Source organism: Adiantum capillus-veneris, chromosome 6 (assembly GCF_014529385.1).
Source record: "Adiantum capillus-veneris isolate H3 chromosome 6, ASM1452938v2, whole genome shotgun sequence".
Taxonomy (NCBI): Eukaryota; Viridiplantae; Streptophyta; class Polypodiopsida; order Polypodiales; family Pteridaceae; genus Adiantum; species Adiantum capillus-veneris.
This window is the reverse complement of record NC_140936.1, coordinates 41,696,990-41,841,168: the sequence shown is the minus strand read 5'-3', so window position 1 is coordinate 41,841,168 and position 144,179 is coordinate 41,696,990. Positions and strand designations below refer to the sequence as shown.

The following is a 144,179-nucleotide window of genomic DNA, read 5'->3' as shown; positions in this document are numbered from 1 at the left end:
ATTACCAGATTTGGTTTGTGGGCTTATTACAACATGGTAAAGCTAGTGGTATGCTGACGTAGTCAAAAATTTTGAAAAATGGGACAGATATAAATAATCGCAATTATTTACTTCTGGCAAATTTTTGCATCTTTTTTATCAATTGAGCATGTACACATGTCTATCACATCAATATAAGCCTATGAATCAAGTTTCATTGAGTTTAAACAAAATTTTCTCCAATTTACAGTCAAGTTTCCGAAAGTCATTAAAGACTCTAGTTTTTACCCAATTTTTGGTTAATTTGGTGATCCAAATTCTATGGTCCTTTATAAAAGTTGTTTGTTCACATCCATAGAGTCTCTGGTATCAACCTTGGTCAATTTTGAGTTGAAAGTAAATAATCATGATTATTTACTCTAGGCTTAAAATGAACACTTTTTTGAACTTTTTCACTGGACAATCTTTTCATGAGCTATTTAAGCCCCTAAGTCAAATCAAAATCTAATTTGGCCTAAAATGTCAAGAAAAAGTAAATAATCTGAGTTTTTGCAAACTCTTGAAATTTTTACCTCATTGTGTCCTTGAGCTTACCCACTAGTTCATACAGCTTTTAAGCATACTCTCCAGTCATATTGAGTGGTTGGTAGTCTTTTGGTGCTATTTCTAGTTGTAAACCTCAAATTTTGCAACTTCACATAACAACTCACAATTGATTCTTTCGGAGAGAGCAATGTTCTGAATTCCACCTTGGATTCTACTTAACCTACACCTAGATTCTACTGCAATGGGGTTGTGAAAAGTGTCCTCAAACACTCGTTTTCTTGTTTTTTATGGTTTTTTGAGCCTTGATCTTAAGACTTGTCTCGTCCATCAATCATTCTCAAAATCCTTATCTATTTCTACAATCCTACAATTCTAAAGGCACTCAGCAAGTACGATTACTTTCAAGCTACCTCTACACAGCAAAAGACGACACTCTTAAGCTATGCGGTTTTAAAAAGAAAATTTTTACGCTAGGAGATCCTAGAGGAAGTTAAAGGATAACTTCACAAGACGCTCGTGTTTTTTTCCTAGTTTAGGTCTCTTCGTTTTCCGACAGTAGTGGCACCAAATGTGGGACGGGTGTCTAACCTCACTCCTATCTTATTGCAGACGTAGCGAGAACCACAAATAAATTTTCAATACATGGGGCGAAGCTGACTCAACTAGTGCATAGAAGCTACAAAAGGTTGTCAATCTCTTGGAAAACAACAAACAACTCGCATCTAACTCAGGCTACACTCAAGCGACTGAAATCACCAAAAGCCAATCGCTCATCGCAAACAAATCACATCCGTTATACAACATCCAATGACATCCAAACATAATGGAACTTTTAGGATATGTTTATAAGACCTAAGAACATATGCTTATGGTCTCAATTCCCACTTTAGGTGAAGTGCAAAAATCGCGATTATTAACAGCAGTGGGATTTTGACCTAGTCGTTTTTGACACAGAATGCATCTAAATACTTAGCAATGATGCCCCAATACCCCGCCTATGCTTGGGTTTTGATTTTGAAGTGTAAATTCCTACTTATGATGAAATTAGACAGCGGGTCAGTGACGCTAAACGCTACAAAATACCATGAAATTCTTACATCAATGCGTAGAGCTCTTACCTACAGTTGCAACGCAACAGACGCGACTGCAATGTGACAACTGGGGAGGGAGTAGGAAGCGCGAGAAGGAGAGAAGTGAGCGCCGGTATCTCACGTAGAGTATTTCATTATCCAAAACTTTTTGATAACTTACAAAAGTTGGCTTTGATACCTTAGCCAAGGTTTTTGGTGGTCAAAACTAATAATCTGGGAGCTCTAACTGAAGACAGGTTGATATTGGCTCATGCCAAGGCTGGCCAATCACAAGCTATGGTCAAATCAAGAAATAGAGGTAGCATTTGGACAAGTGTCCTTCTTTCTCCCTTTGAGAGAGAGAGCTTTATTAATTATTTAAATGCATCTAAATTCTCATTGGACCTCCTTAAAGGCCATCCAATAGGATTCAGGAACACATGAGGGAAACAAGGCTAGGGGCTTGGCATGTGTCCTTAATGCTTCTTGAGTCTTAGGCCTGCCTTGAGTGTGTGTGTGTGTGTGTGTGTGTGTGTGTGTGTGTGTGTGTGTGTGTGTGTGTGTGTGTGTGTGTGTGTTCTCTCTCATGCACCTACCTTTAGGTCTCGCCCCCTCATTTGTAGGTCTCATGTTTGACTTGAACACCTCAAGCACCCTAGTCATCAAGCACCTCAAGCATCTTAATCAGCTCAAGCACCTCAAGCACCTTAGTCAGCTCAAGCACGACAAGCACCTCAAGCACTTTAGTCAGCTCAAGCACGACAAGCACCTCAAGCACATGCCTAGCTTGCCTAAGTTCTAAAGTACCTAAAGGTCCTAGGTCTAAGGACTTTTAACACTAACCTTTGGAGGTCTTTAATCAGGCTAACCCTAAGGTCTTTTAATCTCCATTATCTGCTCATTGCTCTTTGGTAGACCATCTCCTTTTTGGACCCTCAGTGAGATGTAGTCTTCTCTCCCTTTGGTCCCGTGTTGAGATAGGTCTAACAGCACATATCTATATTCTAACTCTTGTTCCCATTCATTTTCCCACATTAAATGATTAGCTCAATATGAGAAAATCATTTGGGATAGGTAGATATTATATTTTATGACATTACCTCTCTCTTGAGGTAGTGAAGATAAAGCCTTAGTCATTAGTCTAAATTTCTTAGCAGGTAGAGGATGCCTTTTAACCCTATGACATCATTCCAAAATGGATGACTAGTCCATTTGGTGCTTGGGAGACTTAGCTACCGCAAGCATGTTTGCTTTTTAGTCCATATCATACTCTCAAAGTAGAATAACAAATTCTACTTGGTGTTTGGAAGAAGTCGTCATCACAAACATGATTCTAAGCATGCATACTACTTAAATTTGTGCACAATAAAAAGAGAACTAGTCTTATAAGACAAAAACATTGTTCATTTTCAAAATCATTTACATCTGCTTACTCTAGTGTAGCATTGTAAGCATTGACAAGGTTCATACTATCCTTAAGTTGTGCTTCTTGCATCCATCTAGCATCTTCAAAAGGATATTTTTAAATTTAATAAGATACCATCCGATGATCTTACCATGTCTTAGTTCCTTGTATTCATGTCGAAGGGTGGATTCAGATTGGAGCACCTCTTGTTGATCTTTGATTTTGGGCGGGTCCTCAATTATTGGTTCTCTTGGTGGCTCTCCTTTGTAAGGCTTAAGCAAGCTCACATGAAAAGCATTGTGTATGGTCCATGGATTGGGAAACTTTAGTTGTTAGGCTATCTTGTTGATTGGTTTTAAGAGTTGAAAATGACCATAGTATCTTTTTGTTAGCTTAGCATAATACTTTTGATGGCCCATAGGATTTTTGCCCATAGTTTGTCTCAATCGAGCCTTGGGAAATTTGAGTAGGACCCAATCATTTTCTTTGAAATTTAAGGCCCTTGTGTGGTTGTTAGCAACAACATTTTGCCTTTGTAGAGATGCATATAACCTCCTTAATCTTTTGAAAATATTCTTGTTGGTCCTGGATATACTCACCAACAGTGAAGATCTTTCCATGTACCTTAAGTAGCAAGGGACTTTTGGGTCTTCCCTCAATGATCTCAAAAGGTGCCTTCCATGTAGTAGTATAGATAGTGTTATTGTACGCTTACTCTACAATGGGTAGGTACTTCTCCCATTGCGAGTGTTGATCTACTCAGAATGGGATAAATAATCGGATATACTCACCAACAGCAAAGATCTTCCCAAGTACCTTAAAAAGCAAGGGACTTTTGGGTCTTCCCTCAATGATCTCGAAAGGTGCCTTCCCTGTAGTAGTATGGACAGTGTTATTATACGCTTACTCTACAAGAGGTAGGTACTTCTCCCGATGTGAGTGTTGATCTACTCATGTAACATAGTCTTGAGTAGATCTAGAATTGTAAGGTTAGCTATTTCACTTTGGCCATCCGTTTGTGGGTGATAGGCCAAAGAAAATTTAGCCTTGTACCTAGATTCTCAAAGAGACCCTTCCAAAAATTATCGGTCATTCAAGGATCTCTATCTAACACTATTGATGTTGGCAAGCCATGATACTTGAAAATTTGAGATATGAAGAGAGTCAATGCCATTTGATGTGCCTTAATACTCTTTTTGATAGGTATAAAATATGCTTGTTTCCTAAATCTGTCGACTATTGTCCATATTCTCGTATTCCTATGGATAAACTTGGATACTCCAAAGATAAAATCCATGGATATACTCTCCCATGGTGAATTAGGAATTGACAATGGCTAAAGTAAACTAGGCTACTTCCCTCTATCATAGTTTGTCTTTTGGCATACCACGCATTTTGAAACATACTCTTGTATGTCTACTTTCATGGTAGGCCAATAGAAATACATCTATACTCGTCAAAGAGTAGGTTGAATTCCTTGATGCCCCGCATAGGGAGGAGCATGGCATTCATACATTAATTTATCACGAAGGGAGTTAGTAACGCATAGCCTATTGCCATGAAGAAGATAACCATTCTACAAGGTGAACGGTTCTTCTTTCTTCCTTGTGTAAGAAATTATAATTTTTATGGATTAAGGTAATGTTGTGTAGGGTTAAAGGCACAAGGCCATTCAATTTTGAGTAGACTTTTCTAGCCTTTTTTTTTTACACATATAGGATGTGTACCTAGGAGGTCACTTTCTCTCTCTAGCTTTTTGAAAGTGAAGGGAGTAAAGGGGTGTGGCCACATCAACAAAAACATGGGTCACCAAGAACCAAAATTTGACTTTTTTCCCAAAAAAAAGTTTTTTACTTATTTTTCACTTAAAACTCCCCCCCAGCATATACATATCAAAAAATCGTTTTTTAATATTTTTATTTACCTACAAGCATTGAATGTTCACTTTTTCAAAATCTTTTCCAAAAAGTTAAAAGAAAACTTTGTTCTCTCCTCTCTCCCTCTCCTCTCTCCCTCTCCTCTCCCTCCCTGCCCCCTTCTCTCCTCCCATCTTCCTCCCTCTCCCTCCCCCCTCTCTCTTTTCACCTTTGCTTCCTCACGCAACAGTTGCAATGGTGCTCATGGATATCACAAATCGTGTGCCTCCACCACCACGTACTCCGCATACCCAAAGTGTACATATTCCCTTGTCCACAGCATTGGCACAGAAGGCCGCATGTAGGGTGAGCAGAGGTCATCCCAAGAACGTTGTACCATCGGTGAGACAAATGTTGATATTTGGGTGGATGGCCATTTGTACCCTTATGATCCTATAAGCCGCTTCCATCCATCCTTTAATAGCCTTTTGATGGTTCTTCAATATCTTGGGAGGGGAGAAGAAGGCTTGTTAGGCTATTGTAAGCGGTTTTGTATGGGTGCAAGTGCTTCTTTGCATTCACGGATGCACGAATGGAAAGCTCTCAGCTCAAAACAATGGCATTACAAGAAATTATTGCCTCTTTGGAGAGGGAGGTTGAAACTTTCCAACAACAAACGCAGGAAAAGGATGTCCACATTATGAAGCTTGCCAACACCATCACATATTTGAAAGAAACACCCCTTGGTGCAAGGGAACAATATACTTCTCACTTTTGGTTGTGTTCTTCTTATCATAGATTTGAAGTCTAAGGTCTTGCCTCTACTTGTTTTGCAGTGCTTAGCACAAAGGTTTCTTTTGTGCTGAAACTCCATGAGTGTTAAGTAATTGAAGGTTGAAGGTTAGAGAGGTTAAGTGTCACCATTTTTCCTCTAAAAAGTGTTACATCTTGCAGGTAGGTGCTTCAAATCCATACTTATTAGAGGTGGATAATCTCATCATAATGTATATTTTAGGATTGTTTATTCCCAGTTGAACGGAAATACTTGCAAATTTGTACAGCATATACTTAGCAAGTGTTTTTTTTATATAGCTTGCAAATGTTGAATTAATACATGTTTTTGTTTGAAGAACGGGTCTCTAATGCGTCATGGTACAAGGTGACCTCTTACTATGCTAGTTGAGTGGTGGTATTTGCAACAATGGCTCAAGGCCCCTGGCATAACATGAATCTTTTACGGTGGCACAAAGCTCTCCTCAAGCAATGTGGCTCCCACTACACCAAGAATCATTATGCTAACATGGATCACCGCTATATATCGACACCTCCATCTCAAGTTGTCATTTCTCTAAGTCAAGCTTGGCATAGGCATAGTATGGACACAATAACATGTTAGAAAACAAGAATTTAGTTTTCTCAACTTATGAAATGTTGCTAATGAAGCAGGATATATTCAACATGTCCAAATGGGGACATCTTAACAAAGGTTATGATCCAATTTAATAAGAATAACCCGTCTTGGGAAGATGTCCGGGAAGCTGAAATTACGGTGGTTTGGGCCGTTCTGGATTTTTAAGTCATGTGGACCTACCTCTTTTTATTTGGCTGACTTGCGGGGGGAGGTGAGTTCTGTGCGTGTGAATGGATTACAGGCATTACTTTTCACCTACCTTGATTCAGTGCCCCTTTGCTGTGGTACAAGAGCCGGAAGCCACCTTAATCATCATTGGGGATTCTTTCGCATGCAATCTCAGAAGATGGGAAAAGGGCGATGATGATTGCGACACCGTGGCACTCCCTATTTTGAGAACTCTTTGTGAGTGGTTTCGTGCATGCAGTAGATACATTATACTTTCCTCGCGTTCTTTACAGGGCTTTCACAAGGTTGCCCTGCAGCGTTCTTTTGTCCTTCTGTGCCTTTGCCACCATGACGGTCTCCTTGTTATAGTGCATTCCGTTTACTTCGGTGCAACAGCTAGCTCTTAGAAGGGTGGACACTTGGTTACAGGATTTGTGCCTGCGCGTCTTTGCCAACCTGGATTGGCAGGGTATTCATGTTCACCCGCAGGCCACGACATTCATTGAGCAGTTAGCTATTGGTGATATGGTGCAGGTTAACAATCAGTAGATTCAAATGATAGCTGAAAGAATTTCAAGATGTTGTTGCCTGCCAAGCGATGGTGTTGTGCGAGCATCACACGTTATTCCTACTGCAGAGGCAGAACTGGAGTTTGGCTTGAAAGTGAAGGGTGAATATAAGTTATCAGGGCTCACTGATGTAGCGATAAGAGATGCATATCGCTGGTTCTTGGAGGCAATTTGGTTGCAAACCAAAACCTACACAATTTCTGCTAAAGCGCGTAATGTATTGCATTCAGCCAACTTTGGGCCAATGGCTCGGGCAACGATCGTCCGAGAACAATTTTTGCTAGAAGAATGTCAAAGAGTGGTGGGGCAGATGGGGTGCAGTACCCCAATGAATACCAAGGCCGAGCAACTTCTTACTCTGGTGTTTCCCCTGCGGGAAGTTTTTCCTCTTGCACTTCACCCTCTGTGCCACTTTGAGAATGATCGATTTCTCTCACGCGATACTACGTAGTTGGCACAAACTCAGAGTTTTGTAGTGCTTGTTGTGGGGTGTCTCAAACACCTACTAGAATATTGGATATGACGGGTACTTCAACTGAAGTGGTAGCCTCTAGTTCATAGGAGATGGTCACTGCAGGGATATCAAGCCGAAAGCACGGATGGGAGAAAGTCCTGATTTCCACACCACCTCCTGCTGCGACATCATCTGGGAACAGTGGCAGACTACCAAAGGATTCCATAGTTTTACGTGCTGGTGGCGAAGAATGCAGGAGCGGGCAGCAACCTCCACTCCAGTTGGAACTGGCTCTACAGGTGCGGACACTTTCTCACAACCAAAAAATCCCGGTGTTAATATATGTTGAGATGTCGAGCTCTACATCTTGAGCTGGCATCCACTACGGGTCTTGGCCGCTTACGACATTTACTCACTGGCGCGTTAGGTGACCGACACGGAGGATCTCTGCCAGTGATTCTACAGCTGGACTACACTTATAGTGCCAGCCTAGTACGCTTCTAGCGAGTTCACACTTAGTGACCGCATGTACATATGTGCTACTTTTCAGTTTTAGCACTAAGTCATTTTGTACTCTCTTTTCTGTGAAGAAGAAGAAGAAGCTTTCCATCTCTGTGTGCTTTGTGCTTGTCTTGTGTAGCTCTCTTGCATCCTCATTCTTTACATGGTATCAGAGCCTGGTGCAGGCAAGAGAGGCTAAGTGAGCAAGAGCATCACAATCCCTTCGTTTGCAATCCACGACGAGATGCAAGTTTCTGAAGAGGTCTCCAAAGTGCAATACACAGAGATTTACTGTACAAGTACAGTGGTTGTATGTACGCTTAATTGTGGACACTCGTTGAGTGTAGAAAGCGTTACAGGTACCACGATAGCAGGTTCAGCAGATTTGCAGGTTTTTGCAGATTGCAGCTATTTTGTCTTAGTGCTTCAAGATGTCTGACAGTTTCAGTCAGATTGTTATACTGAGAAGCTTGAGAAAAATAACTACCCTGCATGGAAGTTCAGAATAACTAATTTCCTAAAAGGAAAAGGTTATTGGGACTATGTAGAAGGAGACAATGAAAAGGAACCAGAGATTCCCGAGGCAAATGCTACAGCAGAACAAAGGAAAGCTTTGAGGGACTGGCAACAAGGCCAGAGCAAAGTGATGTATTGGCTTTCTATGAGCATCACAGATGGCATGATGGGCTATCTACATGATGTTGAAACCCCCTCCATTGCATGGAAAAACTTAGGCAGAGTGTTCGAGGTGAACACCAAGGCCAGGAAGCTTCAACTAAAGTCGGAGCTAAATCAGGTTAAGAGGAACAAACTCTCAATCAATGATTATGCCTTGAAGATCAAGAGTATCATTGAGGCTCTTGGATCTATTAAAGTCTCAGTGGAAGACGATGACATTGTCCGTGCATGCTTGGATGGTCTAGGAGATGAGTATGTCCATTTTAGGTCTTCCATGAATACAAGAGACGACATCCTCGTGTTGCAAGATTTGATTTCTATGCTTATTCTTGAGGAGAAGAACCTTGACACGTCTTCTTCTCATGGCAGAAATAATTTTGAACAGGCCTTCTATTCTAACTCCAACAAAGGTAGAGGTAGAGGTAGAGGTCGTGGTCGAGGCCCAAGGGGTTGCAGGGGCCAATTTTTAGAAGGTCAATCAAATCAAAACAATACAGGTGGCAGGGGAAACCAGTCTCAAGGCAGGGGGAGTCAAAGAGGTCGTGGTGCAGGATCAAGCAGGCAGCAACATACTCGAGATAGCAGAGAATGTTGGACTTGTGGTGAAAGAGGTCACATGTCACGTGACTGTCCAAAGGGAAAATCAAGTGGAAAGAGAGAACATGGCAACTATGCATCTACTAGCAAAGATGCAGATGACAGCAAAAACGAGCGCATGTTTGTTATGCAGCATGTAATGAATACAATGACTGCAGAGAATTCCACCCAAGATGATGTTTGGTATGTGGATTCAGGTGTCTCTAATCACATGACGTCTTGTGGAGAGTGGTTTAGAGATATGCGCAAACCAGATGTGTCAGGCTATGTGCAGACAGGAGATGACACACTGCTCACCCCATTGCTCATGTAGGGGGCATACCTCTAAATACGAAGAGTGGGAAATCAAAGTACTTAGCAGATGTACTTCATATCCCAAACATTACAAAGAATCTTGTTTCTGTGGGACAAATGGTTGAGCAGGGTTTGCAGGTTCGCTTCAATCCAAATGGTTGTTATGTAGAAGATTTCCAGAATGGTTGTAAGCTGATCACAGAGGGCAAATGTGTGGGCAGAATGTTTACGCTGAATGTAGACATGCCTGAGGTAAAAGCTATATTATTTGCACAGGGCACAGGTGTTGTGGCTAATGTTGACATTTGGCACAAACGCATTGGCCATGTCAATGAGCAGAGATTGCACAGCATGCAATCAAAACAGACTGTAAAAGGTTTGCCCAAATTCAAGGTGGATGGAATGCATAAAGTGTGTGCAGCATGCCAGTTTGGAAAACAATCAAAGGGCTCATTTCCACATGAGCGCAATGTATGTAAAAAGCCACTTGAGGTGGTGCACACAGATGTTTGGGGTCCAACCGATACTGCAAGTATACATGGTTGCAGGTATTATGTCTCTTTCATTGATGACCATACAAGGAAAGTATGGGTCTACTTCATTCGTAACAAAAGTGAAGTGTTTGGTCACTTTCAGACTTCAAAGTCATGATTGAGAAGGAAACAGATATGCAAATCAAGACATTGAGGTCAGATGGAGGGGGAGAGTACTTCTCCAATGATTTTTCATATTTTCTGCGAATGCATGGTATACGCAGGCAGTTTACATGCAGATATACTCCACAGCAGAATGGGGTCGCAGAAAGGAAAAACAAGCACATTGCAGAGGTTTCACGTGCATTGATGAATGAGAAGAACATGCCTCATCATTTTTGGGCTGAAGCTGTAAATACAGTTGTGTACATTATGAACAGGACACCTACAGCTGCGGTGCATGATGTAACGCCTGAGGAAAAGTTTACAGGTACAAAGCCTGATTTGGCACACTTGAAAGTGTTTGGCTGCATAGCTTACATGCATGTACCAGATGAGTTGCATAGGAAATTGGATCCTAAAGTAGAGAAATGTATTCTTGTGGGATATTCCCTTGAGCAAAAGGGGTACAGGTGTTACAATCCTACTACACGAGAATTATGAGTGAGCAGAGATGTAGTCTTTGATGAGATGAGCAGCTGGTACAGTAATGCACATGGCACTATTGGGGCTGATGTAAAAGATGATGTAGTTGTACAAAATGTGAGGCCAGAGTCATAGGTTTTGAGTGGACCACAAGAGTCCTCTTCTCGTGGCTCTATTGAGAAGCCATGGAATGGTAGACTACGTACGCAGGTTACTCCACCAGCAAGTACAGGGAATGTATCACGAAAAGGAAAGGAAAAGGTTGATGAACCTCCCTTTATGGCTGATGCATCATCAGGTTTTTCACATGTAGACATGGATTCAGGTAGTTCTGAACAAAGTCTTGATGAGGAATTTGGAATTCCGGTTGTCAGGACACCTGGTGTAAGGAAAGTACAAGAAGATGCTAGAGGGCAAAGGAGTGACCCAGGACCGCGCAGATCTAACCGAGTCAGAAATCCAATTCAGAAATTGACTTATGATGGGTATCTAGCGCATCACCAAGCCTACATGGCTAAGGTGATACAGGATGTGGAGCCCACATGTTTTGAAGATGCAATTGGAAATGTGCATTGGGATGATGCAATGAATGAAGAGATGGCTGCATTGGAAGCAAATGACACATGGGAGTTGGTGCCATTGCCAAGTGGCAAGAAAGCTATTCGCTGTAAATGGGTGTATAAAACCAAGCATAAGGCTGATGGTAACATTGAGCGTCACAAGGCAAGGCTGGTCGCAAAGGGTTATGCACAGACGTATGGAATAGACTATGAGGAGACCTTTGCTCCAGTGGCAAAGATGACGATTGTGAGAGCTGTCATAGCAGTGGCTGCATCTAGAGGATGGATTATGCATCAAATGGATGTAAAGAATGCCTTATTGAAAGGTGAGTTGCAAGAGGAAGTGTATATGGATCAGCCACCTGGTTATGTCGATCCAGGTTACCCAGATTATGTATGCAGACTTCTCAAAGCTTTGTATGGTTTGAAGCAGGGCTCTAGAGCATGGTATGACAGGATTGCCAAGTATCTTGTCAGTATTGGGTTTAGGAGAGCTCATGTTGATCATTCACTCTATGTACGTGAGAGTGATGTGGGAATTGTGGTCATTACCATATATGTAGATGACCTTATTATTGTGGGTGACAATGCTATGGAGATTGACCATGTGAAGGGTCTTCTCAAACAGGAGTTTGAAACGAAAGATTTGGGCGAGTTGCGCTACTTTCTTGGCATTGAGGTGATCAGGACTCCAGAGGGTGTATGGCTGTCACAAAGACAATATGCTTTGGACATGTTGTCAAAGTATGGTATGGCTGATTGTAAGCCAATTTCTATTCCCTTGGATGTGAATGCAAATTTGAGTGCAGAGAAGGGTGATGTTGTTGAGGATGTCAACATGTACAGGAAGATTGTGGGTAGTCTAATCTACTTGACTATCACGAGGCCAGACTTGAGCTACACAGTAGGCTTGGAGAGTCAGTTCATGCAGCTTCCGAGGAAGCCACATTTGGATGGAGTACGACGCACACTTCGGTATGTGCAAGGTACTCTCGACTACGCATTGTTCTATGCAGCAGATGCTTCATTAGCACTGTATGGGTATACAGATGCAGATTGGGCAGGTAGCATTGTTGATAGGAGATCTACGAGTGGCTTCATGTTCTCTTTTGGGAGTTCTACTGTTACTTGGAGCATCAAAAAGCAGCCTACGGTTGCTTTGTCGAGCACAGAGGCCGAGTACAGAGGTGCAGCAGTTGCGGCGTGCGAGGTAGCTTGGCTACGCACATTACTTGAGGACTTGGGAGTGCAGGTGGACCAGCAGATTGTCATCCATTGTGACAACCTCAACAGCATGCAGTTGGCTGGGACCCAGTGTTCCATGCCAGGACCAAGCACATAGAGGTCCATTACCACTACGTTCGAGAGCGAGTGTTGGCGGGCGACATCGACTTGGTCTACGTCAGCACAGAGGAGCAGATAGCGGATATCTTTACCAAGGCCCTCGGAGCTGAGAAGCTTCGACGTTTCCGGACTATGCTTGGACTCTGCGACATGCAGAGCTCGAGGGGGAGTGTTGAGATGTCGAGCTCTACATCTTGAGCTGGCATCCACTACGGGTCTTGGCCGCTTACGACATTTACTCACTGGCGCGTTAGGTGACCAACACGGAGGATCTCTGCCAGTGATTCTACATCTGGACTACACTTATAGTGCCAGCGTAGTACGCTTCTAGCGAGTTCACACTTAGTGACCGCATGTACATATGTGCTACTTTTCAGTTTTAGCACTAAGTCATTTTGTACTCTCTTTTCTGTGAAGAAGAAGAAGAAGCTTTCCATCTCTGTGTGCTTTGTGCTTGTCTTGTGTAGCAGCTCTCTTGCATCCTCATTCTTTACAATATAGCAGCTACCACGATGGGGGGAACTATTCCAGCAGCTCTACTTTGGGAGACAAGTGCCGCAAATCCCTCAGATCAGCTCCAGGTGTGTGAAGCATTTTTGCATCGCATTGTGGTGTCCCTGCGTTTGGTTTGTCCAGCTCCAGTGATGACTGAGGCACGTGTTACTGAGCTCAAAACACAAGTGGTTGCCTTGCAGGCTCGCAACGGAGCTAACAAGTCAAAACGCAACATGTGATACTACAGCCCGACGGCAGGCTGATGAAATATAGGCATTGAGTGGGGCTAACTCTGTGTTTTTTGCTTCTGTTCAAGATGAATTTCTTCAATTGTGCATGCAGAATAGCTTGGCCACTTATTTAGCATCACCTATTGCCCCTTTACCACCGTCCCCTCAGTCTATTTCCTTGCCAATGCAATTCATTCTAAGGGATCCTTGGCCGGAGCAGCCTGAGATAGATCCATAGCTGCAGAAGTTTATAGGGCCCATCGGCAAGATTTTTGGGGATTTTTCTACATCGATATTTCCTCATCACTAGAGCGGGAAGAGGAACAACAACCGGAGCCTTCAACATGAAGAGGCTAAAGTTGTGGGTTCGCGCAATCCACCGTGCATGCCAGGTGTTACGACATAAGCCGCACATTGCGGTCCTGCGGCGGATGTCTGGACATTGCGGACTAGGAGTCATGCAGCTTTGGGACAATTCTTCATGGGATATCATGAGACAGGACGGGGTTTTCACCGTTCCCAATCTACGCTGGAGCATGGGTGTATTTGGGGGGGCATACCAATCTCGGTGGATATCTCTTTCTCATGCCATCAATATATTTCTCTCTTGTAATTTTGTGTTCTATTACATATCAATGAAGAAGACGATGTTCTATTCCTGTGTATTGTCTTCTATTCTGCCTTCATATACTTTGATGTTTATATAATGTAAGGCAGCGTGAGGGTATCCATTCCCGTAATGCTCATTGCTCCATTGCGGGGCATTAGGCATTACACTTTCTCTCTGTCTAAACGGTGCCCATAGAGTGGGCTATGACATTGTAATGATTTCTGATCTACGACCAGCTGATTGATTAAAGTGATGATTTGATTACTGTCCTCTCTAGTTGCAAATGTAAATTATATAATTGATCAAGCTATCTTGTCTCAACGACATGGTGATAGATATTCTATCTCTTTCTTGTAGCATGATTAAGTTATCCTGTCTTTTTCTTTCAAGATTTAAAAGTGATGACTTGTTAACTTCACGATAGTTCTTTCTAATGATGACATATTTGCTTGATTGGCAGATATGGAAGAAGAACTTAACCACGCTGAATCACATGCCATCTACAAAGAAGAGAGAGAGCGCTATGGCCAAGAGAAAGACCTCAAAGCTATTGCTAGAATCAAAGAGGATGAGTCCGGGTTACAAGGAGAGCCTCTCAGCCTTAAAGAGTGCAGGAAGCTATGTCCAAACCACTTTGTGTGCCAGCTACTATTTTGGATCAAAGAAATCAGCTCTCGTAAAGCTATCAGATTTGCAGCACAAAGGGCTTCCACAAGTATTGCTACACAAATTCATACGAGAAGAGAGAGTTATGCCAAAAAATAACCAAATGGAATTCTACTTTATGCAATAGTTCTATGTATACGAAATCCTTGGGAGGCATGTAGATTGGTCAAACCACCCCAAGAATTCTGGCATTGGACATGGTCGGATTGCAAAGAAAGTGGTAGCAAGTAACGCCAATATTCCAATGCCAGCATGCAAACATCCCATAGTTCTGCTTCTCAAAGAATCAAAGATGCTCATTGCATTAGCAAGCCAAGGGCAAGATCTTGCAAGCCAAGGAGAGATACCTGACATTTTGCTTGGCAGAATCCTTGAGATTGAGATAGAGCTATCAGAGGCCCAAGCCAAGCTGCAACAATATGCATCACTGTACGGACCATTGCCAGAATAGGCTGGTCCTTCGCAATAAGGACCTGTAGACCCATCTCCCACGTTGAAAGTATTGAGTTAACATAGATGAACTACTCAACAAGCTGACTCAATCTTTGGCTTGAGCACTTTGCTCACTTTACCCCTATCTATTTTGATTTGAAGAGAATGCAAAGTGCTATAGTTTTTGTAATCACATCTCATCATTTATCCCCTCAACTATCCATTTCTGTATTCTTGATTTGAAATCGTATCTAACTATAATTATGACTCTTATTGCAAAAGTAACTTTTGAAAGAGAGAGAGAGAGGGGGGGGGGGGGGGGGGGGGGGAGGGGGGACATCAAGTAGTGTAGCATGGCGATATTTCATAATTTTCATGTAATCACACCGGGTAAAACTTATAGATCTTTAGTTATACATCTTCGTCTCCATCAAACACACCAATCATATCATCTACTTCATCCATATCACAGAATTTTGAAGGTATCTCCCATTCCATATTATCGTCACATCGCCAAATTCCGCAGCTATAGCTTCATGGGTTTGAAAGACACCATAGTGCTTTTTTGTTTCTCTTGTTGCAATGTCCACTGGCTAAGTCTCATGTTGCAAAAAACATAGACCAAATCAACAGCCCGTTTAGGGTGAAGACGGTTTCTTTTCTTAGTATGCATAAAGTCAAATACCGACCAATTTCTCTCACAGCTTCCACTTGATATTGTAGTAGATAGAACCCTAACTGCGATGTTTCATAGCTCCACTTTCTCCCCACCATACTCCTTCCACCATAGAGGCGCACTTGTGCGTGCAATGGCATCTATATGCCATGGATCTTGGAACATGCCAGTTCAATTAGCATAATCAACTCGTTGATGAAAAGCAATATTTCCATCCTCTTGTCCCCAATAGTAGAGAGCACATTGTTTTGAAGTCGGTCATGACTTCCTTATTGGCCGATTTTTAATGCATTTGAAATTTGCGATCCATTACAAATGCAGCACCATGTAACGGCGTATGCAATTGCACCCATGGCTTGTTGGCAGCTGTGATTACGGCAGCTTTGTCCTTTGCCCCAAAGCCAGCATAATGACTCTGACATATACCAATAAACTCAACCAAAGATGAAAGAGTCTTTGTCGACTATTCACAAAAGATCTACAAATGGTTTGGCCAAGGTGACAATTCTCTCTACATTGGGCCAAAAAACTGGTGAGTTCACAATATTTGCACATCTTGTAGCTGCCTCTTGGTAGCTAGGATACTTGTTGATCCAAGCATCCCATCATCTATCAGCTATCGTTTCAATCAAAGCAGGATTCACTTCTTGCAAGGTGGCAAGAACATAGTATGCGGTTGCAAACCTTGTCATACAAAATATTTGTAAAGTTTTATTGGGTGATTTTATTTAAAAAAGAGCATACAAAAATTGATGCTCTCTAATAAATTTCACCACCTTATTTGTACCCAGTAGCGTTTGTTGTATGAAGGCCATTTTACCAATGTCTTTTGATAGAAAATTAAGAGTATGTGTGGCACATGGTACCCAAGTAATCTTTGGGTACTTAACTTGGATAGCCCTCCCTGCAACCTCGTAATTGGATGCATTAACTATGACAATTGCAGTGACATTCTTTGGCCCACATGCCTTTGCTATGGTGCACTCATATATCCTTGCTAGATAATTCTTGCTGATCTTCTCTTTTAAAGAAGTGTCAATGGCTTCTATGAACATGGACCCAAGCATCACATTGATGAGCGTCTTCTTCTGATAGTTGGTCCATCCATCCAACTCTATCGTACAACCATATGTAGGAAAAAATTCTACCACAGTGCGCTTGAGGATGGCTTTAATACTGTCTTTCACTTTATCTAGATACTCTGTGCACATCTTATTATAATCGGGAAGGATAAACCCTATTTTGGTTGTGTTCATTGAAGCATCTTGAAACATGGGGTTGCGCATATCGTTAAATGGTATACCGCATGCCATAAATCTTGCGTCCATTTCAAGTGCAACTCAAGCAACCATTGCTTATCTAATGCTTCATACAGCGTTTGTCCATTGGATGATGCTTTACTAGCTTTAGTTGAGCTAGGATTTTCTGTTGCTGACGTTGAAGCATGTCCATGAAGAGGAGTTGAGTACTAGGGATTGTAATCATTTGCTTCCGTAGGAACATGCTTTGTCCTCTCATTGACAACAGACAAATTTTAACATCTGTTGCAACTTGTTTGGAAGGAGCACTTTTTTTTTAGCTGCAAGAATTTGAATTGCTATGCAAGTGTACTTCGGCAATCTAGCATGAATATCTCTTGGCGGAGTCGTACACTCGGACACATTACTAGGGACTTTAAATAGATGCTCTTTGATTATGGTCACATTTCACTGAACTCATGGCCACAGTTCTTGCATTTCAATCAAGATGTATTGTTTCCGACGCGTAGCTTGTGGATGTAACTCCACTCATGTCCTTTCACCATGCTGACATATGAACTTAATCTGCTAGAATCAACAAATCCAGCTGTCAATTTTGAGGTAAAAAATAATTGAAAGCAACAAACTACACAAGCAATGCTCTATCGATCAATATAGTGATCAAAGTTTATCCACATTATAAATTAGACTAATGCTACATTATCAATTAACAATAAGCAATGAGAGTCTATCGTTCTTCATGTATAAACTCATGTCAATCGAATTATCTTTTCAAGCGCAAAATAACTTCATCGTTTCAAACAGAACATTTCAATCACAATGATCACATTACACTACATAGATTCATCTAAAGTGCAAGCTTTTGGCTTTCACACATTACGATAATTGATAATTTTAATCATTTATTTAAAACAATACAAATAAATCTTATCATCATGTTGCATTGTATCGATTTATCTAAAGTGCAAGCTTATGGATTTCACACATTACGATAATCGATATTATTATTCAAATCTTACAATTGATTCTCATTGTAACATGAGGATTAATTGCAAACCTTGATGATTGTCACATATATCTGAAGTGCGAACATGAAGTTCTCACACTCCATTGTAGATCTTTGAGAGCTTATCTATCTGCAGTCGATGCACGTGTACAATCACACAGTATGATAGACGTAGCAATCCAAATAAAGATAGTTTTATATCAATGTATTTGGACATGAGATTTCTAAATTTTAATTCTAGTGAGAGCATAGTGTGATGGCTCTACACAAGAAAAAAAAAATTCTACCTATATTCACTTTGAGGTGAGAAAATATTTGCATATCAAAATCGAACCTACCTAAATAAAACTGACCTCTATTCTATTAAATTTTGCAGATTGATTATCTCATGTGAGAGTACACTCTGCAACAACGGCAACCTCTAAATTATAACACTAATTCACTTTCACGTGTCAGTAAGCTGAGCACGTAGCAAGTGACTCCTAAAAAATAAACACCTTGTATGAGTGAGAGTTTGAGCTCTACACAACATACAAAGCTTACACATTTTGAACCTAAAAAAAAGAATCAATAATGTTTGAAAAAAATTAAATTCATTTTAAACAAAAGATTTTAAAACTATTATAAATTTCAAGATGAATACTAGTCTCAACAAGGCGTGCTGCCGCTACATATACTTTTTTTTTCTATCGATGTATTCTTTGATTAAAAAAACTTTGTGCAAAGTCTTTTTGATCAAAAAGATTTTTTATCAAAGTTTCTTTCGATCAAAAAACCAAAAAAATGGTTGCCCATTTTCGTTGACATGGCACCATATCATACGTCCGTATAATATGAGGTCATGTAAATTATGTCCGTATTTGACATATATGTATCCTGTATAACGCATAATGCCCTTAGAACGACATCCATACTATTCTCTACTCGCTAAAAAAGCCTTAAAACTCCGACTCGAGTATAATCCTCCCTGTTAATATTGTCACTTTTAGCTCCAATGAGACTCATGGATTTTATGATATGATACAACTCTTTGGCTTCAGATTTGACTATTCTATTCTCATCAACTTGATGACATAGTAGGCTCAGACTCAATGGGCCTACTACTGACCCATTGAGTATGGTGCTTGGCTAAGGGCGGGAACATAGACAAACAAACATACACACACACACACACACACATGTCGCTTTCATATGTGGTTTACTGTTCTGAGAATGGATACTTGTTGATATTGAACACTACATGGATGGTAGATATAAGTTAAAACATTAGGAAAATTTTGGACTCTCAAAGGGGCCCTATAAGGAGGTTTGACTTTGCCTCTGTTGTCCAAAGTAGGCAACCTGGTGAAGTTTATAAATGCTCTGTCAAAACCATATCATTGGAAATATCTTAGAAAGTAGGTTCTAATTTCTCAAACTTTGACAAGTTTGGAGTTGATTTGTAGAATTATAGCCTCCCCACTGAAGCTAAAATGTGAGGAGAGATTCCATTAAGACGCAGTTGTCACATCAAAAAATGAAATCTTCTAGAATATAAGCAATCTGATGCATGTTATATATCAATGGATAGATCGCAATGAGTATATTCTAAATTCAAAAGGTCCAACAAGTTTTTATTTCATTTGTAAAAAAATCACAGTATACCTGTTTTGAACAAGAGGAAGAAAGTCAATTAAGTCCTTATAGGACCCATTTGAGAGTCTAAAATTTCCCTAATGAAGGTTTTAAGTAGGACATGGATAACAATTGATACGTTCATTGGCACCTGTAATACGTATTCAAAGCTAAAGAATCTTTTGTCTTGTTAATATGGATGCAAGTGAGGACTCTATCATTACTTAGGATCTTTTTGGCGTAGCTGCTGTCCATCATTGTCGAACCTGGCCTCTTTCACTTCAGAATAAGTTATACTTGACTATTTATATTCTAAACACTAGAATGATACCTCATTCTCACTATGATGTACAAAAATGAATCCAAAACTAAGTTATTTTTGTGCTAATAATTGTCTTTTGTCTAAACATAGTAACACACACGTCCTAAACAAAAGGTTTTTCCTATAAATTGAAAACCAGGACACTGGATTTGGAGATTTTTTTATATAGGCTTTGATGGTCCCACTGTCTGTAATTTCTTGTTAGGTTGACAAGTGTTATATAGTCTTTTCTTGTCTATATATCCGATTCCTGCTCACAACTATTGTAGTCTTTGACTCTTCTGATTTTAGAGTTGCAAGTTAATCCAAAATTACTTACCCTTGTGTAATTATTTTGATTCTTATGATTTTAGGAACATTTTATCTATAAACGAACTACTTGGATGGACGGTCCGTTTTAGGACTATCCATGGTAACTGGTTAAAGCATGGAAAACTTCTACGACTATCTATGAACGGCATCCATACTATTCTCTACTGACTAACAAATCCTTAAAACTCCAACTAGAGTATAATCCTCTTTGTTAACATTTTTACTTATAGCTCCAATGAAACTCATGGATTTTTTGATATAATACAGCTCTTTGGCTTTAGATCTGACTATTCTAATCTATACTCAATGGGCCTACTGCCGACTCATTCAGTATGGTGTCTAGGTTAGGATAGACACACACACACACACACACACACACACACACACACACACATATGTCACTTTCATCTGTGGTTTACTGTTTTGAGAAAGGATGCTTGCTGATATTGAATACTACATGGATGGTAGGTATAAGTTCAAAAGTTTTTAAGTAGGACATGAATAAAAATTGATCGGTTCGTTGACACCTATAGTACATATTCAAGACTAAAAAATATGTTCTCTTGTTTATATGGATGTAGGTGAGGACTCTATCTTTACTTAGGATCTTTTTGTCTTAGCTGTTATCCATCACTATCGAACATGGCTTCTTTCACTTCAGAATGAGTTGTTCTTGACTATCTTATATTCAAAACACTAGAATGAAACCTCATTATCAATATGATGTACAAAAATGAATCAAAGACTGAGTTGTTTTTGTGCTTATGATTGTCCTTTATTGTAACATCCCCAATTTTTGGGTCTCATAGCTTTCAATATTTATTTTGCCAAATTTTGACTTAAGATGCTTGATTGACAGTATTAGAAGGTTCTAAAGTAGAAAGCAAGGTCGTTTCCATGTTTCAGTAGGTGACACGGACATTTGGTTTAGATTTAAAAAAATCCGCTATTTTTAGCTTTTGCATGCTTTTAGGTGTTTCTTTGCAAAAAGCAAGGTCGGATCCTTGATCTACGTATTTCAGGGAAGCTATGGTTCAATTTTATAATTATTATTTTTTTATTCTTTTCACTCTATTTTTAGCTTTTCATGATTTGTAGTGCTTTTTAGTGAACAGCAAGTCCGCTTTCTTATTCCGGTGGACAAGCGGAACCGTGGTTCAATTTTTTTAATTGAAAAAATATTTTTTACGCTATTTTTTAGCTTTTCGGAATTTTCAAAAAACAATGTGTTTTTTATGATAACCTAAACATAAAAATATTAATTTTAGTCTTTGTCGGATTTAAAATTGATCACCTGGAGCAAAAACGAGACTAAACGGGATTTTTATGAAAATTATTTTTATAAAAAGCGGTACCGTAATACGTCGAGGCTGTACGAGAAAGTCATAATTATGTCGGGACATTACGGTACGGCATAGTCTAGCTACGGTTTCCATTGGTTGGCCAGATATTGTTCAATTGATCAATTTTGCTGTAAAAATTGAATGATAAGTGGGAGAGTTGACCACAAAACGTTGTGCCATGTTTTTAGAAAAGACTGGCGTCTTAAGTAGGAGGCTATTCTAGGCTGAAAACTAGCACTACGTGTAGCTTGGGCATCACTCTGACCAGCTACAGAATCTATAAATTGGCATAGAATGCTCAGTTTTCAGTGCCGTTTGTTGCGTCTAGTACCGCAAGGCTATACGTATCTATGATACATAGTGGTGCAAGCTCTTCATCACCATCTCCATAAGCTCTTCTCTTTCTCAAGAAGAAGAAGAAGAAGAAGAAGGATACTCTCTCTCTCTATTTGCTTACTATCTTCTCTCTCGTTTCATGGTGTATACGTGTTGACCGCTGGGTCAACAACACAACATAACTCAAGTTTCGTACCAAAGTCTTATCTTTTGCGAGTTATGAAATGCTGCAGATTATGGCTATAAACGTCATTTGTAATGAGTAGTTATTCTCGTTTCAGAAGCCGGGGTGCAATGGCACTTCCAGATTGTAAATACAAAGCCATTTGACCCTTTCAACCCCATTTTTGGTTAAACCTAAGGTAGCCTTAGTATATAAGGTACCTAGGTCATTTTGTAAGAAGACTTTAATCATAATCAAAACTTTAGCGCTGCCGTCTACTGTGTGTGAGAGAGAAAGAGAGTGAGTGTGAGTTTCATCCTCTCGCTACGCCCGGCTCGCTCAACGCATTGGAGATCCGACTTCACCATTGATGTAGGCTCGAGGAGAGCTACACCACAACGCCAAGCATTCCACGCGAGACGAAGCGCACACGCCGACGCATCTACGAGCTATTTGTGGCCGTAAGTGTATCAAACAATGTCTATTTTCTACGTGCTAGTAGTCTATAGAATCATGGAAACATAAGCTACGCACAGGTACTCATAAATTCTAGTTTCGGGCACTTTCAAAATTCGGCTCTGTCATCCTACGCGTTTTCCGCAGACGGGTTTTGAGTGAGGTTTTTGAGTGTAGAAGCTTAGGGACATGTGTATCCTAGTGAGGGGATGGTGTTCCTTAAGTTTCGTACGAATCTGGCATGATTAGGTGAGTTACCTTCCGTATGTGTGTATGTGGCTAGGTGGTGTAGTTGAGAGCAGTGAGGTTCTTGATTGTGGTTTAGTTGGCCTTCCAGAGTGTTGTATGTGTAGGATGGTCTCAGCCTGACAAGCTAGAGAGATTTCCTCCGTGTGCCTATCGTGTCATCTGTGTCCTCGATTGACATTATGTTGATCTAGGTAGTGTTTGCATGCACTTCATGGATGTGTGAGTCGCTCTCCGTCCAACAATACGCTCTCCGCAAGCTTTTGTGGCGAATACCTCTACATAGCTCTCATCACCGCTCTGTTGCGGCAAAGCAAGAAGACTTTCGATAGCCCCTAATCAATTCTAAAGCACGGGGAGAAGCTCTAAATTCCATAGGCATCATCTCTCTCTCTATGTCGTTTTTGTGAGTAGTCACCCTCTCGGTGATTGTTTTTCGCATACGAGTGCATGTATGGATTAACCGAGTACGTATGAAGTTGCTCCATGATTATTTCATCACGTTTAACACGTTGATTTATGTACATGATGCGTTTATGATCACATGCGTGCGTAAAAAGCGCTTTTCGTTTCACGTCATAAAAGCGGTAGGAACACTGTTTTGGTCATAAATCACAGCCGTTATGAATCAGCCACAACCCTTTATATTAGAGATAAGGAACATCATTTAGAGCATTTTCTCTTTGGTGTCATGTGAAAAACAGGTACGAGCTAAGAGATATAGTCAAAAAACAGCTTGCTGCCCACTACACAACCTAATTTTTTGACTCCGGGCTCCTTGGAGAACCACTATATATATTCCCCGGATGGGTAAACCCACTTAACCAATTTGAAAAGTCTCCGTTTCACTTCGGGAATACGAGTTATCAATCGTTCTATGATCGGTTTTACCTACACGTGTAGGGGGGTATGATATGACGTCGTGAGTTAACCGAGCTCTTTTTATATGTTTTATGGTTTGTTTTGGTGAGTTGATTTCAACTATTAGGTGTCCATAAACTTATGTGAGAGTATATGATTAAACATTCCAAAACCGCATTTGCAGATATGATTAAAGTGGCTTTCTTTTAGGGTTACCGTTTGTTGTGTGAGTACTATATGGGTGAAGTGATGTGCTGAGCTTGACACATTGATTTGAGGTCAAATAATTTCATTTACATGTTTTTCATACTCTCGAAAATACCAAAACTTTGTTTTTTGCATATGCGTGAAGTTATGGTTTATGGTTGACCTTAAGGTCGGATTTGTTTTGCATCATGTTTATGGTGATGGAATGTTATCATATGATATATGGGAACTCATGGATTGATGTGGATGCCTCATATGCATGGTTATGATTGCTTTCCACTTTTCTATGTCAAAACTAGCTCTATCTGCTAGGGAGGTGAAGCGCAGATGTGATGCATCAACTTTGCATGGTTGGATGTTGTCAAAATTGGATTTTTATATCATGATTAGTTACTGGTCGGACTCTTTTTATGCATGAAAGAATCACGTCTTAAGAGTCATATGTGTGTGGACTCCGATTGATTGCACAGGTTATGTCAAACTCCAAGTGTGGGAGTTGGTTTAGTGTGGTTATGATTTATGGTTAAGGGTTGAGATTCCATCATGAATTATGGTTGTGATTTGATGGTGGAAGCCGGTGTAGCTCATGGTTTTTTTTTTGGATATGGTTATGCTACCTAAATTTTTGAAGCCATGTTATGTTCTAAATTGGTTATGCAGGATTGGTTGTGCCTCACCCAAGTTTGGTGGAGTGCTCGCCCGTGTTTATGCAAGATTGTTCGTGCCTCACCCAAGTTGGGTGGAGTGCACGCTTGTATGATGTGATTGGATTATAGTTTATGGATTTTGGGATTGGATCATGAAGTGGTCTACATGGTTTATGGCGGACGTGTACGGGTAGAGACCCTGTACAGTCTAACTGCTTGGAAAAGATTGTTTGTGCATATGGAAAGTGCTATGTGATTGGACTCACGTGTTATGTTTCTCATGGCAGCGTCGCTACAAGAGTAGGATCACCTACATCGCTTAGCCTTAGACTAAAGGATTGTTGACCTGGGGCTTTGCTAGATCGGGGGTGTTGCCTAGGTCTTCTTCTTTTTATTAGGCTCATCTACACGGTTAGTGCGTCAGGGGTTGAATGACCTACACAACTAACGCGTCAGAGATTTTGCATTGGCTTTGCCTAAACACTCAATGTTGGGCATCGAAGAGGCGTAGTGCCTAAACTGGTATGATTGGTGTTGATATCATACCACCTACTGGTACTTAGGATCCTTTCAGAGCTCGGGTTCATGGAGGGAGGCGAAGTGACCTTAGCCTATATCTGGCTCAGGTAGGTTGGAGGTGTTCTGGATTGCTTTCGACGAAGTGAAATTCTCTCTATCTGAAGTACAGTGAAAGTGGATGGGTGGAACGGTCGATCCCTACATAGGGTCCGGTGCTCTGCTAGTTATTTTGTCATAAACTTTTTGATATTATGATATACTCAAATTTTGTCAATGCATTAATACATGGTTGCATGTTTTCATTTAGATAGGCATTCTTTGTTGTCATCTTCTCATGTCTCTTTGCACTCTATTTCACCCTCCACTATTCTCTCTCTCTCTCTCTCTCTCTCTCTCTCTCTCTCTCTCTCTCTCGCAACACTGTGTACACATATATTCACCCTCCACAATGTTATATTTTTTAGTACGCTTTCATTCATAACACCCATGCAGGGGTAGCACTAGTCGCTAGGTACCTCTGGATGCAGTCCAACTCATGGCATAAACTCCATGCTTGGTGGGGGGCTAAGAACTCCTCCCCTATGCAAATGCTTATGCAACTCTGATGTATATTGAAAATTGTATAAAAGTGTAAATTGTATTGTGCATAGATCCCCGGGGAGGGGTATCTCTCACCTGGTATCAGAGCCTATGCTTAAGGTTATGGGGATAGCTTAAAGCCTGATACTAGTCGGGTTAGTTATGCATCATGCACGCATTCATGCATGCTGTTTGAGAAAGGATATTGTATTCATGATGCATCTATAAGTGACATTGGTTCGTGGTACTTGTTTGACTTTTTTTCTTGAGTGGAAGTGTTTGGTTTAAGTTATGGTTCAAGTGTTCAAACAAGGGCGTTGTAATTTTTTTAAATGTTTTTGTAGTAACAAATGACTCCCAGTGTAACGTCTGAATGCTTTAGCCAGGGGAATGAGGTTTTGGCCATAGTGTTCAACAATATGGTGACACGGTTGTCCAGGGATAAACGAAAACTCTTTTACTTAAAAATCGGGACGAAACTCTTTGGCATGCCAGGAAGCACAACTTGTTGGAAGAGTGTTGACCGTAGTTACCTTACCAGTCTCACCAAGAACCATTCCGTCAATTCTTCATTTACATTGACGATAGTCCAAGAGATTGATTTGCCAACCTCAGACTACTTCAACTCAGAATATGGTTAGGCCTAAAAATTCATGTTCTACTACTTAGCGATGCGTTCCCAAATGTTAAGGATTACCGAAGTCGCTAAGAAGTTTGAAGCTCTTGCAACTGTCATAGGAAAAGAGAAGTTGAAAGATAACTATAGACCACGTTGTCGCGTGGGAGGTCTGAGAGAATACCCTGTTATGAGAGTTAAAAGAATATTTAGAGAGTTAGCTCCAAGAGGCCCATAAAATTGTAATGAAATCATAAAAATCAAATTTTGATGAATAAAAGAAGCATAGACTCAGTTTTGGTTCATATGTGTACTAAGTTTTCTCTCTCTCATTGTCTTATTTTAAATGGATCTTTTTAATTGTCTAGATGAACTCCCGAGTGACTTTGCACAAAGAGTCTTTTTCGATTATGCAGTTGGATTCAATCTCGATTGGGAAATTGAAGTGGTTCGAGTTTCAAAGGGGACTACAGATTTCCTTGTACTACCCAACACTTACGTAGCATGGAAGTTGTATGTTAAAGCTCAGACTGAACATCGAACACAAGTGCTTGATAGGTTTATGACCAACCCATAGCTTTGGGTAAAGGAAAAGATGCAAGAAGGCGATGTTAAAGTGCAAGGATATGTTCTTTACCTTAACTTATGTTCTCTTTTGGACGTACCAAGTCGTGAACTCATACTTAACAAGAAGTCCCTTATGCTAAACCAAAGATACGGCTTTTGTGAGACGATCATAATCAGAGTATGGAAGAAGTCAAATGGCAGCAACCAATTCTATTATGTACCCCAGGATTGGTTCAATAGAGTCCATAGAAATATTCTCAAATACAACCCTCACAATGTCACGGTTACCTTTGATGACTATGAGAAACCAAGGTGCATTGGTGACTTTGCCCAAGCACAACTAATGGTTGTGAACTCCAGTAGACATTTCTACAGAAATGAACGACGTGCTCATGTAAACTCCTTTAATAAATTATCACCCAAGGATGTATCACGAGGGGAAGAATAGTACAAAAAGAAAGACGTAACTTTAAGTGCACAAATTAAAGTACTAAACTTTGACACCCCGAGATGTGAACAAATATAGGGGTAAAACCTCAGTTGTAGGAACCAAGAATTGGTTCATAGGACCCTTTCGTATTTATGTATCTCCTTAAAAACACTTTGTATCTTTTTGGTCTTCTACGGTTAGAAAAATTTGATTTTTGATATAACACATTGTTTTGAGGATATAATATTTGAGTTTTAATTTTGGTTTTATCACTCTAACTAACTTGACTGATGGGGCGTATGTGTATAGATGACTGACATCTTACCTCGAGGGATATGGGCGGATATACTCTCTTGCCTTACGTTGGAAGAGCATTTCCAAACTGGAGTGGAAGTGCAAAGACTTGTCACTACCATGTATAATGGGGAGGAGAAGAGAAGGTTTATGTCTACGGATTTCGTTGTACCAAATACCTTTCGAGCTAGGTATCATTATGCTGCAAAGAACCCCGTGTTTAGACCACCTGAACATAAACCCTCACCTGTTGAAAGTATCAAGTATATACAATCCAAGTTGGGAACAGAGATTGTAGTCATTAATCAAATATTGTATATAAATGCTTATGAACCTACCCTAAGATGGACAAAACAAACGTGGATGGCCAGAAACATACTTTCTTTAGTAATGGCTACGGGATGCTTTGACATTGTTATGTTTAATGTATGGGGCCGGCAATGTGAAAACAACGACTGACATTTCTTTAGTTTGGTACCTTGGAAATTGTTCTTTGACTTAATTGAAAAGTCGCTAATCTACAATCCTCGCAATGTAAAAATTTTATACAATGCTTACAACAGACCTCAGTGCCTTACGGATTGTGCAAATATTTACAGCTCAGTTGGATGGGACATACCGGCTTTGTTGTTGCTTCTACCTTGATCTTTTGAATAGCACCTAGAAGGAGGATGCCCCTTCTTTCCACAATTGCTACAAAATTTATTGATATAGCAGTACTTAGCTATATGTCCCATTTTACCACGTTCGTAGCACTTTTGAACATTGGAAGATGATGTAAAATCTATGGACGACTCGCCTTTCCTTGTCACAAAATCTCTGTTTGTCAGTGTGGATGAAATTTTTCTGCTTCTTTTCCTCTGCCTGAAGCGAGCTTACCACATCTTGAAGTGCTGCAGTTGGCTCCTTTTCTTCAAGAATAGTAATTATATGGTCATAGTTGAAAGGAAGTGCACTAAGGAGGACTGCAACTTTGTCGTCTTCTACTTTGCATTGGATATAGGTCAATTGTGCAATCATGTTTTTAAGACATTGACCAAACTGGCTATGTCTTCCCCCTCGAGCATAGTGAGTTTGTAAAGTTTCAAACTAACTTTACTTCATTTTACTTTAGCTCCAAAATTCTCCTCTAGAACTTGTCAAGCCTCGTATGCATGTGTGGACTCATCTATCAAATGTACATAATTATCATGGAGTGCATTAATTATGATGCCAAATGTCTGTTCATCTTTTTCTTGATTGAGTGCAATAGAAGCCCTAGTGATGGAACTTGAAGTAATGTTGTCTCACTGGTATGAGCCCAAAGCCTTTTAAAGAGGTCGCCCGATTTGGACACCGATAGGAATGGTTGTGTATGTGGAGATCGGATCTCGAGCCAATGATGACTTTTGATGTGTGAAGCACCACTGTTGAGCTTGTTGCTGATGTCGAGCTTTCTGAGCGGTCGAGAACTTGAAGCATTGGGGGTGTCAAAGGATCGAAGGAGGTTTGTCGAGGCTCAGCAACCGGAACAAGGACTTGCACACACAAAGTGTGTAAGCCACTTTCAAAAAAAATCGATTTATTGCATTCTGCTTGTCTGACGAGCATAGAACTGACGACTGTGTGCATAGAACTGAGGATTATCAGGGATCGGAGGACAGCCAGGAGTGTGTGTTGGGTTCAAGCCTAGTTCTCTCGATCGAGCCCGCGTGGGAACTAGTCTCATAAGCATGCACAAGTAAAAGTTGGAAGTTCAGTTTTGCATGGGAAGCTTCAAGTACCATATATACATGTAATGAGAAGCTTGAAGTACCATATATACATGTAATGAGAAATCAAAAAAAAAGTAGCGTTATTTTTATTTTTGGCTTCTGTGTCGAATCTCTCCTCTCTCTCTCTCTCTCGTTCATCTTCTGCTGCTTGTGCACCTCGCCTTCACCCCCCATAGCCTCCACTGCACCTAACAGTGTGTGTGTGTGTGTCTTTCGCAAGCGGTTCTGCAGCTCACGACACACACAATGTGTGCGTGTTATGCGCACACCAATCTCTTGCCCTGCTGCTTCAAGTCCTACAACGCTGTCCGCTTGAGTGTGCGAGCTTTTCTGTTGTCCAATTGCGGCCTCTAAGCCCCTTCTCAACTTTCTGCCCGGTGGTCTATTGCCCCTTGCTCACAAGCTCTCAAGCCTCCTTGGTCCCACCCAACTTCGGCTCTTCAAATTGTTGCCGATTTTTAGCTTGTGTTGCTACCCAATTCCAATTGTGATGATGTGATGCTTTGTTGCGGAACTCAGCTAATGCTCTCAATTCTAAGCTGCTCGAATTTCCCCTGCCTTTGCTCACTCAACAGAGTTGCATGGCCAACACACACCTTCCCTTGCCGATTTACTTTGCAACCTCCTTCGTCCTCGATTCTTCCCTGCACTGCCGAGATCTACCAAATGTTTTGATTGTCTATTTAACCTTGCTTGGCGAGCTGCTCGGTTTCTCCTGCAGCTTCAAACTCAAAATTTCAAAGGTTCAAGGAGGGTTACACACACGGGATGGAAAAGGGAAGCCGACCACGCTTTGATACTAGTTGTTGCAATCGGGTGGATCGATGGTCGTGCAATGTATGGAGGAGCAATTAGCTCAAGGGGGCTCGAAGGCTAGTAGAGCATCCATAGATACACACAGATAGAGATAGAGATAGAGATAGAGATAGAGATGGAGATGGAGATGGAGATAGAGATAGAGAGAGATTCAAACTCAATATACAATACCTTTTCAGCATATATTATTGCTCATATACAAAAGAAGGGGTTTATGTACAAAAGGTTTCATAGCCAATATGTGGCAGCTCACATCGCCAGGTAGCTTTCAAAATGGCTACACACATATGTTTTATGTGTCACATCAAAACTTGCACTTGGTGTAGAGGAGTTCCCATGCCTCACCTTTCACTCCCCCTCCACACACACACACACACACACACCCCCCCCCCCCCAAAACACAAAAAAAAAAAACCTTTTCTCGGCATCTAAGTAACTTTTGTGCTCTATGAGTTTACTTTCCCAACATATCCTTCGAGCCCCTAGGTCTCATGATACATGTCTGAAGATTAGACACCATAGTAGATCCCACCATCGAGCAAAAGTAAGTGAAGCATCCGCATACAACTACTTATTTTCTTTTAGTGCAAAATGTGTTGTGACATGAGGTGCAAAAACTTTGGCTTCAACGTCAACGCGAAACAACCAGGAAAAGACTCCTTTGCTATTGTTCTATATAAACATTCACCATCACCACACCACACCCACCTACCCCCTAAAGAAAGGAAAGAAAAATTATGGTGGATGTGGCATGACTTTATTTCGATCAGACCCATCATTTTTCGGCTAGGGTTTTGAGTCCTCGTCCTCGTCATTCCTCTAGCCAACTTCCCTAGTCAAGCATATTAGTAATGCGCAACTAATAGTTGTCTACACAACTGTCCATTCTACAAGGTTTCTACATACTGATAACAAATGCTAAAATGTAACAATGGCAAAATAGAGCCATTTTAACAGTCAAGCAATCGATGGCTAATACTACGTATACTCAATAATACCAATGGAAATCAAACATGGTTCTTTATGCACTCGTGCCCACCAGGCCAAAACCCATCCAGGTAAAGTTTGCCACCTAATGGAAAATTCTCTTAACAAAAGGGTTGAGCAGCTTTGGGTGCAAATGTTGCATCTTCAACAAACAGTTAAAATTTTTGAGACTACATCAAATAACTCACCTCTCGCAAACATCAACGTACAATTCCGTCTATTGCAATTTTCCTAGAAAAAAAAACACTATCAAAAGGAGACCACACTCAAATCTTACATAACTAGCAATCCTGTTCATCACAAATCTGAAGAATCAAAACAATGAATAGGGTAGAGGAACCAATAAAAGGACGGTTTTGTACAAATCCATCCTATCTTCTCCATGATTTGAATATTCCATGAAATAGGCATTTTGCACTAAAAGAGTTTCACATTAGGTATCTTATGGCATAATTTTGATTCAAAATCATGGATATCTATCATAGGAAATTGAGCTCTGACTACATAAATGTCCATAAATGGGCTCCTCTACCCTAATGAAGGACGATTTATCCCTTGAAAGCAAGCCCTTAAGAAGTAAACAATGGAACATTTATGTAAAGGAACCGTGAAATTCACCCTAAGAGCATGAAAGAATTTTTCTTTCTAATACAAGGTTTCCTTATAAAAGTACAAAGAGTCAGAACCATGCTTACATAAAAGGTGGAAAAAGAGAACAGTCTTCCTCATCACACTCTGAAGACTTGTTCATGACAAGAGTGATGGTAGTACTCAAAAATTTATACAAAGAATTTAGAGACCGGTGAGTTCCTCCATGCTTGGGGCAGACAAGCCCGTAATTTATCCTTTCAAAGCTTTTCCATGAGCTTCAATAAATCTAAGGATTAAAAAGGACTTGCAAGATAAAACAACCCATGCAAAGCAGCTCCCATGTTTCCGACGAGATTCGAAGAACGTGCAGGTCTAGGTAGTACCTGTATTGCTCAAATTTCACAGCTTTCTAGTCCAGCGGCTAAAAGTTTGCAGTCAGATCCTTGATTTCATCGAGCGCTATGACCTGACAATGGCAAATTTTCATGAGCAATTCATGTATATTGTAAAACGCTAACCTGACTAGAGGAGAGAAAAGTGGAGCTTGAAACATACCTGTTCCTCACCAGCAAAGTCATTTTCCTTGGTTAAAAAAAGCATGCAGTGGCACTCCTTCCTGCAGAAGAGGGGAAAAACATCAAGATGGTAGATCCTGTGTGCGTGCACACACACACTCCCCCCACCACCATCACCACCACCGCCAAATTTTAATTCTTTTTTAACAAGGGGAAAAAAGACGCAAAAGAAACACAATTTTCACATCCCTCTCCTTTACCTCACTTTCTCTACCTTTGCAATCATGTATGCCACCTTAGAGCCTTCGATAAAATATGACCAAAAATTTTGGCCTGTCTAACCATGAATATCTCAAGATTAAGGCAAATTCTAGAAGTCCTACATTTCTTGAATACTTTTTTGCTCTATATGGTTTTGTCTTAAGCGAGAAAGAACGCAAAGATCATCCATTTAAATCTTAATAAATATGCCCTCACACTAAGACCTAAACAAAACATGCTGTGCATATGTTCAACAGAACCTTCTAAGTTAACAATAAGCCGAATCAGAAAGACCCTACATAAATGGAACACAGACACTATACAAAGCATTCACCTTTCACGCATTGGCACACACGGACAATTCCAAAAGCCTTGCTCCACCTCGGCAACCTTGTCATCATAGTGCCTAAAAAGCTTGACAAAACAATCCAAAAAATCAATTCAAAATCTTAGCTAGAAATGGTGAGCAAAACAAACACATTATCTGGATTTCAAATATGACCTGCAAGGACACAGCGGAGCCCCAAGAGTGTCTTTATGTTCCGCTAAGCCCTTAATCAATCCACCAGAAATTGGAAGGTGAGCATAACAGCAAACTGTATACACTTCATTGTTACATCAATTCTATTCCAACTGAATACAATTTTTTTAGCAATCATGCAGTCCCTTAACACCCTATCAGAAACTTGAGACACAAAAATCGAACCAGCAACCAAAGACATACTTCTTTTACTGCTTCAAGCTGTTCCATAATGCCAGAATATGGATTTTCAAATAAAACCAACTTGCTTCATCTGTTACATGTTGCTTCATGTTTGGGCACTGTACCACTTCAATGAACTACTTTTGGTCCTGTGCTGGCAACCCTTTTCACATAGCATTTTAGATGTGCTTGACAACTTAAGAATTGCAAATCCCACCCCCTTTCCCCTTTTTTCTTTTTCTTCTCTATTCAGGTGATCTGGTAACCTACTTCTAGGAAGTCCTGAACCAAACATATACCTCTTCATCCAGGGTACTTGCAACCCACTCTGAAGGCCTACTCACCCACCTTAAAGATAACATTTCACTCTAGAGAGTACAGTTCAAGATCCGTTGGACAGATCAATTTGGTTACTTGACATTGCTCCTAAGACATTAAAAATGTTCTTCCCTCCTTCATCCCTCTCCCTCTCCCCCTCTAAGACAATGTGAAGACTTCTACAAATGGATCTGCACCTGAGGGTACATGGAGGAGGTCACAGAGTAGGAAGATGCTAACACAGCAGAGAGGGCACAAGTGGGCATATCGAAGCCTACAGGTTAAAGCTACCAAAAGACCAGAAGATACTTAATATATTCATTAAGCCTTCTTACGACTTTGGTGGGTGATGTACCAGACGACACGCCTATTCTGAAGAACCGGCAGAAGTAGAGAAATTGGAAGAGATCCTAAATCTTGAGCAGATTTTGGCACATAAAAGAAGTCAAGGGAAGTTGCTAAGTGCTACTAGGTCCAATCCAAGAGCTAGGCTAAAGCATGTAAAGAGGATGAAAAAGGTTGAATTGGCTGATTTGCATGTTCATTTTGCCTTGTCATCGTTGCCCTTCCTTTTCAGACCCTCGTCAGGGAGTTTCTTCGCAGTCCCCCTTAAAGAAGTGAACTGAGCTGTTGCAAGTTTCTCTTGAAATGTTGCTATTCAGCCAAAAATAGCAGGGACTAATGCTCGGGAACCATGCAGTTAGTCAAAGCAGATGTTGAAATCTGCCCATCACAGAAGCAAAAGCACAAGTGGATGCGATTCTTCAAGTACCACTAGGATCCATGCATATCTGTATCCATGCATATATGGAAGTATGCACACATGCATGTATGTATGTATGTGATAATGTACTGATGTATGTGCCTATGTATGCTTCATGTATGAAATGTCTTTACCTTCATATTACACAATGACTTCATTCTGAGGCACAAAGCTTGGTGCCTATTGCAGACTAGAAACCTGTGCTAACATAATTGAAACACAATGAAAAAGCTCCTTAACAGTCACACTCAGTACACATCTTGTAGGCTGACCTTGATCACCACTGCTGTAACTCCTTTGTCCATGCAAAAGTATGTATCAGAACGCCGTGCATATTGCTCTGAAAATTTTCGCATGACCTCCAAAGACTTATCAGGGTCCCCTGTATCAAAAATCCTTAAGGCACTATGCACTCATATTTCAGAACTTTTTTTCATCGAACAACCAAATCCACTGATTCTTAATCCAACCACCAGTAGGCTCAAGCTTCAAAACCAGGCAATCGGCAACATGAAATAACATGACTTAGCAAGACAAAAGTCTTCACGCAGCTACATTGACAATCTTTTAATCATCACATGCAAAGCACTGCCCTTAATACAGCTCTCAATCCCCTTTGCTGTATGCATCTCTCAGACATTTTGTAAAATATAGCTCATCCTCTCAAAGAGCCATTTGAGTCAGTTTTTATATTTCTATCGTGAGCAATCTATGGCTAACCCAGAGTGGAATATATTAAAAATAATGTATTTCAATTTCCCTATAGGTCAACTTCAGCTTACAAGACAATGATAAAACTCTCTCTCTCTCTCTCTCTCTCTCTCTCTCTCTCTCTCTCTCTCTCTCTCTCTCTCTCTCTCTCTCTCTCTCTCTCTCTCTCTCTTTTAACGCACTCTACGAGCGCGTGGCGGCACAGGAAAGCACGATACATACACTTAAGGATCATGTGAAGGCCCAAGATGAGGAATCAAACTACTCAAGAAAGAGCTTGCAGAGGTGCGATCACAAAATGTCCTCGAAGATGGAGAGCTTCAACCCTCAGTAATTGAAGAGCTTAACACGATTAAAGAACAAGTGCGAGCCATCAAAGAAGGTGAGGAGCAACAAAAAGAAATGACGACCTCGTGGGTAGATGTCATCACAAAGACCCAACAAAAAGCAGAAAAGGCCGAAAAAATGGATCGAGATTATCATGAAAGGAAAGGACAAGGAGAAATCCCCCACCCCCACACCAACCATCATTAACCTAACACTAGAAGAGGAGCAAAGGAGATGTGCACGGGCCTTACACGTAAGGATATGTGGCCTCAGAGACCAAGAGAATGTGGATGAAGAGGTGAAAGAACTCGTGACTCTGGTGGGGGTTAACGAGCAGACGCATACGAGGGCTTGGAGAGGCAATAAGAAAAGTGGGAGCAACGGAGAAACCTCGAAAGAAAGGGCACTTATCCTCTGCTTCCCCTCCATGGAAGCGAAGGACTTCTTGAAGAAGAGACCGACTCTAAAGAAGACTGGAATCTTTCTTGGAGATGACCGCACCCAAGGAAAAAGGGAAGATTGCTTTTTACAGGGTGGTGATATTGGAGCGACACTCCGCATGACGGTGCGAGACCTATGGGACCACACTAAAGATGGCAACTTGGAATTGTAATGGGTCACTCCGTCTTGAAGTAGGTGCCTTTGAGGATAGCTTCACAGGGAGAGACATCATTTTCTACTCTGGGACGCATAAAGCCCTTGGGCAATCCATGCCACATGTGAGCAGATATAGATGGGAGACAACCTGCAGACAGGAGACCAGATCGGAGCATCGAGGACGGGGCTCGAGGGGAGTCGCAGTTCTATTCAAGGAGGAGTTGTAGCCATTGATATATATAGCGCGCAAGGATGAACAGGCTAGGTACATGTGGGTGAGGCTCAGGGCAGAGACGGGCAGACACCTCTACATTGCTATCTGTTACTTTCCTCCTGGTACGTCAACATATGCATCACCTAGAGGACAGTCTCCCTCTGCTATTTTGGATAATGACAAATGGGAGTTTTTCAAGGATGGTAACTGTAACAAACTGCTGACCTGTCAAAGCCTAAAGAATGGAGCCAACTTACAGATGACGTGGCTGCGCGAGAGCAAAAACCCTAACCCTAATTTCTGCCAGAAACCCTAACTGCTGAAACCCTAATTCTGGAAACCCTAACCCTAAAACCTGCAAACCCTAATTCTAGAAACCCTAAAAAACAAGTAACAGAAGAAGAAGTCCTACCAACTTATGGGGACCCCGTCCGATGGGGCCCCAAGTGACATAAAGGCATTAAAAATAAAGCAGAACATGCTCAAAAGACTTTGCACATCAAAATATGATGATGTGGCACCTGTACGGACGTTCCGGAATTCGCGGCGGATTTTTTGAGAAAATCCAAAATTTTAGGAACGTGGTTTTTTGGGGTCAGCTTTTCAAATTTGATGCTTTTAGGCTTTGGGCCTTTAAATATGAGCCTTGGGGGCCTTCTCTGGAACTTTTTAGCGCGCAGATTGCAGAGCAGGTGCTCCCCAGCTGTTGTACTTTGCGAATCAGAAGTAATATAAAGAAATACCGAAAGGGGCGCCAAGGTTTGGGGCCAATACTCTCTGGGGTGGAATTCCGCCACTCCGTGTCGCGTGTCGTCTCTCTCTCTCTCTCTCTCTCTCTCTCTCTCTCTCTCTCTCTCTCTCTCTCTCTCTCTCTCTCTCTCTCTCTCTCTCTCTCTCTCAGTTCAGTTGTTATTGAAGTGTCTTTTCTATTGGCACGTGGTGCCCGCCTTGTGACAGTGGTATCAGAGCATCAAGCGTGTGCTTTTCTGAAAGCATACCAGTCCTACAAAGAGCAGACAGAGCTATTGGAATTTTATTCGAGGCACCCGGACTTATCAGCCACTCCCACCCTTACTTCATCGCGCATCGAGCGCGCTCCCGTCTTCACCGCTCATGTTTTCCAAGGCATAAACCATTTAGATCACTTGCAAAGAAGGATCCGATATTTGTTTCAAGTCATTGTTTTTCTCAAAAGCAGTGCCATGCAGATGTTGATGTCTACAACTACCAAGCAGCATACTCCAAGTACTTGGCAAGCTTTCAAAAAAAAAAATTGCCCGAAGTTATATGGTTTTTGACATCTTCCTTCGGAGTGCAACTTCTGGCAGAATGGGGTATCCTAAAATGCTTGCCATGGAAACCCTAGCAGACTATATCTTGAAATTTCTCGACATCTCTCAGTAGATGTCTCTTCTCGAGTTGATAACCTTGGAGGTTCGGTGTGATTGCTATCTCTTGGGACTACCATCGCCGCCAAAGAAGCACTGTCTGCCCAAGAGCTGATGGACCATGCTGTGCTCGGCTACGACCTCATGGAACTTAACCCTAATTTTTGGTGCAGGTTTCAAGATGGAAAGTCAATCGACTTTTCGAGCTCGACTGATGTCGAGATTGCTTTTTAAGTTTGAAATCTGTTTGAGAACTTGTTTGGTGATCCTGTTTGAAATTTGTTTGAAATGGATGGTATCTGTTTTGAACCTGTTTTGGTGCCGATTTGAATTGTTTGACTCTGGTTTGATCCTGGTTTCAATGATTGGTGATTTTACTCCCAGGTGGAGAAGTGAGAAATACTGTTTTTGAATTCTTTGAACCTCGGAACGACGCAGGCCGATGCCTGGGAAGCGTTTCGTTGTATGCTAGAAAACCTCTGAACGACACAGGCCGATGCCTGGGGAGCGAGGGAGCGTTTGGTTGTATGCTTGAACCTCCAAGCGACGCAGACTGCGGTCTGGGGAGCGTTTGGTTGTACAGTCCTTTGAGCTCATGGCCCGAACCTTTTTAGGTTATTTGCGGGGGGAGTGACGAGGTAGTCGTTGAGTAGCTTCATACCGCAGACCGTTTGTCTCGGGGGAGTGCTCAGCGGCGCTGTTTGTTGTGTCTTGTAACATGCATATGTCAGCATTTGTGTTGCATTGTGATGTGCCAATTACTGAATATTCCTAATTGGATGAGATTGCTTGGGTATGTAATTTTAGTGCATCAAGACACCCGTGGAAGATCAGTACGGTCTGGGTGTGATGGCTAATTTTACTATGCCGGAATATCAAGAGTTCCGATTTGGACGAAAGGAGAAGCTAACTCCTTGATCAAAAGAGCAGTAAGGAGAAGCTAACTCCTTAATAAAAAGAGCAAACTGATTGACCCTCGAAATGTCCCTCGGAAATTTTTGAGCTAACTTGAGTTGTTTTGCAGATATGTTGTAATCGCGGACGATTACTCTCTCTCAAGAAGGGGAGATGTAACAAACTGCTGCAAAGCCTAAAGAATGGAGCCAACTTACAGATGACATGGCTGCGCGAGAGCAGAAACCCTAACCCTAATTTCTGTCAGAAGCCCTAACTGCTGAAACCCTAATTCTGGAAACCCTAACCCTAAAACCTGCAGACCCTAATTATGGAAACCATAACCCTAAAACCTGCAAACCCTAATTCTAGAAATCCTAAAAAAACAAGTAACAGAAGAAGAAGTCCTACCAACTTATGGGGACCCCGTCCGATGGGGCCCCAAGTGACATAAAGGCATTAAAAATAAAGCAGAATACGCTCAAAAGACTTTGCACATCAAAATATGATGATGTGGCACCTATACGGACGTTCCGGAATTCGTGGTGGATTTTTAGGGAAAATCCGAAATTTTAGGAAAGTGATTTTTTGGAGTCAGCTTTTCATATTTGATGCTTTTAGGCTTTGGGCCTTTAAATGTGAGCCTTGGGGGCCCTCTCTGACACTTTTTAGCGCGCAGATTGCAGAGCAGGTGCTCCCCGGAAGTTGTACTTTGCGAATCAGCAGTAATATAAAGAAATACAAAAAGGGGCGCCAAGCTTTGGGGCCAATACTCTCTGGGGTGGAATTCCGCCACTCCATGTCGCGTGTCGTCTCTCTCTCTCTCTCGTTCAGTTGTTATTGAAGTGTCTTTTCTATTGGCACGAGGTGCCCGCCTTGTGACAGTAACATTATCATACTAGGGGACTTCAATGCTAGGACTGCCCATCACAAAACAATATTATATGATAATTCCGAGGAGATGCTTAGGGAGCTGGACGTTACTGAGATGGGCCTATCCAGACTATCACAAGATAAGGAATACACTGAGTACGGCAGATACTTGATCGATATGGGAACTGCACATAGATTGGCCATTTTGAATGGCCTACAAAGATTTTCAACAGCTAGAGGTTTTACTTACTTTCCACACCGACATGGTGCTAACACGGTGGATTATTCTATGGCCTTGCCAGGTCTCATACCATTCTTTCAGGATTTCATGGTGGGCACTAGGCCAGTTGGAGTAGCAATTGATTATGCTATCTTGCCTTTCACCCTGACGTTTCAGTTCAGCACAACTCCATTAGGAGAGGTCCCCACGCACACTCGGTATACCTTCATGAGGGAGATGGATTGTGTCTATATGGATGAGATATACAGGCAACTATGCACTCAAGAGCCGAGACGGCCACTAGCTGAACTCACTCAGATACTGACAGACGCTCCATAAAGCAGCATCAGAGGCATACCCCCACAGCCAGCCTACATGGAGACGATCTGGGAGCATGTCCCAGAACAGTTGGTATGATGAGGAGTGTAGAGAGACGAGGATCAAATTACAGAGGGAAGGGCTCATGGGTATTACCACAAATAGACAATCACGGATTATCTTTCACCGCCTAGTGCGACGAAAGAAAAGGGCTTATCTATCTCAGCCAGAGCGGGATTTGTATCAGCTATTTATGAGTCAAGACTCACGCAAAGCATGGAGGCTATTCCGCGAGCATTCACCACCACTAGCGGTCACCTCCATAGAGACATGGGGGGAATATGCCACATCTCTCTATACAGCATCAGAGCAACCACCTTTGCCGGAATCACTAGAGACGTGCACGGAGACATGTTCTTTCTTTACTGCTAAAAGGGTAAGGAAACTTGAAAGCCATGGACAGGATGAAGACAAGGAGAGCACATGATCATGATGGTCTGGTAGCAGAGCACTTCATCCATGCCAGAAATATGCTTGCAGAGCTCCTTGCTATGATGTTTAATCGAGCCATGTATGAAGGCTTCCCTGAGACTTGCGGCCTTGCGCTCACACCAAAGTTGCTTTTTCCCACCTCACGTCGATTGGCCGGCGCTCTCAATGAGCAAAAAGAGGAACGAGGGGAGGCTAAACAAGCCCTTCTTTCTTGGGTTACCTGTCACTCTTCAAAAACATGATTAGAAATCAGCACGCCCAAGGAGACTAGTGTTACGTGCGACCGCAACAAGCAAAAAAATTTATGTGGTTCTTTTCTTGAGTGATACAGAACGCCGCCAAAGAGCTCTGATACCAATGTAAGGTGCAACGGAAGTGCATGTTGATAGTGCTCAGGATGAGTGCTCCGAACTGTGCTCAAGGATTCCTTTTTCTTATGGAAGGGAGAGCCTTCCGTGCTTCTTAGAGAGAGAGTACAAGTGCAATGATCACAATCAAAGTGAATGCTACTGTGAATGAAAGTGATGAGAATAAGAGAGAGAGAGAGAGAGAGAAGAATATGACACCAGACGGTTCTCAAACCCCCCTCCAAGGGCCCTCCACTCTATGGCAAGAGAGGTCTATGCTATAAATCGCACAAATCTGGTACAATGGTCTAGATGATGTGGTACTTGATGATGACAATGTCGACAACGATGGTGTCGTCGTCAAGTCTGAGATCTGCGACGATGGCGACGAAGGTGTCGTCGTCAAGATAATGATCTGCAATGACGAAGGGGTTGTCGTCAAGATAGGGACTGCGATGACGATGAGGATGACGATGGTGTCGACAACGACGGCGTTGTAAGGTGCAGCGGAATGAATGTTTGAACTTTGCTCAAGATGAGTGCTCCGAACTATGCTCAAGGTTCCTTTTGTTCTTATGGAAGGGAGAGCCTTTCGTTCATAATGAGAGAGTGCAATGGACACAAACAAAGTGAAGGGACACTGTGCGTGAAAGTGTATGAGACTGAGAGATAGAGAGAGAAGAGAATACGACACCAGAGATGCTGTAAAAACCCTCCTCCGAAGGCCCCACTCTCGTCGGCGAGAGTGGTCTACTATTGATTGCACAAACCGGTACAAATTGAATGCATGTGATTGATGCAAGTCTAGGCTAGATCGATGACGACGACGGGGATGGCGAGACCGATCTAAGGGCTGAAATCTGCTACTCTTTATCTGCTGTCCAAAAACGCTAAAGGGCTGAAATCTGTTGTCCTTCTACGGCTGTCCAAAAACACTAATGGCTGAATTCTGCTGCGGCTGAAAACGCTATGGAAAACGCTGCCCTTGCTGGTCTTTATGGCTGAAAACCTACAGGTACTTGGGCTGAAATTTGATGGTTCTTATCTGCTGAAAATCTGCTGATGCTAATGCTGAAAACGCCATGCACAAGGGAGGGCGATCTGGGCTCCAAAACGCTAGGGCTGCAAACCTGGAAAAACGCTAGGCTGAGAACTTCTTGGCGATGAGTGCTTGCTTCAAAAACGCTGGTCCTGGGATCTTCTGGCGATGTTGGATTGGATCAAAAACGCTAGAAGCTGGGGTTGATGGAAAACGCTAGGCTAGGGGAAATCTTGCTTGGAGGGGAAACCACCAAGGGGTTCTTGCTTGAGAAGTTGCCTGTTGAGCTTGGGCTCCTGCTGCCTCTTTTGCCAATTAGTGCTAGTCTAGGTTTGCTTATATACAAACTTACTCAATTTGCCCCACCTACTTTCCAACAAAAATCACTTAAAAATAATACGTGAAAAATGTCAAAAATAGGGAAAATAGGTCTATGCATTGTTAAAATGCTACTAATGGGATCTGACTGGAATATGATGGTCATGTTGTGTGCAACCAGAGGATATGCATTCAATCTAAGTGTCTGGACATGCACGATCTGCGAACAGACTTTTTTTTTTTCGACACACCATAGGGCCCACAGGGGGAGGTGCTTATCCCTTCCAAATATTAGCCATGTTACATGGTCGGGCAAGGGCCGCGTACCATCGGGCAAGAGCCACGCGTAGGCATCACCATGGCCACCTAATTGATGCACCACATGCTGGGAACGGCGGAGAGAACTCGTAGCAACCAGCTAGGAACCTCCTCCTCGGGTGACCCACCCCAGGAGGAGGATGCACTCAAGTGTCCAAGGGCAAGAGCCCTAGCAACGTGAACACCAGGTGAGCACAAGGTGTCCCTCTAGAGTGTGACCCAACGGGGGATTTACAAAAGTGTCAGATCACTTCCTATTCTAGACTGACTTGACTTAACTGAACCCTTGTCATGTTGTAGCTTGTCCACAGACACATAGGGTTGGATGTGTCACATGACAGGCGTTAAGGCTGAAAACTGAAAATGCTAGATGCTTTGCTAGGGATCTGCTGTTGTGGTGGTACTGCGGCATGAATCTGCAGCTCCTTCACCTGACTAGGGCTGAAATGCAAAAACGCTGGCTGACCTGGCTGAATTCTAAAAACGCTAGGCTGATGTGCTGAATTCTGAAAATGCTAGGCTGACCTGCTGAATTCTGAAAACGCTAGGCTGATCTGGTACTAGATGGGGAATCTGGCGAGGATCTACAACCAGAGGGTTCTCACGAGGCTAAGGCTGGGAACTGAAAACGCTGATGGTAGTGGCTGAAAACCTTGATTGCTAGAGGCTGAAAACGCTGGGCTGATCTTTGAGAAAACGCTGGGACCTGTGGGTGCCTGCCTGCTCTGCTGCGGGTGCCTGCCCTTTTGTGTCCTGCTTCGTCTGCTTCTGCTGAGTGCCCAATGGTTTCTTTTATAGTTCTTTTAGCAAATTGCCCTACTTACTTTTCCAACAAAAGTCACTTATTAATAAATAAGTGAAAAATGTGTATTTTGGCAACAAAAAGGGTTCTATGCTTTGGAAAATGCTTAGGATGGGTACTAACTGTCATGCTAATGATCATGCTGTGTGCAATCAGAGGATATGCAACTATATTAAGTGCCTGGACATGCACGGCTTGCGCCCAGGTTCACAAGGGTGCCAGAACACTTCCTAGGCTAACCTAAACCCTAGAAGTAGGTACAGCTTGTCCACGTACACATAGGGTTCGATGTGCACGTGACACTATATCAGCCTTTGTATCAAATATTGTATGAGCCCTCCCCCCGCCATCTAGTAGGTAGAGATTTTTTTTATTTTTTTCCATCACCCCACTTTTTATCTTTCTGTACTCAAACATTGTGCTAGATTCCACAATGTTGTAACTTTGTGGTCTCATAGGTCATTTTGGCCTTCTGAAGACGTTAATATAGCATTTCATTTCATCATCTCTCTCTCTCTCTCTCTCTCTCTCTCTCTCTCTCTCTCTCTCTCTGTGGAAAAAGTCAGGGCTGTATATTACTAAGTACAATATAATCCCCAGCGGATGCCATAATAGCCTATCACGTGGGGTGTACAAACTGAATGTAAGGATGAGAGCCACTATAGTGACAACTCGACTAGAACAATCTCATGGTGGTCGGTGTGATGAGTGGAGGAGAAACCACCGAGGAGGGGCATAATGCCACGTAATCTGGCCACCTGTAAGTGTGAAGAAGAGTGGGGATCGGGCCCAACGCCGAAGGAAGGCAAATCGGCGAGCCTCGGCTGCTCGAGATATACCTGAGGAAGAATCCCACTGCCAAATCAGGGTGTGAATGATGTCCAGCCAAATGACAATGAGGGTATCCTGAAGGAGCTGTGGAGCCGCACTTAGAATGTGAAGACAACGGGCTCTCCAAACATTCCATAGTGTAATACTAGTGATGACTGAAAAAACTTCATCACGTGTTTGAGAATCCCCCTGCCAAGCAATCTGTGGTAGCATAGCCAAAGTCCCTCACCGATAACCAGTCGAGGTAAGCATAAAGGCTGGATCTGTGTCTGAGCCCTCGTAGAAAAGATGCGGGACGGGCATCGGCATCAACCATGAGACAAATCCCCAAGTGAGAAATCCATGCTGAACACCCGCTCTGCTAAGTAAAAAGCAAACTGCAAGCCACACTACATGGGAAGTTGAGCATGACCAAAGACAGTGTGCAGGTGACTCAAGTAGTCGCAAAGGACAGCGAGTACATAATGGATCATGACCCATAGTAGCTAGCCAAGTCCCAACTGGAAGTCCTGCATGTGCAATCATCCACATGAAAAAAGAAATACGACGAGCCGCATGTAAATCCTAGATGGCGGACCAAAACTGTTGTAGATAGGCATGGGAGAGACCTCAATGTAACCAGAAACGCATACGAGAGGGCTGCTCTGGTTGCTGTCTCATCAATGCTAACCTCCCAATCCTGACAGTGTACTCAAAGAATGATACAGGTGCACCGGTGGGGTCAGAGTGAGGCCAATGCCATTCTCCTGGGTCCCAATAAAGCTGAGATAGGGCACGACCCTCCCACACCCAAAGCCTCCAAAGTGCAGCATCAGCGGACGCGAAACGGGGGTCAACACAACGACGCTTCCCGCGGGAGCCAACTACTCGTATGGCCTCCCATAAAGCGCCAGGGGAGACAAGGTGCGGAGAGGTGGCATCATATGTCAATCTAGCATGAATCCCCTGAGAGTAGTCAGTATCAACTGTGAACAGCATGGTGTCTAAACGAACTAATAAGAGAGTGCTCTGAGCAAAGAGGCCTTCCCAGCCACAATGGGGAGGCATCTAAACCGTGCCTCGCATGACTGCATCCCACTGTGAAGGAACGGCGGAATCAATCTCAAGCAGTCTATCTCTCACCCCGCGACCAATGTCATAATGTTCTGCCACAAAATCTACATCCAACATACGTGTCTCATGAAACAACCGCATAGAGGCAGCAGGGCCAATGTCCCAATCAGCCAAATCAATGTGAGTCCTCTCTCCAAGCTGACGGGGTGGATTAACCGAAGAATCAAGAACTGCAGCATTCCAAATGAGAGGCTGGCGCTCAATCTCCTCTCGACATGAGGGAGGTGAGCGTATGATAGCCCGTCGCATGGAAACCCAAATCTGAAGGAGCGATCGGATGAAGGGTGAGAGGTTGGTGGTGGACAAGGGGGCATCCGTAAACAGAAAACGATACCCTGTATGCCAAGTATGACCATCTCTAGTGCCGAGGAGTGGAGTCATTGTGCAAAGAGCGGCCTGAAGAAGCATCTCTCTCTCTCTCTCTCTCTCTCTCTCTCTCTCTCTCTCTCTCTCTCTCTCTCTCTCTCTCTCTCTCTCTCAAAACTCTTCTTCTTCTTCTTCTTCTCTCTCTCTCAACTTTAACAAAGACTAGCCTGACTAGAGTGTATGCAGCTTTGCGGAGACTAGGAGGATGTGTTCGCAGGTTCAATTCCAAGAACCTCAAACGAAGCTTTGGCTTTTATGATACTCTCGTGACTTCATCTATGCTTTATGGAGTGCAAATATGGGAGCCTTTCGTATCCCGCACTGAGGGATGAAGATGCATGGAAAGGTGGTTGGTCTCTATGATATCTTGAATGATCAAAGCCAAAGCATCAGTTTCACATGAGATTATTCCCGCAAAGTTAGCTGCTCCCTATTGGTGGTAGAGGCACTTACTAGATTGGTCTCCTTCATGCACAGTATCTGGGATCTCCCGAGAGACGGATGTGTCACAAATTGCTGACGTGTCAAGTCCTGAAGAATGGAGCCAACTTGCAGATGCCGGCCGAGGGGCCTAAACCCTAAGAAGAACAAGCAACAGAAGAAGAAGGCCTACCAACTTATGGGACCCCATCTGATGGGGCCCCAAGTGACATAAAGAATTAAAATAAAGCAGGACTCGAAGCTAACGACGTGGCAGTTTCCAGAAATCATGCTGACAGTGCTGACGTCGCAGGTCGTATGGATTTCTGCGTTTTGTGCTGGCAGTTATATGGAATTCTGCGATTTACGCTGGCAGCTTTTTGGCATTGCTTTTGGACCAGAAGCTTTTGAGTTTAAAGGCTTTTCATGTAAACTGCTTTACATAGGCCAAGGGCCTTTAAATATGTGCTAAGGGCTCATTCTCTGGCATGCTTCCTGGAGAAGGTGCAGAGTCTGCAGTACCGGCTTATACTGTGTTGATGCAATATAAAGAAATACCGAAAGGGCGCCAATGTTTGGGGCCAATACTCTCTGGGGTGGAATTCCGCCACTCCGTGTCGCGTGTCGTCTCTCTCTCTCTCAATTCAGTTGTTATAGAAGTGCTAAAAGTTTGTTCAGTCTGTTCTTTTCTATTGGCACGTGGTACTCGCCTTGTGACAGTGATATCAGAGCATCAAGCGTGTGCTTTTCTGAAAGCATACCGGTCCTACCAAAGAGTATACAAAGCAATCCCGGACTTATTAGCCACTCAAACCCTTCATACACGGCGCATCGGGCGCGCTCCCGTCCTGATCGCTCTATCGTACAGGGCATAAGCCATAAAGAACCCAAGAGGTGGAATTCATGGATTCAACAGAATATTTGCAGTTTCTACTCAACGAGCTTCATGACATTCTTTCGCGGCATCCTCTGCAGAATCTTCTGATGCTGCAAAGTTTTCAACAATTTTTGAACTACATGTTACCCCCTCTGATGCTCCGGTACCTCCTCCTCCAGCACCAGAAAGTACGAGAGCTTCCAACCGGCAACCTTCTCAGCCATATGTTCCGATCGGGGAAGTCTTCAGGAATATGGTGCAGCCATCTAACCTTGATCCAGTGTAACCGCCATTGCCCACACCTCCACCACCGCCGCCACCAGGCTACAATGGTTGGAGCCCATATGGATACCCTTATTATCCATACCCGGGATATGCGCCTAACCAACCCAAAGATTTCAAAGATGGCGGCACGACAGTCAAATTTTTCACTTTTTCTGGGGTGAAAGATCGCAAGAAAGCATTGCAGTTCCTACAGCAATTCGACAACATCTATGCTTTGGGAAACTATACAGAAGAATCCAAGATTTCTCGAGCAGTGGGATTTCTTAAAGATAATGCTATGCAATGGTGGAGTTCAATCGCGACACAACCGCATGCTCCAAGGACCTGGCAAGCTTTCAAGACAGTTTTTGCACGTAGTTACATAACTTCAATGTTTGAAGTCCGGATTTTGGCAGAGTGGGGCAACTTGAAAATACTTGCGACCGAAACCATGGACGACTATAACCAAAGGTTTCTCGACATGTATCTTCCGGTGTCCTTCTTTAAATTCATTTCCTTGGAGGACCAGTGTGAGCGCTACACCATTGGACTACCATCACCATTGCAAGAATATTGTCTCTCCAAGCAAGTCTCTACCATGCAAGACCTTATGGACCATGCCGTGGTCGGCTACAAGCTCATGAAAGGAAAGTTGGAGTTTACCACACAAGAACCTTCAGCCACTAACCAGAACTCCGCGCAACAACGAACAAATTCTCGAGAATCCGGTGAAAACCAACCTCAACGGTCTCGTCTGACACAACGTAAAACTAACGCCTTGTTACAAGAAGGCCGATGCTTCAAATATTTCCAAACAAGGCATACGTTCAATACGACTACGGTCTAGGGAACGTTTGGTTGTACAGTCCTCTGAGCTCATAGCCCAGACCTTTTTAGGTTATTTGGGGGGGGGGGAGTGACGAGGTAGTTGTTGAGTAGCTTCATACCGCAGACCATTTGTCTCGGGGGAGTGCTCAGCGGCGCTGTTTGTTGTGTCCTGTAACATGCATATGTAAGCATTAGTGTTGCATTGTGATGTGCCAACTACTAAATATTCCTAATTGGATGAGATTGCCTGGGTGTGTAATTTTAATGCATCAAGACACCCGTGGAAGATCAGTGTGGTCTGGGTGTGGTGGCTAATTTTACTACGCCGGAATATCGAGAGTTCTGATCTGGACAAAAGGAGAAGCCAACTCCTTGATCAAAAGAGCCGAAAGGAGAAAAAGAGTCGAAAGGAGAAGCTAACTCCTTAACAAAAAGAGCAAACTGATTGTCCCTCGGAAATGACCCTCGGAAACTTTTTTAGCTAACTCGAATTGTTTTGCAGATATGCTATAATCGTGGACGATTACTCTCTTTCAAGAAGGGGAGATGTCACAAATTGCTGACGTGTCAAAGTCCTCAAGAATGGAGCCAACTTGCAGATGCCGGCCGAGGGGCCTAAACCCTAAGAAGAACAAGTAGCAGAAGAAGAAGTCCTACCAACTTATGAGGACCCCCCGATGGTGCCCCAGTGGCATAAAGGGATTAAAATACAGCAGGACTTACACACACACACACACACGCACAAAAAAAAAATGATAACAGCTATGAGATGCTCCGTGTTTTGCACTGACTAATGACGTGGCAGTTGTACGGAATTCCGCAAAACGCGCTGGCAGCTTTTTGGCATTGCTTTTGGACCAGAAGCTTTTGAGTTTGAAGGTTTTTTATGTAAACTGCTCTTCATAGGCCAAGGGCCTTTAAATATGTGCTAAGGGCTCTGGCATGCTCCCTCGAGAAGGTGCAGAGCGTGGAGTTCCGGCTTGTACTGTGTTGATGCAATATAAACAAATACCAAAAGGGGCGCCAAGGTTTGGGACCAATACTCTCTAGGGTGGAATTCCGCCACCCCGTGTCGCGTGTCGTCTCTCTCTTTCAATTCAATCTGTTCTTTTCTATGGGCACAGGGTGCCCATCTTGTGACACTCATTCCTGGCACACTTCAATGTGAAAGTGCAGGGTTTCGAGTACCGGCATTGTACTGAGTTCAAGCAATATAAAGAAATATCGAAAGAGACACCAAAGTTCGCGTTTTGTGTGTCATGCATTTCTTTCTGTTTAGTTGTTATTTGAAGTGCTTAAAGTTGTTCAGTTTGTTCTTTCATGTTGGCACGTGGTTCGTGTCCCCGTAACAGTGGTATCAAAGCTTTAAGTGTGTGCTTTTCTGAAAGCATACCGGTCCTACCAAAGAGGAGACAGAGCAAGTGGCACTTCTAAAGTTTACACGCTGCGACTGCTACTGACACTGCCAACCAGTCCTACACACAAGATCACTGACACGGCCACAACATGGGCTAGGCTTCCCAACACTCATCCATCACGCATCGGGCATGCTCCCATCATCATCACTCTGTCATACAAGGCATAAGACATATAGAACCCAAGACCACATAGCGTTCATGGGTTCGGCAGAGTACCTACAGTTTCTCCTTGACAAGCTTCGCAACATCCTCAACAGAATCTTCCAATGCTACAAAGTTTTCAACACTTTCTATATCACATGTTACCCCCTTTGATGCCCCACCTGATACCTCCTCCTCCGGCACCAGAAAGTACGAGAGCTTCCAATCGACAACCTTCCCAGCCAGCTATTCCAATTGGGGGAGTCTCCAAGGATATGGTGCAGCCATCTGATCCTAATCCAGTGCAGCCGCCTTTGCCACCGTTGTTGCCCCCACCTCCCCCACCACCACCAGGCTACAATGGTTGGAGCCCATATGGATACCATTATTATCCGTACCAAGGATACACGACTAACCAACCAAAAGATTTCAAGGATGGTGGCACGATAGTCAAACTTTTCACCTTTTCCGGGATGAAAATTCGGAAGAAAGCATTGCAGTTCCTACGGCAAGTCAACAATATCTATGCTTTGGGGAACTATTCAGAAGAATCCAAGCTTTCTCAAGCAGCGGGATTTCTTAAAGATAATGCCATGCAATGGTGGAGTTCAATCGCGACGCAACCGCATGCTCCAAGGACTTGGCAAGCTTTCAAGACAATATTTGCACGCAGTTATATGACTTCTCTCTTTGAAGTCCAGATCTTGGCAGAATGAGGCAACTTGAAAATGCTTGCCACAGACCATGGACGACCACGAACCAAAAGTTTCTCGACATCTACCTTCCGGTGTCCTCCTTAAAGTTTATTGCCTTGGAGGACCAGTGCGAGCGATACACCATTGGACTACCATCACCATTGCAGGAATATTGCATGTCCAAGCAAGTCTAAACTATGCAAGAGCTTACGGACCATGCCGCGGTCAGCTACAAATTGATGAAAGGCAAACTAGAGTTTACTATAGAAGTAACTCTGGCAAATAACCAGAACTCCCGACAACAACGAACAAATTTTCGAGATTCTCATGGAAGTCAACCGCAAAGGCCTCATTTGACGCCTCAACAACGAGACTCCTTATTACAAGAAGGCCGATGCTTTAGATACTTTCAAACAGGGCATAACCATTTTGGTTGTTCCCAATGCACTGACCCAGACCATCGGAGCCGACATCCGCGTCGACGGTCGACAAAACCCTAAAACTATCTCCAACCAAACGAGCTAAAGTGGCCATTGGACTTGTACCTAACATCGATGGCATACGCCTTGAGAGTACAAATGAATTGTGTCGAGCATATGCAAAGTCAACGGCTTAAAAACCCTGATTTTCTTGGACCCAAGAGCTATCGAAAACTTCATCCATCTGGAATTCCTGAAGCAGATGGACTTTGATTATGATCCACAGGGTGGCAAAATCGAAGCCGAGTTAGCCACCGATCATACCTAGAGGGTGATACCTCTCGTTGGTGCTCTTCCAATGACCATCCAAGGATATCACGGAAAAGCCGATTTTCACATTTATGAAGTTGGGCAACTGTGTTGTTCTCTTGGGCATGCCTTGGCGTGACACAAATGACGCGAGACTCCAAATCCAATATCGTACAATTATCGTGATGTAGAAAGACAAGCCAGTCGTCCTTAAAGTTTGATTGTCCCAACAAAAACCTGAATGAATTATCTAGTTGCTTTAAATACTTTTGAATATTGTTTGAGAAAGTACTGTTTGAAATTTGTTTGAAATGGATGGTATCTGTTTTAAACATGTCTTGGTGTCGATTTGAATTGTTTGACTCTGGTTCTAATATTGGTTTCATTGATTGGTGATTTACTCCCGAGTGAAACTGAAGAGAAGAATTGATGTTTGAGAATGCTTGCACATACTCATGGCCCGAGCCCTTGTGGTTATTTGTGGGGAGGAGTATTGGATGTTTGAAAAGTGTTGTTGTTACTAATGGCCCGGACCCTTGTGGTTATTAACGGGGGGGGGGGGGGGGGGGGGGGTATTAAGAAGTCTCAGTAGTGGTTACTCTCAGCACCTCCAAACGATGCAAGGTGCGGTTTGGGGAGCGTTTGGTTGTAAAAGGCCTCTATATCTCATGGTTATTTGCGGGAAGAGTGATGAGGAAGTCGTTGAACAACTCATGGCCTGGACAAAGATGGTTATTTGCGGGTGGGAGTGTTCATAGGCGACTATATGTTTCTATGTCTTGTAACATGCATATGTTGTTGGACGTACACCACTCTACTGCTTCACAGATCTAGGGCATACTTGTATGGCTAGTATGTCTCCGGGCTGGCCTCTGGTCCACCGCCCGAGTTTGGGGCCGGCCGCTCACTTTTGTATGGGTGCCCACATATATTTCCATATATCATTTTTCAGTTCGGTACTGGGGATTTTTCCAGCCTTTGCCCTACCTCCCCTTGGGCACCTATTTATAGGGCCAGGGGGGTACCCACTTCCATCATCTGGTTTTTGTGTATCGGGTCTTCTGCTCATGGTAGTCATGGGGGGCTGATCGCCCCCTCTTCACCATTTGTCGTGTTTGTGATCTATTTTCTCTCTCTCTCTCTCTCTCTCTCTCTCTCTCTCTCTCTCTCTCTCTCTCTCTCTCTCTCTCTCTCTCTCTCTCTCTCTCTCTCTCTCTCTCTCTCTCTCTCTCTCTCTCTCATGGTATCAGCAGCTTATGCTTTCCATGGCCTGGGACAGCACATCTCCGCATCAGGTTCTCCTCCCAAGATCAGCATAACCACTGTTTTCATGCAAAACCCGCCATAGTTTTGCAAACAACAAGGCGCGCGATGAGATCTGCGTTTTTCGTCGCAAAGGATCCCCCTCCACCCACGTTTTTGCAAATCACGTCAGCATTTTTGCATCAGGTTGCTAGCCCTTCACTTCTGGGATCATTTCATCGTCGGAAACCTCTTCTCCTCCATTTGCGTTTTTCAGCCACATCTGCATTTTTGGGTTTTCGGCCCATTTTTGGCGGTTTTATTGGTCACTTTGTGTCGTTGACACCTTCCACAAGTTGTTGGAACCTAGGGTACCCATCAAGCCTTTGTTTTTTCAGTAAACAGAAGGTTTTTGGTGCCAACAAGTGCAGCAAAAGTGGACTCCAAATTGACCTGCGTTTTTGCAACAGGAGGGCAGCGCTCAGCGTCTGGACCCCAGTTCTCGCCACCACCTACCCGGCTTTGCATCTAGTGCATTGCCGATGAGTATTCTTGTCACAAACTGGTGACGTGGCTGCCCTGTGCACACACACCTGCCCCTAGCTGAAATGCTGACATGCAGTGATGTGGCAACAATTCCCGAAATCTGTGCTGCAGGATGACGTGGCACTGTTGTACGGACCCCTCCGCAAATTGCGGCGCAAGAAAAGCTGGAAGCAGCGTATGGAAAAAGGCTGGCAGGCAGCGTATGGAAAAGCAACAGTTTGGCAGTTTCTTCCTACACAAATGCTGGCTGGGAATTTTTACGCCAAGGCTTTTTTGAAGCTTTTGAAAGTTGCTTTATTTTGTAAGCCTATATGGGCAGCTTTTTATGGACAGCTTTTGGGGTCTGCTTTTGGCATCCCTTGTAACCTTTATAAGAAACCCGGGCTCTCTCTGCAGAGCATTTGAATGCAAAGTCTGAGAGCGAGCACCTGCGGAAGTTGTACTTTGCTCGAAGATTAATATAAAAAGAAATACCTAAAGGGGTGCCAGTCTTTGGGGCCAATACCTCTTGGCACGGAACTCCATCGGGCCGTGTCAGATAAATTGTGATTTGTGAACTGTTTTGAAGTGAATCTCTGCAGTGTCGCGGTAGAAATCTTGACTTGGAGTGTCCAAGTCTGTTACAGTGGTATCTCGATAGACATGATTGCAATAGGGATTAGTCAATCAGGCATCTATGAGGTCCTGAGTGGATCTTGATGCGGTTGCTAATTGCATTGCCGATAAATCATGGTCTGAGATCCGAATGGTTGAATGTGATTTGTCATGTGATGTCTTGTGATGTCCTGTAATGTGACTGTCGATTGGTACATGTGCTAGATGTGTGTTCCTAGTGCCTCAGTACTAACAGTCAGTGTTTGCTAAGACAGTTTATGGCTTCTATCTGTTTTGTAGGTGTAATCGAGGGCGATTACAATGCTTTCAAGAGGGGGGTATGTCACAAACTGGTGACGTGGCACTTTTGTACGGACCCCTCCGGAAATTGCGGCGCAAGAAAAGCTAGCAGGCAGCGTCCGGAAAAAGGCTGGCAGGCAGCATACGGAAAAGCAACAGTTCAGCAATTTTTCCCTACGCAAATGCTGGCTGGGAATTTTTATGCTAAGGCTTTTTAGAAGCTTTTGAAAGTTGCTTTATTTTGTAAGCCTATTTTTTATGGGCATCTTTTTATGGACAGTTTTTGAGACTCTGCTTTTGGCATCCCTTGCAACCTTTATAAGAAACCCAAGGGGGCTCTCTCTGCAGAGCATCTGGACGCAGAGTCTGAGAGCGAGCACCCGCGGGAGTTGTACTTTGCTCGAAGATTAATATAAAAAGAAATACAGAAAGGGGTGCCAGTCTTTGGGGCCAATACTTCTTGGAACGGACCTCCGTCGGGCCGTGTTAGATAAATTGTGATTTGTGAACTATTTTGAAGTGAATCTCTGCTGTGTCGTGGTAGAAATCTTGACTTGGAGTGCCCAAGTCTGTTACAATTCTCTCCGTTTTCTTCAGATTTCATCCATTACCCCTTACTGTTTTCTCTGGTTTCAGCCCATCTGGGGCAGTGACAATGATTCACCACCCCTCCCTACACCCTTTGCACCGCTCCAAACCCTGCCGAGAGCGTACGAGCACGCTGAAAATCGCTGGACCAGCAGCATTTTCATCCTCTCGCAGTTGTGTTTCTGGGTGGACAGCAAACACTTGGCTTCTGTTTTTCACAGAGGATAAAGTTACCTCCTAGGACACCATCCAATGGTGGTACGTGCGGTCTCTCAGTGACTGCTGCAGTACACGGTATCTGCGACATCGGCTTGATCATCTAGGGACATATGATTCTTGGGAGATCCATTCATTCCAGCCATCATTCGGAGGTTGCACACTCTAGAGAGGGTGGTGACTTGTGGTTTGCTATGGACACATCTCTGCCCATGCTCATGGCATATGGGATTCCGACATTCCCAGAGAAGACACTACCATCTTGGGTGGACAGACACTTACCACTTGACCTCGACACGTCACATCACTTGCTTACACAGGAGCATCTACATGGACTTAGGGAGAAAATCTTGGATCTCTTCTTGGACTGGTTCATTGCTTGGATCTACAAACTGGAGTGGGACTTCAGTGCTTTGGACTCTCTTGGAGAGTTTATGTCACGTGCACATCTAACCCTATGTGTACGTGGACAAGCTACTTCATGACAAGGGTTCAGTTTGGTTCAATCAGCCTAGATTAGGAAGTGTTCGGGCACTTTCGTGAGACTAAAATACAGGAAACAATCACAAATGAAACACTCGAACAATGCGTGCTGACTAATCATTCGAACACATAATACTTCCTGAGAGGGTTCTTTGGACCTCGACTCGAGAGCCAAGATCGGTTCTTCGTGATCGAACGAATCTGCAATGGGGTTAGCTTCACTAGAAAAAGTATCAACTAAACCATCATCCTTGTGAACAATCACATCATCTTCCTCCAAATCCTAATGCTTCTGAGAAATTACATCTTGATCATGCCAATCATCATGCTCATCATCATGCTTATCATTATCATGCAAATCATGGAATTCTTGTGTGTCGTGCTTTGGAGAAGACGAGACTGAGAGAGTCTCCGTCTCCTGAATCTTGTCAATCTTCGCCTACATTTTAGAAATGAGAGATGAAGAATGAACAACTTGCTCTCCACAAATGACAAGGGGAGAGTCACTTTTGGCATTGAAAATGAACGTATTTTCCGCCCCATCAATGAGAGGGTTATGCTAACGAAATCATCAAATGCCCAAAAGCATATCACATCCTGAAAGACGAGACACTACAAATTTCCTACGGAAGGACACTTGCTGAACAGCGAACAAAACATCAAGCCACTCCTGCGTGATGAGAGAGTCCATACCGGGAGCGAAGCCCGACACCTCAAAGGAGATGCCTTGCTAACCGCCAAACGGGCTCTTTTGACAAGAGAGTCACTAATCACATCATGCATACTACCAGGGTCAAACAATATGACAAAACACTGACCATTCACATAACCATAACAGTTAATGAGAGACTCGTCAATGGGAGGATCGTGAGAGACTTGGGTCACACTCGTGTTCTCATTTATTGCATTGACAGAGAAAGTGGGTTTTGTGGGTTCTTTAGATTCATTCAATTCAAGCTTAGGACATGTTCATTTTATGTGACCCTTGATGTGACGATGAAAACAACGACCTTCCTTAGAATAAGTGCTTTGCTCTTCCGACGTGATGTATCCTCCTAAAATTCCTTGTTCCACCTTTTCATATGTAATGAGCTTAGGTTTAGCAATTGTGTCATAATAATCAATATCTAATTCTCCTAAATGATTTTCTCATATTAAACTGATCATTTAATGTGGGGAAGTGCCAAGGGAGAAAAAGCTAGAATATTGGTTAAGTTAGCAGACCGGCCACAGTAGGGATCCAAAGGAGGGAAAATAGGGATCCAAAGGGGGGGCCATCTGCAAAAGAGCCATGTGAAACAACGGGCTAAAAAGACCCTAAGGTTCAGCCCATTAAGACTTCCAAAATGCTAAGGTTCCAAAATTCAAAGGTTGTGTCCAAAGGTCAACCTTAGGGAAAATTGGATGCTTAGTGTGTGCCCAAAAAGTCTTTCTACATCCCTACAAGGGAGGGGGCGAGCCCCAAAGCTAGGGGATGAGAGAGAAAGCCACACACACACACACACAGGCTCCCTTTACACAAAGGGAATGAGGGACACATGTCAGCTCCCTAGGCCAGATGCCCACAAGGTATGCCCAATTCCTATTGGAAGACCCTTGAAGTGGACCAATGAGAATTAGGCTAGAGTAAATCTAGTTTAATTAATTTAAAAACATTTAATAAAAGAAACCAATAAGAATTAAGTGTCCTAGAAGACTATTGGGCAGTCTCCCAAGGGGTCCAATGAGCATTCAAGAGCCCCATGACTTGCCTGATTCCTATTGGCCAGGAGGCAAAGGGGTCCAATGAGAGTTTAGTTTAATTATTTAATTATCTAAAGCTCTCACAAAAGGGGAAAGGGGGACACATGTCAGAAGGCTATCACTTATGCTGCTTAATCCCTATTGGCTTGACCTGGGGAGGTCCAATGAGGCAAAAGCCAGACTAACTTAGCAGCTAGGGCTCGCCCAAGAGAGAGAGGGGGCTGATTTTTGCTTGGCAATTGACACACACACTCACACACTTGACCATGTGTGAAGGGAAAATACTCTATCTCCTCCCAAGCTTTAATGGAGAGCTCATCACCTACTCCAAGCTTGTGAGATAGAAGCCTACATCAACACTCTCTTGGCATGTGGATGCAAATCCAACCAAGAGCCAAGCTTCAATGCATGCTCATCTTCTCTACCAAGCTAATTACTAAGCTAAGCTATGCTAATATGAGTGATTATGTGAGGAGATGTACTTCTTTCTCGTAAGATACTTCTTTTTCCTCTCAATCTACTCTCATACCCTGCTAGCTCTCACCATCTTCGAAGGTGTGTGAGGTCTTGGGTCTGAGAACGGGGATAATTCAAGTTGTGTTTGATTAAGTGTTCTGCTTGGTGTATGAAGCTTCCATCTTCATTGCACTAGCTCGTCTTGAAGGAACACAAAGAATTGTATTGTACAATGTCTCTCTTGATGGGAGAAACCATAATACAAAGCCTTTTGGAGGGGGGACCGGCTCCATGCAAATCCGGTCCTCAACTGTTGTCAATAGCTTAATTGCTCTCTCTTTTGAAAGTATTGTCGATGCTATCTAACTAGGTGTTATGCTTTTTGTTGCTCTCTCCACCCAAGCACTCTTGTAATTCTCATTAGGAATCTATTCTAATGAAATGCCCACTATGTTCATGCTAATTTCCGCTACAAATAAGATTTTAGGCCATTAAATGTTACATTGGTATCAGAGCTCAAGGTTTCTCTTTTCTTGCTCAAGAAGGGAGGTCCTCAAGCTAGCTACAAATGGTTGGTATTATTAATTGCCTGTGAGTAAGTAGAATAGGGATTTTTCAGCCTTGCAGTGCGCCTGCCTTTGTGCAGTTAACGGGGCATCACCGTCGAGAGCTATGGTCTTAATAGTGGAGTCCTACGGGGCTTGCCTACGGCTTAACCACTATTGAGCTATTAGAAGCTTGACAGGAGCTGGTGCTGTTTTGGTGTCGAAAGACCCTCTCTTCTATTCCTTGCAATTAATGGTATTCGAGCCGCGGGTACAGTAGCTTGAGTGCTTTTTCTAAAGGGGTAAAGAGGAGTAGCAACTAGGGCTTGAAGTGCCAAAGTACACCTAAAAGTTGTTAGAATGGCTGACAATATTAAAGAGAGTGAAATTAATGTTGATAACTTTGATTTTGCTCATGAGCAAGCTACTAATGATGCTTCAATGCTTGTTAATTATCTTGTTTCGAGGCTTCAACAAGCCATGGGCAATCCATCTCTCCAAAGTGAAGTGCAACGGCAGCTCCGTGCTCACGGGATTCTCCAAGCTCATCACCATGACGAGAGAACACCTAGGAAGCCTCCTTGTGAGACTACCAAAAGAGGTCTCTCTCCGATTCGGGAAGAAGAAGAGAATCCATATGAAGGGCTCAAGAACTTACTTCTTGATGATGCATCTCCTTCCCAAAGGAGAACTCAAGAGCCTCCACCGAAGGAACGAGAAAGAAGCGAGTCTCCCGCCACCTCGGCGGAGATGGCTCCACGAAGACGGCGGGCTAAACGCTCTCCATCACCACCAAAGCGGAGAAGACCATCACACTCTTCTCCACGCCATAATTCAAAGAGGGATGATAAAAAGCAAGAGAAGAAAAAGGCGAGAAAGAGGACACCCTCTTCTCCATCTTCTTTATCCTCTTCCTCTTATGAAAGCTATGGTGAAGACGACAAAGATCAAGACAAGAAAAAGGCGAGAAAGAGGTCACCCTCTTCTCCACCTTCTTCAAATTCTTCATCTTCTGAAGAAAGTGATGGTGCAACTTTTGAACCATCAAAAAGAAGAGGCCATAGGAAATCCTATGCCGCATGGAAGAGGTCGTCCAAGCTGAAGAAATTCAAAGAGGGAGGGAAGAGCATCTCTTTCCTTACCTATGATGGCACCTTTGGTGCTACAGACAAAGTTTTGGCCTTTATCCAGCAATTCGATGCGGCGTTTGGAGATGAGGGCTTCACGGAGTCCTCTAAGCTACGCCATGTAGCTATGCACTTTCAAAAGTCCGCCAGACGATGGTGGTCTAGCCTACGAGCCAACGGTGAAGCTCCACGAACATGGAAGGCTTTAAGAGCTTCCATTATGAAGCAGTTTTTGGCCACCGATGCCAAAGACAAAGTACTCACCGAATGGCGAAGCTTAAAGCTCTCTCCCAATGAATCCATCCACAAATATGTAGACAAGTTTTGGGACCTACAACTCAAAGCCACTGTCTTCAAAAAGTTGGATTTTGGAGAGCAAAAGCAACAATTTTGTGCGGGCTTAACCGAAGAAATGGCGGAGTATGTCAACTCCCAAAGGCCACGTACCATATCGGCGGTAATACACCATACTATGGTGGCCTCGCGAATCAATTTCCAAACGGGGGGTAAAAGAAATAATAAGCCCCCGGAAAACAAAGGTTCCAATGAGCCTAAGGGGAAGGACAATGTCCAAAAGTCTCCTAAGGGCAATTCCAACAAAGCTAAAGAGAAGGGAGTTTACAAAGGAAAGAATAAACTCTCTCCTGAAGAGCTTGAGCGTTATCGTAAAGATAACCGGTGTTTCAAGTGCGGCGAACAAGGGCATGCGTACCGCGCTTGTCCCCAAAAGAACAACCGCCAAGATCCTCCTAGAGCTTCTTTGGTTGAAATCCAAGAGGAGGAGATTCACCAAACTCACCACAAAGGATCTCCTCTATGCCATGCTTGGGGAAAGGTAAGAGAACATGATGCTTTTATTCTCTTTGACCCTGGTTCTACTCACAATTTCATATCTATGGAGTTAGCCACCAAGCTAGGCATACAATCCTACGAGATGGGAGATATCCTACCCGCAGACAGTGCCTTCAAGGGGCAAGAAGCTTCAGTCACTCCCTTAATCGGGAAATTGAGGTTTCATGTCCAAGGCTATGTGGACAAAGAGGATTTCTATATCTCTCCTCTCAAGCATGAGGATGTAATCCTAGGGGCACCATGGTTTGACCGTCTGGCTGCCCATGTTAAATTTCCTGAAAGGAGAATCTCCTTTAAGTTCAGGGAAAAGGACATGTATATAGATGCTAGGGAGATGGGTAACACCATCCCCATTGTACATACACCAGCTTTCAACAAGTCAATAAAGAGCTCTATTTCCGTGTACATGATTTTTGTTAAAGATTCTCAAAATGAACCTAATGCTTTAGCAAAAGAAAATAAAAGCAACCAAAAGGAATTAGAGTTATCCAATTTTCTCAAGGGGTTTCAAGATGTCTTTATTGACGACATCCCTTCTGAGCTACCTCCTAAACGAGGTAATGACGACCATGCAATTGAACTTCTTCCAGGAAGTTCACCGCCTAACAAACCTCCTTATAGAGTTTCTCAAGCTCAACAAGAGGAGATTATGCGGCAAGTGCATGAGTTAATTGAGAAGGGCATGGTTAGGCCTAGCTCATCTCCATTTTGCTCACCTGTGCTATTAGTGCAAAAGAAAGACGGCACATATCGTATGTGTGTCGACTATAGAGCACTAAATAGGATCACTATCAAGAATAGGTTTCCCGTTCCACAGGTAGAAGACCTATTTGATAAGCTACAAGGATCGACCTACTTCAGTAGGATTGACCTAAAAAGTGGCTATCATCAAATAAGGATAGTTGATCAAGACATTGTAAAGACCGCATTTCGTACTACATTTGGTCTTTACGAATACATTGTCATGCCTTTTGGCTTGACTAATGCACCAGCCACATTAAACCACTTGATGGAGAAACTGTTCAGACCTCATCGAACCTTCACTGGAGTGTTCTTTGATGATATTATCATCTACTCTAATTCATTAGAGGAACACAAGCAACACCTCCAGGTAATATTTCAAGTTTTAAGAGAGAATAAACTTTATGTTAATCGAAAGAAAAGTGAATTTTTCTTGCAAGAGATTCAATATTTAAGTCACATTATCTCTCAAGATGGAATCCAAATGGATCCATCCAAGTTAGAGGTAATAAAAGGATGGCCTAAACCAAGGAATCTTCATGAACTAAGAAGCTTTATAGGTATGTGTGCATACTATAGACGCTTCATAGAAAAGTTCTCACAAATTGCGGGACCATTACATGACCTAACAAAGAAAAATGTTAGGTATACGTGGTCTGCTAAGGAGAACAATGCTTTCAAAAAGCTTAAAGAAAAGCTTATCTCTCAACCTGTGCTTACACTACCGGATCTCTCAAAACCATTTGAGGTCCAATGTGATGCTTGTGGTGATTGCCTTGGGGCTGTTTTGCTCCAAGAAGGGCACGCCATAGGCTATGAGAGTCGAAGGCTCGACCCTGTTGAGCAAGCTCTAGGCATATACGAAAAAGAACTCCTTGCAGTTCTACATGCCTTAGACTCATGGAAGCACTATTTATTGGGGACTCCTTTCATTCTGCGAACGGATCACCAAAGTCTTAAGTACTTCATGACGCAGACCAAGCTCTCCGACAAACAAATGAGGTGGGCAAATTTCCTTTCGCAATTTCACTTTCATATTGCTCACATTGCTGGCAAGCATAATCAAGTAGCCGATGCACTCTCAAGACGACCGAGAGTGAATGCGGTTTCCATAGCAACTCACAATGATCTATCTTCAATGATAGATGAGTATGCTATTGATCCCGATTTTAGAGATGTGATTTCAGCCCTTGCATTAGGGAAGAAAGAAGAACCATTTACTTTACAAGATGGTTATCTTCTCTATGGCAATAGACTATGCGTTACTAACTCACTACGTGAGAAAGTAATGTATGAATCTCATGCTCCCCCATATGCGGGGCATAGAGGGATTCAGTCTACCCTAAAGGGAATTGAAACATATTTCTATTGGCCTACCATGAAAGTGAACATACATGAGTATGTTTCCAAATGTGTGGTATGTCAAAAGACAAAATTTGATAGAGGGAAGCAACTTGGATTGCTTCAACCCTTGCCAATCCCTAATTCACCGTGGGAGAGCATATCCATGGATTTTATCTTTAGATTGCCTAAGTCTATCCATGGGAATACGGGAATATGGACGATAGTAGACAGGTTCAGTAAACAAGCTCATTTTATACCTGTCAAAAAAACTATCAAAGCCCATCAAATGGCAACCCTCTTCATTTCACAAATTTTCAAGTACCATGGCTTGCCAATGTCCATAGTGTCGGATAGAGATCCTAGAATGACCAGTAATTTCTGGAAGGGTCTCTTTGAGAATTTAGGAACAAGGCTAAACTTCTCTTCGGCCTATCATCCACAAACTGATGGCCAAAGTGAAATAGCTAACCTAACTATTCTCGATCTACTAAAAACCTATGTAACGGAAGTAGATCAAAGATCCCAATGGGAGAAGTACTTACCCTTAGTAGAGTATGCTTACAATAACACTGTACATACTTCTACAGGAAAAGCACCTTTCGAGGTAATTGAGGGAAGATCAAAAAGTCCCTTGCTACTTAAGGTACATGGGAAGATCTTCGCTGCAGATGAGTATAGCCGAGACCTACAAGAATCTTTCCAAAAGATTCAGGATGCTATCTCTATCTCACAGCAAAGGCAAAAGGCTGCTGCTGACAAGCACAGAAGAGCCCAAGCCTTTAAAGAAAACGATTGGGTCTTGTTAAAGTTTCCCAAGGCTCGATTAAGGCACACGACGGGCAAGAATCCTACGGGCCACCAAAAGTACTATGCTAAACTAGCAAAAAGGTACTATGGTCCCTTCCAGATTCTTAGGCCAATCAATGAGATGGCCTATCAACTTAAGTTGCCCAATCATTGGCTCATGCACAATGCTTTTCATGTGAGCCTCTTGAAGCCTTACAAAGGAGAGCCACCTCAAGAACCAACTATTGAAGACCCACCGGAGATCGAGGACAACGAGGAGGTGCTGCAGCCCGAGTCCATTCTCCGACATGAAGACAAGGTATTAAGAGGCGGTAAGACTATCCGACAATATCTTATTAAGTTTAAGAATTATCCTTTTGAAGATGCTAGATGGATGCAAGGCATACAATTAAAGGATAACCTAAACCTTGTCAATGCTTACAATGCTTCCCAAGAGTAAGCAAATGTACAAAATGTTAAAAATGAACAAAAATTTTTGTCTTATAAGACTCTTTTTCTTTATTTGTGCACAAAAATGAAGTAGTATGCATGCTTAGATCAAGTTTGCGGAGACGACGTCTCCCGAACACCAAGTAGAGCTTGTCACTCTACTATGGAAGACTGATAGGACTAATGTGCAGACATGCTTGGGGCAGCCTCAGGCTCTCAAGCGCCAAATGGACTAGTCATCCATTATGGAATGATGTCGTAGGGTAACATAGGGATCCTCTACCCGCTAAGAAAAGGACTCATGCATATGCTTTATCTTCTCTACACCATAGTCGAGGACGACTATGATTTCAAGAGAGAGGTAATGTCATAATAATCAATATCTAATTCTCCTAAATGATTTTCTCATATTAAACTGATCATTTAATGTGGGGAAGTGCCAAGGGAGAAAAAGCTAGAATATTGGTTAAGTTAGCAGACCGGCCACAGTAGGGATCCAAAGGAGGGAAAATAGGGATCCAAAGGGGGGGCCATCTGCAAAAGAGCCATGTGAAACAACGGGCTAAAAAGACCCTAAGGTTCAGCCCATTAAGACTTCCAAAATGCTAAGGTTCCAAAATTCAAAGGTTGTGTCCAAAGGTCAACCTTAGGGAAAATTGGATGCTTAGTGTGTGCCCAAAAAGTCTTTCTACATCCCTACAAGGGAGGGGGCGAGCCCCAAAGCTAGGGGATGAGAGAGAAAGCCACACACACACACACACAGGCTCCCTTTACACAAAGGGAATGAGGGACACATGTCAGCTCCCTAGGCCAGATGCCCACAAGGTATGCCCAATTCCTATTGGAAGACCCTTGAAGTGGACCAATGAGAATTAGGCTAGAGTAAATCTAGTTTAATTAATTTAAAAACATTTAATAAAAGAAACCAATAAGAATTAAGTGTCCTAGAAGACTATTGGGCAGTCTCCCAAGGGGTCCAATGAGCATTCAAGAGCCCCATGACTTGCCTGATTCCTATTGGCCAGGAGGCAAAGGGGTCCAATGAGAGTTTAGTTTAATTATTTAATTATCTAAAGCTCTCACAAAAGGGGAAAGGGGGACACATGTCAGAAGGCTATCACTTATGCTGCTTAATCCCTATTGGCTTGACCTGGGGAGGTCCAATGAGGCAAAAGCCAGACTAACTTAGCAGCTAGGGCTCGCCCAAGAGAGAGAGGGGGCTGATTTTTGCTTGGCAATTGACACACACACTCACACACTTGACCATGTGTGAAGGGAAAATACTCTATCTCCTCCCAAGCTTTAATGGAGAGCTCATCACCTACTCCAAGCTTGTGAGATAGAAGCCTACATCAACACTCTCTTGGCATGTGGATGCAAATCCAACCAAGAGCCAAGCTTCAATGCATGCTCATCTTCTCTACCAAGCTAATTACTAAGCTAAGCTATGCTAATATGAGTGATTATGTGAGGAGATGTACTTCTTTCTCGTAAGATACTTCTTTTTCCTCTCAATCTACTCTCATACCCTGCTAGCTCTCACCATCTTCGAAGGTGTGTGAGGTCTTGGGTCTGAGAACGGGGATAATTCAAGTTGTGTTTGATTAAGTGTTCTGCTTGGTGTATGAAGCTTCCATCTTCATTGCACTAGCTCGTCTTGAAGGAACACAAAGAATTGTATTGTACAATGTCTCTCTTGATGGGAGAAACCATAATACAAAGCCTTTTGGAGGGGGGACCGGCTCCATGCAAATCCGGTCCTCAACTGTTGTCAATAGCTTAATTGCTCTCTCTTTTGAAAGTATTGTCGATGCTATCTAACTAGGTGTTATGCTTTTTGTTGCTCTCTCCACCCAAGCACTCTTGTAATTCTCATTAGGAATCTATTCTAATGAAATGCCCACTATGTTCATGCTAATTTCCGCTACAAATAAGATTTTAGGCCATTAAATGTTACAAATTGTGTTAGCTTTACCCTTGGATTCATTTGGAGAGTTCTTTTCTGAGAGACTATTGGAAGATTGGTTGAAAGAGTTACCAATCTTACCGTTCTTACCGTTCTTACCGTTTTGAGGGTTCTGCGAAGTCTAAGAGGTACTTGTGGAAGTCTTGTTTTCCTTAGGCTTTCCCTTGTTGTGCTTCGTCTCATGTGCGTGTCACGTGACACATCCAACACTATGTGCCCGTGGAAAAGCTACAGCACAACCAGGGTTCGGTCAGTCAAGTCAATCTAGCATAGAAAGTGATCTCGCACTTTTGAGAGTCTGTTCGCAGACCGTGCATGTCCAGACACTTAGATTAGATGCATATTCTCTAATTGCACACAGCATGACCATCAAATTCCAGTCAGATCCCATCAGTAGAAATTTTATAGTACATAGATCTATTTTCCCTATTTTTGACATTTTTCACTTATTATTTTTAAGTGACTTTTGTTGGAAAGTAGGTAGGGCAATTTTGCTAAGTTTGTATATAAGCAAACCTAGTTCTAGCACTTTCTGGTAGAAGAGGCAGCAGGAGCACACGCTCAACAGGCAACTTCTCAGTAGAACCCCTAAGAGGCCTAGCGTTTTTGCATCACAGCAGAAGGCTAGCGTTTTTGGACCAGATCAGCCAGCGCTTTTGCATTGGCAACAGCTTGGCGACAGCAAGAAGCAGAAGACTCCTAGCGTTAGCAGATTACCCACAGCCATACCATTTTCATCCCTAGCGTTTTTGCATCTGCCACGCATTTCAGCGTTTTGCAGATCTACCGCGACGGAACCAGCGCAAGCACCAGCGTTTTCAGTTTTCAGCACTTAGACATCGCGAAACAAGTCCCGAACCTTGCAGATCTCACCTTCCCGCAGCAGTTCCTCGCCGCACGGTGGGATCCATCGAAGTTTACAAATTCAGCCCGGAAAACGCAGATTTCAGCATCTGCGTTTTCAGCACGTCATTGTCGCATCGTCGTCATCGAAATCGTCATCGAGATAGAGTTAGAATTCAACAGATAAAGATTTGTAGATTTCAGCCCTTAGCATTTTCAGATTTCAGCCCATCTCGTCAATGTCCTCATCGTCGTCGACATCGTGAGCAAGTCCAAAGCATTGTAGAGATTTGTGCAATCAATAGTAGACCACTCTCGCCATAGAGAGTGGGGCCTTCGGAGGAGGGTTTGACAACATCTCCGGTGTCGTATTCTCTTCTCACTCTATCTCTCAGTCTCATGCACCTTTATTCACAGTGTTCACCACTTTGTTTGTGTCCATTGCACTCTCTCAATAAAGGAACAGAAGGCTCTCACTTCCGTAAGTAAAAGGAACCTTGAGCACAGTTCGGAGCATTCAACTTGAACAAAGTTCAACATCCACTTCCGCTGCACCTTACATTGGTATCAGAGCTTTTGGCAGTGTTGTGTATCACTCAAGGAAAGCACCACAACAACCACTTTTGCTTGTTAAGGTTGCACGAACCCAAGTTCACTTGGGCGTGTCGATTTCTAATCGTGTTTTTGAAGAGTGACAAGAAACCCAAGAAAGAAGGGCTTGTCCAGCCTCCCCTTGTGCCTCTTTTTACTCATTGAGAGCGGACCGTGCAGTTAGCGGCCGGCCAATCGACATAAGGTGGGAAAAAGCAACCTTGGTGTGAGCGCAAGCCCGCGGAAAAGAGTAGAACTCGGGTAAAGAGAAGATCCTTCTCTAACAGAGATTGCAAGCGAAAGAAGAACCTCAAGAACCCCAAGAACCCAAGTTCCTCGTGAACTGAAGAACCCAAGACTTCAAAGGATGGTCATCACTCAAAGCGGAATGGATACTTTGCATGGAAATGATGAGCATGAGAGAGGCGAAGAAGAATTTTCCCCGCCAAGAGGTTCTTCCAACCCTCCGTCTTCCCCATCTACGCAAAGGATTGCACTAACTCCTATGGAGGCTTTCGACATGATGATGATGGACAGAAAGTTAGAACGCGAAGCAAGAAGAGCAGAAAGAATGGCAGAATTTGATCGTGAATGCGCAGAAAGAAGAGCAGAATTTGATTGCGAGAAAAACCAAGAAAAACCATGAACGACCGACAAATGAAAGAGATGTTGCGACTCTTTTCTCAAGTGCAGGCACAGATGCAAGAGATTCGGACAAAGGAGACTCTCTCAGTCTCTTCGTCTCCAAAGCATGACACACAAGATTTGCATGATGAATTGAATGATAATGATACGCATGATGATTTGAATGACAATGACAAGCATGATGATTTGCATAATGATCACGATGTGATTTCTCACAAGCATGATGATTTGCATGAAGATGATGTGATTGTTCACAAGGATGATGTGTTAGTTGATACTTTCTCTAGTGAAGCTAACCTCATTGCAGATTCGCTCAATCACGAAGAATCGATCTTGGCTCTCGCGTCAAGGTTCCCAGAACCCCCACAGGAAGATTCGATCAAACACGAAGAACCGATCTTGGCTCTCGAGCCTAGGTCCAAAGAACCCCCACAGGAAGTACTATGTGTTCGCATGATTAGTCAGCACGCATTGTTTGAGTGTTTCATTCGTAATCGTTTCCTGTATTTTAGTCACCGTCCTTGTGCGATCCCTTTTCCTCGGCATGACATATTGTACGCTGAGCACGATTCACTCATGAATGAGCACAGATGTATGCAGATTTTGAATGAAAACGTGAAAAGTATGCATTCAAGGAAGTCACATTTCATGTCTGTTCCTTAACACGACACAGTTGTAGAAAGAGTACAAGAAAGTATGAGCACCAAGCATGGGTATTTCCGTTGTGTTTTGCCACAATTGGTTGATTTAAATGTTCTTCTACATTGAATGCACAGTCTTTGAGGAAGAAAAGATTTTTTCCAGTCACTTTACATGGAATAGGTAGGTTGAAACCGGCCCGTGGTGGGGCGGTAGGCGTTGGCTTTCACCCGAAATTCTTTACTTTAAACACACACACAGAGCACTTTGCAAAGAGAACCTGCGACGGGAGTTAACACTTGAATACACACACGGCTCGGAAGCTAGAATGCTCCGAGCAGACGCCGACAACCTGTAGGCCCCAAAATTGGCGCCCCTTTCGGTATTTCTTTATTCTTTAGGAGGGTAAATTACAAGGTAAGGTCCTGGGAATCCTTCACGTGTATCCACCTAGATACCATTTGATTTGGCCAAATTTCGGCAGCATAACAGCCCCAAAACATGCGCGAAACCCATTCCCCTGCTGGAACTCGCTTGCACTGTCGTATACCCTCTCATTCCTGTCCAAAAACAGTAAATTCAGCACGTTGTATTTACTGGTTTTTGCCCTGTTTTCAGCCCCAAACAGTCCCCTAACTGTCCTTTGCCAGTGGGGCACGATTCCCAATGATCCTGGCGTCCGTATGGCTGAAAAACAGTGAAATTACAGCGCATACACAGCGCTGATTTTGCACCTGTACGGTGAGGTTATGACCCTCACCAGTGCCTGCTTTGGAGCAGCAGTTAGCTACCCCTGTTCCTGCTCAAGGAGGCTCTTGCCTCAGCACAAAAGCATGAACCCACACAACTGTACATCAGTCAAATGAGTAGCCCTCTTGTGGGGCATCACATAACTGCACGTAGGGGAGAAAGAGAGCAGTATGTAGCGTGCGGGGCATCACTCCCGTCACCATACTGTACATAGAGGGAAAGAAAGCACTCCATAGCTCTTAACCTGTGACACGTTCTCAATGAAGCATCCTCCCAGCATAAATCGAGCGCCCCCTCTTCTGCCCTTCACCTGTAATGCATCTGTGAACAAATAGATGCAAAAAGAAGAAGATTTCCATGGCTGCCAATGGCTGCCAAAACCTGCGTATCGCTGAAAACGCAGCAAAACAGCCCTGTAAACACGCATCTGATGCCTTCCAATGCTGAAAATGAGCTCCTTGGACCTAGGCAAAGTCATGGGAAGCTCAAAAATGAAGAGAAATGGCTGAAAATCCAAGTTAACAGCCTCCAAAACTGCTCTCAAAAGTCAGTTACGGGTTCTGTTCTCCCAGACTTGGTAAATTGACCACAAAGTGCCACTTGGCACTCATACATGCAATTTCCCCGCATTGGGCTTCCTGCTTAAAAATCTCTCAACTTGTGCATCAGTTGACTTTGCAGCAGAGTACTAAAATGTTCCCTTGGTCATACCGAAGGTAATGACGCGAACACATTTCACGGCCCAAAATAGCAGTTCCCTAATTTTTAGGAGATGCTTCCGTCGGGCTCCCGCTGGTCTTCTGACCATCTATCCTCATTGGGACCGCATCCAAAAGTGCAATGTGGCCCAACTGTCGGATACTTTCTGTTGGTGATCCCACCTTGACTTATGCCTTTATTGAGTTCACTTCCTAGTATCCACCAACTTGCTAAGTGCGACGGGGGGGACCTGTATGATCTTGCTCTGAGCCTAGACATCCTCTTACTGTACGAATTCTAGTGCCGACCAACTTCCCGTCTGCGGGTGAAACTACCATTCACATTTGCCATACAATGTCCGACCATTTGCAACTTCAAAAAGAGGGTCTCAAAAATAAAACAAAAATCATTGGAAAGAAACCAACAACTAAGGTTAGCAATTGCCACGTCCTCGTGACATACCCCCCTCTTGAAATCGCAAACGTCCTCGATTGCATACCATAAATACATACCATAGATGATCTTGTGTTGTTAGCACTCTTTTATCATCGCATGTATCCGCAAGAAAGACTGTCAAAACATATGTACAAATGACTTAATGAGACCTTCATACTTTTGTCAAACTGTACACTGCTGTTGCACTGAATCCATGAGTACATTTGATGTGCTAGCTCTATCATTACCCCTCCTTTGCAAACATTGCGTTGGGGCATACGTAGGCTGTAACCCAAAGGCCTCAAGGTAAAGCTGCAATACATTTGGTGACTCTGACAATTCATGCTCTTCCATCCACTTTGCATCCATAGGTGGATAGTTCTTGAACTTCACCATAGCATCTTGCAACCTGTCCCTTAACTTTTACGTATGCAACATGCTCTTGCCTCTGCAAACGAGCATAATTCCACCAACACTGTGGCGTACTACCCACGACCAAGCAAGCTCAAATTTCAAGATGATTTACCAATGCGTCATAGAATCCAAGCAATCGCCTCAGAGAATTGGCAAGCAGCATGTCACCTGGCAGACCCACATCACTCCCGCAGGAGATCTAGTGGCCAATCTACCACCGTGAGACCTCTCCCTATCTCATCTTGGTTCATACTTGCAAACCCTAAAACGCAGCAGAAAATCAGCCCTAATTTGACCACTTTTTGGCAGGGCGAACATGCGGAATTTCTTGTTTGTCCTGTGAAGAGGAACCCTCTTCCATAATTCCATTCCCTTTGTCGGCTATAGTGTAATCCCGTATTCCTGCACTGTGTGTCTTTACCCTGAACAATCCAGGCTCACTCTTTGAGGAAAAAGTGATTGATATCCCGGCAATGGAACCATAAAACCGGCCCGTGGTGGGGCGGTAGGCGTTGGCTTTCACCCGAAATTCTTTACTTTAAACACACACACAGAGCACTTTGCAAAGAGAACCTGCGACGGGAGTTAACACTTGAATACACACACGGCTCGGAAGCTAGAATGCTCCGAGCAGACGCCGACAACCTGTAGGCCCCAAAATTGGCGCCCCTTTCGGTATTTCTTTATTCTTTAGGAGGGTAAATTACAAGGTAAGGTCCTAGGAATCCTTCACGTGTATCCACCTAGATACCATTTGATTTGGCCAAATTTCGGCAGCATAACAACCCCAAAACTTGCGCGAAACCCATTCCCCTGCTAGAACTCGCTTGCACTGTCGTATACCCTCTCATTCCTGTCCAAAAACAGTAAATTCAGCACGCTGTATTTACTGGTTTTTGCCCTGTTTTCAGCCCCAAACAGTCCCCTAACTGTCCTTTGCCAGTGGGGCACGATTCCCAATGATCCTGGCGTCCGTATGGCTGAAAAACAGTGAAATTACAGCGCATACACAGCGCTGATTTTGCACCTGTACGGTGAGGTTATGACCCTCACCAGTGCCTGCTTTGGAGCAGCAGTTAGCTACCCCTGTTCCTGCTCAAGGAGGCTCTTGCCTCAGCACAAAAACATGAACCCACACAACTGTACATCAGTCAAATGAGTAGCCCTCTTGTGGGGCATCACATAACTGCACGTAGGGGAGAAAGAGAGCAGTATGTAGCGTGCGGGGCATCACTCCCGTCACCATACTGTACATAGAGGGAAAGAAAGCACTCCATAGCTCTTAACCTGTGACACGTTCTCAATGAAGCATCCTCCCAGCATAAATCGAGCGCCCCCTCCGGCCCGTGGTGGGGCGGTAGGCGTTGGCTTTCACCCGAAATTCTTTACTTTAAACACACACACAGAGCACTTTGCAAAGAGAACCTGCGACGGGAGTTAACACTTGAATACACACACGGCTCGGAAGCTAGAATGCTCCGAGCAGACGCCGACAACCTGTAGGCCCCAAAATTGGCGCCCCTTTCGGTATTTCTTTATTCTTTAGGAGGGTAAATTACAAGGTAAGGTCCTGGGAATCCTTCACGTGTACCTAGATACCATTTGATTTGGCCAAATTTCGGTAGCATAACAGCCCCAAAACTTGCGCGAAACCCATTCCCCTGCTGGAACTCGCTTGCACTGTCGTATACCCTCTCATTCCTGTCCAAAAACAGTAAATTCAGCACGCTGTATTTACTGGTTTTTGCCCTGTTTTCAGCCCCAAACAGTCCCCTAACTGTCCTTTGCCAGTGGGGCACGATTCCCAATGATCCTGGCGTCCGTATGGCTGAAAAACAGTGAATTTACAGCGCATACACAACGCTGATTTTGCACCTGTACGGTGAGGTTATGACGCTCACCAGTGCCTGCTTTGGAGCAGCAGTTAGCTACCCCTGTTCCTGCTCAAGGAGGCTCTTGCCTCAGCACAAAAGCATGAACCCACACAACTGTACATCAGTCAAATGAGTAGCCCTCTTGTGGGGCATCACATAACTGCACGTAGGGGAGAAAGAGAGCAGTATGTAGCGTGCGGGGCATCACTCCCGTCACCATACTGTACATAGAGGGAAAGAAAGCACTCCATAGCTCTTAACCTGTGACACGTTCTCAATGAAGCATCCTCCCAGCATAAATCGAGCGCCCCCTCTTCTGCCCTTCACCTGTAATGCATCTGTGAACAAATAGATGCAAAAAGAAGAAGATTTCCATGGCTGCCAATGGCTGCCAAAACCTGCGTATCGCTGAAAACGCAGCAAAACAGCCCTGTAAACACGCATCCGATGCCTTCCAATGCTGAAAATGAGCTCCTTGGACCTAGGCAAAGTCATGGGAAGCTCAAAAATGAAGAGAAATGGCTGAAAATCCAAGTTAACAGCCTCCAAAACTGCTCTCAAAAGTCAGTTACGGGTTCTGTTCTCCCAGACTTGGTAAATTGACCACAAAGTGCCACTTGGCACTCATACATGTAATTTCCCCGCATTGGGCTTCCTGCTTAAAAATCTCTCAACTTGTGCATCAGTTGACTTTGCAGCAGAGTACTAAAATGTTCCCTTGGTCATACCGAAGGTAATGACGCGAACACATTTCACGGCCCAAAATAGCAGTTCCCTAATTTTTAGGAGATGCTTCCGTCGGGCTCTCGCTGGTCTTCTGACCATCTATCCTCATTGGGACCGCATCCAAAAGTGCAATGTGGCCCAACTGTCGGATACTTTCTGTTGGTGATCCCACCTTGACTTTATGCCTTTATTGAGTTCACTTCCTAGTATCCACCAACTTGCTAAGTGCGACGGGGGGGACCTGTATGATCTTGCTCTGAGCCTAGACATCCTCTTACTGTACGAATTCCAGTGCCGACCAACTTCCCGTCTGCGGGTGAAACTACCGTTCACATTGGCCATACAATGTCCGACCATTTGCAACTTCAAAAAGAGGGTCTCAAAAATAAAACAAAAATCATTGGAAAGAAACCAACAACTAAGGTTAGCAATTGCCACGTCCTCGTGACATAGGTTCATGTTTTTGTGTTGAAAGTGGTTTCAAGAATCTTCAGCCATGGAGATTCTTGACGAAGGACGAAGCATGACTCTAGATGAAGTTGAAGCATCGAAGGATCCACAGAAGACTTTGTGTCGCTTTCGGCGCGACCCAAAAAAGCAAGCTTTGCAGACCTTTATGAAGTTCCAAGTATCGCACGACCCACACCTCAGAGTGGGCCGGCGAAGAGTCCTTTCGAGGATTCCGGATGTTGGTGGCGATCTCCCTCGACACCATACAGTTCGGTACCAGTACCTCACTTTGAAAAGGAGGGGATGTCACGTGACACATCCACCCCTATGTGTCCATGGACAAGCTACAACACAACCAGGGTTCAGTCAGTCAAGTCAACCTAGAATAGGAAGTGATCAAGCACTTTTGTGCGTCTGTTCGCAAACCGTGCATGTCCAAACACTTAAGACTAGATGCATATCCTCTGGTGGCACACAGCATGACCATCAGATTCCTCCCATCAGTAGCATTTTTACAGTGCGTAGACCTATTTTCCCTATTTTTGACATTTTTTGCTTATTATTTTTAAGTGACTTTTGTTGGAAAGTAGGTAGGGCAATTTTGCTAAGTTTGTATATAAGCAAACCTAGTTCTAGCACTTTCTGGCATAAGAGGCAGCAGGATGTCACGTGACACATCCAACCCTATGTGTCCGTGGACAAGCTACAGCATAACAGGGTTCAATCAGTCCAGTCAGTCTAGATTAGAAGTGATCAAGCACATTTGTGAGTCTATTCATAGACCATGCATGCCCAGTCACTTAGTGTAGATGCATATCCTCTGGTTGCACACAGCATGATCATCAGAATTCCCATCAGAATCCATTAGAATCAGTTAGGGGATTTTTCTAGTGATTTTAGCCTATTTTTTCTATTTTGACATTTTTCACTTATTAATTTAAGTGACTTTCCAACAAAAGTAGGTAGGGTAATTTTGCTAAGTTAATATATAACCAAACCCAAGTTAGCACTAAATGGCAGAAGAGGCAACAAGAGCTTCCCGCTCAACAGGCATTCTTCTCAGCAAGAACCCCCAAGCACCATCAACCCTAGCGTCTTGGACATCCTCAGCACCTCCCCATCCCTGGCGTTTTTCAGCCTTGCTTGATCGCCACAAACACTCAGCCCTGGCGTTTTGGTCTTCACCAACAGTCCCAGATTGTCTAGCGTTTTCAACTTTGCATCATCACTAGCAGTACCAGATCTTCAGCGTTTTTACTAACCCTACAGGCAGCCCTCAACGTTTTCATTTTCAGCCTCTCATGCAGCAGATGAAGCAGCGTTTCCAGCACTTGGAAGACGACAGCAGATTCAGCCCTAGTTGGTTGCAGAAGATAGCCATTTTCAGCCCTCGAAAACGCAGCCAAAACAGTCATTTTCAGCCACCCAAAACAGCCCAAAGATTAGCAGATTTTCAGCAGATAGAAGACCGCAGATTTCAGCCCTAAAGTCATCGTCTTCATCCCCGTCGTCGTCATGGACATAGTCCCAAGTTGCATCAGTCCATTGCATCGTCATTGTACCACTTTACGCAATCAATAAGTAGACCACTCTCGCCGACGAGAGTGGGGCCTTCGGAGGAGGGTTTTGCAGCGTCTCTGGTGTCGTATCTCTCTTCTCTCTCTATCTCTCAGTCTCATACACTTGCACGCACAGAGTCCGTTCACTTTGTTTGTGATCATAGCATTCTCTCATTAAGAACGGAACGCCAGTCTTTGGGGCCTAGAGATAGTCTTTGGGGCCAATATCTCTAGGCACAGAACTCCGCCGGGCCAATGCAAATCTATTGTGATCTGTAAATTGTTTGAAGTGGTTATTTGGTGCTATCGCGATTGATTCTTGACTTGGAGTGTCCAAGTCTGTTACAGATCGAAACTGCAATGAGGTTAGCTTCACTAGAAAAAGTATCAACTAACACATTATCCTTGTGAACAATCACATCATCTTCATGCAACTCATCATGCATGTGAGAAATCACATCTTGATCATGCAAATCATCATGCTTGTGAGAAATCACATCTTGATCATGTAAATCATCATGCTCATCATTATCATCCAAATCATCATGCTCATCATTATCATTCAAATCATTATGCTTATCATTGTCATTCAAATCATCATCATGCACATCATGTGTGTCATGCTTGGGAGAAGAAGAGACTGAGAGAGTCTCCTTTTCCCGAATCTCTTGTATTTGTGCCTGAACTTGAGAAAAGAGTCGCAACATCTCTTTCATGTGTCAATCGTTCCTTGATTGTCTTGCTTTGTTCTCGCGATCAAATGTTGCTTGTCTTTCGTTGTTCTCGCGATCCAATTTGGCTTGACTTTCTTTGTTCTCGCGATCCAATTTGGCTTGACTTTCTTTGGCTTCCAAGTCGTACTTACGCTCTATGGCTGCCACGCTTCTTCACATTCACGATCTATGTCTGCCATTTGTTCTTCGTAGGCCTTTCTGTCTGCTTCTCTTTCTGCTTTTCTTGCTTCGTGTTCGAACTTGTTGTCCATAGACAACTGCCTCAACTCCTTCATAGGAGTTAGTGCAATCCTTGGCGTAGATGGGGAAGAGGGAGGGTCCGAAAAACCTTCTTCTTCGCCTCTCTCATGCTCATCACCTCTAAGCGAAGTATCCATTCCGCTTCGAGTGATGACCATCCTCTGAAGTCTTGTCTTCTTAAGTTTCACAAGGATCTTGGATTCTTGGGGGTCTTGGTTCTTGGGGTTCTTGAGTTCTTGAGGTTCTTGCGGATCTTGAGGTTTCTTCTTTCGCTTGCAATCTGTGTTAGAGAAGGATCTTCTCTTCACTCGAGTTCTGCTCTTTTCCGCGGGCGCACCCCTTGGCGGCCTTGCGCTCACACCAAGGTTGCTTTTTCCCACCTCACGTCGATTGGCCAGCCGCTAAGTGCACGGTCCACTCTCAATGAGTGAAAAGAGGCACAAGGGGAGGCTAGACAAGCCCTTCTTTCTTGGGTTTACTGTCACTCTTCAAAAACACGATTAGGAATCGACATGCCAAAGCGAACTTGGGTTCGTGCGACCTCAGCAAGCAAAAAAAAATTATGTGGTGCTTGTGGTTCTTTCCTTGAGTGATTGGAACATTGCCAAAGCTCTGATACCAATGTAAGGTGCACCGGAATGAATGTTTGAACTTTGCTCAAGATGAGTGCTCCGAACTGTGCTCAAGGTTCCTTTTGTTCTTATGGAAGGGAGAGCCTTCCGTTCTTAATGAGAGAGTGCAATGAACACAAACAAAGTGAATGGACACTGTGAATGAAAGTGCATGAGACTGAGAGATAGAGAAGAGAATACGACACCAGAGACGTTGACGTTGAAAACCCCTCCTCCAAAGGCCCCTCTCTCTCTATGGCGAGAGCGGTCTACGAACTTTGCTCAAGATGAGTGCTCCGAACTGTGCTCAAGGTTCCTTTTACTTAAGGAAGGAAGAGCCTTCCGTTCCTTTAGTGAGAGAGTGCAATGCGGACAAACAAAGTGGTGAACACTGTGAATGACGGTGCATGAGACTGAGAGATAGAGAGAGAAGAATACGATACCAGAATGTTGTCAAACCCTCCTCGCATCCGAAGGCCCGACTCTCTATGGCGAGAGTGGTCTACTATTGATTGCACAAATCTCTACAATGCTTGGACTTGCCGACGATGAGGACGACGACGAGACGGACTAAATCTGAAAACGCTAAGGCTGAAATCTGCAAATCTTCTATCTGCTGAATTCTGACATTATGTCGGTGACGATGTTGATGACGACGATGCGACGATGACGCGCTGAAAACGCAGATGCTGAAATCTGCGTTTTCCGGGCTGAAACTGTAAACCTTGCAGAAACTGACTGTGCGGCGAGGAACTGCTGCGGGAAGGTGAGATCTGCAAGGTTCGTGACTTGATCTGCGGTGTCTAAGGGCTGAAAACTGAAAACGATGGGGTTTCTTGATGCTCCGTCGCGGTGAATCTGCCAAACGCTGGGTTATGATGCAGATGCAAAAACGCTAGGGCTGAAAATCTGCAAGTCTGTCGCCGGTTGTCTGCAAATGCAAAACGCTAGGTTGATCCGATGTTTTGCTGTCGCCGAAATCTGCAAGCGCAAATTGCTGGCTGAACTGACTGGAATCTGATGGTCATGCTGTGTGCAACCAGAGGGTATGCATCTAATCTAAGTGTCTGGACATGCACGGTTTGCGAACAGACTCACAAAAGTGCCATAACACTTCCTATTCAAGACTGACTTGACTGAACTGAACCCTGATCATGTTGTAGCTTGTCCATGGACACATAGGGTTGGATGTGTCAAGTGACATAGATGTGGGCAATCATAAATAAAACCCTCACTCAAAACTTTATTTACTTCTCTTTCTTGCAATTGACTTCCGCGAACTGCTCATGGCACACACAAAGAAAACTGCATAAAAAAATCCCCTAGCCAGCAAGGACACTCTTTAAGGAACCCAAAAGACCATCAAAAAATCCACCAAGATAAACAACGTGCTCCTCATCCACGCTTGACTACCAAACAAGTTGAGGCAAGGGCTCCTAACAACAAGCAAAGGGAAACAAATCAAATGAAGAGCTAAGAGATGGAAGATGAGTAAGGCTGTATAGATGAAGATATTGAGATGGCCACAAATGATTTGGATAGGGCACCTTAGATGCAAGCACATCGCAACAAAGCCTAGACGAAGGAAGTATTTGTCAAATGTGCAGCAGAAAAGGGTGAATTGGTGATGAACTTGTGTGCAATTGCGAGCAAATAGATCTCGGATCTATCGCGATGGATTTCCTCGTCGTCAAGCTCCTAGTGCGTACTGCCCACCGAACGGGGACGGGAACTCGTCGCACACGATGCAACACTGAGAGGGTGTGTACACTGCAATAAAGAGGGAGCGCTAGGCACAGACAAAGAGATCGCAATGGAAAAATGCCAGTAGAGGCGAGACCTATGTGGAGAGAGAAAACGCTAGAGAGAGGAGAGTCGGCACAGAAAACGCTAGCATGCAGAAACGCTAGAGAGAGAGAGTGCCCCAATTGCTGAATCTTTGCATTGAATAACATGAGAGAAGTATGAGGGGTTGGTCTGCATATATAGGCAAACTAGAAGTTTGTTCAACCTACTGCAGAAATCTCACGATCCCAATAAATGGCCTAAAATGGTAATAAATATGTAAAACTCACTGAAAGTGACGTGGGACACATATTTAGTAGTAGAACTGCATAAGACTCGAGACTCTTAACCTTGGGAAACCCTAGGAACGGGGGTCTTGCCTCATGCAAGCCTATTGGGTGAGCAACACACTGAAGTGCACCGTCGTGAGCAGGTACGTCTACCTCAAGTACGACCGGGCACAGCCACAAAACAACTCACTCCCTAATCTTCTCCTAGGAGATACTGTAACTATCACTGGACATGAATCTAAACTGTAACACCACCTCTCAGCTCCCAGATGGGAAACAAGTCCAAGGGAGTTCTAGTCGGATAGAGCCATCCTTGGTCTTCTCACGAACAAAATGGTATTGTATCTCTATATGCTTGGCCCGGGCATGGAACACCGGGTTCCTTGCAATGGCTATACAACTCTAGTTGTCTGAGTACATAATGGTCGTTTGCTGTGGCAAGCCCATCTCAAAAACTAGCCTCTAAATTCACTCTGACTCACATGTAGCATTGCAAACAACATTGTACTCTACCTCTGTGGAAGACAAGGCAACTGTTGGTTGTTTCTTGCTGCTCCATAAAACTGCTTCTGAGCCAAAAGAAAAAATTTAATCTGTAGTTGACCGTTGTCCATCTGGATCTCCACCCCAATCCGAATCACTCCATCCTCGTAGAATGATCTGGGAGTCTATACCTCCAGCTGCATAGTAAATGCCTAATGACTTGATGTAAGGTGCAACGGAATTGAATGTTAAACTTTGCTCAAGATGAGTGCTCCGAACCGTGCTCAAGGGTTCCTTTTACTTACGGAAGGGAGAGCCTTCCGTTCCTTTAATGAGAGAGTGCAAGTGATCACAAACAAAGTGAATAAACACTGTGAATGAAGGTGCTGAGATTGAGAGATAGAGAGAGAAGAATACGACACCAGAATGTTGTCAAACCCTCCTCCGAAGGCCCCACTCTCGATGGCGAGAGTGGTCTACTATTGATTGCACAATCTGATACAAGGGCTGGTGCAATGAGTTTAATGATGTGATGTCGATGTCGACAGTGTGGACGACAAGGACGAGGCTAATGCTGAAAACTGAGTGCTCGAATGCTGACTTGCTGTTGTTGCAAGAACGCTAATGCTGTTGACTGAAAATGCTGGTTTTGATGTGGTTTTGTCGCTGATTTCTGCTCGCTTTTGTCGCTGATTTTTTGCTGGTTCAAAACGCTGAAGCTGCTAGTTCAAAAACGCTGGCTGAGGCTGTAATTTGCTGATGCAGAATCGCCTATTGCAGGGCTGGGAAAACGCTGATTAGGCTGGCTTAAAACGCAAATTGCAGGGCTGGGAAAATGCTGGCCTACTGAGGGGAAAACGCCAGGCTTTTGGGTTCTTGTTCTTGCTGAGAGTGGGCCTGTAGAGCAATGCTCCTACTGCCTTCTTTGCTAGAAAGTGCTAACTCTGGTTTGCTTATATATTATCTTAGCAAAATTGCCCTACCTAGTTTCCAACAAAAGTCACTTAATAAATAAGTGAAAAATGTCAAAAATAGGGAAAATAGGTTTTATGCACTGGAAGATTCCCTTGATGGATTTCGATGGATTTTGATGGTAATGTTGATGATCATGTTGTGTGCAACTGGAGGATATGCATCTAATCTAAGTGTTTGGACATGCACGATCTTCGAACAGACTCACAAAAGTCCCAGATCGCTTCTTATTCTAGACTGACTTGATTGAACTAAACCCTGGTCATGCTCTAGCTTGTCCACGGACACATAGGGCTGGATGTGTCACGTGACATCCGACACAAAGTCTTCTGTGGCTCCTTCAATGCTTTAACTTCGTCTATAGTCATGCGTCCAACTTCTTCAAGAATCTGCGATGCTGAAAATTCCTGAAACCACTTTCAACACAAAAACATGAACATACCCATTCCATGTAAAGTGACTGGAAAAGCTCGTCTTCTCTAGAGACTGTGCATGCAATGTAGATGAACAAATAGACGGAGTGCCAAACCGTTCACCACACACACGCAAACAATGAGATCGAATCTTGTCTTTTTGATCTAAATCAATCAACTGTGGCAATTCACAACGGAAATGCCCATGCTTGATGCTCAATCCTCCTTGTGATCTTTCTACTACTGTGTCGTGCGCAAGAAGAGACATGGAATGTGACTTCCTTGAATGCATACTTTTTAGCTTTTCATGAAAAATCCGCATACATCCGTGCTCATCCCATGAGTGAATCGTGTTCATCGTGCAATATGTCATGCCTAGGAAAAGGGATCACATAAGGACGGTGACTAAAATACAGGAAAGCATCACGAATGAAACACTCAAACAATGCCTGCTGACTAATCATTCAAACACATAATACTTCCTGTGGGGGTTCTTGAGACCTAGGCTCGGGGGCCAAGATCGGTTCTTCCTGAGGGGGTTCATTTTGAGGGGGTTATTCCTGAGGGGGTTCTTTGGACCTAAGCTCGAGAGCCAAGATCGGTTCTTCGTGAGTGATCGAATCTGCAATGAGGTTAGCTTCACTAGAGAAAGTATCAACTAAACCATCATTCTTGTGAACAATCACATCATCTTCATGCAAATCATCATGCTTGTCCTTATCATCCAAATCATCATGCTCATCATTATCATGCAAATCATCATGCGAATCATTGTCATTAAAATCATCATGCAAATCCCGAGCGTCATGCTTTGGAAAAGAAGAGACGAAGAGAGTCTCCTTCTCTTGATTCTGTTCAAACGGCGCCTGCACAACTTAAAAGAGTCGCAAGAACTCTTTCGTGTGTTGGTCGCTCTTATCTTTTCGTGCTTTGTTCTCGCGATCAAATTCTGCTTGTCTTTCTTTGGCTTCCAAGCGTGCTTGCTCGTGCTCACGCTCTATGGCTGCCACTCTTTCTTCGTATTCACGATCTATGGCTGCCCTTCTTTCTTCGTAGGCCTTTCTTTCTGCTTCTCTTTCTTCGCGTTTAAACTTCCTTTCCATAAACAACTGCTTCAACTCTTCCATAGGAGTTAGTGCAATCCTTGGCGTAGATGGGGAAGGGGGAGGGCTGGAGAAACCTCCTGGTGGGGAAAATTCTTCTTTGCCTCTCTCATGCTCATCACCTCCAAGCAAAGTATCCATACCTCTTGCGGTGATGACCATCCACTGAAGTCGTAGGTTCTTAAGTGCACGAGGAACTTGGGTTCTTGTGGGTCTTGGGTTCTTAAGTTCACAAGGAACTTGGGTTCTTGGGGTTGTTGAGGGTCTTGAGGTTCTTCTTTCGCTTGCAATCTGTGTTAGAGAAGGATCTTCTCTTCACCCGAGTTCTGCTCTTTTCCGTGGGCACACCCCTTGGCGGTCTTGCGCTCACACAAAGGTTTCTTTTTCCCACCTCACGTCAATTGGCCGGCCGCTAAGTGCACGGTCTGCTTTCAATAAGTGAAAAGAGGCACAAGGGGAGGCTGCACAAGCTATTCTTTCTTGGGTTTCGTGTCACTCTTCAAAAACACGATTAGGAATCGACACGCCCAAGAGGACTTGGGTAACGTGCGATCTCAACAAGCAAAAAAAAATATGTGGTTCTTGTAATTCTTTCCTTGAGTGATACAGAACACTGCCAAAAGCTCTGATACCAATGTAAGGTGCAGCGGAAGTGAATGTTAAACTTTGCTCAAGATGAGTGCTTCGAATTGTGCTCAAGGGTTCCTTTTACTTACGGAAGGGGGAGCCTTCCATTCCTTTAATGAGAGAGTGCAAGTGATCACAAACAAAGTGGATAAACACTGTGAATGAAGGTGTTGAGATTGAGAGATAGAGAGAGAAGAATACGACACCAGAATGTTGTCAAACCCTCCTCCGAAGGCCCCACTCTCGATGGCGAGAGTGGTCTACTATTGATTACACAATCTAATACAAGGGATGATGCAATGAGTCTAATGCTGTGATGTCGATGTCGACGGTGTGGACGACGAGGTCGAGGCTAATGCTGAAAACTGAGTGCTCGAATGCTGACTCGCTGCTGTTGCAAAAACGCTAATGCTGTTGATTAAAAACAATGGTTTTGATGCGGTTTTGTCGCTGATTTCTGCTGGTTCAAAACGCTGAAGGTGCTGGTTCAAAAACGTTGGCTGAGGCTCTAATTTGCTGATGCAGAATCGCCTATTGCAGGGCTGGGAAACACTGATTAGGCTGGCTGAAAACGCAAATTGCAAGGCTGGGAAAACGCTGGCCTACTGAGGGGAAAACGCCAGGCTGCTGGGTTCTTGTTCTTGCTGAGAGTGGGCCTGTTGAGCAATGCTCCTGCTCCCTCCTCTGCCAGAACGTGCTAACTCTAATTTACTTATATATTATCTTAGCAAAATTGCCCTACCTAGTTTGGATCCTCGAACCTTGGAGGTTGCTCCACATACACCTCCTCCTCTAGATCACCGTTGAAGAACGCCGAAACAATATCCATTGAAAAACCAGCCACCCGAGAAAGGTAGCAAGGGTAAAAACAATCCGAATGGTCACCATCCTTGCGGTTGGGGTGAAGGTCTCCTCCTCGTCTACACCGGGTATTTGAGAAAAGCCTTTGGTAACTAGTCTTGCATTGTGCTTGTCCAAAGAACCATCAGATTTGTTGTAATGTGCAGCGGAAGTGAATGATGGTGTATGGCTCAAGATGAGTGATGAGTGAGTACTCCAGGTTCCTTTTACTAACGGGAAGGGAGGGCCTTCCTTGACTTGATGAGAGAATGTGCAATGACCTAAACAAGAGAGTGGAAACTATGAGTGCAAGTGCATGAGAGTGCTAGAGAGAGAGAGAAAAGAGACGACACCAGATGGGTTCCCAAAACCCCCTCCAAGGGCCCTCCCCTCTATTGCTAGAGAGGTATTTGCTTTAAATTGCACTAAGGTCTAGTACAATGCTTCTAGATGCTGTGGTACTTGACGACGACGACGACGACATTGTCAATGACTGAAATCTGAAAACGCTAGATCTACTGCTGTGCAGTGTGGATGTGAATCGTGCGGCGAGGCTAATGCTGATCTGTCACCGAGGTTGTCATGTGCGGGGGGGAACTACAAAAGGCTGAGTGCTTAGGGCTGAAAACAGAAAATGCTGGCTGTCCTTACGGCTAAAAACTAGACGCTGGCTGATCTGCTGCGATAGGTGGAATGCGGTGAGGTTCTGCCATCGGATGGGAGCGGTACCGCGAGGTGAAGGGCTGATTTGAAAACGCTGCTCTTGCAGGCTGAAAATGCTGCTCTTGCTGATGCAAAACGCTAGGCCTTCTTATGAGAAAAACGCTGAAGAACCTGAGGAACTACGGGGTGCTGTACCTCCTTGTTCCTTCTGCCTCTTCTACTGGAGCTAGACCTCCTTATATAGCCCCCAGATGCTGGGTCGAGCACGATTCTGAATGTTTAAAACTTAATAAATGACCTTATAAGAGGTGTTTCACATGCGGTCGAAAAACTGGTCCATGCGATGGAGCATGCTCATGCTGGGTACTGGAATTGATGCTAGTGATCATGGGTTGTGCAATCTGAGGGTATGCACGTACTCTAAGTGCCTGGACGTGCATGGCCTGCGTACATGCTCACAAGGTTGCTAGAACATTTCCTAGGCTACCTAAACCATAGAAGTAGAAACAACTTGTCCACATGTACATAGGGTTAGATGTGCTCGAGACATTTGTACTTGGTCTTGTAGACCCATTTGACACCAATCACTTTCCGCTTGGCAGGCCGTGGAACCAACACCTAAGTGTTGTTGTTCTTGATGGAATCAAGTTCTCTCTGCATAGCCAATTTCCACTTTAGTTGATGGTACCTCAGTGTCTTTGCATGTTGGACAAAAGATTCTTCAAAGGTGTCATGTGCCGTGAGGCACCATTGTCAAGAATCCAATCACGATCATCTCGATCCACAAGAGTCATCGTAGCCTCTGATGTCCCTGGAGAGCCCGTCAAGGGGAGAATCTCCAAATGAACAAAGGTCGGTGACTGCACCACTGCTACCAAAGAAGTTGAAGCCTCTCCAAATTGCTGACACTGCCTCCAATATCGTTCCTTCTCACCACAATTGTTGCAATGCCCTTCTACCTTCAAGGCTTCACGCTCGGCATCTTTTTGTCGTTGGTGTTGTTGCTTTTCTTCTTACCCTTTTGCTTCTTGTTGTTGTTGGAAGGACCGTTCAAGGCTTTGGAGCTTGACTTTTTCCCCGTATTGAACCGCTCCTCCTGGTCCAATACCATTGGAACAATCTCGTCCCAAGAAATAGTATTCAACCGGCCACTCATAATAAAAAAAGAACAGAAGTTAGAGTACCGAGGAGGCAATTGGGCCAAAAGCTGGGTGGCCATGTTCTCTGAATTGATAAGCTTTCCCCTATGAAGTATCTCTTGCTAAAGCTCCTGCATCTTGTTGATGTGATCCCGCATGGAAGAGTGCTTCGCATCCAAGGTCCTCAATTGCACCTCAAGGGGTATCCGCTTCATTGGAGAAACTCGAGAAGAAAGTCGATCCCAAATCAACTTTGCATCTTTGATCAATTGTATATGGCTAATCACCGATGGGTTACTAGTTGAAGATAATGAAGGACCGTGTCAGACTGAACAGACTTTTAGTACTTCAATAACAACTGGACTGAGAGAGAGAGAGAGAGAGAGAGACGACACGCGACACGGGGTGGCGGAATTCCACCCGAGAGTATTGGCCCCAAACCTTGGCGCCCCTTTCAGTATTTCTATATATTGCATCAACAGAGTACAAGTCGGTACTCCAGACTCCGCACCTTCTCCAGGAAGCATGCCAGAGAATGAGTCCTTAGCACATATTTAAAGGCCGTTGGCTTGTGAAAAGCAGTTTACATGAAAGCCTTTAAACTCAAAAGCTTTTGGTCCAAAAGCAATGCCAAAAAGCTACCAGCGTAAACCACGGAATTCCGTACAACTGCCACGTCAGTAGTCAGTGCAAAACGTGGAAATCCGTATAGGCTGCCATGTCAGCACTGTCAGCGTAATTTTCAAAAATCTGCCACGTCATCAGTTCCACGCTGTGTGTGTATAAGGGTCCACCTTTATTCTAATCCTTTATGTCACCTGAGGCCCCATCGGACGGGGTCCCCATAAGTTAGGAGGACTTCTTCTTCTATTACTTGTTCTTCTTAGGGTCTAGGCCCCTCGATCGACATCTGCAAGTTGGCTCCATTCTTCAGGGATTTGACACGTCAGCAGTTTGTGACATCTCCCCTTCTTGAAAGAGAGTAATCGTCTAATTACAGTATATCTGCAAAACAAATCAAGTTAGCTCAAAAAAATTTGAGGGACATTCCGAGGGACAATCAGTTTGCTATTTTTTTGTTAAGGAGTTGGCTTCTCCTTTCGGCTCTTTTGATCAAGGAGTTGGCTTCTCCTTTCGGCTCTTTTGTTCAAGGAGTTAGCTTCTCCTTTCGGCTCTTTTGATCAAGGAGTTAGCTTCTCCTTTTGTCCAGATCGGAACTTTTGATATTCCAGCATAGTAAAATTAGCCATCACACCCAGACCGCACTGATCTTCCATGGGTGTCTTGATGCACTAAAATTACATACCCAGGCAATCTTATATAGACAATCTGGAAGTTAAACTGTGACAAGAGGTTCACCCACCGCATCTGCTTTTCCGAAAGCTGCTTCTGTGGCAAGTAGCGCAAACTCTGATGGTCTTTAAAGACAGTAAAATCCGCTCCGAGTAAGTAATGCCGCCACTGAGTAAGAGCATGGATAACCACCAAAAGCTCTTTCTCATAAATCTGTGCTCTCATCTCCGGCCTAGAGAACAATCGGCTCTCATAAGCAATGACATGGCCTTCTTGCATCAAGACCGCACCCAAAGTACGACCATAAGCATCACAAAATACTTCAAATGACTTCTGCAAGTCCGGCAAAGTCAAATGTAGTCCTGTAAGTCAATTTCTCTTTCAATGTCTGAAAGGTAGTCACCTCTGTGGATCCCCACGAGAAAGGGACTCCATACTGTATCAAGATATGCAAAGGGGAAGCAACCTCTGCAAACTTTCAAATGAACCGTCTGTAGTACGAACACAGTCCCAAGACGAACACTACACCGTCTGTAGTGCCAGTCGAACTACCTCCGCCTGTGGCGTCAGTCTGTCGGGCGTAGTTCCAAGTCAAGCCGCCAATTCCAAGTGAAAAGAAGTTGGCCTTGGCTCCTTCAAAAGAGCTTCCTGATCCTTCACTTTGCCCCGAAAGCGGCAAAGTTTGTACTTTCATTCATTAGAGTCGGTGCAGGTCCCACGCCATGTGGTACCAGTTCTGCTTTTCTATCTGTCTTTTCTGCCACGTTCGTCAGCGGCTCTCGAACTCTCAGGCCTGTCGTCGTCTTTATCATTCTATCCTTGCTATGCCTTTTTGAGGCACTTCGCGGAGATATGTCCCTGTTCCCCGCATCCAAAGCACTTCCCCTCTCTGATGAAGCGAGCTCTCTCCTCAGGAGTAAGCTTGGGTCGTACATCCTTTTTCTCTGGGTTGCTCTTTTTCTTTCTACTTTCATTCCCAGAAGTCTGTTCGGCTCGTTGTGTCATGGCCTCATCTGTGGGGTAGGTCAGACTGCCAGAGTGAATGGCAAAGCCCCGCTTTGCATGACTCATCAACTCCTGAATAGAAGCTGACTTCCGTTCCAAGCAGTGATCTCGGATCTCTGTAGGTAGACCCAAGGTAAACCGCTCAATCTGTTCTCTGAACGAGATCTTCTTGAATGAAGAGGTGGGTAGAAAAGAGCTCCAAAATCTTTCACAGTAAGCATTGATTGTATCTTTCTTGGTCATCCGAAGATGGTTCCAAGCAGCTCGTATATCTCGTTCATATTCTTGCGTCAACCAAGAAGAAATAAAAATCTTCTTAAATTTCAGCCATTTAATTGGCGCAGCCTTGTTTGAAAGAAGCGTGGACCACCAAGTACGAACATTCCCCTTAAAGTAAGAGGCAGCTCTCCCAATCTTGGAGTGCTCTGAATAGCGTCCTCCCGCGAAAGCGATGTCAAACTGTTGTATAAAAGACAAAGCCTTCGAAGCATCTGAGTATCCTGAAAAAGTATCAAACTTGATCGAGTGGCCACCTTCCTTAAACTCTCAGACGTTCTTGCTTTTATCTTCGAGAAAGTCATATTGGTTAGCTTTGTAAAAATTCTTCTTGTTCGCATAAAAGTTTCCGTCATCGGAATCTGAGTTGTCTGTAGACGAGTCCTCAGTAGAACTGTCAGTCTCAGGGCGAGATGTAGCCTTCTTTGCCTTTTTCTTGCCCTTTCCGAAGCTTTGTTTCTTGCTTCGCTTTTTACCTTTTCTGTCTTCTTCGCTCGAATCTGAAGAGCTAGAAGAACTGTCAAATGAAGAAGAAGAAGAAGAACTGGATACTCCTTCAAATCGAACACGCTTCTTCCGTTTCTTTGCCTTGTCAAAAGTCGACTGACGACCCAAATATCCCGAGAAGTCAGTGCTTTTCTTCTGCTTTTTGCCGTGCTTTTTTAGCTTTCTTTTGCGCGTCAAAAAGCTGAGCAATCCGTGCATCAACCACCTCTTCTAATTCCTTCTCTGAATATTTCTTGTGAGCAGAAGGTTTCTTGAGAGTTGGTGTAGTGGTTTTCTGCCACTGCTCATGCACTTCTTGAAAAGAAGTCTCGCTCATATATTTTGCAAATTTTGGGTCCTTCGCAAAATTGAGCATCATCTTCGTTGCATCGCCGATCAACTGGCGACGCTCCATCTCTCGCCGCTCCGCCTGAGTAGGCCGAGGCGGGCCATACTCTACCGGAATCTTTGTTGTGATCCTTGCCCGCATCTCCACATACAGAGGGAGTCGACTCATCCTTGCGTGAAGCAATAGGTGCCATGGAAAAAAATTTGGGATCGGATTTCCCGTAGAAGAGAAATCGCCCGTGCTCTGATACCACTGTAACAAACTTGGACACTCCAAGTCAAGAATCAATCGCGACAGCACCAAATAACCACTTCAAACAATTCACAGATCACAATAGATTTACATTGGCCCGGCGGAGTTCCGTGCCTAGAGATATTGGCCCCAAAGACTGACGCCCCTTTCGGTATTTCTTTTTATATTAATCAGTTCAAAGTACAAGAGAGTGGGTCGGGATTCACTCTCAGACTCTGCGTCTTGATGCTCTGAGAAGTGAGGCCCTCACCACTAATTTAAAGGTTACAAGGGATGCCCAAAAGTAGAGCCCCAAAAGCTTCAAATCAAAAGCAACTGCTCTCTCTCTCTCTCACAGAGAGTCAAAACTTGAAAGCAAAAGCATTCTCTCTCTTTCTCATTGCGTAGAGAAAAAGCAAGATTTGCGTCGCTCATCATTAAAATTTATTTATATTATAAAATAAAATAAAAATCAGCCTCTGCGATTTTCGAAAATTAGGGTTTCTGGCAAAAATTAGGGTTGCAAGAATTTTAGGGTTTTCGGCAGAAATTAGGGTTTCTACTGTCCATAGCCACGTCATCACTTTGTGACACGATCAATCACGAAGGACAAATCTTGGCTCTCGAGCCTAGGTCCAAAGAACCCTTACAGTTAGTATTATGTGTTCGCATGATTAGTTAGCACGCATTATACGAGAGTGTCATTCGTGATCGTTTCTTGTATTTCGTCAGCTTCTTTATGTGATCCCTTTTCCTAGGCATGACATATTGTACGTTGACCACGTTTCACTCATGAATAAGCACGAATGTATGCGGATTGTTCATGAAAAGCTGAAAAGTATGCATTCAAGGAAGTCACAGTCCATGTCTCTTCCTTGGCATGACACAGTTGTAGAAAGAGCACAAGAAAGAATGAGCACCAAGCGTGGGCATTTCCGTTGTGAATTGCCACAGTTGATTGGTTTAGATCAGAAGAGAAAGATTCGATCTCATTGTTTGTGTGTGTGTGATGAACGGTTTGGCACTCCGTCTATTTGTTCATCTACATTGCATGCACAGTCTTTGAGGAAGACAAGATTATTTCCACTCACTTTACATGGAATAGGTATGTTCATGGTTTTGTGTTGGAAATGGTTTCAGGAATTTTCAACCATGGAGATTCTTGAAGAAGAAAGAAGCATGACTCTCGACGCAATTGAAGCATTGAAGGAGCCACAAAAGACTTTGTGTCGCTTTCGGCGCGGCCCAAAGAAGAAGGCGTTGCAGACCTTTATGAAGTTCAAGTATCGCATGACCCATGCCTCATAGTGGGCCGGCGAGAAGTCCCTTCCAAGATTCCGGATGCTATTGGCGATCTCCCTCGACGCCATACAGTTCGGTACAAGTACCTAACTTTGAAAAGGAGGGGATGTCACGTGACACATCCAACCCTATGTGTCCGTGGACAAGCTACAGCATGATCAAGGTTCAGTTCAGTCAAGTCAGTCTAGAATAGGAAGTGATCTGGCACTTTTGTGAGTCTGTTCGCAGACCGTGCATGTCCAGACACGTAGATTAGATGCATGTCCTCTGGTTGCACACAGCATGACCATCACATTCCAGTCAGATTTCATCAGTAGCATTTTGACAGTGCATAGGCCTATTTTCCCTATTTTTGACATTTTTCACTTATTATTTTTAAGTGACTTTTGTTGGAAAGTAGGTAGGGCAATTTTGCTAAGTTTGTATATTCGCAAACCAAAGCTAGCACTTTCTGGCAGACGAGGCAGCAGGAGCACCATTGCTCAACAAGAAACTTCTCAGCAGAACCCCAAGCCCTAGCATTTTTGCTCCACAACAACAACCTAGTGTTTTTGGACCAGATCAGCCAGCAATTTGCACTTGCAGATTTCGGCGACAGCAGAACATCAAATTAGCCTAGAGTTTTGCATTTGCAGACAACAGGCGACAAATTTGCAGATTTTCAGCCCTAGCGTTTTTGCATCTGCATCATAACCCAGTGTTTGGCACATTCACCGCGACGGAACATCAAGAAACCCCAACGTTTTCAGTTTTCAGCCCTTAGACACTGCAGATCAAGTCACGAACCTCGCAGATCTCACCTTCCCGCAACAGTTCCTCGCCGCACGGTCAGTTTCCGCAAGGTTTACAGTTTCAGCCCGGAAAACGCAGATTTCAGCATCTGCGTTTTCAGCGCATGGTCATCGCATCGTCCTTACCGACATAGAGTCAGAATTCAGCAGATAGAAGATTTGCAGATTTCAGCCTTAGCGTTTTCAGATTTCAGCCCGTCTCGTCGTCGTCAACATCGTCGGCAAGTCCAAGCATTGTAGAGATTTGTGCAATCATAAGTAGACCGCTCTTGCCATAGAGAGTGGGGCCTTCGGAGGAGGGTTTTTCAACGTCTCTGGTGTCGTATTCTCTTCTCTATCTCTCAATCTCATGCACTTCCATTCACGGTGTCCATTCACTTTGTTTGTGTTCATTGCACTCTCTCATTAAGAACAGAAGGCTCTCCCTTCCATAAGAACAAAAGGAACCTTGAGCACAGTTCGGAGCACTCATCTCGAGCAAAGTTCAAACATTCATTCCGCTGCACCTTTCAATCTAAAAGTTGGTGCAAAGTGTAGGACTCAACAGCAATGTACCGATGGGCTAATAACGTGGCCTTTCTTTTACACTTAAGCTTTTCGCAGCCACTTTTGAAAGCATCGTCCTTCTGAGATGTTGGAGCGTTTACATTCTTTGTAAAGCAAGCAGACAAGGGCCTATAAATATGTGCCTCAGGAAAGCCATTCCCACTCAAAAGTTTACTAGTGGGCTCTCTCTTGCAATGGTATGCCAAGATCCAAGAGCTAAAAAGAAGTATCACAAAGGATGCCTACGTTTAGGGACCAGTGTTAAGTTCTCTCCCAAGTGCTACGTCCTCTTTCAGTTCATTTGCGCATTTATTCCGTGTCACGTGCACATCTAACCCTATGTGCATGTGGACAAGCTACTTCAGGTCTAGGGTTCAGGTCAGCTTAAGAAGTGTTCTGGCACCTTTGTGAGCCTGTGCGCAGGCTGTGCATGTCCAGGCACTTAGAGTAGTTGCATATCCTCTGGTTGCACACAGCATGATCATCAACATTACAGTCGGTACCCATCATGAGCATTTTACAGTGCACAGAACCCATTTTCCCTATTTAAGCCATTTTTCACTTAGTTTTAATAAGTGACTTTGTTGGGAAACTGGGTAGGGTAACTTTGCTAATGTCAGGTGCACATCTAACCCTATGTGTACATGGACAAGCTACTTCATGACAGGGGTTCAATTAGCCTAGTTTAGGAAGTGATCTGGCACTTTTGTAAGTCTGTTCGCAGACCGTGCATGTCCAGACACTTATGGTAGATGCATATCCTCTGGTTGCACACAGCATGATCATCAGATTTTCAACCAGAACCCATCAGCAGCATTTTTACAGTGCATAGATCTATTTTTCCTATTTTTGACATTTTTCACTTATTATTCTTTAATGACTTTTGTTGGGAACTGGGTAGGGCAAATTAGCAAGTGAGTATATAAGAAAACCTAGCGCTAGCACTTCGGGCAGAAGAGACAGCAGGAACTTTGGTTCAACAGGCACCTTCTCAGCAGGACCCCCCATCAGCAGACCTAGCGTTTTGCATCAGCAGAGAGCTAGCGTTTTTGCATTGAAGCCCAGCCCTTGCCTTTGCATTGCAGATCAGCCCCGGCAACAGAAAGACAGTAGATCAGCCCTAGCGTTAGCAATTCTCCGCAGCAGGACACAGATTTCAACCAACGTTTTTGAATTGCAGATCAGCCCCTAGCGTTTTGCAATTCCATCGCGATAAGATCCACGGTAGCACCAACGTTTTCAGTTTTCAGCATCAAGCCTCCGCAGAACAAGTCCCAAACCTCGCAAATCTCACCTTCCCGCAGCAGATCTTCGCCGCACGGTCAGATCCAGTGCAATTTTCAGATTCAGCCCGGAAAAAACGCAGATTTCAGCATCTGCGTTTTCAGCATGTCGTCGTCGCATCGTCACCATTGACATCATCACCGACATAGAGTCAGAATTCAGCGGATAAAGATTTGCAAATTTCAGCCCTTAGCATTTTCAGATTTCAGCCCGTCTCGTCGTCGTCCTCATCGTCGTCAACATCGTCGGCAAGTCCAAAGCATTGTAGAGATTTGTGCAATCAATAGTAGACCACTCTCGCCATAGAGAGTGGGGCCTTCGGATGCGAGGAGGGTTTGACAACATTCTGGTATCGTATTCTTCTCTCTCTATCTCTCAGTCTCATGCACCGTCATTCACAGTGTTCACCACTTTGTTTGTCCCCATTGCACTCTCTCACTAAAGGAACACAAGGCTCTCCCTTCCGTAAGTAAAAGGAACCTTGAGCACAGTTCGGAGCACTCATCTTGAGCAAAGTTCAACATTCACTTCCGCTGTACCTTACAGTTAAACTCTATAAAAGAAAACTAACACTAGCACTTTCTGGCAGAAGAGGCAGCAGAAGTTCATACACTTGCAGTGCACCTTCTCGGCAAGACCAGTAGAACTCCTTAGCATTTTCAGCCATCAAGACCATCCACCGTTTCTGCAGCAAATTAGCCTTGGCATTTTCTGCAGCAAAGTGCCTAGCGTTTTTGCAGATCCCCAGATCAGCCTGGCGTTTTTGCAACTTGCAAATCAACATCAGCGTTTTGCACATTCCCGACAACAAAATCAGCCCTAGCATCAGCGTTTTCTATTTTCAGCACTCAGACTCCGCAATAGCAGCCCCAAACCTCGCAGATCTCAACTTCCCGGAGTAGATCCTCGCCGCACGGTCAGATCAGCCAACGTTTTCAGATTCAGCCCGCTGTTTGCAGATTTCAACGTCTGCGTTTTCAGCGCATCGTCGTCGCGTTGTCGCCATCGCCGTCCTCGCCGACATAGAGTCAAAATTTAGCAGATAGCATATTTTCAGAATTCAGCCCCTAGCGTTTTCAGATTTCAGCCCGTCTCATCGCCGTCATCATTGTCCTCAACATCGTCGGCAAGTCCATTGCATCTAGACCATTGTACCAGATTTGTGCAATCAATTGCATAGACCTCCCTCGCCATAGAGAGTGGGGCCTTTGGAGGAGGGTTTGACAACCGTCTGGTGTCGTATTCTTTTCTCTCTCTCTCTCTCTCTCTCTCTCTCTCTCTCTCTCTCTCTCTCTCTCTCTCTCGAACAGGTGCTCTGTGCAAACCGACACCGAGACGGGCCCGACATGGCGAAAGGAGTGACCAAAGAAGAAATGGCCAAGATGGACGACAAAACTCCACACCGCAATCAAAGAGAACAAGAAGTTGGTGGACTCCACCATCAACACTATCATCAACCGCCTCTCCAAGCTTGAGAAAGAGGTGGAAGCCTTGCATAAGTAAAAAGAAGAATGGACCAAGGAGAAAGAGACTAAAGAACAAGAGCACAAGAAGGAGACCGACAAGTGGAAAGGAACCCAAGAGGAATGGAAAAAGGAGGAGGAGGAAATGCAAGAACAAATGGACATCCTCAAGGCCTCCATCGCTTCCCTCACCCCCGAAGAGGGGAAATCAATAATGAAACCAAAGAGACCATTAAAGAGGAGCTCACTAAAGCCCTCACCGAACGCTTGGAAGACAAGCTCGAAGCAACGAAAGAGGGATGGGTAGAAGTGGTCAAGAAGAACATCAAGAAAGAAGTAAAAGAGGATGCACACAAGGAAGAAGCTCTCCTTGTACACACCACCCTCGAAGAGGAAAAAATGGCCATGCCCGTCGCCTCAACATACGAGTCACCGGCATTGAAGAAGTGAAGGACTCCACCCCCGAGAAAGATGGCAAGACTTTATGTACCACTCTTGGATACAAAATAGAGGAATCAACCCCCTTCACCAAAGCTTGGCGAGCCGGCCATAGTTACTCGGAACGGGAAATCAGAACGGGGAACGGGGAACGGCAACATGCATGAAATGCCATTCCCTGTTTCAGATACTCACGTTTGAAACACTGAACGGAGATTCGGAACGGGAAATTGGGATGGGAATGGGGAACAGGGACCTGAAAATGGCCATTCCTTGTTACTATGGAGCCGGCAAAGACCCCATCAAGAAGAGGTCTCTTATCCTCCAATTTTCATCGAAAGAGGGTAATTTTACGAGGTCTCAGGGGCCCCCCCATGTACCTAGATGATGACCTCACAGGATGCAAGTAGAGCATAGAAGAGCACGCATGCCTCGGATACAACAAGCGAGCAAAGAAGGAAAATGGGCCTCCTATCGCGACGGTCGCGTCATCATTGATGGCAAAGCCGTAGCATAGGGACTCGCGGCCTATGAGACACTATACGAGGAGATACACATGGCAGTTTGGAACTACAATGGCTCTTTGTGGACACATCCAGGGAGACTGGAAGAGGTGATGCATGGTGGAGACATCATTCTCCTCACAGAGACACGAGTTCAGAGAGAGGCCTACCCCGAGTACAGGATTACCAATGGGAGTCTACACACAGGAAGTGTACATGGCACAACACTTCTAGAGAATCTGGCAGAGTAGCAATCCTCTACCGCCGCTCCCTTCATAGCAGGATACAGATAGTAGCACGCGATCCAGAGGCACGCTACATGTGGATACGGATTGAGCTATCTAAGGAGCACATCCTCTACATCGTCGTATGCTACTTTGCACCTAGCAGCTCCAGGTTTGCACAGACAGGTGGAGGGGAGACAGAGGAGGTACACACACACGGAGGAGAGGAGGATAATGACACACTCACCATATGCATGTCTTAGGGACGAGATCATGGAGTACTCTAGACCGGGTGAAGTCTTCCTCACGGGGGATTTCAATGCCAGGACACAGAGTAGACAGTGTGATATTTACGACTTCGACGACCCAGAGCTACTCTCCACTATGGAGGACACAGGGGCAGAGAGGATCTCTAGTGATACCACCACACCCACACCATATGGGAGGCACCTACTTCGCTTGGGATCACAGCACCGTCTCGTTATCTATAACGGGATGGCGCAATGGCCATCATTCGGCGGCCTGAATTGTATACTGCCATCAGTAGCCAGCGGAGGTAGTACAGTGGACTACATCATTGGCTTCAGAGAGACAGCCCACCTACTCACATCCTTCACCATCCCACCATTGCCTATTGGGGCTGACCACGTATCTCGCCCTCTCTCACTGGCTCACCCATCTCACATACACCACCTACATCCACACCATACACCACTATACACTTCACACATGAGCTAGCCCATGTTTACTCATCACATGTATATGAGGGGATCTACACTCTCGACCCAGACACACCACTCTCTACACTCACTAGCCAGCTGTCAACAGTTCTACACACCTCAGCCCTCGGCTGCTTTCCACACACTACCCACAATGGCCGACCCCCCCTCCCTCTGGGACGATGCCCCAGAATCGCTGGTACGACGGGGAGTGCAGAGATCTATACAGACAGCTACGGGCTCGACGAGCCTTAGAGGAGATTACTGAGAGCGAGGTCAGACGACAGATGAAGGCCATCACACGCCGTAAACGGCGGGCCTTCGAGGAGGCACAGGAGCTTGAGCTATACCACCTTCTTATGAGTACAGACTGCGCCACAGCATGGAGGATTCTGAGAGAGCCACGCCCCACCACCCCCCTAGAGGACCCCCAGATTTGGCATGATTATGCCGAGAACTTGTACCAGATACCTGGGCAGCCACTGATCCCAGAGCCATCTGATCCTCGACCTACCACCGCGACTTTCTTCACATCTAGCATGGTGGAGAGGGCCATCCGACGCCTTCAGCATGGCCAATCAGCAAATCACACTGAACTACAGAGTGAGCACTTGATATATGCAGCAGACACTCTTTCCCCCTTGATAGCACGTCTCTTCAACCGTGCCTTGGTTGAGGGACTACCAGAGGAGTGGACTATGCACACCATCGTGCCTATCCACAAGTCTGGCGACACCCTGGATCCAGGGAACTACAAGACTATCATGATTGGCCACACACTGGCCAAACTATATGGGGCTGTTCTTGAGGCAGAGCTTAGCACGCATGCAGAGGCATCAGGGATACGAGCGTCAGGACAGGTAGGCTTTCGACGCACTTTCTCGACTATCGACCACATTTTCGTGCTTCGCTGCCTGATCGATGGAGCGAAAGCACGGAAGAGGAGACTCTACTGCTGCTTTGTGGATTTCCGCAAGGCCTTTGACACTATCCCTAGAGAGAGACTCTGCCAGCGCCTTCAGGAGCTACAGATACCATTTGAGATGATATGGGCCATTCATTCTTTATACACACAGGTCTCTGGTAGAGTGCGCTGCCCAGGTGGACTATCGGATTCCATTGATAGCACTATTGGTGTGAAGCAAGGATGCCCCCTCTCCCCGACTCTATTTGGTCTCTACATCGACGAGATATCATATTACATTCTACGCGTAGGAGGGGCGGGATCAGACTTGGCAGGTATACCAGTACATATTATGCTTTATGCTGATGATATCATTCTAGTTTCTGAGACACGGGAGGGACTACAGAGCCACCTACGAGCCTTGGATGATTTCTGCACACATCGAGGGCTCACAGTGAACCTTGGCAAGACCAAGGTCATGATCTTTCACACCTCCAGGACAGTGCGGAGCAGAGCAGTACTCACAGCAGCAGGCGGGCAGGTCGATGTGGTTGATTCATATGTATACCTGGGGGTGACTTTCACTGGCACCACTGGTAGATTTTCCATGGCACGGGCAGCCCGAGACCGGCTTACACGAGGATATGCAGCGCTGGCCACCTTGGAGCGCAGATGCCATCAGACCCACTTCCAGGAGCCCCGCACCAAGGGGTGGCTATTTGACACTCTAGTCACACCTGCCATGATGTATGCAGCCGTTGTATGGGCTGCAGGGCTATCCGCATCTCTATGGACACAGATAGAGCGCCCACAGGTCATCATGATCTCCCGTTTGCTCCACAGCAAACCCTCAATACCACATGATATCATCAGATTAGAGCTAGCTACCCCACCGATGCTAGTAGAGGCTCTCTTTCAGACAGTTTGTTTCATCCAGCGCATGCGAGAGCTCCCACCAGACAGACTCACCCGCAGAGCTTTTGAAGCATCGATACAAGTGCATCAAAAGGGGGACACGAGGGCATGGTACTCACAGGTCATAGAGTGGTTTACATCCCATGGCTTGGACATCACGGATCTGCCCCCTTTTCAATATGATCCCGACTCCCCTCACATACGCCTCTCACACACCAAGAGGAATCGAGTTCTCAGACAGGATCTCTGGCAGCTATACATCAGGGAGACATGGATCACACCCAGAGAGCCTCTTCCCACGAAGAGGCAGTACTACACAGACCACTTCCTCACTATTGTAGCAGATGGTTTCATCCAGAGACCGAGATACATGGATGTCTATATGCCACATAGAGCACGGGTCGCCATCGGACAGCTCAGAGTATCATCACACCAGCTAGAGATTGAGGCAAGGAGAGTGGCACATGTCCCCAGAGGAGAGAGGATATGCAGACTTTGCATAGCAGAGGTTGAGAGCGAGGAGCATTATGTATGCAGATGTAGAGCATATAAGGAGATTAGAGGCAGATATCTGACCTTGTTTGCAGATCAGCCCACTCTACATCAGATCTTTGAGTCCAAAGACTAGTGACAACTCGGCCGCTTCCTCATAGAGGCACAGCAGCATCGGGACTCCCTCCTCCAAGCAGCACTAGGGATGAGAGACAAGCGCCAGACACAGCTCACGGACTTTTTCCAGAGGACCATAGCAGCACCATCACTTTCGACCACCCAGAGAGGAGTGACTCTACAGCAGGCTGAGGAGGTCCGAGCTCGCAGACGCCCACGCACACATGGACGTAGGGCACCCCGCCTACACCAGAGAGAGATCCAAGAGATCTAGGAGCACTACTACAGATCCTTGGAGGAGCGACGTACTCGGGCTTTTGCAGATCCAGCCGCCATCTTACGCGGATTGTCCGCACCCTACCCATCCATGCATCATGTATTACACCCTAATTATGGGACTGGATGGAGTTAGAGATAGGATAGCATCTCATGATTGTATTTACCCCAGCATATAGCATTGCATCTGTCACAAAGTGATGACATGGTGGACAGCAGAAACCCTAATTTCTGCCAGAAACCCTAAAATTCTTGCAAACCCTAAATTTTGCCAAAAACCCTAATTTCCGGAAATCGCGGAGGCGGATTATTATAAAAAAAAAAAAATTTGGAAAATGATGAGCGACGCGAATTTTGCTTTTGCTTTTTTTTTTAAAAAAAAGAGAAAAGACTCTCTAAGAGAGAGAGAGAGAGAATTGATGCTTTTGATTTTAAAAGCTTTTGGGGCTCTGCTTTTGGGCATCCCTTGTAACCTTTAAATTAGTGGTGAGGGCCTCACTTCTCAAAGCATATGGACGCAGAGTCTGAGAGTGAAACCCTAACCGCTCTCTTGTACTTTGATGATTGATTAATATAAAAAGAAATACCGAAAGGGGCGCCAGTCTTTGGGGCCAATATCTCTAGGCACGGAACTCCGCCGGGCCAGTGCAAATCTATTGTGATCTGTGAATTGTTTTCAAGTGGTTATTTGGTGCTGTCGCGGTTGATTCTTGACTTGGAGTGTCCAAGTCTGTTACAGTGGTATCAGAGCACGGCCGATTTCTCTTCTACGGGAAATCCGATCTCCGAATTTTTTTTCCGCGGCACCTATGGCTTCAGGCAATGATCAGTCGACTCCCTCTGCATCTGGAGATGCAGGCTGGGATCACAACGAAGATTCAGACAGAGAGTATGGCCCGCCTCGGCCTACTCAGGCGGAGCAAAGAGAGATGGAGAGTCGTCAATTAATTGCTGATGCAACAAAGATGATGCTCAATTTTGCCAAGGACCCGAAGATGGCAAAATATATGAACCAGACCTCTTTGGAAGAGGTACAGATGGAGTGGCAGAGAACCACAACATCACTCCCGAAACCCGCTCTCAAGAAACCTTCTCCCTCCAAGAAAATATACGGAGCAGGAACTGGAGAACGTGGTTGATGCACAGATTGCTCAGCTTTTTGACATGCAAAAGAAAGCCAAAAAGCACGGCAAAAAGCAGAAGAAAGGCACTGACTTCCCGAGATATTTGGGTCGTCGATCGACATTTGACAAGGCAAAGAAATTGAAGAAGCGCGTCAAGTTTGAAGACCTACCCAGTTCTTCTTCTTCTTCTTCTGACAGTTCTTCTAGCTCCTCGGATTCGAGCGAAGAAGACAGAAAAGGTAAAAAGCGAAGCAAGAAGCAACGCTTTGGAAAGGGCAAGAGAAAGGCAAAGAAGGCTAAATCTCGCCCAGAGACTCACAGTTCTACTGAGGACTCGTCTACAGACAGCTCAGGTTCCGATGACGGAAAGTTTTATGCGAACAAGAAGAATTTTTACAAAGCCAACCAGTATGACTTTCTCGAAGATAAAAGCAAGAAAGTCCGAGAGTTTAAGGAAGGTGGCCACTCGATCAAGTTTGATACTTTTTCAGGATACTCAGATGCTTCGAAGGCTTTGTCTTTTATACAGCAGTTTGACATCGCTTTCGCGGGAGGACACTATTCAGAGCACTCCAAGATTCGGAGAGCTGCCTCTTACTTTAAGGGGAATGCTCGTACTTGGTGGTCCACGCTTCTATTAAGCAAGACTGTGCCAGTTACATGGCTGAAATTCAGGAGGCTTTTTATTTCTTCTTGGTTGACTCAAGAGTTTGAACGAGATGTACGAGCTGCTTGGAACGATCTTTGGATGACCAAGAAAGATACAATCAATGCTTCTTGTGAAAGATTCTGGAACTCTTTTCTACCCGCCTCTTCATTCAAGAAGATCTCGTTCAGAGAACAGATTGAGCGGTTTACCTTGAGTCTACCTACAGAGATCCGAGATCACTGCTTGGAACAGAAGTCAGCTTCTATTCAGGAGTTGATGAGTCATGCGAAGCGGGGCTTTGCCATTCACTCTGGCAGTTTGACCTACCCCACAGATAAGGCCATGACACAACGAGCCGAACAGACTTCTGGGAATGAAAATAGAAAGAAAAAGAGCAAGCCAGAGAAAAAGGATGCACGACCCAAGCTTACTCCTGAGGAGAGAACTCGCTTCATCAGAGAGGGGAAGTGCTTTGGATGCGGGGAACATGGACATATTTCCGCGAAGTGCCCTGATACGGCACAGAAAGAACAGCATGATAAAGACGACGACAAGTCTGAGAGTTCGAGAGCAGCTGAGGAATGTGGTAGAAAAGGCAGATAGAAAAGCAGAACTGGTACCACATGGCGTGGGACCTGCACCGAATCTAATGAATGAAAGTACAAATTTTGCCGCTTTCGGGGCAAAGTGAAGGATCAGGAAGCTCTTTTGAAGGAGCCAAGGCCAACTTCTTTTCACTTGGAATTGGCGGCTCGACTTGGAACTACGCCCGACAGACTGACGCCACAGGCGGACGTAGTTCGACTGGCACCCGGATGGGATGTTGCCATTACACCGAGCATTGGCAAACTTTGTTTGCAATGACAGGGGTGTTCAAAGCACGCGAGTGACGTTCTACTCGGGATCCCTTGGTACCACAAGAACTACGCCGTGGTTGACCACCAGGCCGAGAAAGCGACTTTGATAAATGAAGGGCTTAGAGATTGTACTTGATGAACTTCAGTTTTCTTACTCATTCTTTTGGGAGAACTGAACGATGGATAAAGGTTGAATATGTTTTGACCTGAAGAAAAGAACGCCAAGATTTTTTCTCCACGCTCATGCCGATTGCTTTTGAGAGGGCCTGAAGATCATACCATTGATCTGATATCTGGAAGCACGCCACCGAATCGGCCACCTTACCGTGTGAGCCGAGCACAGAATGAAGAGATTATGAACCAAGTGAAAGACCTCTTGGAAAAGGGTCTTGTCCAGCCTAGTACTTCACCGTATTGCTCTCCAGTATTGTTGGTTTTGAAGAAAGACGGATCTTGGAGAATGTGCATCGATTATAGAGATCTCAACAAAATCACCATCAAGAACAGATTTCCGATTCCTAGGATCGATGATATACTCGACAGGTTACAGGGATCCTCATGCTTTAGCAGGATTGACTTGAAGAGTGGATATCATCAGATCAGGATAGCGCCAGGAGATGTCTACAAGACAGCTTTTCGGACGACTTTTGGGTTATTTGAGTTTTTGGTGATGCCTTTTGGCTTAACCAATGCTCTTGCGACATTTAACCGGATGATGGACAGGATTTTTCGAGAGTACATGCTATTTGTTGGCACTTTCTTTGACGACATCATTGTTTTCTCCAAGAATGAGGCAGAACACAGAGATCATCTGCTTCAAGTCTTTTAGGCATTACGAGATCACACGCTAGTGATTAATGCAAAGAAAAGTGAATTTTTCCTACCAGAGATACATTTTTTGGGACACATTGTGTCAACAAGCAGGAGTGCAAATGAACCCGGCCAAGATAGAGACTATCCGTGATTGGCCCGATTTGAGGAATGTCCATGAAGTTAGAAGCTTCTTGGGACTGTGTTCGTACTACAGGCGGTTCATACGAAAGTTTGCAGAGGTTGCTTCCCCTTTGCATACCTTGACACAGAAAGGAGTACCTTTTTCGTGGGGACCCACAGAGGTGACTTCCTTTCAGACATTGAAAGAGAAATTCACTACAGGACCAGATTTGACTTTGCCGGACTTGCAGAAGTCATTTGAAGTATTTTGTGATGCTTGTGGTCGTAGTCTGGGTACGGTCTTGATGCAAGAAGGCCATGTCATAGCTTACGAGAGCCGTTTGTTCTCTAGGCCGGAGATGACAGCACAGATCTATGGGAAAGAGCTTTTGGCGATTATCCACGCTCTTACTCAATGGCGGCATTACCTACTCGGAGCGGATTTCACTGTCTTTACAGACCATCAGAGTTGGCACTACTACTTCTTGTCATAGAAGCAGCTTTCGGAAAAGCAGATGCGGTGGGTGAACATCTTGTCACAGTTCCACTTCCAGATTGTCCATGTGCAGGGACAGAAGAATGTGGTGGCAGATGCTTTGTCTCGGAAACCGTTGGTTCTGGCTATTTCCGCGATACATCATAGGAGCTTCGAGGATATGGTCGATCAGTATGCCACAGATACAAATTTTGCAGATATTTTCACACGGATACGAGATGGGGAGACAGTAGCGAGATACTCCCTTCGGGAAAGCTACTTGATGAAAAAGACTATGTTGTGCGTTACACAGCCGTTGAGGGAAAAGGTTAAGACTGATTGCCACTGTCCACCTTTTACGGGTCACCGCGGCATTGCTACCACCATGAAAGGGGTAGAGAGAGATTTCTTTTGGCGGAGACTGAAGAAGGATGTGGAAGAGTTTGTGCGCAGTTGCTTGGTATGCCAGAAGGTCAAGTTTGACAGGCATAAGGCACAGGGATTGTTACAGCCTTTACCCATACCCACCCGCCCCTGGGAAAATATTGAAATGGATTTCATATTTTTTTTGATCTCCCGAGAATACAGAATGATCACGATGATTTTCCGATTACATGGCACGCTTGAGACGATTGTCTCCGACAGAGACCCCAGATTTATGAGTTTGTTTTGGAAGGCAATTTGGGAGAACATTGGCACGCGGTTGCAGTTCTCGTCATCGTTCCACTTGCAGACTGACGGGCAATCTGAGATTGCCAATTCAGTGATTTTAGATTTATTGAAGTCTTGTATCTCGCATCAGAAGACTCAATGGGAAAAGAACTTACCTTTGGTGGAATTTGCCTACAATAACACGATACACTCTTCGACGGGGAAGACGCCATGAGAGATTGTTGAAACTGCTGCGAAGGTTCCATCCTTCCTGAGCATGAAAGATTAGAAATTTGAAGCGGATGAATATTCGCGAGACTTGGATACGGCTTTTGCCAAGGTTCGCGAGACTTTGCAGGAGTCTCAAGAACGACAGAAAAAGGCAGCGGATCGCCATCGTCGCGACTGGAAACTGAAGGAGGATGATTGGGTGCTCTTACTTTTGAGAAGGCACGCCTAAGAAAGAAAAAGGGAAAGGAGAGGCTTTTTCCAAAGCTTAGTATGTGATACTACGGACCTTTCCAGATTACTAACAAGATAAATGATGTCTCCTTCCGATTGGAACTGCCAGATACTTGGAGGATTCATAATGCATTGCATGTGAGTCTCTTGAAACCTGTTAAGGGTGATGTGCCTGATGATGGGGAGCCTGATGAGCAACCCAAAGTGGAAGAAAACGAGGAGATCCTTGTTCCTGAACAGATTTTGGCACATAATGATACGAAGAAAGGTAAAGTCCGAAGGCGGTTCTTGGTTAAGTTCAAGAACTTTCCTGCATTTGATGCGAAGTGGATGGAGGAGGAGGACCTAGCAGATACTCCTCGGATTGTGAAACTTTACCTCGATGTTTTGGTTTAGCATAGTCTACTCCAAACGGAACCCAGAATTCAGCTTGGCAGGAGATCTGGTGCAGTGGGATGCACAAGAGGGGAGTCACTCCACTCCTTTGTCAACAGATGCCTCGATTTCGATACTAAAGTCACTGATGTCTCTTTGAGCTTCAGGGATACTGAGAGCTGACAGTATTCTGCTGGATGACTTTATGAAATGGAATTCCTGATTATGATACTGATTTGTTCTTGACTTCTTGTGAGTGCAGGAACGGATAGACGAAATGACTGCAGCATTTTGGTCTACTTGATCTCGAATAGACATGGTTGCAATAGGGGTTAGTCAATCGGACATCGATGAGGTCCCGATTGGACCTAGATGTGATTGCTAGCTACATTGCTGATAAATCATGGTCTAAGATCCGAACGAATGTTGAATGTCATGTGATGTCCTGTGATGTTTGGTGATGTCCTGTGATGTGACTGTCGATTTTGTACATGTGCTAGATGTGCGTTCCTAGTACGTAGGTACTAACAGTCAGTGTCTGCTAAGACGGTTTATGGCTTTTGTCGGTTTTGCAGGCGTAATCGCGGTCGATTACAATGCTTTCAAGAGGGGGGTATGTCACAAAGTGACGACGTGGCGGACAGCAGAAACCCTAATTTCTGCCAGAAACCCTAAAATTCCTGCAAACCCTAAATTTTGCCAAAAACCCTAATTTCCGGAAATCGCGGAGGCGGATTATTATTATAAAAAAAAAAAAATTTGGAAAATGATGAGCGACGCGAATTTTGCTTTTGCTTTTTTTTTAAAAAAAAAGAGAAAAGACTCTCTAAGAGAGAGAGAGAGAACTGATGCTTTTGATTTTAAAAGCTTTTGGGGCTCTGCTTTTGGGCATCCCTTGTAACCTTTAAATTAGTGGTGAGGGCCTCACTTCTCAGAGCATCTGGATGCAGAGTCTGAGAGTGAAACCCTAACCGCTCTCTTGTACTTTGATGATTGATTAATATAAAAAGAAATACCGAAAGGGGCGCCAGTCTTTGGGGCCAATATCTCTAGGCACGGAACTCCGCCGGGCCAGTGCAAATCTATTGTGATCTGTGAATTGTTTTCAAGTGGTTATTTGGTGCTGTCGCGGTTGATTCTTGACTTGGAGTGTCCAAGTCTGTTACAGCATCTCTCCCCCAGTTTTTGGAGCTCCACCCCCACACTCTTTGTATCACCTCCCCCCAGACATTACACAAGATAGTTTACTTTTACTTTTGTACCCTTTTATCCTTTATGGATACACAGAGGACACCCACCTCGTGTACTTTGATTTGTCTCATAGGCCGATTTCGGCCTCTTTATAGACGTTAAAAAATCTTTCTTTCTCTCAGCACCTTCATTCACAGTGTCATTCACTTTGTTTGTGATCATTTGCACTCTCTCACCAAAGGAACGGAAGGCTCTCCCTTCCGTAAGTAAAAGGAACCCTTGAGCACAATTCGGAGCACTCATCTTGAGCAAAGTTCAACATCCACTCCCGTTGCACCTTACATTCCGCTTGTTCAAAAGTCTGTTACAATTGGTCTTTCCATTGGCATGTGGTGCCCTCAAGTTGTAGCGGTGCTCTAAGCAATAATTATTAGCATCTGAAGGCGTTCACAAGTAGCCAACAACTAGTGGTTGCGTTCTCATATGAGCTCAAATCATTGTGCATGATGTGTACAAGCATGCACATTCCTGAAACTTGTATGTACTTCTAGGTAAGTTCAATGAAGGTTGATCGGTGATAACCTGGCATTTAATTTAAAAGTCTTTTCGAGTTGGTCTTTTCCGTTGGCACGTGGTGCCCTCAGTTTCCCACAATTCAATGAAGGATTTTCTCAGCATCCGAAGGCATACACAAGTAGTGTAAGACCACTGTTGAGGTCTCGTACGAGCTCGAATCATGGATCCATGATGTATACAAGCATGCACGTGCGGAAAACTTGTATGCTCTCCCAGGTGCTTTAAATGAAGATCTACCTGGTGATAAACTGGCATATAATTTATAAGGAGTTTTAACCTTTGAAGACAATTATACGATACTCAAGGGCAAAGTCACTCTGATACAAGAACATACTTGAATCTCCTTGCAGACAATAGTCACAAACTTTGGCAAGGTCGTGGACTACCCTTAGAAGCATTTACATGCAAGGCATTCCCCTCCTTGTATTTTTGTAAAGCCTTATCAGGTATTGCAATGTGCATGTACCTAGCAATATTTGTTGGCCTTACTCTTTTGTGCTCTCTACCTCCTCCTTTTGTCATTGACTCCCTTGCCCACATCTCATTCTCTCTCCCATGTACACTGCATTCATAGGGCTTGCAATCATTCCATTGCACATTCTCACACACTTACCTTCCATATTGCAAATTGACAATAGAAGTCCTCACTGTGAGGACTTAGGTTGTGGCAGATTATAAGATTCTTGGTCGAACTTCATTTACACTTTTTATCTCTTGACAAAAATGCAAGACTTGAGCTGCCTTACAACATTTTTTACTGCAATTCTATTTATGAAGTTGGTACTTTGGTCAACAACCCTTTGGACCAGATATCGATAATACAATATGACCATAAATGAAAGCCATATATCTTTCAACACTACAATGCATAAGGGTGTCACCGAGCCTTCACCTTGGTCATCCACTCAATAGCTTGGAGAAATGATTGAACATGATGCTCACTGAGAAAACCTGCAATGCAAGAATTACACGCTATGTCTCTCCCTAAAGTACGCATTTTGCGACCCGTTACAATGGTTCCCCCTGAATTTTTTCTTCACATGACTGATCTCGTAGTCGTCCCCTAAGTCAAATCTTTAGCATCATGTCAGCAGCGTAGCGAAGAACAATTTAAACAGCTCCAGTACCATAATCAATGGTTCTTATAGTCACAATCTGCAATGGTCGACATGTTTCGGACATGCAAAATCCTCTCTCTCTCTCTCTCTCTCTCTCTCTCTGCGCGTCAAACAAAAGGAGCCAACCTGCAGCAGCTCGAGGAGAGCATAGCTGACGAGGACGGCGTGTCCGAAGAGTGGAGGGAGCGGAACGGAGCAGAAAACGTGACGAGTCGAGAGCTACCGCCATAGCGTCGGATTACAAAGAGTTCATTGAGGATCATGAAAATACGAAAATTCGCCAGCGTGTCTTCACAGATAATTGAACGAGTGGTGAGGGGGAGAGTGAGTGTGAGGTCTACAATTTCAGAAAAATAGAGAAAACGTTTAGAATGCAAAGGTAATGAAAAGCCTCGTTACAATAGATGACATTTTGCTTTTGCTCTAGTATGTCTCAACGATTTCAGAAAATGTTTTTCCGCAGCGAATCTCGGCAAGATACCATTGTCGAAAAGCATGGAGGTGATGAGCTGACAGAGAATTGCAAGGAGGCATCCAAGTACAAGCAAAGAAGCTGACGCGTGCAAAAAATCTGTAGTTACATCACGTGCGAACGCTAACAGCTCTCGCAGCTAGCAGCTGAGTTTTTTTAAGATTAAAACGTGCACCTGAAATCACCATCTCCTATTTATGCTTGACACTTTTACTTCAGCCTACCAGTATGTACCAGTAAGTAATATATACCTTGCGTAAGGCTATTAAGAGAAATCTAAACTAACATAATATGGAAGAAGGGGTAGCCCTTTACACATGTCGAAATTTGTGATAAAAACTAAACTTCAAAATTGAGAGAAGCCCTTCTGCACGCTGTAAAGAGGGAGAGAGAGAGAGAGACTACCGAAGACAACCGACCGTACTAGTTCAATAATAAGAGGCTCCTTCGCGAGAAAAAAAACAAGAAAGCGACACTTATATTTAACAGTTGTTATCACAATAAAATATCTTGTTTTTTGAAAATGAGTGTAGCAAAGAATTATTTAAATTACAATATATTTCAAAAACATGAAAATTCATGAGTGAAAAAAAACTTGGACGCATTGTAACAAATTGAGAAAAAAAAATAAAGTGAAAAAAGATGAGAAAAGATTGTGGCAGAGTGAGAGGGTGTTGACATTTGTGTACTACAATAAATAGTAAAAACAAAAATTTGTTGCTATGTGGCACTAATTGGCAAGCTTTATCCACTGGTTCACAATGACTAAGGCCTTCTGCAATCCAAAAAGAAAACCGTGTTTTTTTTTTCCCTTGATTTTTGAGGTCAAGCTACTAACACAACCACGAGTTATGCAGATATCTATCAGAATTCATAACTAAAATGCCCAATTTTTAACCTTGAAAATTAAGGGCAACAAAACCACGACCATTATTTTTCATTTTCTATCAAAATACTTATACTATAAACCTAGATATGCAAGCATTGTGCATATGTTCCTTTACATTGTCTTCTTTCTTTCTTGACCTTTCCCTAGCATCTTCTTCTTGTGTATGGTTTAGATTTTTGGACTACACAAGTAGTCCTTGGTAAAGGGTGGATTTTTGGGTGCAAATCTCGACCATTGGAAAAAGCTCGTCAATTAATGTCACATGGCAAGTTAATGATAACAAACTTTATTTTAAATTATTTTTTTAAAGCACTTGTGAGAGGGTGTCGAGTGACGACCATCGGCACCCGCGTTTACCTACTTACGTGGATGTAATTGTTCCCTCCCCCAAAAAAACCTTACTTGCAGCTTGAAGGGGGCAAGAGACTACACGCCAAGGTGTGTCTTGCCACGAGAAAGAAACACGGGAGGACTCATGTCTCGTTGTGTGTGTGTGTGTGTGTGTGTGTGTGTGAGAGAGAGAGAGAGAGAGAGACGTGTCCAAATCCTCCCACCACTTTTTCTCAAAAAAATCACACCCTCGGTTTCCTTCCAAAGAATTTCTCAAGATTTTGTCAAAGAACCCCGTTCCAAAATCGTGTCACCCTACTTCGCCCTGAGACACACAACGTCTCAGTTCCGCATGCGCCATCTCCTCCTCGGACGACAACGCAGGACTCACAGTGGGACATACCATCTCTGTCTCTCACTCCTATTCTTCCTCGTCACATGCTGCCCAAGTGCGCAAACAAGAGGGCAGCTATTCTCCCCATTCATCGCTTGCCAACACACATACACACACGTGCGCGTGCACACACACACACAGATCTATGAAATCTTGCTACAACCACTTCTCACTATCACTACCACTATGGTAGGAAACTGATGCACAAGCTCCTTACATGGTAAGGTCCACTTATACACGCTGGCAATTGTCAATTCGAACACTTGAATGAGTTCAGGCAGATATTCCCATCCTCATGATGCTTTCGGACATGTAGTTGTAGAGAATGGCATCGGTGTTGGCGAAGATGAAGAGATAACCGTCGAGGAGGAGGTGCAAGAAGGGGTAGAGGTTGTCCATTTGTTGATCTTGGACTTGGCGTAGGAAAGGAAGGTCTAAGAGAGAGGAGTCGGGACCGGCGGGACCGGCAAGGTAGAATTTAGCGGTGAATTGGCTCCATCAGCCGATGATGATGATTCGGCCATCAGGCAGCAATTGATTGGTAACGTACCATCGCCTTGCTGTGCAAGCTACGTCTGGTTGAGCTCCTCCCAATCGCACGTTCCATCCTAGGGGGGACAAGCGGCGAATTTATGGATTTTGGTAAAGTTGTCGAAATTGCCACCTGTGTGCAGCAGCGCGCCATCTGGAGAAATTGGGCAGAGAAGCACCATGTGTCAGAGAAGATGAAGAGCGGACGCAAGGTGTTGGAAGAAGGGTGGAACTCCACTGAATGCATCGTGCAATCATGCTTCAGCACCTTGTATGTTCCATCTTCGCAACACTTGCCCTCGAGCAAGTCAATCTACAAGGCGTCGATGTCCGTGCGGTCTAGTAACACCATGCCGAAGTGTGTGTCTCTCCTTGCTTTGGCTATGTCGTGCAACCACGTAACCAGGGCACAGAAAATATCTCTCTCTCTCTCTCTCTCTCTCTCTCTCTCTGTCTGTGTGTGTGCGCGCGCGCGCTTTGACTCAGACCAAAAAAAGATCTTTTTGTCTTCTCTATCCACGTGACACCTTTGTTCCTTTTTCTCTTAAACCCAAAAGGGAATCGAACGAGATTCCCCTTAATCAACACCTCACAAAAGATTGGCAAGACTTACTCGTCCTCTCACAAAGAATCCTTTATTATGAAACTCTTCTCAATAGCCTTATGCGGGCCATAGTGAATTTTCACCAAGTTTTTTGAAGCCATTAGGAGATTAAGTCTATTATGAGAAGAAATACTAGTGTCTCATATAAAGTGTTTGCATGAGACGAGCTAGCAAACGAGACTCGACCCACTATGTCAAAGCCATAAAATTAGGGCACAATGGATAGTTGTCGCTTGCGTCTTTGATTTCTCTCCAAAAAACTAGCTAGGTGTGAGGCTCAATGAGCATTTTTTATACCCGTGCAAGCTCAACCAAAGCAGTAGATACAACAAATAGACGACCTTGTTAGCTACCCTGTGTTGTCTAAAGGTAAGCCCGCTATATTTTCTGTTTGGCTTTCTAAAATAGGCCTTAGTTAAGAAGTGAGTTAGGCATACATTTGTTTGATATGAAGTATTGACTATTGAAATTTTGTTTAATATTTAAAGAGTTCTTTCATTTAAGAGCCTAGTATGTGTTCATACTTTCTACTACTCTATGTGGTCGGGCTGCTTTGTGTAGGGATGCCACTCTTGGGAGGGCGGACGTACAGGGGCATCCCTAGGCAAGAGCAGTGGAGCTTCTTGGCATGGAGGGCGTTCTATGGGATTAGCCCCGAGTGGGGACTCCTTGTTGCCCTTCCTACGTGGCTTGGTTGCTCCCTTGTTGAATCCAAGGGTTTTTTTCAAGCATTAAAGGGTACCCCTCTCATCTCGAGTTTCTAGACAAAACAACACCCACGAAAAGTTGTGGGCCATAGGAGGAGCAAATGATAGGTAGTAGTTATGGATCTACTCCATGAGACCTTCTTGTGCCATCAAGGTTGGCCCCCAACAAAAGTTGATGATCTTGCAAGTCTTGTTGACAGATTGTGGTATGTGTTCTTTGGTATTGTTGGATTCGAATGCTGAAGACAGAGATGGATGATGTCCATGTTGTCAATGGCTTGGGTGATGTGGGACACTTTTGGTAGACTGCTTTGGTGGCTCCTATCGCATATTTGCTCCATTGTAGATTCTATTTTTGTTTGTATATATTTGGTTTGGACATAGGTTGCCCAATGAGAGGGGACTGCACTATGGTGGAAACCATGCTTTTTGGTTTGTGATTGTAATTGGTTACGGCTTCCATGTAAAAAGCTTCTCACTTTGATGCACAATCGGTTCTCTCTTGCCCCTCATGGTAGCTATTATGCATGAGGTTTTATGAAATTTGTAGTGTTTCTTTGTGCTAATATATTACCCAGTTAGGGAATTGCAACAAGAAAAAAAAATAAGAGCCTCATTTGGGTCCATCTCATTAAAGTGTTTTAGAATGTTACTGTGCGTGTCTATCGCACGTGTCAATGCAAGGGACTTGCCGTACACTATGTGTAAGCCACAAATGGCTGCAAGCACACAACCAGACTAATCTAGCAAGCTCAAGAGAGCAAGGGTGTGTCACTCACCACCCTATGCTCGCCTTCGTGGAAGATTCCTCACCGCAAAAAAGAAGGAGCTACCGCCTCACCACTGCCATGCCGTCGTTGCAATGCTCGATCTCTCTCTCTCTCACACACACACACACTCACACACACACAAGGAGATGAAGAAGAAGAAGATGGAGATGGAGCAAGAGCACTCTTCAATTGCACAAAATGAGAGAATGAATGATTTTTAGGTTTGGGTGACTTTTATATGAGCTCGTCCATTCACACTTGGACCCCCATGCTTAGCCAACTAACCCTTGAATGTTCCAGTTAGAGTGCACCTCTCCTCGACGATCACTCTTACCCTTTTCCTACTAGACCGACAAGCCCGACCCATGACTATTAGAAGTGGACGCACTTAGGTGGAATAAGCTAGAGAAAACTATATCCTCATAGCTTAAAACATTACTAAAGTTACTACAATTAATAGACTATTTATGAATTAAAGTCAACGATTAAGTGGCTTAGTTTAACTTAAGATCCTGATACCTATTTAAAGCCAACTAATAGACCAAACTCAAAGAGAAGAACAAAGTACTAGAAGTTTGAGAAAATTATAGCATCTAAATTGGCAATGTCACAACTTCATAAATTTTATGCATTGTTAGAATTCAAATGACAAGATGCAAACATGTAAATGTGGAAGCATAGATAAAAGGAAGTTAATGGCCGGGTTTTTTGGTTAGGTAGGAATGGTTAAGAGTGATCGCCGATGAGAGGCGCACTCTAAAACTAAACCTATAATGTTTGGGTAAGATTGGCTAAGTGTGGGCGCCCAAATGTGAACGAACAAGCCCATATAAAAGTCAATCTAAACCTAAAATACCTCATTCTCTCATTTGTGCAATTGAAGAGTGCTCTTGCTCCACCTCCATCTTCTTCTTATTCTCCTTGTGCGTGTGTGAGTGTGCGTGCGTGAGAGAGAGAGAGAGAGAGAGAGAGAGAGAGAGTGTGTGATCGAGCATTACGAAGTGCTCTTGCTCCATCTCCATCTTCTTCTTCTTCTCCTTGTGTGTGTGTGTGTGTGTGTGTGTGTGTGGGAGAGAGAGAGAGAGAGAGAGAGAGAGAGAGAGAGAGAGTGTATGTGCGATCGAGCATCACAAAGGCATGACAACAGCGAGGTGGTTGAGCGCGGCACGACGATAGCTCCCTCTTCATCACAACGAGGAATCCTCCACGAAGGCGAGCGTAGGGCGGTGAGTGACACACCCTTGCTTTCCTGAACTTGCTAGATTAGTCTGGTTGTGTGCTTGCAATCATTTGTGGCTCGCACACAGTGTTTACGGCAAGTCCCTTGCATTGACACGTGCGACATACGCCCATATTTTTGGCGTCGCTGTCGGGGAAATTCCCTGCATTAAGCTCGAGTAGCACTCTATGCTGCTTTGTGGTACATTATGAAATGTAGTAAAGGTAGAGAGAGAGAGAGAGAGAGAGTGTGTGTGTGCGCTCGAGCATTACAAAGGCATGATGATAGTGAGGCGGTTGAGTGTGCCACGATGGTAGCTCCTTGTTCATCGCAGCGAGGAATCCTCCACGAAGGCGAGCGTAGGGCGGTGAGTGACAGACCATTGCTCTCTTGAGCTTGTTAGATTAGTCTGGTTGTGTGCTTGCAACCATTTGTGGATCACACACAGTGTACGGCAAGTTTCTTGCATTGACACGTGCGATAGACGCGCACATTTTTGGCACCATTACCGGAAATGCCCTGCATTAAGCTAGAGTAGCACTCTATGCTGCTTTGTGGTGCATTATGAAATACAGGAAAGGGAGAGAAAGAAGGTGTGTAGCTTGTTGAGAAGGATTTGGTTTTGCTACAGTGTACTGTTTTTGTTAATAAGGTGTTGCAATGTATTGTGTTTTCTGTTCATAAGGTGTTAGAATTAAGGTAGTAGATTTATAATGTTAGCTCTGTAAGGTACCGTAAATAGATATGTTAATTAATTAGTTGTTGTAGTATTGTGTTAGTGTGTAACAGTAGCTCTGTTAGTTGTAAGCAGGTAGGTTAGGTGTGTGTGTGTGCTCTCGCGCGCAGAGCGCAGCCGCGGTGACCTTATCACAAAAAAAATTAAAAATAAAATTTTTAAAATTTTAAAAGTAGGACCGGGATCGAGAATATTTCCCAAGCCCAAGCTCACGCTCAGCTTCAGGCCTTAGTCACCCTATAGAATTACTTATTTTAGCTTCATGCGTAAGTAAAAACCGACCTTTTGAGGACCAATGGAGCTTCGGATAACCGAACGTTGTGATGTAAAGCACATCACAACTCCCTGAGTGGTATACTCATTTCGAGCTATCACACACATTAATTTAAAAACCGATTATTAAAAACAACAAAAAACGAGTGAAAACGGGGTGCAAAACGCCTCAAAATTAAACGGTTAACCTTCGAGGTTATTTGCCAACGCTTGTAGGGTGCCAAAGGCACATGCATTTTCCCTCTGGTCGTGTGCTAGAGATTGAGCAACTAGCAAGCACTTCGTCTTACGCGAGTTCTCAAAACCCATCTACCTTAGGCTCTAGGTCCTCAGCGGGAACCCAAAGTAGTACCACTCAGGACCAACATATTGCGTCCAGTGACTCTTCCTCTAGCTACGACGTGATGGAGGGTTACCCAATGCCTAATCCCGATAGCTCAATCCAAGACATGCATGCCATGGGCCCACAGTTCGGGCTGAGCGTGCTTAGCCGCTTGAAGGAAACCTTTAGTAGAGTCACCCGCTCTGAACATGGAGCTAACAATGTAAATGAGGGGGGTGGGGAAGTAAATTCACCATTCATGACCAATGTAGACCCCATGCTCTTAGAGAATGTACACGTGAATACTCCATTCACTGCACCCCCTGACTCTTAGCTATTCCCCAACGAGGTTATATTACCTGATGGTAGAAGCCTTGCCAAAGTGCAAGAGGTTGAGCAATATATAATTGCGGCTAGGGAAAAGGAAATTGAGAGCTTACGCAAGGGATAGCTGCTACAAACGGATGCACGATGGCCCTGCAAAATACTCATAATAGCACAATACATATCATAAAACAATAAATCGACATACCTGGATCGTCGCCCACGCACATGATCGATCTCAACACGAACATAGAGAGATAGAGAGCAAGATAGAGCGAGGGAGAACATGCAAGTGCACCTCCTAGAGCGGAGTGCTACGGCTGGCACAGAAAGAGAGGAGGGAGGAAGGAGAGGAAAAACACAAACGCTGGGTGCAATCCCCCCCCGTGCAAGAGTGAGCATGTCCCTCTTGCACGTATTTAATTTATAGAAAAGTACATGCTCAAAAATGAGTTACGCCAATTCGCACTTGAGCTTAAAATAGTCATGGCTTGTAAAGAGCTCAGTATAACAATTAATAGTTTTCTACATCTCAACTTATAACTAAACCATAAAATACTAAGTCTTGCCACGAAATCCAATGGTGGCAGTTTTATTCTGAATAACTATTATTGCCTTATTGTCTAGCATGTGCCAATCACTGATCTGCTCACACAACACCCAACAACTGATCATATTCCACAATTCAAATCAACATCACAATGCTTCATCAAAATATCAAATATTTCAAAAATATATCATCAAAATACCAATTCCATTACATACCCGGGGTTGAAAGACAATTGTCCTCAACTGTTACCAAAACCAAACTAGCGACAGTGGTGGCCAACCACCACTGGTAGAGTGGTCTAGTAATTGGTGTTGCCTAAATCGGGGGGTCTACACCAATGGGCGTGCTGCCTAAATCGGCGGATCTCACTAATGCTGCTTAAACCAGTGAATCTGCATTTTGAATTTGTGTTGCCTAAATCGGCGAATCTACACTAGTGCTGCTTAAACCTGCGGATCTGCACTTTTAAGGTCGTGTTGCCTAAATCGGCAAATCTACACTGGAAGAGAGGCACTGCCTAAATCGGCGAATCTGTGTCTCTAAGTGTGTGGTATGCAAGTATCAAGTGATGGTAGTGCGGACTTAGCGATTGTTCAGAAATCCATTGACACTCTTCCAAAGAATAGTTTTTGTATTTTACTAAATATCTTCTGTACTGGTTCCCTGTTCGGGTAGTGGTCATGTCATGATCTAAAATTATTTCGGGAGTCAGAATTTCTTCATCGTCCTCAATTAAGGGGGGTCAACTATGGAAGGAGTATCAGGAATAGGTCCCTTGTGTGGTCTCAATAAACTAACATGGAGGGAGTTGTGTATTTTCCAATATGATGGAATGCCCAAGCGGAACGCATTGTCATTTATCTTTTGAAGGATTTTCAATGGCCATAAAATCTAGGGGCCAATTTTACTTTGGGATGTTTTTCTACACTTTTTAAGTGTCATTTTTCAATTCTAAGCCAAACAAGGTCATTTTCTTTAAAAGGTGTAGGTCTTCGTTTCTTGTTGGCTTGTGTGATGTATCTTTGTTGTGCTTGTTTAATGCAAGCTGTGGCTTCTTGTAAAATGTGCATGTGGTCTCTGGCTAATGTGTTAGCTGCGCAGGGACATCAGTGCTAATAATGGAGACAGGTACATGGAGTTTCTTCCCATAGACAATTTCAAAGGGTGCACGGTCTATGGAGGAGTGAGAAGTGTTATTGTAAGCAAATTGAAGCATAGGGAGTTGTTGGTTCCAGTTTGCAGTATTTTCAGTGGTATAAGATCTAAGGAGGTCCATAATAGTGTTGTTTGTGGATTCTATTTGACCATTACTTTCAGGGCGAAATGCAGATGTGAAATCCATTTTAGAGCTTAAGTTTTTGGCTAGGGCGACCCAAAAATGATTGCAAAAGCGGCCATCTCGATTGGAGAGAATGACCTTGGGGAAGCCGTGATAAGGGAAGATGGTTTTGAGGAAAAGTTTTACAGCCCATGGTGCAGACAATGTCTTTTTGCAAGGTACAAAGTATGCTTGTTTGCTAAAACGATCAACTATGGTCCATATCATATCATTGTGTGAGGATGTGGTGGGAAGTCTTGTAATAAAATCCATGGAGATTTGTTCCCAAGGGCCAGCAGGGATAGGGAGAGGCATTAAAAGACCATAAGCCTTACCATGATGACGTTTAACTCTTTGACATATCAAACATTCTGAAACAAATTTTGTGATATTGTGCTTCATTCCAAGCCAAAAAAAATGATGTTGACATGTAGCAAGTGTGGATTGAATTCATCGGTGACCCATATAAGGTGGTGCATGGATTCAGTCATTGCTAGTTCCTTGAAGGGTGTTGTGATGCATAGCTTTTGCTGAAAATAAAGATAACGATTTGCCAAGGTGTAGTGTTCATAGGGAAGACCATTATTGTGAGTTATTTCAACCAAGCACGTGAGAGATGTGGATTGTGAGCATATGTGTTAGGCATAGAATGAAAATATTGCACATCACTCACAAAAATGTGATTCAAATAAACATGCTTGATTTTATCGAAGACACATGAACAAGTAACAGAAAGATCATTCACTTCAAGTTTTCTACTTAATGTGTCTGCTACTACATTCGCTTTACCTGGTTGGTATTGTATCATAGGATGGAAATTTTGAATGAAACCGGCCCATTGGATATGACGATCAGAAGATATTTAATGGCCTATTGAGTCAGTCTTGATTAGAACTTCAGAGCCCATAAGATAGTGGATTGAGTCAGAAGATGTTTAATGGCCTATTGGTTAGTCTTGATTAGAACTTCAGAGCCCATAAGATAGTGTTTCCAAATGTCTAGAGTGTGGACTACAGCTAGCAATTCTTTATCGTATGTGCTGTATTTGGTTTCAGATTGTTTGAGTTTTCGACTTTCAAAGGCAAGTGGGTGATCATTTTGCATTAAGACTGCGCCTATGCCTGAGCCACTTGCGTCTGTAACAACTACAAACAAGGGTTGTGTGAAGTCGGGTAATTGAAGGACGGGGGCATGTGTGAGGAGATATTTGAGAGTGTCAAATGATTTTTGTTGTGTGGGACCCCAATTGAATGATACTTTTTGATGAAGTAAAGTGGTCATCGGTGATGCAATGTGTGAGAAGTTTTTGACAAATTTTCGATAAAAGCTTACTAAACCTAAAAAGGATTTTATGTCATGCACGGATTTGGGGGTAGGCCATGTTTTAATAGTTTCAATCTTTTGAGGGTCAACGGATATGCCTTTTTCTGAGACTATGTGGCCTAAATAATCAATGTGTGCTTGAAAAAATGTACTTTTGAGGATTTGCAAACAATTGGTGCTCACGCAATAGCTCAAAGACAATATGTAGGTTATTTTTGTGCTCGTGCTCATCACGACTGAAAATCAAAATGTCATCAAAGAACACATTCACAAAGTCTTGATAATCAAGAAATATTTTGTTCATCATCCTAGCAAATGTGGCAGGTGCATTTGTTAGACCAAACGGTAAAACAATAAACTCATAATGACCAGACTGGGTACAAAATGCAGTTTTAAAAATATCAGTGGGATGCATACGAATCTAATGGTATCCTGATTTCAAGTCAATTTTGCTTAAAAAAATTGCTCCTCGCAAGCGATCTAAGAGGTCGTCTATATGTGGATGGGATAGCGATTTTTGACAGTGACCTTGTTTAATGCACGGTAGTCTATGCACATGCGAAAAGTTTTGTTATTCTTTTGGACTAGGAGAACTCGGGCACCAAAAGGGGATGCACTAGGATGGATAAGGCCCTTTTCTAGGAGTTCGGTGATTTGTTTTTGGATTTCTTACTGGTACAAAGGACTATGTCTATATGGTGCTCTGTGTGGAGGTTGTGAGCCTGGAAAATTTTCAATTTTATGATCTAATTCACCACGAGAGGGTGGGAGGTTAGGGGGGTAATCATCCACAAAGAAATCATTATATTGTGAGAGGAAAGCATTATGTGTGTGAGAGACAGACGATTGTGTGTGCTCCACTTCAGTAACAAATATCATGTATACTTTGTCATCCTTTCGTAGTGCACGTTTTGCTTGTGTGTGTGATATCAAGGGGAACATAGCAAGTGATGCATCATCAAAAAGTGAAATAGATTTGCCATTGAAAGTGAAATTCATTGTGTGTGTGTGATCGTCAATTTGTGGATTATGTTGGTGACGAAAAGGCATGCCCAAAATGATATCGGTGGATTGCAATGGTGCAATTAAAAAATCACGTTGTTCTGTGTAATCACCAATAGTAATTGTGAGAGATTTGATTTCACGTGTGCCATTGTACCTAGTTCTTTGAAAAGTACATTTTACTTTGTATACAGATGGTATGGTGGTTAAATTCAATTTTCTAACCAATTTTTCAGAAATAAAATCGTGTGAACTACCATCATCGTGTAAAATAGACACACTTGAATCTTGAATTGTGCTTGTTTGACGGAGCAAGGCATGAATTGAAATTGGCCTACCTGGTACGTGAGGTGGTATTGCAGCTGTCCAATCAGCAATGGCATCGTCGAGGGGTTCTGATGCATCTTCAATGTTGTGTATGCGAGCTGTGGGTTGGCGAGGACCGGGTGGACGATTGTTGGTGCAGTTGGCTTCAACATGGTGGTATTGGTGGTATTTGAAGCACCAAACACCATTGTGACGTGCAAGGGGGCTGGGATGATAATGTGTGTTTGAAATTTGAGGTGCAGTGTGTGTGGGTGGAGTGGCGGAATTGTGTTGTGGGCAATGATTATTTTGGCGACTACGGGAAAAGGGGGGTGGACGGTTTTGTGTGTAATTATTTGTGCGAGTATTTGAAGTATACCTGTTGAAATTATTACTGTTGCGATTGCGATTGTGGTTGTTGTTACCCCACTGATTGCGAGGTTGAAAATTGGGACGGTTGGGGTTACGCGTGTTGCGCACTTCATGGACAATAGAGTTGATTTCTTTCTCAGTATCATAGGCCAAAGATATTGCTTCATAAAGAGACGTCGGTTTAAGAGAATTGAGTTTTGACTGTATACCATTGGGAAGACCATCTTCATATTTGCGTTGGAGAGACTTTGCAGGCACTTCTTCTACCATACGAAGGAGTAGAAGACGTTCCCAGAAGCGGTCAGTGAAACGAGAGATAGTGTCTTCTTGCATCCAGGAGAATTTGGCCCAAGCACGACCAGCGTCAAGACCAAACTGAGGGGGTAGGAAGGAATCTTTGACCTGCTGTTGAAAACTGTCCCAGGTTGATGGTCATTCTGCCGTTTTGCGAAGCACGCTCCACCAGAGTAAAGCTTGACCAGAAAGGTGATTAGTAGCACATTTAATTTTATCTTTTTCAATGAAAGATTCGCCAGCAAAATAATCGTCGAATTGAGTTAACCAAGATAGCACTGTTTTACCAATTTTGCGACCATCAAACTTGAAAAACGTGAAAGATTTTTGACTTATCTTTGCCTCTTTGCTGGATTGTTGAGCTTCGAACGCGGCCTTCAAAATTTTGATCATACGTTCATCTTCATTGTCTTCTTCGCGTGCTCTTTTCTGATCATTTGCTGCAAGGCGTTGATTCGCAATGTCTAATTCCTGTTGCAGCAAGAATACTTGTTGCTCCAAGGTCGGTGCTGGGAGATGTGAATCGGTGGTCCAATCGGAAGGGTTACTGGCGTCGTTCGTCTCCATCACGAGGGGGAAAATTAATAGTCAAATTGATTGCTGCAAATCATGTTCCGGAGTTGAGAATTTTTGTCGAACAAATTCGACAATGCGGTTGTTGCGTTGTTTGATGGAGTTACTTCATCGCGTACGAGTGTGTAGGAACGCCATTAGCGAGATCATAAGAAGAGTGCGAGGTGTGTGTGCTCTTGCTTAGAGATGGTGAAGATAACAAAAGCTCCTAGTGTGAGGGTCTGCCAAGCTTTTGTTTCCCAAAAAAAAAATTGACTGTGTGTTCCTTAAGTCGGGTATAGAGAAGTAATGATTTTATTTTTTTTTGGAATTCGTGTGTGGTGAAAAGTGAAAAGGGGAAAGCATAGATGGGTGGTTGAAGGGCCTTTGGGTGGGTAATAGGAGATGGTTTAATAAAAAAACACTCACCTTTGCATGGCAATGTCTGGCGGGGGTGAGCAGTTGTATTATTGGGTTATTGTCAGCCAATGAAAAAGAATACCAAGGGGTTGGAAAGGTGTCGTGGTGCTCTGTGCATGCAGGGACTTTGTGCGGTGTGGGATTCTGAGAGGCATGAGCGCCATCAATTGAGCGATGTGCATGCGAGGTGTACCTCAATGGTGGCCAAGAGTGGTGCCGCTCCCCAGGTTGGGAGGGGGGGCTTGGTAGTGTCGTCAACAACGGCAAGGTTGGTAGCGGACGAGGTTGAGTCTCGTTGTGGTGGATGGTGGTAGCGTGAGCGAGGTATCGACCTCCCATGAGAACTACTCCATGGCGCTCCAACTTCCAAGCTTTGAGCTCTCCTTGCACACAACTTTTTTTGTTCTTCTGTCCCAACTTCTCCTACCCTATTTTAACAACATAGCTTTTCCTACCCTATTTTAACAACACAACAATGTCTTTAGTTAAGCAAATAAGGTTATACTTTTTTTCTTCTTCTTAAAGACTTGCCCTTCGCCTTATGATGGCCATCAAAAATCTCCAAAAGGGGTGATCTCGCGTGATGGTGCACGGCCGAAAACTCTTCTTGATTTTATCTATGCACACTAAAAAACCAACTATTTAGTATATGATTTCTTCTTCCTTGCCATGGGTGAGTAGGTGAACTCTAATCGTCATTTTATCAGATAGAGGCGAGTATCTTTTATCATTGTAATCGTTCTTTCCTTTGCCTCTATGATGATTCCAGAGTAACTACCAAGCTCAGATACCACTACTACAAACGAATGTGCGATGGCCCTGCAAAATACTCATAATAGCACAATACATATCATAAAACGATAAATCGACATACTTGAATCGTCGCACATGCACATGACCGATCTCAACACGAACATAGAGAGATAGAGAGCAAGATAGAGCGAGGGAGAACGTGCAAGCGCACCTCCTAGAGCGGAGTGCTACGCCTGGCACGGAAAGAAAGGAGGGAGGAAGGAGAGGAAAGACACAAATGCTGGGTGCAATCTCCCCCCGTGCAAGAGTGAGCATGTCCCTCTTGCACGTATTTAATTTATAGAAAAGTACATGCTCAAAAATGAGTTACACGAGTTCACACTTGGGCATAAAATAGTCATGGCTTATAAAGAGCTCAATATAACAATTAATAGTTGTCTACATCTCAACTCATAACTAAACCATAAAATACGAAGGCTTGCCACGAAATCCAATGGTGGCAGTTTTATTTTGAATAACTGTTATCGCCTTATTGTCCAGCATGTGCCAATCACTGATCTGCTCACACAACACCCAACAAGTGGTCATATTCCACAATTCAAATCAGCATTGCAATGCTTCATCAAAATATCAAATATTTCACAAATATATCATCAAAATACCAATTCCATTACAGGAGCAACGAAGAGAGTTAAAAGCAAAAGCCCCTATGTCAATATCCTTGTTAGGAGAGCAATTGAGTGCTCCTGAATTAGCGACCACTAAGGGTCAACCCATAGAGAGCCACATTGCATCTAGTTCAAAGGACACCCCTAGCACCTCAATCCTAGATGGAGCGTTCCTAAATGAGAATTGGGAGTACAAACTACAAATGGAAACTCTAACCGACCTATACACAGGCCACACCTATAACGTGGGTTGGTTAGATGTCCTACAATCCACAACGGGTGCTACTAATATGGAGGATCAACAACAAAGAGTTTGTGAGGTCATCCATAGGGTTATTTAACTAGAGAGACAGAATTAGGGGATCCACATGCCTTCCAGGGGTCTCATGAGATCCTTGGATACAGATAAGGCTAAACAACCAACCTTATCGCAAATGGAGACTCCCTCGGTAAGTCCGATGGGTCCTTTATATGTTGTTTCGCCAGGGGTCTCAGTGCAGTCTGAGCCCACAAGTGATAGCTTTACTTTTCCAAGTCTAGCTCATCTTTCCCTTGATGACACCATGGCTACCATGCCTACCCCAATGATGGGCATGCCAAAAAACACGCCATGGACCTCGTTTGTTAGTAAAGCACCGCTACATGGTAGCTTAATGTTGACAACAGCCCCTACAAGTGTGTATCAATCGTATGCACCTATGGGTCTTCGTACTCATGTAGTTCCTACCCCTCCCATTGTTTCAACAACGTATGCTCCACAACCACAACACCCAAGCTCTTATTTTCATGGGATCATACTGGCTAGCATTAGCATGTCAAATCCGACGTCTACTATGCCTAGGGCCACACATATGAACCTTGGGTTGCCACATGGCACAACACCGTACCAAACGTGCAGCCCAAGGGCTTTCTATCCGCCAAGCCCAATGCCAATACCTACTCCACATGTAGTCTCTGGAGCGCCTTCACCCACAGTGCCTGCTCTCACTTAGGTGACTTGGGCAACATTTACCTGTTTTAACAAATATACGATTCTCTAGGAGAACACTATGACCTGCATAAGAGCAATGCTTTAAGCCTAACTTTAAGTGGGAAGGTTGGGGATTGGTAGAGTACCCTAAGGGTGGAAGAAAAAATGATTTACCCTACTCTTAGGAGACTGTTCTTGAAAAAATACATACGAGAGGGAGTGATTTGGGGTGTAGCCTCTCAGCTCCAGAAAGCCCAACGAGAGGAAAGAGAGTCGGTGAGAGACTTTATTAGTAGCTTAAAGCATTTGAATTCTCGTTGTAATCAAAATGAGTGCTTCAATAATAATCAATTGCTTGATAGATTCATTAGGGGATTACAACATGAGGGTATTTACAATGGCCTAGTCATTACAGGTATTACCACTTGGGAAGCGGTCACCACAAATGTGATCCAATTGGAGGATAATTTAATGATTCAAAAAGAAAGAGTGTCTGTTGAGCCTAAATCTATTAGCTCGCAAGCATCGGGGCATCAACCAATGACCCTAAAGCCTATTGCTAAGGAGCCAAAGATATCTGAGATGACTTTTCCATGACTTTAAGTCACTTTCTTCTTGGATGACACTAGGTATGGCTAGGGGTCTATGGACTTTCTGAGGTTGTTCTTGCTTAGAAAACACCGTGTCTATAATCTGGATCTGCCTAGGTGCTGGCTCTAGATCCCTTTGGGTATCTTCTACCAAACTCCTTAATTGCTTGACTCGCATGATCTCCTCTGTAGGGTTTGGATAAGTTCCTATCTTCTTCTTGGGTCCTGGCCATTGTGGCTCATGAGGATCTTCCTGGTTGGTTTCTTTCCTAGTGGTCGTTTTGGTCCCCATGGTTTCACCTGAATCAGAATTCTCTTCAGCGTCGTTCATATATATAGGGTCGTCACCAGTCCCTATGTTAGTTTTTAAACTGGGGTCTGACTTCACTGCTTTTTGCGATCTCTTCCTTCGTGTTTTCTTTTTTTTTTTTTATTGAGAAATTGATGACGTGTTTCTTTCTTCAAGAATATAATTTTGTTTTTGAAGCATCGATCACGTGAGTACGTTTACCGGTACCACATGTACTTTGTGATGGCTCCTTGGTAACCTCAATCAAGTTTAATGGAGTGATCTTTGGTGCATTTGGATTATTCGAACATTGGGCAATCAAATGATCTATGCCACATCTATTACACATGAGTATTAGCATTGTAGACGTGCTCGTTGATTGGTTAGCATTAGTGTGGCGTTCTTTTGTAGCCTAATAGAACATTCGGCCACACGATGTGGACCTCCACACTCATAGCATTGAAGAGGTGGTCTCTTAGCAGTGTAATTGATATTTTGGCCTCTTGCAGCAAGAGCAACTACTTGATAGACATGTTTGACTTGTCCCCAATAGTCCTCCATGTAGTATTGTGGACTTTTTGCAAGCGCATCCATCCCATAGGTTTTATTAGGGTCTATATCTTCCTCACAACCTTCCAAACAACCAATAGATGACTCACAACCCTCTTGATTCACAGAAGTGATTCTCGGATGTGGTGGTAGCAGTCCTAGCACTGGGGTGGTAACGGTGTTGTTTGAACAACATTTTGAGCCCTACGGACCATGTGTTGTGACGTTTGTTCAAGAGGTGGAGACGGCATCACTGTAGGCACTCGAGGTATGTCTATCCATGCTAAGGTTGGTCTATTGGCCATCGCGCACTTGAATACTATGCAATCCTTACCTTGATGACCATACCTCCCACAGGCATTGCAATTCCCATTGAATTTCACTCTAAAAGTAGGGCATTCACTGGTACTATGCGGACCATAGCATACTGAGTACCATTGTTGCTCCCTTCTTGGATACATATGATTGTTTTGCAGAGCATGATTGTCTCTAAGACTCCCTTGGATGGCCTTGGTGAGATCTGCTAAAGTCATCTCAGATATCTTTGGCTCCTTTGCAATAGGCTTTAGGGTCATTGACTGATGCCCCGATGCTTGCGAGCTAATAGATTTAAGCTCAATAGACACTCTTTCTTTTTGAACCATTAAATGATCCTCCAATTGGATCGCATTGGTGGTGACCGCTTCCCAAGTGGTGACACCTCTAATGACTAGTCCATTGTAAATACCCTCATGTCGTAATCCCCTAATGAATCTATCAAGCAATTGATCATTATTGAAGCACTCATTTGGATTACAAGGAGAATTCAAATGCTTTAAGCGACTATTAAAGTCTCTCACCGACTCTCGTTCCTCTCGTTGGGCTTTTTGGAGCTGAGAATGCTACACCCCAAATCACTCCCTCTCGTATGTATTCTTTCAAGGACAGTCTCCTAAGAGTAGGGTAAATTGTTTTTTCTTCCACCCTTAGGGTACTATACCAATCCCCAGCCTTCCCACTTAAGGTTAGACTTAAAGCATTACTCTTATGCAGGTCATTGTGTTCTCTTAGAGAATCGCATATTTGTTCAAACAGGTAAATGTTGCCAAGTCACCTAAGTGAGCAGGCACCGTGGGTGAAGATGCTCCAGAGACTACATGTGGAGTAGGTATTGGCATTAGGCTTGGGGCATAGAAAGCCCTTGGGTTGCACGTTTGGTACGGTGTTGTGCCATGTGGCAACCCAAGGTTCATATGGGTGGCCCTAGGCATAGCAGACGTCGGACGTGACATGCTAATGCTAGCCGGTATGGTCCCATGAAAATAAGAGCTTGGGTGTTGTGGTTGTGGAGCATAGGTTGTTGAAACAAAGGGAGGGGTAGAAACTACATGAGTACGAGGACCCATAGGTGCATACGATTGATACACACTTGTAGGGGCTATTGTCGGCATTGAGCTACCATGTAGCGGTGCTTTACTAACAAACGAGGTCTATGGCGTGTTTCTTGGCATGCCCATCTTTGGGGTAGGCATGGTAGCCATGGTGTCATCAAGGGAAAGATGAGCTAGGCTTGGAAAAGTAAAGCTATCACTTGTGCGCTCAGAGGATCCATCGTACTTACCGAGGGAGTCTCCATTTGCGCTAAGGTTGGTTGTTTACCTTCCCTGTATCCAAGAATCTCATGAGACCCCTAGAAGGCATGTGGATCCCCTTGTTCTATCTCTCTACCTCAATAACCCTATGGATAACCTCACAAACTCTTTGTTGTTGATCCTCCACACTAGTAGCACCCGTTGTGGATTTTAGGACATCTAACCAAACCATGTGATAGGTGTGACCTGTGTATAGGTCGGTTAGAGTTCCGTTTGTATTTTGTACTCCCAGTTCTCATTTAAGAACACTCCATCTAGGATTGAGGTGCTAGGGGTGTCCTTTGAACTAGATGCAATGTGGATCTCTATGGGCTGACCCTTAGTGGTCGCTAATTCAGGAGCACTCGATTACTCTCCTAGCAAGGATATTGACATAGGGGCTTTTGCTTTTAACTTTCTTCATTGCTCCACCTTGCGTAAGCTCTTGATTTCCTTTTCCCTAGCCCAATGATATATCGCTCAACCTCTTGCACTTCGGCACAGCTTCTACCATTAGATAATATAACCTCGGAGGGGAATAGCTCTGAAGAGTCAGGGGGTACAATGAATGGAGTATTCACGTGTACATTCTCTAAGAGCATGGGGTCTACATTGGTCATGAATGGCGAATTTACTTTCCCACCCCCCTCATTTACATCGTTAGCTCCATGTTCCGAGGGAGTGGCTCTACTAAAGGTTTCCTTCAAGCGGCTAAGCACGCTTGGCCCGAACCGTGGGCCCATGGCATGCATGTATTGGCTTGAGCTATAAGGATTAGGCATTGGGTAACCCTCCATGACGTCGTAGTCAGAGGAAGAGTCACTGGACGCAATATGCAGGTCTTGAGTGGTACTACCTTGGGTTCCTGCTGAGGGCCCAGAACCTAAAGTAGGTGGGTATTGAGAACTCGTGTAAGTCGAAATGCTCGCTAGTTACTTGGCCTCTAGCACACAACCAGAGTATAGATGCATGTGTCTTTGGCACCCTACAAGCATCGATGACTACCCTCGAAGGCATTTTGCACCCCGTTTTCACTCGTTTCTTGATTTTTTTATAAGTTTTTTAATGATCTGTTTTTGGATTAAAGCGTGTGATAGCTCGAAACAAGCGTATCGCTCAGGGGGTCGTGGTGTGCTTTATAGCACAATGTTCAGTTACCCAAAGCTCGGATGGTCCTCAAAAGAGTCAATTCTTACTTAGGCGTGAGGCTAAAATAAGTAATTTTAAAGGGTGACTGAGGCCTGAGCCTCAGCCTGAGCATGGGCTTGGGCTTGGAAAATATTCTCGATTCTAGTCCTATTAATTTTTTAAAAAAAAATTCTATTTTTGGGATAAGGTCGCCGCGGTCGTGCTACGTGCGCAAGCACACACACACCTAACCTACCTAATTACAACTAACAGAACTACTGTTACACACTAACACAATACTACAACAACTCATTATCTAACAGATCTACTTATTGTACCTTACAGAGCTAACATTATAGGTCTACTACCTTAATTCTAACACCTTATCAACAGAGAAAACACAGTACATTGCAATACCTTATTAACAAAAACAGTACACTGTAGCAAAATAAAGGTCACAAATCCTTCTCAACAAGCCACACACCTTCTTTCTCTCCCTTTCCTACATATCATAATACACCACAAAAGCAACATAGAGTGTTATTCGAGCTTAATGCAAAGCATTTCCTTGCCAACGACGTCAAAAATGTGCGCGCCTGTTGCACGTGTCAATGCAAGGGACTTGTCGTACACTGTGTGCGAGCACAAAAGGCTGCAAGCACACAACCAAACTAATCTAGCAAGCTCAAGAGAGCAAGGGTGTGTCACTCACCGCCCTACACTCGCCTTCGTGGAGGATTCCTCGCCGTGAAGAAGAAGGAGCTACCGCCGTGCCTCGCTCAACCGCCTCAACGTCGTCGTGCCGTTGTCGTAATGCGCTCTCTCTCTCTCTCTCTCTCACGCATACACACACACACAAGGAAATGAAGAAGAAGAAGATGGAGATGGAGCAAGAGCACTCTTCAATTGCACAAATGAGAGAATGAGTGGTTTTTAGGTTTAAGTGACTTTTATATGAGCTCGCCCATTCACACTTGGGCGCCCATGCTTAGCCAACTAACCCTTGAATGTTCTAGTTAGAGTGCACCTCTCATCGGCGATCACTCTTACCCTTTTCCTATTGGATCGACAAGCCCGGCCCATGACTACTATAAGTGGATGCCGGTGGTTAACAGTTACCGAGACCCTTTACCTTTTTTCCATCAAATTTTGGTCCATTAGGCTAGAATTGCTCGAACAAGTTTTAGATGAGAAGGGAGAAAGGTGTACTTTAACAATAGCCTTACACTTGGAAAGTTGGACGGTTTTGATTTTAGCATTTTGGGAGAGTGTTCTTACTACTGGGTGACATTGAGCCAGGTGTCCATGGGAGGGCCCTCTTCCACCAGCATCGAGGCCATGTGCCCCATTGCACCAATGTCGTCAAACTTCGAAGGCATTGAGATTTGAGATCTATCAATGAGACTAGAGAAGTCAATGCATTGTATAGACCTTTACAATCTCAATACTTCCAATTGTAGCTATGCATAACTTGGACTATTTCTTTGCTACCAGCCCACCCACACTTGAGTAGACGTAGAAAGCTTGTAAGAACCAAGGTGATCTTTTGTGTTTGTTTGTGGTTCAAGGAAGAGAAGAGAGTTCTCATGCTACAGTCGAGAGCTTCTAATGGAAGTTGTTGTTGCTTCTCAATGTCGTATAGCTTATGAAACTACAACATATTTTGGTTAGCCACAATAGCATCTTCTTCTACTTTAGATGCTTGCTCCTTCGAACTACTCGCCTACTAACTTTTGACATATGAGTGCATTGTGGCCTCTACAAAAGTTTCAAGTTGCCATAAAAGATGGTTTGTTTGGGAGGATGCAAGCCACTTTAGACCCATGAATAATGTGGGAGAAAGAGTGGGATTGTGGAAAGAACAAGGCCAACCTTAGCTCTCCGATGGAAACTCAAAAGCTAGGATTAGGCTTCATGGTAACATGGCAAAAGCTAAAAACTAACCATGCAATCAGAACAAGGGTGCCCAACTATTTTCTGGGATTAGGTGTGAAACTACTCGCAAAAGGAGGACGTGCTAGCTAGTGGCAACATGTACTACTGTGTTTTCACATTTCGGCCATGGTTGGCCATATTTGTGTTGTCATATCTTTATGTGCATAGACAATGTTGACATCCCAATTTTGCATGAGGTTGACCTTCTATTATAAAGTGTAACTCATTTAGGTGGACTCTTGCATTCTGAGTTACTCCCTCAAGATGTTACATGAACGCTCCTCTTCTTCTCATACTCTTTATGTGCATAGACAGTGTTGACATCCCACTTTGCACCAGGTTGACCTTCTATTATAAAGTGTAACTCGTTTAGGTGGACTCTTGCATTCTAAGTTACGCCCTCGAGATGTTACATGAACGCTCCTCTTCTTGCTATGAGAGATCCTCAATGTTGCACCTTCCTATTGCGATATTCCTCATTTCGACCAGTAAACTTTTCAACTTTGCGGGTACTCGAATGATTTTTGTGGTAATATTTTATTTATTTTGGAACTATAGAAACCTTATATTGGTAGCCTATATGTAGTGTCCACATGAGTAGGGACTGTAAAATTGTAAAGCATCATCAAGGATCCTCTGACTACGTTATAGCTTAAGCACCCACCCGAAGGGCCTTCCTACAAATTAATTGGTCAAGTCTCCCATTGCAATTCTAAAATCTCATATTTTTCTTCTCAATGGACTAGTATACACGCAATTCACAAGTCAGTGGCACATTTCAATGAGATACACCTCTCTCCTTAGAACCCAACCCTTTGTATTCAGCTTACCTTAAGTATGTCCCCATAATCTTTTTTTCGTTTCTTTTATAGAGAACCTAACATGATCCTTTGTTTGACTTGAAGGTAAAACTCAGGTATTGCAAGACAAAGGGTTTTCATGATAAAGAAATTGATATTCTTTTAGGGCAACAGATGGTGTAGGCGACAGATGGATGAGAGAGGAGGACGTTGGCATCACTCAATGGAAATGCAGGAGGGGACGAAAGAGAGGGCAATTGCAGTTGTATTCTCTCTCTCTCTCTCTCTCTCTCTCTCTCTCTCTCTCTCTCTCTCTCTCTCTCTCTCTCTCTCTCTCTCTCTCTCTCTTTCAGAGTCAATGGGGGTACATGGTCACTGAAAGTAATCATCAGCTTTTACACTTTGCAAATGGTTAGAGGTTGTAGTAAAATGAAACCCAAATTAGTTGTTAGCAAGGGACATTGCTTTTACAAATCTTAATTTGATTAATCAATAATGCAAAGAATCACAGTACCAACACCTCATTCTCAATGGGCTTGAACATCCATGCTAAGATGGAAAAGAAAAATCAAAATCTTCATTATCACTTAGCATGCCATCATAAGTTAATCACTTTGTTTAGTTTGTAATGAGCCCTTCATTGAAGAGCCTCATGACTTTCTTTTGCTTTTATGCTGTAAAGAGACTTGTTGCAGTTTGTAAATGGTCCTTTGATAAGTCTCCCTTCCCAATTTATTATCTATAAATGTCAAAGTGAGTCTTTCTATTTTAGCTATTGCCCAAAGGATGAGATATATTAACCGTAAAACCATAGACTATATAGCCAACCTCATGCAGCAAAATTGCCATGAGGGACAAAATAGACACATAAGACTACCACTTGTAAGGCTACCAGAGTTCACAACACCTAGATCTCGTATTATAGTTTGTAAATGGTCCTTTGACAAGGCTCCCTTGTGAATTTATTGTTCGTGAATGCCAAAGTGGGTCTTTCTATTTTAGCTATTCCTTAAAGGGATGAGATATATTAACCACAAAACCATAAACCATACAATCAACCTCATGCAAAACAAATGCCATAATGGACAAAATAAACCCATAAGACTACCGGAGTTCACAACACCTAGATTTTTTACATGGAAGCCATAACCGACAAAACATCAAGGCCAACATGGGTGCCAACATGGAAGCCATAACCGACAAAACATCAAGGCCAACATGGGTGCCCATGCAAAGACTTCCCATAGAAGCAACATCAAAACTCCAAGGACTAAATGCCACAACAAACCTTCACCTTGTTTTTCTCAAGTATTGATTGGGAGTTTTAATCATGTAAGGAAATATAAGGTCTGTGTTCATGTCAATTTCAAGCATGTGACTTGCTTGGATCGTCATTCCAAATAGGAGCAAACTGTTGGGGTATAAAGCCCAATGTGGTTGCCCAGGTAAGTGGGCGGGCCGCCAGGTATGTACACATATTCTTTTGTAAAAACCTAATAAGAACTCACTATGCTCTACACATTACAGTAGAGCGAGTTCACCATATCGTCGTGCTCTTCTTCTCGCACTCTCTCTCGCGTCACACTTCCGCTCGTACTCCTTCAACTGGTATCAGAGCTCAGATCGAGGCTCGGGGCAGCACTGCAGGAGGCTAGAGTCACCAGCTCAGATTGGAGTGAAATTCGATAGGCAAAGACACGGCCCCAAATCTTGTGGGCAAGCCCGAAGGGCTTGGTGTTATCAAAATTTCATTATGAGGTCATCTCGGCCACCTTTCGGCTTCGACAAAGTTCTACGCAGGCCATTTTCGACTACGTGGTCTTAGCGGGTGCAAATTTGGGGTTTCGGCCTACGACTGCAGGTGTTGAGGATATCGGCACTCCCAAAGTGTTGATTTGTGGATGTCTACACATCGAAGGACGGCTCACAGTTCTTGGAGGCGTGTCACATACGACACGGGCGCATCTACACACAGACTGTAGGCGATATCCACTAGTTCATCAGGTAGCTTGTGTTTGCTGCTTGATATTCCAGATTTCATCCTGACATTGCAGGTACTTTCACATGGGGCGTATTGTCAGAGATGATGTATGTCTGTTGAGGGTTTGCTGGCTGTGAGTCACGCAACAAACAACCGCCGCAGAGGTTACAGCATATAGTGGGAAATTTGTGGATGTATGACTTTGTGGGAAGTCTATGTACTGTCAGATTTACTGCAGCCATTGTTGAGGGTCGAGTGAGGTTTTATTGAGCTGGTGGATTCTCAAATGTTGAGATCCTTTCGGTGATACAGGTCTTGGAGCGATCCCTTGAGCACCCTAAGATAGGCAACTAGGATGTATTGATTGTGAGTTAGACAGTTGGGATTGCATCTTTGCTTTACTGCCGTTGAGGCATTGTCACAGTCTATGCTTACAGGACAATGAGAGACAGTACAGGTGCAGGACAGGTTTACCCACAAGCTTACAGTGTTAGAGAGACACTGGTTTTTTGAGCTGTTTTTGGTCTGTTTTTTTAGTACACCAGAGCCATTTTACAAAGGAGACTCTGCCGAAATTTATGCAGAATCTGAAGGTTTCTTGGTTCATTTGACAGGTTGATATTGGTTCAAAGGTCAGTTTACAGGGGAAACTCTGTCGAATTTTTCCCAAGAAAGTAAACTACTGTGAAGCGTAGCTATGGCTGGATCATAGGACACTGCTCTTAACAATATCAAGAAGCTGGATGGAACCAATTTCCCATTGTGGAAGAAGCAGATTTGGCACGTGTTGGTGCAAAAGAAGCAGATAAAACCTATAAAGCTCAAGGGGATAAAACCACAAGATATGGACGAAGATGAATGGAGCGAAATGGATGAACTGGCACTTTCTACCATTATGCTGACTTTGGCAGAAAGCGTTTACTTCAATGTAGCAGACGAGATGTCGGCTTATCAAGCATGGACAAAGCTGAGTGATCTTTATGAGAAGCAGAGTGCAACTTCACAGGTATACTGGCTTAAGAAGCTTGTTGACTTGAACATGAAAGAAGGGACCCCTATGTCCAATCATCTAACACCATCTACAGTCAGTTGTCAGCTCAAGGTGTCAAGTTTGATGAACCTGTTAGAGCTATGTTCCTGTTGATCACATTGCCGGAAAGTTGGGACACTTTTCGCACAGCTTTGAGTAATTTTGCACCTCCAGATGGTTTGAACATAGCAGGTGTAGAAGGAAGTCTGCTTACTGAAGAAACCAATAGAAAGACAATGGACAAAGGCAAAGGAACAGCCTTAGTTGTCAGGGGAAGGACCAAAGAAAAGTACAAAGGTGGAAAGAGGAATCAGTCTCGTAGCAAGTCCCGCAGTGCTAAAGGCAAGAGTGACATAGAATGCTACCATTGTGGCAAGAAGGGTCACATGAAAAGAGACTGCAGAGAATGGAAAGCAGAAAAAGGCAAAGAGAAAGCTGAAGACCATGGTGAGAAGAACAAGTCCTCAGTAAAGATTCAAGAAATAAATGTGACAAACACTGTTGCAGAGGATGACAGTCTAGTGTCAGGAGACATCTACTTCTTGAAGAATACAATGGACTCATCTCTTCTTACAGCATCTGATGGAAATGCACTGAGTGACTGGATTATAGACTCAGGGGCATCACTTCATGTGTCTCCAAACAAGGAGTGGTTTACCTCTTATGTGACCACTAAAGATCATGTTCGGCTAGGCAATGGGCAGACATGTGAGATCTTAGGTGTTAGAGATGTTCAATTGAAGTTTCAGAATGGCTCTTCTTTCACGCTAAAGAATGTGAGACATGTTCCCGCAATTACAAAGAGCTTGATCAGCACAGGTTTACTTGATGAAATTGGCTACGTCACCACTTTTGGACAGAACATGTGGAAGATATCCAAGGGTTCTATGACAGTAGCACATGGAGTAAAGTCTGGAGGACTTTACATGATTTATGTATCAAACGTCTCTAAAAATGTAATCAATGTAACCGAGCAACCGAACGTTTCTTTGTGGCATAGCCGGTTAGGACATATGTCCAAGAAGGGAATGGAAATCTTGTCTCGTTCTGGTTATTTGCCTGGCTTTTCATTTAATGATTTTGAATTCTGTGAACATTGTCTGTATGGTAAGCAAACACAGCAGCCACATAAGCATAGAAGCACTAGAAGAGATACACAGTTGGCACTTGTTCATAGTGATTTGTGTGGACCTATGCCTAACCTATCTCTAGGGGGAGCTTCTTACTTTATGACATTTATAGATGATTACTCGAGGAAAGTATGGGTTTACTTTCTCAAGCACAAGGATGAAGCTTTTAGTGTTTTCAAAACGTTTGTGACACTTGTGGAGAATCAGAGTGGCAAGAAGCTTAAATGCTTACGCATTGACAATGGTGGAGAGTATGTTTCAAAGGCCTTTCAGGACTTTTGTGAGTGAAAAGGTATAAAACGTGAACTTACTGCTCCTTACAATCCTCCTCAAAATGGTGTTGCTGAGAGGATGAATAGGACCATACAAGCGAAGGTCAGAAGTATGTTGTCTAATGCACAGCTGCCAAATGGGTTTGGGATGAAGCTATATCAACAGCTGTTCATCTTGTAAATAGATCTCCTAGCAAGGTTTTGCAGAAGGATTCAGTGCCAGAGATGGTATGGTCAGGCAAAATGCCCTCATACAAGCATCTCAGAGTCTTTGGCTGTGAGGCATATACTCACGTTCCAAAGGAATTTAGGAACAAACTTGAGCCAATGAGTAGAAAGTGCATCTTTCTAGGCTATGGTAATTCTGGTGAGATGGGGTACAGACTTTGGGATCCCGAATGCAGAAAGGTTGTTCGCAACAATGATGTTCACTTTAATGAATCCAAATATCATTCTAAACCAGAGAGGGTTGAGGAGATTAGAAGAGTTGTCTTCCAAGAAGATGGACCTGCACGTGCAAGACAAAATGTCAGGGCTCAAGAGGAGCAAGGACAGGATAGATTGGAACCACAGGTTGTGGCTGAGCCTGAGCCACCTATTGTGCATAGATCTGGACGTATCACGCGACCTCCTGATAAGTTTGTTCCATCTATGAACTATGTCATGTTGACTGATTGCAATGAGCCTTCATGTTACAAGGAAGCAATGCAAATGAAGGACTCCGGGAATTGGCAATTGGCCATGCAGTCAGAGATGACAGCTCTACATAAAAACCAGACTTGGAAGCTAGTTAAATTACCACAGGGCAAAAAGGCTCTACCTTGTAAATGGGTTTACAGGTATAAGATCACCGCTCATGATAGTCAGCCAAAGTACAAAGCAAGGCTTGTTGCCAAGGGCTTTAAGCAAGAACAAGGCATTGACTTTGATGAAGTCTTCTCTCCAGTGGTCAAGATGACTACATTGAGATGCTTTCTTGCATTGGTTGCTATATTGGATTTGGTGTTGCACCAAATGGATGTCAAGACAGCGTTCTTGCATGGTGATTTAGATGTGGAAATTTACATGCAGTAGCCAGAAGGGTTTGTTGAGAAAGGCATGGAACATTTGGTATGCCAGTTGTTAAAGAGTCTTTATGGCTTAAAACAATCACCGAGGGCATGGTTACCATAAGTTCCACCAGTTTATGCTTTCTCAAGGCTACAAACGTAGTGAGTTCGATCACTGTCTATATACAAAGAAGGCTAAGGATGGCAGTTGGCTGATCCTTATTTTGTATGTGGATGACATGTTGATTGCTGGCAAACACTTGGAAGAAATTTCAGCTTTGAAGTCAAAGATGGCAAAATCGTTTGACATGAAAGACATGGGTGAGGCAAGTCATATACTTGGTATGCGCATTGAGAGAGACAGATCAAAGAAGTTGATTTGGTTATCTCAAACAGAGTATATTGACAAGGTTTTGCAACGTTTCAATATGGAGAAGGGAAAGGCATTGAGTGTTCCATTGCCACCATATGTGAAACTTAGCAAACAAGATTGTCCTGTGTCTGAGGAAGAAAAGGCTGAAATGGATAAGATTCCATATGCGTCTGCAGTGGGTAGTTTGATGTATGCAATGATTGCTACACGTCCGGATATTGCATTTGCAGTGGGAGTGGTTAGCAGATATATGTCAAATCCCGGCAAGAAACATTGGGAGGTAGTGAAAGGTATCATGAGATACTTAAAACATACAAAGAGTATGCGCATATGCTATGGTAGTCAGGATTTGAGTGTCAGAGGATACACTGACTCAGATTATGCAGGAGACTTGGATAAGAGGAGATCTACATCAGGCTATGTCTTTACATTGGCTGGAGGTGCCATATCATGGCGATCTCGATTACAAGATTGTGTTACACAGTCTACTACTGAAGCTGAGTATGTTGCAGCAAATGAGGCATGCAAAGAAGCTATTTGGCTTGGTAGATTGGTAGCAGACTTGGGAATCAATGTAGATATGCCAGAGTTATATTGTGATAGTCAAAGTGTTATACAATTGGCAAAGAATCCAGTGTTCCATTCGAAGACTAAGCATATTGATGTGAAATATCACTTCATTAGGGAAGTACTTGAAGACAAGCAGATATATGTCAAATCCCGGCAAGAAACATTGGGAGGTAGTGAAAGGTATCATGAGATACTTAAAACATACAAAGAGTATGCGCATATGCTATGGTAGTCAGGATTTGAGTGTCAGAGGATACACTTACTGCTCCTTACAATCCTCCTCAAAATGGTGTTGCTGAGAGGATGAATAGGACCATACAAGCGAAGGTCAGAAGTATGTTGTCTAATGCACAGCTGCCAAATGGGTTTGGGATGAAGCTATATCAACAGCTGTTCATCTTGTAAATAGATCTCCTAGCAAGGTTTTGCAGAAGGATTCAGTGCCAGAGATGGTATGGTCAGGCAAAATGCCCTCATACAAGCATCTCAGAGTCTTTGGCTGTGAGGCATATACTCACGTTCCAAAGGAATTTAGGAACAAACTTGAGCCAATGAGTAGAAAGTGCATCTTTCTAGGCTATGGTAATTCTGGTGAGATGGGGTACAGACTTTGGGATCCCGAATGCAGAAAGGTTGTTCGCAGCAATGATGTTCACTTTAATGAATCCAAATATCATTCTAAACCAGAGAGGGTTGAGGAGATTAGAAGAGTTGTCTTCCAAGAAGATGGACCTGCACGTGCAAGACAAAATGTCAGGGCTCAAGAGGAGCAAGGACAGGATAGATTGGAACCACAGGTTGTGGCTGAGCCTGAGCCACCTATTGTGCATAGATCTGGACGTATCACGCGACCTCCTGATAAGTTTGTTCCATCTATGAACTATGTCATGTTGACTGATTGCAATGAGCCTTCATGTTACAAGGAAGCAATGCAAATGAAGGACTCCGGGAATTGGCAATTGGCCATGCAGTCAGAGATGACAGCTCTACATAAAAACCAGACTTGGAAGCTAGTTAAATTACCACAGGGCAAAAAGGCTCTACCTTGTAAATGGGTTTACAGGTATAAGATCACCGCTCATGATAGTCAGCCAAAGTACAAAGCAAGGCTTGTTGCCAAGGGCTTTAAGCAAGAACAAGGTATTGACCTTGATGAAGTCTTCTCTCCGGTGGTCAAGATGACTACATTGAGATGCTTTCTTGCATTGGTTGCCATATTAGATTTGGTGTTGCACCAAATGGATGTCAAGACAGCGTTCTTGCATGGTGATTTAGATGTGGAAATTTACATGCAGCAGCCATAAGGGTTTGTTGAGAAAGGCAAGGAAGATTCGGTATGCCAGTTGTTAAAGAGTCTTTATGGCTTAAAACAATCACCGAGGGCATGGTTACCATAAGTTCCACAAGTTTATTCTTTCTCAAGGCTACAAATGTAGTGAGTTCGATCACTGTCTATATACAAAGAAGGCTAAGGATGGCAGTTGGCTGATCCTTATTTTGTATGTGGATGAGATGTTGATTGCTGGCAAGCACTTGGAAGAAATTTCAGCTTTGAAGTCAAAGATGGCAAAATCGTTTGACATGAAAGACATGGGTGAGGCAAGTCATATACTTGGTATGCGCATTGAGAGAGACAGATCAAAGAAGTTGATTTGGTTATCTCAAACAGAGTATATTGACAAGGTTTTGCAACATTTCAATATGGAGAAGGGAAAGGCATTGAGTGTTCCATTGCCACCATATGTGAAACTTAGCAAACAAGATTGTCTTGTGTCTGAGGAAGAACAGGCTGAAATGGATAAGATTCCATATGCTTCTGCAGTGGGTAGTTTGATGTATGCAATGATTGCTACTCGCCCAGACATTGCATTTGCAGTGGGAGTAGTAAGTCGATACATGTCAAACCCAGGCAAGAAACATTGGGAGGCAGTGAAAGGAATATTGAGATACCTGAAAGCTACAAAGAGTATGCATATATGCTATGGGAGTCAGGAGCTAAGTGTAAAGGGTTTTACAGACTCAGATTATGCAGGTGACTTAGACAACCGAAGGTCTACATCAGGGTATGTCTTTACATTGGCTGGTGGAGCAGTATCATGGCGTTCTAGATTAAAAGATTGTGTTACTCAGTCTACTACAGAGGCTGAATATGTTGCAGCATTAGAGGCATACAAAGAATCAATTTGGCTCAATGGACTAGTAACATATTTGGGAATCAAAGAAGAGATGCATGTGTTATATTGTGATAGTCAAAGTGCTATACAATTGGCTTGCAATCCAGTTTATCACTCAAAGACAAAGCATGTGGATGTGAAGTATCATTTCATCAGGGAAATGCTCGAGGATAAACAACTTCAGCTCGTCAAAGTTCACACCACAGAAAATCCTGCTGATCTACTTACAAAAGGACTTCCCTCAGAGAGCTTTGCGCATTTTCGCAAGCAGTTAGGTGTAGGGTAGTACATCACTTCTCTATATCTCTTGTATATTAGCTTTGTATAGTAGCTTGTATAGTAGCTTCTCTCACACTTAAGTACCACATTGGACTTTAAGTGGGAGGTTGTTGGGGTATAAAGCCCAATGTGGTCGCCTAGGTAAGTGGGCGGGCCGCCAGATATGTACACATATTCTTTTGTAACAACCTAATAAGAACTCACTATGCTCTACACATTACAGTAGAGAGAGTTCACCATATCGTCGTGCTCTTCTTCTCGCACTCTCTCTCGCGTCACACTTCTGCTCGTACTCCTTCACAAACTAACCCAAACTAGGATAAGCAAATAATAAGTTACCTTGCTACATGCACAATATCTATACGTTGATATTTAAACTTCATTTTACAACCATACAACTTATAGAATAAAGCTCGATTTTCTACTAACTTACGTTATTTTTTAACAAAATGATCTACCAATTGTGGAATGTTGAATGAGAAAATTTTTGGTTGAGACACAATCTTGTGGAACATGACATATTTGGTTTTTTTATTTGACCACATGTTGAAATTTTGTATGAGCAAGAAAGCAATGCTAATTGATCAAACATGATAGGCCAAGGGCTAGGCCAAAGGTCTAGGACTCACATGCAGTTAAGGGGCCTATATTTAGCAAGCTAAGGGCCTATATATGGCATGGTTGGGTGGAGATGTGCATGTGCTAGTCCCCAGTCTCTTACACTGGTATCAGAGTTGAGGAAGAGACAGGGAGAATCTTGGAGGATTCGACATGTAAATGATTACTCTCTCTCTCTCTCTCTCTCTCTCTCTCTCTCTCTCTCTCTCTACCCCCCGCATGGAGATAGAGGTAAGAGGAACGCTCTTGGGCAAGTCAAGGAAGCCAATGCAAAACTTCCACGCAAAGAGTTATGGAGGGGAAGCAAAGGAGGGTTGGGTTTGCTTGGCTAAGGAGTGCTTGAAGTATTCAATTCAAACCAAATGATTTAAGAAGCATAAAAGACACATGTTCAAATGATCCTCCACATGTGGCCCTCATGATGTGCTTGAATCGTATTGGATAGGTTTTAAAGGGGTCCAATGAGAATTTAGATGCATAAAAATAAATAATTAAGTCCTTTCTCTCAAAGAGGAAAAAGAGGACACGTGTCCAAATGAAATAATAAAATAATACGAGAGAGAGAGAGAGAGAGGTGTGGACCAAGCATGAGAGGGAGTATACTCTCCCACACACACACACACATTCTCTCATTGTGTGGAGTGCAAAGTGCAAGAGCTCCATCTCCTTCTCCAAGCTTCTTGAGAAGTGGAGAGCCTACACCAACACTCTTGGCTAAGGAATGCAAATCCAACCAAGAGCCATGCTTTAATGCTTAAGCTTTCCATATTCTTCATCTTCATTATTGTGCTATTATGCAATGCTAAGCAAGCATAGCATAGCACAATAGCTTTCTTAGCATACACCAACACTCTTGGCTATGGAATGCAAATCCAACCAAGCGCTATGCTTCAATGCTTAAGCTTGCCATCTTCTTCATCTTCATTACTATGCTATTATGCTATGCTAAGCAAGAAGAGTGATGATTAGTGAGGAACTATTTCTTTCTCCTATGGATGATTCTTCTTCCTCTTCCGTACCCTCATTCCCTGCTAGCTCTCTCCACCTTCGAAGGTGTTTGAGGCCCTGGGACTGAGGTTTGGGATAGTTAATGCTTTTTGCAAAGTTTATGGTATGCTTGTGATGCATGAAGCTTTCCATCTTCATTGCATAACCTAGGTCACAAGGAACACAAAGATTGTATTGTGTCAAGTCTCTCTTGATGGGAGAATCTAAAATACAAACGGCTTTTGTAGAGGCGACCAGCTCCAAGTAAATCCGGTCCTCAACTATTGTCATGTTCTCTAATACTCTCTCTCTTGCAAAAGCATTGTTCATGCCAAGTTAACTAAGTACTATGTTTATGTCGCTACCATCAATTAAGTTCAGTCTCTACGTTCTCAATGTTGGGATTAAAGCCCAAGTGGCCTTTTATGCGGATATGGCCGGCCGCCCGCCTAACTCACTTCCTCTAACTCTTTGTATATACTAACTTATACTTTGTGAATACTAAGGAATTGGGAGATAACCCTTCTAACAGTTCTCTGCGTACTGTACTGTGTAAGCCCACTGTGTGTGTGTGTGTGAGAGAGAGAGTCGACCCACGCTCCGCTCCGCGACTTCAATTGGTATCAGAGCCTTGGTTCAGTGCGGATTTGTGCAATCGCGCGCGCGCGCACTTTTTCGGCAGATTCTGGATCCGGAGTTCGAAAATTCACACTCGGCGTTCCGGGAGCGTTTCCATCAGGCGACCTGGAGTTTTACCCCCCTTTCGAAGCCGTTTATGCCCTCAGAATTTCGTTCTGAGCACTACAGCAGAAGATAGATTTCAGCCGCAAAGAAATCCGTCTTGTGTAGATTGGCAAGCAGGAGGTGGTCGACATCAATATCGGCATCGACATACATCACTTATTAGTCTTCAGAGCATCATCTATAGACCAGGTACACATATATATCATCAGATATATATATTGCAGTCTGCATTGTTACTTCTTGTGCTTGCCAGGTTCCAGGGGAGGTGTGGCCATACGACGGCTTGACACCACTGGCATGTATTGCAGATTGATGTACTGTGATTGTGGGTCTGCTAGTTGTGAGTCACGCTAGCAGACAGACCGCCGCAGCGGTCATAGGACAGTGATTGGTCTATTATAGGATGTATGCTAGTTCTGGGCAGTTTGTTGAGCCATCTGAGAGGGTCGTGTGTGAGGTTTTTTGAAGCCAAGCACTGGGGGCTGGGTTACCCAGTGTGAGGTGGATTAGGTTGCTGGAGTTCCCCTCTACACGCATCCTCTTCGGCGACTTTTATCCCTTAGGATGTATGACTTTGTGTAGACACTGGATTGCATCTTATGCGCAGGCCGTTGAGGCATTGTTCAGGGTTCAGTCTTGAGACAGATACAGGTTCTGTCATCGCCCAGAGAGGAGACATTGTATGCTTACAGGACATCATATTACAGAGATTTTTTAGATTTGTCACTGGTCAGCTATTTATGATTGTTTTTTGAGCTATCTTTTGGTTCCCAGAGCTCAGTTTACAGGGGAGACTCTGTCAAAATTTTTCAAAATACTGACAGTTCCTGAGGAGAGGTGTTCAGCTTGTTGATTACAGCTTGTTTACTGTGTACAGAGGCCAGTTTACAGGGGAAACTCTGCCGGATTTTTCTCAGGAGTAAACAGTTTGGCAGATATGGCATCTTCTCAAAGTGAGACGCTTTACAACATAAAGAAGCTGGATGGCACAAACTTTCCATTCTGGAAGAAGCAGATTTGGCAGGTTTTGGTGCAGAAAAAACAAGTGAAGCCACTGAAGCTCAAAGGGGAGAGACCAGAATTTATGGCTGAAGATGAGTGGGAAGAGCTTGACGAGTTAGCTTGTTCCACAATCATGCTGACACTGGCAGAAAATGTTTACTTCAACGTAGCAGAAGAGACTACAGCGTATGGCGTATGGCAAAAGCTATGTGGTATGTACGAGAAACAAAGTGCTGCTTCTCAGATTTACTGGCTCAAGAAATTGGTGGATTTGAAGATGAAGGAAGGGATAGCCATGTCAAATCATCTGAATGAATTTCACACAATTTTCAGCCAGTTAAGGCTATGTTTCTCTTAATCACTTTGCCAGACAGTTGGGATACTTTTCGTACAGCGTTAAGTAATTCTGTCGCGCCAGAAGGTCTTACAAGTGCCAATGTAGAAGGCAGCTTGCTCACAGAGGAAGTGAACAGGAAGAACATTGACAAAGGCAAAGGCAATAGTGCTTTGGTCGTTCGAGGGAGACAACAGTTTAAAGAGAAGAAGGGTAAGAAGGCACAAAACCGAAGTAAGTCTCGTGATTCGAAGTCAAAGGATGACATAGAATGCTACCATTGTGGCAAGAAGGGTCACATGAAGCGAGACTGTACAAAATGGAAACAAGAAAAAGGAAAAACAAAGAGTTCTGAGCAAGATGAAAAGAAGAGTTCAGTGAAGATTGAAGAGGTGAATGTCACAGGATCTGGTTCAGACACTGATTCTGGTATAGCAGCTGGTGACATCTTCCTTACAAGCAATCTTGATTCTGTTTTCTTGACTGCAGAGGATGGACATGCTTTGAGTGATTGGATTATCGACTCAGGGGCATCTTTACATGTTTCTCCGCACAAAGAGTGGTTTACATCATATGTGGCTACTAAAGATTATGTCAGACTTGGCAATGAGCAGGTTTGTGACATACTTGGAGTGGGAGATGTGCAGTTGAAGTTTCAGAATGGCTCTTCTTTATGGCTCAAGAATGTCAGACATGTTCCAGCAATCCGAAAGAGCTTGATTAGTACAGGGAAGTTGGATGATGCGAGTTATGTGACAGTTTTTGGGAACAGCGCTTGGAAGATCTCCAAAGGTTCGATGACTGTAGCACATGGCAGCAAGTCAGGAACTCTGTACACTTTACATGTTTCAGAGGTTAAAAACCATGTAATTAATGTGATTGAGCAGCCAAGTGTGTCACTGTGGCATCGTAGGTTGGGACATATGTCAACAAGAGGAATGGAAATACTTTCTCATTATGGTTATTTGCCTGGCTTTTCATTTGAAGATTTCGAGTTTTGTGAGCATTGTGTTTATGGTAAGCAAACACAGGAACCGCACAAATCAAAGAGGAATCGTAGGGATGAACGATTAGCTCTTGTACACAGTGATCTATGCGGACCAATGCCTAGTTTGTCACTAGGGGGAGCAGCGTACTTTTGTACATTCATAGATGACTATTCTCGCAAAGTATGGGTTTACTTCTTGAAGCACAAGGATGAGGTGCTCAAGGTCTTTAAGACATTCTTGCAGCTGGTGGAGAATCAGAGTGGTCAGAAGCTGAAGTGCTTGAGAACTGACAATGGTGGAGAGTACGTTTCCAAAGCTTTTCAAGACTTTTGTGAAGCAAAAGGGATTAAGCAGGAACTTACTGCACCATATAATCCTTCACAGAATGGGGTTGCAGAACGTATGAATAGGACCATACAAGAGAAGGTCAGAAGCATGTTGTCAAATGCTGAGTTGCCTGATGGATTTTGGGCGGAAGCAGTGGCTACAGCAGTCCATTTGATCAACAGGTCTCCTAGTAGGGTTCTGGATAAGAGTGCAGTGGCCGAGATGCTATGGACAGGCAAGGCACCTTCGTATAAGTATCTCAGAGTCTTTGGTTGTGAAGCTTATAGCCATATTCCTAAGGAGTTCAGAAATAAGTTAGAACCAAAGAGCAAGAAGTGTATATTTCTTGGCTACGGAGAATCAGGCGAGATGGGTTACCGGCTTTGGGATCCTGAGTCCAGAAAGCTTATTCGTAGCAATGATGTGCATTTCAATGAAGCCAAGTTTCACGCTAAGTCAGAGAAGACAGAGGAGATCAGAAGAGTTGTCTTCAAGGAAGATGGACCTAGTGCTAGCACATCAAGACAGCATGGTCAGGCTCAGGAACAGCCTATAGTGGCTAGAGAGGCAGAATCAGTTGTGGTGAGACGTTCTGAGCGTGTCTCCAAACCACCTGATCGTTATGCGCCATCTCTAAATTATGTCATGCTCACAGATTGCGGAGAACCATCTTGTTACAAGGAAGCATTACAAGTGGTTGACTCGAAAAAATGGCAGTTGGCCATGCAGTCAGAGATGACAGCTCTACATAAAAACCAGACATGGAAGTTGGTTAAATTACCACAGGGCAAAAAGGCTCTACCTTGTAAATGGGTTTACAGGTATAAGATCACCGCTCATGATAGTCAGCCAAAGTACAAAGCAAGGCTTGTTGCCAAGGGCTTTAAGCAAGAACAAGGCATTGACTTTGATGAAGTCTTCTCTCCAGTGGTCAAGATGACTACATTGAGATGCTTTCTTGCATTGGTTGCTATATTGGATTTGGTGTTGCACCAAATGGATGTCAAGACAGCGTTCTTGCATGGTGATTTAGATGTGGAAATTTACATGCAGCAGCCAGAAGGGTTTGTTGAGAAAGGCATGGAACATTTGGTATGCCAGTTGTTAA

The 144,179-nt window shown here is 43.7% G+C and overlaps 2 protein-coding genes across 7 annotated transcripts; one reads left to right on the top strand and one right to left on the bottom strand.

Annotated features, from left to right (window-relative positions):
- Nucleotides 1-31,617: 31,617 nt before the first annotated feature.
- LOC147455407 (ferredoxin thioredoxin reductase catalytic beta chain family protein) lies at nucleotides 31,618-106,497 on the bottom strand. Of its 6 annotated transcripts, none has more exons than XR_015188344.1 (7): nucleotides 106,339-106,497; nucleotides 34,417-34,526; nucleotides 32,863-32,912; nucleotides 32,695-32,774; nucleotides 32,140-32,200; nucleotides 31,968-32,050; nucleotides 31,618-31,870 (listed from the first exon to the last, which is right to left on the bottom strand). XR_015188344.1 is itself a non-coding variant. In XM_086514184.1 (7 exons), the coding sequence occupies exons 1-6, from the start codon at nucleotides 106,439-106,441 to the stop codon at nucleotides 32,006-32,008; spliced, it is 441 nt and encodes a 146-aa protein (XP_086370310.1). In that variant the 5' UTR covers nucleotides 106,442-106,497; the 3' UTR covers nucleotides 31,618-31,870; nucleotides 31,968-32,005. The 6 variants fall into 6 exon arrangements, 4 of the variants coding, with proteins under 4 accessions (XP_086370310.1, XP_086370311.1, XP_086370312.1 ...); XR_015188345.1 differs by having other exon boundaries at nucleotides 31,618-31,859; XM_086514184.1 differs by having other exon boundaries at nucleotides 32,695-32,766.
- On the top strand, nucleotides 95,608-98,152 carry LOC147455408 (uncharacterized). Its single transcript, XM_086515252.1, has one exon. The coding sequence runs from the start codon at nucleotides 95,637-95,639 to the stop codon at nucleotides 97,542-97,544; it is 1,908 nt and encodes a 635-aa protein (XP_086371378.1). The 5' UTR covers nucleotides 95,608-95,636; the 3' UTR covers nucleotides 97,545-98,152.
- Nucleotides 106,498-144,179: the final 37,682 nt, after the last annotated feature.

Bases quoted from the DNA above. Each gene is read 5' to 3' on its own strand.
- LOC147455407 (XM_086514183.1), bottom strand. From the start codon at position 106,441: ATGGCGGTAGCTCTCGACTCGTCACGTTTTCTGCTCCGTTCCGCTCCC. The intron at 32,913-34,416 runs GTCAGCCTACAA...GGATTGATTAAG, and splicing joins TTACAGCAGTGGTGATCAAG to GGCTTAGCGGAACATAAAGA. The intron at 32,767-32,862 runs GTCATATTTGAA...CAAGCTTTTTAG, and splicing joins GCTCCGCTGTGTCCTTGCAG to GCACTATGATGACAAGGTTG.
- LOC147455408 (XM_086515252.1), top strand. From the start codon at position 95,637: ATGGTGGAGAGGGCCATCCGACGCCTTCAGCATGGCCAATCAGCAAAT.